This window comes from Propithecus coquereli, unplaced genomic scaffold, assembly GCF_000956105.1.
Source record: "Propithecus coquereli isolate 6110/MARCELLA unplaced genomic scaffold, Pcoq_1.0 Scaffold644, whole genome shotgun sequence".
Classification (NCBI taxonomy): Eukaryota; Metazoa; Chordata; class Mammalia; order Primates; family Indriidae; genus Propithecus; species Propithecus coquereli.
Genome location: NW_012152441.1, coordinates 117,169 through 225,057, shown reverse-complemented (window position 1 = coordinate 225,057; position 107,889 = coordinate 117,169). Strand labels below are relative to the sequence as shown.

General features: G+C 54.1%; 1 protein-coding gene across 1 annotated transcript; it reads right to left on the bottom strand.

Annotated features, from left to right (window-relative positions):
- Positions 1-44,124: 44,124 nt before the first annotated feature.
- Positions 44,125-103,967, bottom strand: UMODL1 (uromodulin-like 1). The gene is made up of 22 exons (XM_012659979.1): positions 103,892-103,967; positions 99,846-100,088; positions 94,678-94,839; positions 93,621-93,742; positions 90,893-91,079; positions 89,091-89,231; positions 78,193-78,447; positions 77,255-77,367; positions 75,472-75,691; positions 70,464-70,601; positions 69,288-69,529; positions 68,945-69,143; positions 67,507-67,764; positions 65,523-65,635; positions 62,185-62,398; positions 60,334-60,471; positions 58,252-58,571; positions 55,746-55,891; positions 55,018-55,254; positions 54,608-54,767; positions 52,792-52,876; positions 44,125-44,331 (listed from the first exon to the last, which is right to left on the bottom strand). The coding sequence occupies exons 1-22, from the start codon at positions 103,965-103,967 to the stop codon at positions 44,150-44,152; spliced, it is 3,951 nt and encodes a 1,316-aa protein (XP_012515433.1). The 3' UTR covers positions 44,125-44,149.
- Between the last annotated feature and the right edge of the window lie 3,922 nt (positions 103,968-107,889).

The window sequence follows — 107,889 nt, the reverse complement described above, 5'->3', positions numbered from 1 at the left end:
ATGTCCCCAGGTTGCCCCTGGTTTCCCCCGGCCGCAGCTACGCAGCCAGCGCTCCCCTAGCCTGAGCCAAGAACACTCTCCAGCAGTCAGGCTCAGGCAACAAGTTAAAAATGCCGGGTCGAGATAAGAGCTTTAGATTTCAAATCCTCCCCAGCACGGCGTGGCCACACCTGAGGGCAGGGCTTTCCTTGTTCTGTCCACCCGGCGTCCCCAGCCCTGAGAATAGCTCCTGGCACCGACGGGCCATCTGAGTGTCTGCTGAGCGCCAGGCTGACGCTCAGGTCTCAGGACACGCAGTGGGGGTTGGCGGAGCTGCGGCCAGGTGGGAGACAGGTGGCCGAGCGGAGCCCGCTCGGATGGACTCAGACAGGTCATCCGATACCGATACCGTAAGGAGACTCCAGGCAAACGGCTGGAGGTGAGACCACCACGCTGGAGGACGACTGTGTCCGCGAGGAACACGCTAACAGAATTCCTCTCACCTGGCTGGGAGGGAGGCTGGGAAGCCATGGGGGTCCCCAGAGGTTTCTCTGGAGGGATCAGAGACCTGCTGCTGGGGCCTCCAGGCCTGGAGCAGTCCAGGACCCCAGGCCGGCCTCCCGTGTCGGGCCCGGCTCACTGCAGCCACCAGGGCAGGTGGGCAGCCCCGCTGAGGGCCCACCAGGACGTCCGGCTTACCTGTGCCCACCCTCAGCAAGCACTAAGTGGAGGACCCTCAACAGCAAAGACCAAGTCCTCAGGGGGCCCCCTTGTCCCCCTCATTTTCTGGGCTCTGACTGGTTCTCACCGGATCCCCAGAATCCAACAGCTGCCTTCTCCTAGGCAGGTCACCAGTGTTTGTCGACTGACTAAGTGACAGACACCTGACATCACAGGTTGGGTCACAAACGATTGCTTGCTGCCTCAGCTAGGAGACATGACTTAACTTTTCTCCATCTGCATCGTGTTAGTTCCACTTACTCCCTACTTTTATATTTAAGTATTAAATACTTTTATATTTAAAAATGTTTCCTTCATTTTGTTGATGACTCACCCACAAACTTAGGTGCAAACACTTTCTAAGGAGCCCTTCTGCTGCCCGGTGCAGTGAAGCATATTTATTTTGCAATTAATAAAGGGAAGAAGCCCCTGCCTTAGATGGGACAGAATTTCAGTTTTTACCACTGAAGGCATGTAAAAAACCCCAAACCACAGATGATGATTTGGTGTCTGTGTTATGCTACAAGGAGAATTGTTTTAGAATAAGCATGATGCAATGCTATGTGCAATAATGTTGCCTAATGTAATTGTCACTGCAGAAAACAGGAAGTCAGTGAGGTTACTAAAGGGCAGTTCTGTTCCCTCTCAGGTCACTGGGCAGAACAGCACCACTACCTATCTGTGCGAAGAGAGACCCGAGTTTGAAAATCCACCTCTTTCCCACTTCTGGTCAGATTATGAGTTTTGCAATTGTGAACCAGACAGAATTTATTTTCTATGACACACATTGAAAACAATTACAGCAAAAACAAATTCATCGGGGTCTATAGAGGAATAGTTAAGGGTAAGTCAAATGTTGCCTAGCGGAAGGTCTAGTAACCCAAATGACATCATAGCATGAGAGCGCTAGCCAGTGATCAACTGCCACGAAGTGGGGAAAAGTGAGCTGGCTAAGCTTCTGCGACCTCAGCCCTGGAAGGGCGCTTAGCAAACACCCGCCAACAGGGACGAATGGCATGGAGCCGTATCAGGTGCCTGGCTCTGTGCGGAGAACTTTATACCCTTTAACCCACTTAATCCTCATCACAGCTCCAAGAGCCAGATACTGTTATTATCCACAATGGGGACATAAGGCACAGAGAGGTTATTTAACTTGCCCAAGATCACACAGGAAGAAAGTACCCAATCTCAGAGTAGAAACAGGTCTGGCTCCAGAAACTGTCAATTTTTTTTTCTTCTTATGAAAAAGGATTTTTTTCCCTTTCTTTTTTAAAGTAAAGTGCACAAATCTTAGTGTAAAGCTTGATGAATGTTACGTATTTATACACCCTGATCCTGACACACAACGCCTGCAGCGTGTGAAAACATTCCTTACTCCCTTTCCTAGTGAATTTCTGTCTCCAGAGTGAACACTGTGGCTTCCGTCACCACAGATATGTTCTGTTCATTCTTAGTCTTGACGTAATCGGAATACAGTGTTACTACCTTGCGTGTGGCTTCTTGCACACGTATGTCTTTGTGAGTCACCCATGCCCTTGCGTGTATCCGCAGTTCACTCCATTACGCCGCGGATTACTCTCTCGTTCTCCTGCTGAGGGACATTTGAGTCGTTTTCCGTTCTGGGCTATTACGAGTAAAGTTACTCTCGGCATTCTTGTACGTGTCTCTTGGTGGACATAAACATTCATCCCCCTGTGTCTATATCTAGCAGTGAAATTTCCAGCTTATGGGGCAAGAATATGTCTGGCTTTAGTAGATACCACCAACCAGTTTCTCTAATTTACACCAATTTATACTCCGCCAGCCGGGGAGGGGTTCCAGCTGCTCTACACGCTTCCCATCACTTTGCACTGTCAGAGTCCCGTAGAAATGCAGCCATTCCGACGGGGGCGTTGTGACTGTGTCGTCCTCAAGGTTGTAATTTGCCTTTCTGTACTGACCAGCGATGTGCCTCTTCAGTTTTTTCCCCGTGTTTGAACTGGATTGTTTTTGGTATTGATTTGTAGGATTGCTCCATATATTCTGGATATGTGGCCTCTGTCGTATGTATGTATGTGCTGCAAATATGTTTTTCCAGTCTGTAGCTTGCCATGTAGTTTCTTAATGGTGTGGTTTGAGATTTGGGGTATTTTGTTTTTTGCTATTGTTTCTGAGGACAGAAGTTTTAATGAAATTCAATTAATCAATATTTTATTTTATAGTTAGTGAGGTTTTGGCGTATATATCTTCTTTAAGAAATCCATACCTACCACAGAATATGAAAATATTTTCACGTTTTCTTCTAGAAACGCCATGGTATTCATTTTCACATTTAAGTTTATTTCCATCTTGGTTACTTTTTGTGCATGCTGAAAGGTGCGTTTTTCCATCTGCTTATTCTGTTGCTCCAGCACAACTGATTGAAAACGTATCTTCATGGAGTTGCGTTGGCTCTGATGCAGCCACGTGGCCATGGCAGGAAGGTCTATGTCTGAACTGTGTCCTCAGGCCAACTTCACACCATCGTAATGACAGTGGTTTTTAAGTAAGTCTAGGCATATGATAGTGTAAATTCTCCAATTTTGTTTTTCTTCAAGGTTGTATTGGCTGTTCTGGATTTTGCATTTCTATATACATTTTAGAATCGCCTTGTCAATTGTCATCAAAAAAAGAGAAAGGGAGAGAAAAAAGAAAACAAACCTATCGGGGTTTTGACTGGGATTGCACTGAATCTATAGATTAATTTGAGGAGAATTGATATCTTAACAGCATTAAATATCCTAATCCATAAATATAGAATAGCTCTCCATTTATTTGTCTTTTAAAATTTCTCTCCACAGTTTCATGAAGTTTTCAGGGTAGATTTATTGTCCATCTGTAGTTGTATTTCTTAAATACTTCATATTATTATTCTATTGTAGACGATATATTTTTGTCTCACTGTCCAATTGTTCATTGCTATTATATAGAAATATTGATGTTTGCATATTGACTTTACAGCCTGCAGCCTTGCTAAAGGCACTTATTTCTGTTCTAATCCTTATCGTTTCCTGCTTTCTGCTAGCTTTGGCTTTAGCTTGCACAAATTTCTCTGGGTTCTGAAGGTGAAAGTTTAGGTAATTGATTTGAGATTTTTTTCATATAGGTGTTTACAGCTATAAATTTTCCTCTAAGCCCTGCTTTCCCTGCATCCAGTAAGTTTTGGTATGTCATGTTTCTGTTTTCATTCATGGTAAAGTATTTTATAATTTCCCTGTGATTTCTTATTTGAACTATTGGTTAAGAGAATGTTGTTTAATTTCCACATATTCGTGAATTTTCTAAAATCACATATTAATAATAATCATTAGTTTATAGATTTGTTTACAGATAGTTTGACTGTGTTGTGCCTAAGTATGATCTTTTGAAAAATTACTCACCCTGCTTGGATCTGGTCTATTGGATCTGTGGGTGGCTGTTTGGTAAGATTTAGAAGATATCTCCCCGCCTCTCCCTGCCTCGTCCAGGCCTCCAGTCACGCCTGTGCTGGTGATGATCTACGTCTATACCTCTTACACTTTATTGTGTCTTTACCACTTTTTTCTATGATTCTCTTTGGACATTTCCCATTGATCGATCGTGCAGTTTACTAATCTCGTGTTCTGCTACGTGCGTCCTGCCGTAAAGCCGTCTGAAACACCTCGTGTCAAATATTATTTGCACTTCTAGGATGCCCATTGGATGATTTCTGCAGTTTCCAACTCTCCGTTGAAATGCTCTCTCTTTGTACCCATGTTGTCAATCTTTTACTCTATTTTTAACATATTTGTCATCGTTGTTTTTAAGTCTTTTGCTGCTAACTCCATTCTCTAGACCGTTCTCTGAAGTTTGGCCTCTACACACACAGCCGTTTCCACAGAGATGGACCCGTCCCCCGCCTTCGCGCTACCTCTCGCCTACAACTCACGGCTGTCTGGCTGGCTTTGTCATCCACCATCCACGTGAGCACCATGTCTTAGAGCTCTGTTACTGCATTTCCAGGAACCAGGTCAGGGATGAATGTTGCAACCCATCTTTAATAACAATGCCAGTGCAATAACCTACGCTGTGGCGGGTCACGGGCCTGTGACAGAAGTCAGGGGGTGCCTTTCCTTCCCACAGACAATTTGGGACCCGGTCTTGGGCAACACCAGGTCTACACATTAAAAACGTTTTCACCATTTTCCTGAATTGGGGCATCCAGCAGAACGTGCTGTCTGTACACCTTGCTGCGATGCACTTTGGGTTCCTCGCCCCCCACCTTAAGAAGCTGTGCCGGCGGCTCCCCTGAGGGGCTGAGCCACCCAGATGCGGTTTCCCTAGCCTGGGGTCAGCGCGCTCCCCTAACAGCTCACTTTGCCTCACCAGCCGCCCCTCAGCCCCCTTCCTGGGCTGCGACCTCGGCCAGCTCCCGGCTTCTCTCCTGGAGTGGGGCTGAGCCTGGAACAGGAGAGCCCTGAGAGTGGAACTGTCGGGGTGACGGTGCCCTCCAGCCGCATTCACTCGCTTTGGGTACTGCCGATTGGCTGCTAAGACGGGCAAGGCCAGGAAACAGAGGGCCGCTCACCTCTCAGCTGCTGTCCACTCCAATGTGGCAGCTGAGCATGGGGACCGGGGTGTCGTGGGCACTTGTGAGCCCAGTCCAGGGACACAGGAACATGGGGCAGAGGGATTCCCCTTCCTCCCCCTTTGCTTCGCTGTCTCAGGAATGCAGGTGAGGGCCTTTCCAGCCCCAGGCGTGCCACACACACCAAAGTGACCCTACCCAGGTGGTCTCCAGCTCTTGGGTCCCTCCTAGTCCTTTCCTGGTGGCCTAAGTCCATGCTCGTCCTACCCCACAGCAAGAGCTGCAGCCGGGGTCCTCCAGGGATTCTGGCGGGGTGAGGGCTGGCACTCTCCAGGTGATTCAAATACACACCCCAGGTGGAGAAGGACTGTCCACCTGAGCGCCAACGTGCACAGGAATCACCTGGGAGCTTGCCAGATGCTCTGCCCCCCATTCGGACTCGGTGGGTCTAGGACCTGCATTTTTCACCAGCTTCTCAGGGCTAAGTGTCCACAGCAGATCCATGTTCCTTTCTGGAAATGGTGTCATAAAGCCTTCCCCGGCGGTGAGTTCGCCGACTCCTTCCCTGTCTGACCCTGACACCTAACCCTCCAGCATTGCCCAGCATGGCCGGGCCTCCTGGCCCTGGCGCTGGGGACCAAGCACAATGCCTTCAGGAGTTCGAAAGCCAGTGATTCTCCCCTGCAGAATCAGTTGGGGAGAGGCTGGTCAATGGTGATGCCACATGTCACCCCAGGTCCGTAAATCAGGAAGTCTGGGCGTGGGACCCAGGAGCAGGGAACTGGTGGGGCTGAGGGCCACGCCTTGGAGCTGGTCCTGACGGGGACCCCCACCCTGTCTCTCTCACGGCCCTTCGCCTGTCTCCCCAACGCACACACACACCCCCCAGTAACTTGGCAGCCCCGGAAGTGCTGTCCTTCTCCCCTAGCTTGGTCTGTTGGTCACGTCTGTCAGGCTGCCCTTGGTGCCTGCGCGGTGTGGTGGTGCGGTCTGCGGTCACCATGAGGCCGGGTTTGGCGTGTGTGATCAGGCCCGTGAGGACATGGTTTTGCTTTGTTTTCTCCTGATGAACCACAGGGTAAGAAATGAAAGTAAAGCAGGAACCCACGTCAAATGCCTTTTCACTCTTCCAGAAATATGTCTCAGAATATCTCCTTGCTTTGCCAAAGGCCCGACAGGCGTGAGAAGAGCCACAGGCACCACGGTAGCGTGCCGAGTCTCCGGTGAGGACAGGGGACCCAGGGGATGGAAAGTGGAGCCAAGTGGGGCCAGCTGTACAAGGTGGCGTGGAGCGAGGAACAGCTGGTGGACGGGGCGGCAGAAAGCTCTGCTGACCCCGGGGCAGCTTGGGGCGGAGGCTGAGGAGCTGACAGTGCCCATCCCGCCTCCCGGGCTCCCGGCTGCTCTTTCATAGTCAGACCGGGGACCCTGTGTGAAAACGTGCCCTGTTATTAAGACTTCAATTCCCAAAGGTTTTGTCGTCTGGAATCATAGAAACCACAACTTGCAAACGTTCACCAGGACCCTGACCAAGTCCTGGTGCCACGCTGGAGAAAGAGCCCTCAGAGTCCTCCGGACGACAGCTCAGCCCGCACCAGCCCCGGCTCCGGAGTGGAGAGCTCAAGGGCTCGTGGCCCTCGGGCAACACACCCCTGGCATTCTGAGGGTTGGCAGTCCTCGCGCTGGGGGAGCCAGGGATTTCGCAGGCCTATTGTTTAGAATCTAGAATGCATTTTCCCACAACGTAGGGGTTAGGTTCCCAGGCCAGTCTGTAAAAGCCCGTTTTTGTTTCATTTGTGGATGGGTCGCCTAACTGTAATTCTTCACGGGCCCAAACTGTGGAACTCAGTATCAGGAGCTCACAACGCTGCGGTTGTCGGAAAATATCCCCAAGTCAGCCTGCAGCCCCCAGGAGGCGGGGTTTGCTTGGTCTTCTCCCTCGCACAAGACCCCTGGCAGCCCAAGCACAGTCTTCCAAGATGCAGGCCCCGACGAGTCCTCCTGGGGCCAGGTGGGGTTAGCGCAGGGGCCAGTGTGGGCCAGCCGCACCTAGAGGGTGGTCTACAGCTATGGTGGTAATCCCAGGGGCCAAGGAGGTGATGCTGGTGTGAACTAAAATAAATCTTAATCCCTCCCCCAGCCGACTGAAGGAACCCCCTATTGGACAAGGGGACCCCAGAAATCCCCTAAAGCTGAGCTGCTGGCCAAGAGAAGGGAGGTCAGACATGCCTCCTCATGCCCCCTCCTTTCTTGGAGATGTCCTTTGTAACTTATTAACAGGCCTAAGGCCACGTAAGGAAAGCTCAAACCATACCTGCAAGTCATCAGTTTACTTAACAGATCACTTGAGTTCAGTATATGTCCAGTATGTGTCCAGTGTCCTGTCTCTGATACTTCCTTATCTTAACTTAAAACATTCCAAGCCTTTAGACAAAGCTTCATTTTTTTAACCAATTACAAACCAAAGAATCTTTAAACCCACCTATATCCTGTAATGCACTGCTTTGAAAGGTCCTGCCTTTTTCGGGCAAACCAATGTACATCTTCCATGTATTGATTTATGACTTTGCCTGTAACCCCTGTCTCCCCGAAATGTATAAAACCAAACCATAACCCAACCACCCTGAGACCGCTCGCTCGAGGTTTCTTTGGTGTGGCTCTCCAGACCATGGTCACACATATTCAGCTCGGAATAAACCTCTTTAAATTACTTTACCGAGTTTGAGTTCTTTTCCAGTGACACTGGCAAAGAAAGACGGGGAGAGCCGAGTCCCAGGCCAGGCAGGCCTTCGTAGGCAAAGGACGTTGGTCAGTATGGTCATTTCTGAAGGTGGAGACCTCAGAGCTCTGCGGTTTCCAAACTCCACCTCGCACGGGCTGATGAAGGAGACGCCAGCAGAGCTTCCCGTCAGCATGGAAGATCCAGCCTGGAGCAGGAGGCCGCCAGGGTTCATCTCACACGCCCAGTCCCTTCAATCCGTAGGGCTGTCATTGCCCCGGTTCCCGTGGCGCCCAGTCCAGACTCGGCAGGACCTGATGCCCTGATTGATTAGTGATGTCTGCCATGGGGAGGGGCAGGGACAGTGTGCTGGGGGTCTTCAACCCCAACCTCATCTTCACCGGGAAAACAGCCCTAGTTTTAGAATTCCCCACAGAAAGATGTGCTCTTAAATGCAAGCGGACACCGGAGTCATTTTCAGAATTCCATAATGGAAGCATTACTTGTCAAGGATTCTACAATTGGGCACATAAATCTAAAAACGTTCTATACCAAATGATGTCTATACAGTGTCAGGCAGAAAAATAGGTGGTCACGTTCTGGGAGAAAGGTTTTGCTTTTCCGTGCATAACATTAAGTGTAGCCATAACTGAAATCACTACTTCTGAAAAGTTGTATGTTTCTTACTTCAGTATCCAGAAAAACTTAACTACATGGCACATTTGCAGCCACTGTGTGTTGCACTAGAATTTTTACTGTAATTTTATCTTGCCATACTTTATGTCCTTTTGAAATTGTATAATATATTTTGGGAAGTTAAATAATATTTCATTGATTGATTTACAACATAATTTAAAAGATGCATTATCTCTAAAATGTTCTAGTTCTGTTATTGTCATTTTAAAGTGTTTTTTTAATCTATAACTGCCCCTTAATACTGTAGGTGTCTCTGTGTCTGTGGCCTTTTCCATACCTAGTTATTGAAGCGCAAACAGATGATGAGAGTGATTGACTCACAGGAATCTTACTGGGAGTCCCGGGACAGTGAAGGTCCCTGGGTGATTTCAATATTCATGACACCCCCTTGCAGGAGTTTGCTCGGCACTGAGCTGGGACAGGGGCTGTTGACCTAGAAGCATTCATGGGGACTGGGACCCGCTCTCCAGCAGAGCTGCAGTGCTGGGCCTGGGGCTCAGGGGGGAAGGACTGGCTCCCGACCTGGAAACATCAGCTTTCCAGTGAAATCCACCACAAATTTTTCATGCTTTTTAAATAAAAAGGTATCTTTTTAGTAGCATAAGTGAGATCAACCCACATTAAGCAGCCACATTCAAGACATCTTTTTGAATGAATGAATGATGGATGGATGGATAGATAGATGAATGATGGATGGATGGATAGATAGATGAATGGTGGATAGATGGATGGATGGATAGATAGATGCATGAATGATATACGTATGGATGGATAGATGAAAGGTGGATGGATGGATAAATACATGAATGATGTATGTATGTATAGATAGATAGATGAATGGTGGATGGCTGGATAGATGGTGGATGGATAGATGATGAATAGTGGATGGATAGATAGATACATGAATGATGGATCGATGGATGGATGGATAGATGAATGATGGATGGATAGATAGATGGTGGATGGATGGGTAGATACATGAACGATGTATGTATTATGTATGTATAGATAGATTAATGGTGGATGGATGGATAGATATATACACGAATGATGGATGGGTGGATGGATAGATGGTGAATGGTGGATGGGTAGATAGATGATGGATGGATGGGTAGACAGAGGATACATAGATTCTTAAATAAGTAAATGCGTAGCCTGGGGTCCTTCTTGCCGGGCTTTATCTGACCTCCCCGTCTTGGTCCAGTTTCAGCCAGCAGCCAAAACTCTTCCTGGCCCTGGCCGCAAGTTTGCTTAGCACTTGAGAGCCACCTCCTCAAGGACTGGCTGCCTGGTTGCCGTGGCCTAGGCTATGTGATTTGATCACAGAAAATACCCTGGTTTCTTTGTGGCCTTGTGTCACTAACGCTCCCTGCGGCTCTTCTCTACCTGTAGAGGAGCGAGCTCTTTGGAGAGGCCCCTGCAATCTCCAGGAGCCGGTGGTGTCGGCCTCCAGGCAGCATGTGGGGCAGTCTGTCTGCCTGGAGTGCTGTCATGGCTGCATTTGGCCTCGTTCCTTCCTGGACGAGTGGCTGCCGAGAGTGAATCAAAGTTAGAGGGTGCTTGGCTGGGGGCAGGAGGGTGCCTCCTGGCCGTCACCGTCCTTACAGAGTTAAGTGATATATCAGTATGGATTCTGATCAGACACTGAGACTGGCTTGTTGATAATCACCGATCTGTTGTGTAAACTGGATTTTAATGTTTCACACTTCCTCCCCAGCAGATGTCTGCAAACTGCTTCCATTACTAGGAAAACGCGTGAACACAACAACCACCTTTTGTCAAGCGCCTCCCCCATGTTGGGCACTTTGCCCCTCAGGACCACCTAAGGCTGTGGGCATCATTTAGGGTGACTGGCTGTCCTGGCTTTGCCAGGACTGGGGCGGGGCGGAGGAGCTCCTGGCACGTGGGACTTTCAGTGCTAAAACTGGGACAAGTTGGTGACCCCAGCATCTCCCCCACTTTATAGCCAAGGTGAGTGAGGCACAGAGGGGTTGCAGCTTGTGCAGGGCGCACAGCGGTGGGGTGCCCGGGGCCTGACCCTGTCCACTCCAAGTCTGGGGCTGTGACCTGGCCACTCCGCCTCAGGCTTCCTCCTGCACGTTCTCATGTACGTGGATGGTCAGACACCTTTCGGACTGGTCGAGCACGGGAGGATGGAGCCAGAAGTCGGCATTGGCACTCTAGGAGGGGGCTGTCACCGGAGCCCACCCACCTTGGCGCCCTGACCTCAGCCTTGCCAGGCTCCAGAACTGTGAGAAATAAATGTCTGTGGCTTACAAACCACCCAGTCCATGGTGCCTTGCTGTAGTGCATGAGCTGACGGAGGCAGAAAGCAGCACTGAGAAGTGTGGGCACTGCTACAGCAAATTCTTAAAAATACGGAAGCGGCTTCGGACCTGGGATGGATGAGAACAGCCTTGGGTTATGAGGAGTTTTGAGGTTCATGCTGGGAAAAGCTGGGATGGCCACGAAGGGACAGCTGAAGGCAGCTCTGGCTAGGGCTCGGACAGGGAAGAGGAGACCTCGAGAGGAAGCCCCTGCGTCTTCAGAGAACACGAGTGGCCACGAGCAGATTGCTGGTGGGAACACGGATGGCAAAGGCCATTTTGGTGAAGTCTGGAGAAAATGAGAAATGTGTTAATGGACGGTGGAGAACAGGTGCTTTTGTTACAAAGTAGCAAAACCTGGCCGTGTTTGTGTTGCAGTTGTAGCTTTGTGGAAGGTGGAACTTGTGAGCGAGGAAATTGGATGTCTAGCTCAGAGATTTCTGAGCCGAGTGGTGAAGGAGCGGCCGGGCTCCTCCTGAGGCTGGAAACGAAATAAGAGGAGAGTAACAAACTGAAGAAGCAATTGTTAAGCAAAAAGACACCAGAGCTTAAAGATCTGGAAAATTCTCAGCCTATTCATATGCAAAAAATGAGAAAGCGTGTTCGGAAAAGCCCACTGTGTGGTACGGGGAAGGGAGTAGGTGTTCAGGAATTAACACACACGCTCTACGTAACTCACACGTCAAAAAAGAAACTACATGGAAATTAGAAAACATGTTAATATCTTAGCCATATTAAAACTACCTTAAATCTGAAAGGATGTAGATAAAATGTTTCTTAAAGAGATATTTAAACCCCAAAAAACTTACATTAGAAAAGAGGGGAGGCTAAAAAAAATAATGAATTAAGCTTCCAGTGTAAAGAGTTAGAAAAAGAACAAGCAAATAAGCACAAAGAAAACAGAAGGAAGAAAATATTAATAATAAACACAGAACAGGCACGGATACATTAGAAAGCAAACTACCCCAGATGCCGTGTGGGCAGCCCAGATCCACTCGGCTCTGTCTCATTTAAGCTCAGCCAACAGTCGTGGGGTGGGGGTCCCTTCCCTTCCGGCTAATGGCCTCCCCTTCCTTGCTCGGGCCGACAAGTCAGAAAGAATCCTGTGCCTTCCTCAACAGTCTCTCGGGATCGAGCACCGATTGCCCAGAACAGCGGCCAACATCTTAGCATCCAAGACATAGAAAATGTTCATTCTTTCACGTGCCCATAGAACCACTTTAAATAACTGTAAATGAAGTTAAAAGTTTCAGCAAATTTTTAAATTGCCACCATCCAGAGCATTGCCTCCGACCTCAATGCAATTAAGTTAGAAATCAACAGTACAACACTTCCAAAGTATGTATAGAAAACTCAAATTCTCTTCTAGACGACTCGGGTTAGGAGATGCCACTGGAAGGATGAGCGATGCCACCACCAACCGCGTGGATGGCAAGAACATGTCATTTTGTCACAGTTGAACGCCATCCCTAGAAGCAATAGGAAAAAAAAAGATCAACAAACTCCAATGTGGGTTCTCTGTAAAAGCTGATTAAACAGACAGTCCTCTGGCCCGATGGCACAGAGGGGAGGAGGGGAGAGAGCGGGTGATAGGACCAAGGGCAGAGAAAACAAATTATGACTAATAAGAGTGAAAAGGGGACTTAAGTGCAGTGAAAATTAAAGCACATCTAAGAGATACTGTGAATGACTTTGTCCAATGAATCTGAAAACCACAATGGAATGGGTCATCTTTAGAAAAGTAAAAATCACCAAAATTGAATCAAGAAGAAATCAAAAGCCTGAAAATAACCCATAACCATTACATAAATTGAACTGGTGATCAAATTCCTCCCATCTCCCTAGAGATCCCAGATTTTCAGATGAATTTTGTAAGTTCTTTAAGAAATAGATAATCTTCAACATATATAAATTGTTTTATAGAATAGCAACGTTTTTAAGACGCTAGTGTAAGTTTAACTAGGGGAATATATATGTAGAACTCAACCTAAATGGTTTAATAACTAGCTTGACTATGTAAAGAAATCTGAGAAATCAATAATAAAAAGCAATCTGGTATTTTAAATGTGCAAAGGGTATGAATAGCAAATTCACAGAAGAAACTCAAACATCCAATAAACACGGGAAAAGCTGTTCGAATTGGTCAGTAAACGTGGAGCTAGAACTTACATGATAGACCACCTCCCACTCACTCACGCTCAGGGTCTGTGAGTCCATCATAACAAGTATGTCCACGCGGCAGAGAAACAGGACTTCCGGCACACTCCGGTGGGCAGTGGCGCAACCGCTTTGGAGAGCACTTTGGCAGCATTTGGTGAATTTGGAGATGCGAATCCTCTGTGACCTGGACTTTTGAAATGTAAAGGAAAGGAGGCAGGTGGTGGCAGCTACAAGGTCATCCCTGGCCATGCCCAGCTCACTCCATCCAGGGCTCTGCTCTGACCACTGGGTAACCCTGCCTCCCAACTAAGAGGATTCATCATGTGAGCTGATCAATCCCTAATGGCACGTGGACATTGTAACAAGTCCAGATTTTTTTTTTTACTCTAATGATTTGCTCATAACTCAAAAAAAAAAAAGCAATTTCCAAAGTCTTTAATCCAAGTAGAAAATCTAACTGTCAAATGTGAGCTCCTTGAATGTGTCAATATAAAGGATGTCAGAATTGCAAGCAGAGAAAAAAACAATGGGTGTATTTTTAGCTTTAATGTTAACACGAAGTATTCAGTGCAATCATGTGAGAATGCTTCCATAAACGTTTAACCACTTAAAAATGGCCTGCTTTCCAAAAAGAAACCCAGTGTATTTTGCCGGAGGAAATCCATGTTTCCAAGAAGTCAAATTGGATTTTTCCATTATATAAGGACCTAATCACATAAGGAACTGCTTTTAGAATTGCTCCTCACCAACCCTGCCCACGTGCACTGTGCCCTTACAGGTTGGGATTTTCGGCTGAAAGGAACACAGGACTTATCATGCCCAACCTCTTTATTTCCCGGATGAAGGAAATCACCTGGCATGTCTCCTATTTCATGGTGAGTTCCTAGTTAGATTTTGATGATAGAGTTTCCTCAGCTACCTTGAGATCCTTCTCGACTTTGGGGCAGCATACCGCCGTCCCCGGGAGGGGACACTCTGGTAAGTCCAAGCTCCTCCAGGAGATGCACTGATACCTCAGTGCTGGGCTCGTATGTTCAGACCTTGAATCTTAAAGCACGCACCATGTTGAAGTTCTAGACAGTAACATGCAAGCAGCTCCAATGTCTCCCGCTGGGACCGCGTGGCAGTGGGCAAATCCCCACAGGGCTCTGGGTGTGGAGGCGACATAGCAGGCTGATACTGGGGGGACTACGAGATTAGGACTTGTGAGGGCAATGTGCAGAGCTTGGAGTGAAAACGGAAGGAAAACACGTTTGTAAATGTTGAAATAGTTCTTGAGCGCATTTGAAAGTGTTCTACTCAGTGCCTGCTATGAAGTAAGTCCCCACTCAAAGTAGGCACTGTATGGAGTCCAAAGTGATGGAGAACTTGGTCCCGGTCTCAAGTCTTACAGATCAGTTAACAGAGCTAAGTTCTGCACGCGCGTGCGCGCACACACGCACACACCTGCTTGTGCATCCAAAACATTACAAACATTTAAGCAGCATTTGATCAAGCGTTGATATTTTGAACTGCTACAAGATGGAGCGGCAGGATGCCTTCTGGAAGGAAGAGGGAAGCGTGTCAGGTCTGTGTTGGAGTTAAATGCACAAGCATCACACACCACCCCATGCAGGGAAGAAGCCACTGGGTGGTAAGGCCAAATGACCAAGGATAGGGTCCCTAACTTTAAAAATCTAGAGCAGTTTGTCACTGCTTCATAAAGTCAACTTCGAAACAGTGGTTTGAGGTCATTCCTTATAAAAATCGTCAGATTAACACGCCCCCATGGCAGCCGAGAGAAGGCAGGAGGGCCCAAGAAGCTGGGAATCTGTGAGGGGGACACCGGAGCGATCAGGTTTCCGCAGCAAACAGGTGGCTTGGCTGAACGTGTGCAAACAAGTGCCTGAGGGCTGCTGGGAAAACAGAGAGACATTTCTAAGATCATTGCCAGGAAGAGCAGGAACATCCACAGAGTTTCGCCTGCAGGAGGCATTTCTGGCAGGTTGAAGGCCAGTCTGTTAAGGAATTCAAATAGCCAGGGACAGTAGGTAGAAAAGCAGAAACTGCCAAGACGCTCCAGTGTTAAAGACTCCTACTTAGCGGCGTGGGGGGATGACTTTGCTAAATCTCTCAGAATTCTCGAAGTTTGAAGTGTATTGCTAGAACAAATGGACTATATATGAGGAAATGAAGCCAGACTGGATCTTAAATACGATTAAAGCACCAGCAACAGAGACAGCAGGCAACCAGGTTTTAAAATAAAACACAACACACAGTGGTACATTTATGTACGGAGGCCCAGCCTTGCTCCAGAAAGGACTGGGGTGGTATCATATGTGCTGTTCATGGGCCCGTCAACACTAAAGTGATTTAAGACATGAAGCAAGGGTCAGAAAAACAGGATCTGGTGGGTTTTGTGTGTCCAGCACCATTTTCTGCCTTTCTGAAGTTTAACCAGCCCCTTTTCCTGGGAGGAATCCTGTCCACTTGGTGCAGCTGGGGCTCACCTCTTGCCAACCATGTGTTCCAGCCCTGACCAATCAGAGGACCCCACCTCCTGGCCATGGTATTGGCTTAGGCTGCTCATATGACTTGGAATGGGCCAATCAGAGTCTCTCCTGGGCATCAGGTACTGGAGCCTGTAGGGAAAGCTCTCTCCCTCCATGGACCCGGTGAACCGAGCAGGGCGGGAGCCTGGATCTGCCAGCCTCGTCTCCAGCTTGGTCTTGGCAGCACCTTTGACAGGATGACAGGATGCGGGGGGGGGGAGAAGACTAATGGCATCCCCAGAGCCCTGCCAGGGTCCGCCTGTGTGCACCCTGGGCTTTCCACGTATGTGAGCCCAGGAACCTTCTGTGTTGCGTACGCTCTTTGGAGGAGGTCGCAGCTCAGAGTCCTGACTGATAGAGCCTTTTATTATAATGGGGTGTTAAATGGTATTTTAGAGAAATTGCAGCTAATAATTCCCCAGAATAGAAATAGAAATAGCTGTTAATTCAGGCCACTGAGAAGAATGAGCTACATTGCAGAGGCACAGAGAAAGCTTTGCATTTATACGTTATCTTTGCTTCCCCAATCTCCCCCCATGCACACGCCCTCACACACACACACACACACACACACACACACACACACACACATACCACACTTTAGAGAGTGTTATGAGATGAAATCAATTTTCCCAGGTGCTAGGATATCATTAAATACTCCAGAGTAGTAATTTACTAAATGGTACCTGATCATTTTAGAAGAGTTAATGGAACTTCTAAAACAATATCTGACTCACTTTCCTGGAGTAGTTTATGAATTGATTGAATCAGGCTGAATATTTCCAGAAAACTCTAAGCTCTAGGGGTGACAGCCTTTTTAAATGCAAAGATGATATTGACACTATCTTCTGTGGCAGAGTTGTTGGGGGTCTTAGATGGTGATCTGGAGTGTTCTTCTGGAACAGATGTGCAGCTTCTCCCTGATGAGCCATGTGAGTGTTTCCCGAGGAAAAAGTCCTGCCCACGTCCCCCGCAGAGGATCTCCTAGACTCGCTGCCGTCCCTGTGCAGCCTCTAAACCAGAGGTCCCCTCGCCTCTGTTGCCACACCGGGCAGCTTTGCACACTGGCCGGGGCCCAAAAGGACCCAGAACAGGCTTTCTCATGGGATCTAGACCTTAGCCTGCAGGCTCAGAGAGGTTCTCTGATCTAGGGCCCCCTGGACACTGGGAGTCCCAGCCACCCTGCCACCCAGAAAGGCTGGCAGTGCCAGGCAGTCCCTCTCCTTCCACCCATACCACTCACTGCCACAGTTCTGTGGAATCGAGGCCCAGTGAGTCACGGAGCAACGACACTCTGAGAATTCGAGTGTGATGGAGACAATATAGGCCCAGGAGTCAGAAGACTCCCTTATCAGGGCCAGATCTGCCTCAGGGGGCCGTGGGACCTCGGCAAGTCACCAAACCTCTCTGGTCCACACTTTCTCCACGTGTAAATGAAGGCGGGTGGTTTTCCACTGCCCAAGGCTCAGAAGGCCACCCGCACGGTGGTGAGAGGCAGAGCTGCAAGCCCCTCCCCCCTTCAGCCAGTGGTTACTCTCCCGCTTCAATCGCTGCACAGTGGGTCCCCAGGCTGCAAAAGAGTGCTGAACACGGCAGTGCGTACCCTCCAGGGCCTCTCCAGCTCTGTGCCCCCGCAGAAGGGGAACACCCATACAGGGCTAATCCATTCGTGCACGGGAAAGACAAAAGGAAACCTAGAGCAGCTGGTGATCACTTGGTGGGAACTGTCCCACCTTTCTTTGGGCATGTCACTCCATCAGGCTTCTACCACAGTAATGAATGACGACATCCACCTCACCCCACCATAAGTGCTTAATAAATATGTATTAAATAAATGAAATACAAAACAGGAAGATGGTTGAACTTAATTATAATTTTACATTTGGAAGACAATTCTTTAGCTCTTTAAACAATTTTCTGTATGCCTTAAAGATCCCTCTTCCAAATAAGTTCTGTTCTGTAATAGAAGGTTAACACTAGCTGGAAAGGGGGGTAATATTATTTTTGGTTTTTTACTTATTTATGTTGAAACTTTTATTAAAGCACGTTGTGAACATTTTTCCAATCATCCCAACATCTCAAGGATTAGTAAATGAAAGAAAGGTCAGCAAGCAGAATGAGCGCCATAATGCCGTAATTGTTCGGAATTCAAAATGCTGGAAGAGGAATATTTCCACATCCTCATCTTTAGAAGAACTGAGAACACTGTTGCACATTGTGAGCCAGCTTTAACTATCGGGTTGCCACACAACCAATTTAGAAAGCATTCAGCGTATAACTTTAGGCACGAGATTTCCACATCCCAAATAATTGATACCACCCACATGATTAAGCATTCGATGCTTTAGGTCAGTTGCAGAGAAATCTTTGCATTTCCTGAAGCTGCTCAGCGGCCTCTGTTTCCCCAGTGAGTTCAGGAACAAGCGTGGGGCTCTGGGCCACTTCCCAGGCCAGCCAGCACACAGACAGAGTGACCTATTCTCCGTTTCCAGACCCCACATACAGTCGCATTTGTTCACAACACAAGCACACCCAAGGTCCAGATGCAGCAATGCACAGAATGGGGCCACGCCCGGCAGTTCCTGGAAGGCAGCCAAAGTCAGGGTTCACCCCATCGTGATTTGCCAGGTCTCTTTAAAGCACACTCTGATAGTACATGGTTTTCTCTCCCCTCTTGCCAAATTGTGAGTGGGAGGCTGAGGGCAAGAGGCGAGCACCAAGGGGAGAAGGTGTACACAAAAGTCAAGCGGTGGGGTGCTCCTCTGCCCTGTCTGCCACAGCGAGTCCCAGTCTGCATTTAGAGTTTGTGTCCTGTGGTCTGTCGCTCCTTCATTCAGTATGCCAGCCAGTTGGGCAGTCAGGAAGTCAGCGATGGTACATTTGCTGAACTCCTGGCGAGGGCCAAGCATTGTGCCAAGGTTGCGAAATGAATAGATATTGTTTCTGCCTCAAGGACCTTATTGTCTAACGCAAGAGAAAGACAAATAAATAACAACAATGTAAAAAAATGCTGCTGCCCAAGTACAAACAGTGCGCTCTGGAAGCAAGAGGAAGATGCAACACATTTGCTATTCGTTTTGGCATTTTATGTTAATAATGTTTGTATTTAAAAATTATTTTTCCATTAAATTGTGATTTTAAAAGAACTATTTTAAAAAATGATGACCATGTATTGTGGGATTCTAACATGTGTAAAGTTGAAATGTATGAAGACAAGAGTAAAAAAGAAGGGGTGGAGAAAATGAAAGTACACAGTTATAGTTGTAAGGTTCTTACACTACCTGGGTGAAGAGATGTCCTGTTGTTTGAAGGTGGACTGTGACGAGTTCAAAATGTCCTAGAGCATGATTGTAAGAAACAACAGAGCAACCACTAAATAATAAAACAAAGAAGTCCAACCAATAAGCCAATTGTGGAGCTAAAATGGAACAATAACAACTACTCAATTTAAATTTTATGTTATGTATATTTTACCATAATAAAAAAATACTCCACACTCAATTGCTCAAAATAAGGGAGGAAAAAAGGAAAAAGGAACAAACAAATGATCAGACAAATGAAACAAATTGCCATATGCTAGATCTAAATCCAGTCATACCCCAAATTATCCCAAATATAAATGGGCTAAGCACTCTGATTAAAAGGCAACTACTGTCAGACTGGACAAGAAAGCAAGACCCAAAGTTATGCTGCCTACAAGAAATCTTAAATACATATAATGACACAACTAGATATAGTGACACAACTAGATATAATGACACAACTAGATGAAAGGTAAAAGAATGGGAAAAGATATACCGTGCATATAGTAGGCATGAAATCAGCTAGAGTAGCTACAGCAACATCAGGCAAAGTAGACTTCAGAACAAGGAATATTACCAGGGATGGAGAGGAACATTTCGGAATGATAAAGGAAGAAATTTATCAAGAGGACATAATAATCCCAAATGTGTATGTGCCTAATTATAGATCTGCAAAATACATAAAGGAAAAGCTGACAGATCTAAAAAGAGAAATGGACCGATTAACAATTAGAGATGGCAATTGAAATTTTCCTTTCTCAGTAATGGATAGAACAAGTAGACAGAAAATTAGTAAGAATATATCCCTTACTCAGGAACAAAGTATCAACCACTATCAACTAACTTGCCTAGTTTACATCGTAGACACCCCACCCAACTACTGCCAAATACACATTCTTTTCAAGTATACGTGGAATGTTCACCAAGATAGACCATATCCTGGGCCAAAAAACAAATCATCATCAATGTAAAGTAGTTTAAGTTATTTAATGTGTATTTTTTGACCGTAATATAATTAAACTAGGTATCAATAGCAGAAAGATATATGAAAAATCTTCTAAATATTTGGAAATTAAATAACGCACTTTGAAATAACCTATAGGCCAAAGAATAAACTACAAAGGACATTAGAAAATACTTTAAATCGAATGAAAATGAAATCACAGCATATCAAAATTTATGGGATGCAGCTAAATTCACTCTTAAAGGGAAATTTATGGCTATAAATGCTTATATAAGAAAAGAATAACAGCTTCAAATCAGTGATCTAAGTTTGCAACTGAAAATACTAGAAAGAGAAAAGCAAATTAAACCCAAATTAAGAGGCAAGAAAGGGCCTGGACTTGGTGATTTACATCTGTAATTCTAGCATTTTCAGAGGCAGAGGCAGGAAGATCGCTTGAGGTCAGAAGTTCAAGACCAGCATGAGCAACAGCAAGACCCTACCAAAAAAAAATAGAAAAATTAGCTGGGCATGGTGGCATGTGCCTATAGTCCCAGCTACTTGGGAGGCTGAGACAGGAGAATCCCTTGAGCCCAGGAGTTGGAGGTTGCTGTGAGCTATGATGACGCCACTGCACTCTACCCAGGGTGAGAGAGTAAGACTCTGTCTCAAAAAATAAATAAATAAAATAAGGAAGAAAATAATAAAAATAAAGGTAGAAACCAATGAAAGACAAGACAGAAAAAGAATAGAAAAATCAATGAAAACAAAACCAAGTTCTCTAATGAGATAAATAATATAATGAATAAATCTCTAACCAGAAAAATCAGAAACTTTTTAAGAGGGGAAAAGACATAAATCACCAATATCAAGAATTATAAAGAAGATGTCACTATAGATACTATAAACTTTAAAAGAATAATACAAAAATTATGAACTTTACGCCAATAAATTTGACAAGTTATTTGAAAAAAATTCTTGAAAAACACAAATTATCATAGCTCACTCAAGAAAAAAACCCTGAATATTCCTATATCTATTTTAAAAATTGAATTTGTGGTTAAAAACTTTCCTCAAAAAAACTCAAGTCCCAGATGGCTTCATTGGTGAATTCTGCTAAACATTTTAGGAAGAAATAATAGCAATTCTGTAAAACTATTCCAAAAAATTCGAGCATTCTTTTTTTATAGAAATCGATAAGCTGATTCTAAAATTTAGTATGGAAATGTAAAGGACCCAGAATAGCCAAAAAATATTTTTGAAAATGAAAAAAATTAGAGGACTTATACTACTTAACTTTAAGACTTATTACAAGGCTACAGAAATCAAGACATTGTATTAAAGTATGGATGTAAATACAGATATAAAGATTCATGGGACAGAATGGAGAATCCAGAAATGCACCTTCTTATATCCGGTCAATTAATTTTTGACAAAAGTGCCAAGATAATTCAATGGGGAAGGGATAGTCTTTTCACCAAATGGTACTAGAACACCAGGGGTTCCGTGTGGGGAAAAGGAAATGCATAGTCAACTTTAGCTCACATCATATTCATTGCATTGCACTCTTACAATGGGCGTATTGTTGGCTATGTAATTATACCTTAATAAAGTTTAATTTTTTTAAAGAGCTATTTATTTTTAACAACTTAAACCAATTATCCACTGTGCTAAATTTTTAGTCTTATAGTATTCACCTGTGGGCAAACACACACAAGTGGATACACAAACGTACACCTGGCAGAAATCCAGCCACCTTTTCACTTCACAAAGGAAGATACAGGATGTCCAAAAAGCATGGGAAAAAGTCCCCGACGTAGGAGAGCACAAACGCGTGGTTTCGAGAAACCAGCCACAGTCAGTCAACACGTAAACGATGATGTCCCAGTACGGCTTTGCTTATGGGTGTTGGAATCTGAATTTCATATCATTTTCACATGTCACAAAATATTTTTCTTTTGATTGTTTTCAACCATTTAAAAACACAGAGCCCATTCTTAGCTTGCAGGCCATACAAAAGCAGGCAGGGGGTGAGATTCAGCCCACAGACCATAGTTTGCCAACCCTTGATGTGGGGCTTGGGTATGTGGGTGTTCATCGTACAGTTCGTTCAACTTTTCTGGCTATTTAAAATGTTTTCATAGTAAAATACTGGGGAAAATGCAAAGAGAAAACAACATACACCACAATAGTTATTCTCTTAAAAGTCTCCTATCGGTGCTGTGATCCTGTGTATATCTCATGTCTCCTATAATTTTTACCCTGTACATGTTGAAACACTTATTTGGAACATAAACATTCACGGCTGGGGCGTATTTTTTGTGGACCACGTTCTTTATTATTCTAAAGAATTGTTCTCGGTCTTGCTAAGTGCTTTTCTATCCGAACTCAGCCTCGCCTGACGCGGACAGAGGAAGCCAGTCTTCTTTCTGCCTGAGACTACTCGTACTTTTGCCCACCCTGTATTGATATTTCTCCAGCTGTCTCAGGCACAGAGACAGGAGTATCTCCTGGACAGGCACGGGACTGAGGTTTAGTCGTTCGGGCCATCTGACTTGCATTAAATGGCCTGACCTGTGTTTGATCTTGGCGCTCACGCTTGCATAGGATATGGTTTCTCTTTTTATAATAAAAAGATAAACATCATCCCGAAGCCTCCTAGTAGTATGTTTGCTGGGTGATTCCTCATTCAGCCCCATGTCCTCCACGTCTCAGAACCAAAACAGGCTTGGGGACACGCCCTCTGCCTGCACGTGGACCTCATGTCCCCTGGTACACACAAGAGCTCTCCCTTAGCGACACGATCCTTCGTGGCCTTTTCTGAAACCTACAGCTGCGGGACCCTTTCCCATCTCTCCCTACACCCTTGCTCAGTAGGCTCTGCTCTGATATCTCTCCCGCCTCGCTCACGCCTTGAGGTCGCAGGTGTAGCCTGATTTGAGAAGAGATAGAGTTTATATTTCTGTTCTTTTCCCTCTGTTGCTTGTGGGTCTTTCTAGGCAAGGCTGACTTTAGACCACCATTTCTAAACCAGAGGTCTTGCAGCCCATGTTAAATCAGCTCTAATCATCATTTATATTTTTCCTGCACTTTTTCCCACTTAAGAAGAAAAACAGATGTTTTCCTCATTCAAAGACGGTCCAAAACCATTCTTTGATATTGCTGCTAGAGTTACTAAAACAAGATAGTCCAGAGGTTAAATATAATAAGGTTGCTAATCCAATATTCTATAATGAACACAACACGAGTAAACGTAATTTCTCAGCACAAATAAGTAAAATAGACATCACAGTCTCCAGGTTAAGAGTTATGTAAAATAAACCATCTTAGCTTAAGTAGATTCTCGCGGGGAAATTTCTGTCTAATAAGTGAGTTGGTTTTGTGATAGCAAGATGCAAATCTAAAGTTAAATCTACTTTCAAAACTAAAAGTAGGTTTCACTTTAAGTATGATTGCCCAGGTAGCCAAAGTTCTTTGTTCTCTGCAATGATCTGCACGTGTTTTCAGCTCTCTGCTTCGCTGTATACCAGCTACGCCCACCCCAGGACTGGCATTCTCAGAGGGGCTTGTCTGCCCCTCTGCACCTCACCTTCTCATCTGACTGTTGCTGCAACCTCTGGGCTCTGGTTCCAGCTACAGTTTTACCCAACACTGACCGAGGTCTGGGGGCAAATTGGTCTGTTTCCTTCCTCTTCCTCTGGTCACGCTGCCTGACTTGGGAGGCCTGCCCTTGAACCTGTGCCAGCCTAGGGGCTGTCAATCAAGGAGTCTGACCCCTGGCCAGGGGCAGAGCCTGGACACAGCCCAGCCAATGGGACTCTCTGGTCTAGACCCCCCCTACCAGGGTGACGTCAGGATGGGGGTGCCGCTGTCAAACCAACTCCTCCAGGGGCAGCGACCTGCAGAGACCCACCCTCTGGGTCCCCGGGGCCTCCTGGAACTGCCCTGTCCAGACTTGGATTTTCAGCCAAGGCCTGAGTTCCCTCATGTCCTGTGCCCCTGGGTCACAGTCTGACCCATATGCTGTTGCTTGAGACCCACGACCCCTGACTGGCTCAGCTGGTCACTCTCCTACTCGCTCTTGAACCCAGAGGCCCCCACCGGGGCTGGGTCGGGATTAAGGATTCTCCAGGTGGTCTGCGGGTTTTCCCATTAGGTCAAAGATGGTTTAGAAGTCAAGGACAGGGGGTGGGAGGCTTGGCCACCGAGAGGGGAGGCCGGGCAGGAGAGAGGCTGGGAGGGCCCCGGTGCCAGCAACACCAAGCGCAGAGGACAGGGGCCCTGCAAGGTGCCCCCGCTGGGGAAACCGGCGGAGGAAATACAGGACTCTGTGTCATTTCTTATAACTACGAGTAAACCTACAATTGTCTCAAAATAAAAGTTGTTCACGGCAGAAGTCAGCGGGCTCCCAGTCCTTCACGCACACACCGCCAGGCCCCTCCCCGCACCGCGGACTGAGCCACCCGGCGCACGTCTGCACCGGCTTCCACGCGCCTCCCGTCGCCAGTGTGTGCCCTCCCTCAGCGCTGCCTCTCCCTCCGAGGTGGCAGTGCGCTCTGCTGACTGCCACTCCGTTCCCCTCGCAATCCAGCATCGCTCCCAGGCCCGCGCTCCTCCTCCTGCCCCAGGCAGCCCGCACCTCCCCTCCCGCCCGGCCTGTACAGAGCTCACCTGCTAACACAAACCTTCCGGAGTCCGGGAGCATTCTCGGGGGTCCCTCCTCTCACTGCCCAGTTCCCTGAGGAGCGGTGGCTCTGAGCCTCACCCCCACCTGCCCCTGCCCTGCCCAGGCTGCCCTCACCCCGCACTGTCCTGACAGCTCCAGCGCAGTCTGTGGCTGCCTGTCCCCCGCTGGCTGACAGCTGGCCGCCTTCCACCCAATTCGAATTCTGCAGCCTCTGGAGAGCAGCGTGCTGGGGCTGGGCCAGCTGTCCCAGGCCTCCCAAGGACAGGCCTGTCCTTCTCCACCTCTCCCCTGTCTGCACTCAGGCCAGCGAGGCTTCCTGGAGAACATCCAGTGGCTAGAACTAACCAAAGCCCCAGCTCTGAGAGTCATTTAACAGGCAGGGACAGGAGGCGCCCTCCCCCCACAGCCACCAGGGCTCCAGGGGAGGGAGCGGGGAGACAGAGGGTGTCACAGGCGCAGGGCAGGGGAGGAACTTGCAGGCGGCACCATTAAGATCATGGTGTGAAGTATTTTGTGGTGGTTTCAGGGCCTGGATCCAAGGGCTGTCCTAGTGCTGACAGAGACAGGTGTGCAGACCTCAGTCTCCCATCTGTAAAATGGGCGTAGTCCTGAGCGTGCTCACACAGGCTGGTGCATAAGGAAAGGAAGGGAAGGGCTGACCCAGAGCCTGGCTTTGGAAGTTGCCAGCCAGTGCTGCCATCATCACAATGACCTGACTTGGCGTCTACGGGACCCCGTCTGGTCTCTCATCCACCCCCCACCCCCACCCACCCGACGGGGAGCTGCACCAACAGCACGGAGTGAGGCAGGCCTGCGTTGCCTCCTGCCAGTGCCGCAGAGCCCTGGCTGGGGTGGAAAAGGGCAGCCCACAGGCTTCCACACCCAGCCCGACTGCCCAGGTCTCCCCAGGGGGCTGTTTTCCAATTAACTGCCTCACCTGTTCGTCCTCTGAGCACACCCGGCAGCAGGATCTCAGCTCTCAGCTCCCAGGACCGCCTTGGGGAGAACAGGGAGAATGCCAATCTGCCCTCTTTAACCCTGGGCCCGGGGGCCCCGTGGATCCACAGAAAGAAACTCCTTTGTTAGGGTGTCAGGTGACACAGGGGCTGAGCCGGGGTGTTCCAATGCCCCCCACCCACACACCCAGAAGTCCTCTGTGCCAGGACTGCTCTCCTCAGAACCCTGTGCCCGTCTCTTCCCTCCTCTGTTCCCTCTGTGTCCTGGGAGATACCCGAAGGCTTTACCCAGGCAAGAACAATTCCAGCTCCTCACATGAATGTTTATTAAGCACCTACTATGTAGGGGCTGTGCTGGATTCTGGGCACAAAACGAGAGATGTACAGTCCTGCCAACAAGGCAGCCCAGCCCAGCGGTAAAGACAGAGAAGTCAGGATGGGTCCCGTGGGGTGCGATGGGGAAATGCCTGGGGCCACGAGAACACAGAAGGTCACTGCCCCAACCCGGAGTCGAGGACAGCCTCGTGGGGAGGACGGCTCCCGGGCCATGCGTGAGCAACAAGTAGGATCAGCCAGGTAACACGTCGGGGAGGATGGGATGGGCTCGTTCCCTGCCAGGTGTGCTCAGAGGACAAACAGGTGAAGCAGGTAATTGGGAGACAGCCCCCTGGGGGTCCCAGGGCAGTCAGGCCAGGCATGGAAGCCTTTTCCTGCCTCAAAAGAGCATGAGTATAAGCAAGGAGGATTCTGGAAAACACAGTATGTGCCAGTAAATGTTTAACAACCAGCTCTCTGCAAAAAGGTGTGTGTAAACATATGTACCTCAGTGTACTCTAAATTTATTCTAAATTTTATTGATATAAAGGAAGCATGCAATTTACAAATAATAATAAAATTACAGTACTTTCTATTGTAAATTCCATATAGCTGATTGAGTCACACAGAATGCTTTTGTTGATTTTTGCCAAACTCTTGTATTTGTAGCCAACCTAAAGTTGCAATTCCACCGGGATCTGACAACTTTTCGTACTATTGACAATGTAACAGTTACAAACACAGCACACTTTTAGGTTAATCTGCACTAACCTAATATTTTTGCCAGCATTTTCTTAAGTCTAGACAATCAGTGAAACAGTAAGTTAAGCCCTGCTCTGAAGCATGTGCGGACTTCCACGGCGTAGCTGATCGTACAGTGGCCGATTGCAAGCTATCGACAGGACGTGGCTGCACACAGAGCCGAGAAGAGATGCACGGTGGAGACTGTCAGGTGGGATTTCTGGGATACGGACCTGACAGAGGTGAGTAACCACAAGAGCATAGATCATAGTAAAGTAATTAGAAAATGAGTTTTGAGCATTTGTTACCTTGGCCTTAATATATTTACTAATTGCACATTCCCGTGGTTTTTAATAACAGCTGTTTAACACGGCTCTTCCCAGGCACTGCAAGCTGACAACAGCACACCCGGCCGGCAGGGACTGGACCTGGGGAGGCCGCCCGTCCAAGGCAGCGAGCGAAAGGCGCGGAGAGCACAGATCTGAACGCGCCACCCCCAGCGGAAACCCCTTCCACGTCCTGACCCTGCAGACGGTGCATATGTTATCTCGCGTGGCAAAGCGAATAAGGCAGAAGGTGGAATAAAAATTGCTAAATCGCTGACCTTAAAATAGGAGATGATTCTAGATTCTCCCGGTGGGCCCACGGTAATCACCGGCCCTTAAACGTGGAAGAGGGAGGCAGGAGAGAAGCTCACAGACATGAGATGTGAGGAGGACTCACCTGTCCCTGCTGCCTCTGGAGAGGGCGCAGGGCCGGAGCCCAGGAGTGCGGCTCTAGATCGTCCCGAGCCCGGGGGAGCCAGCCCTGCCAGCGCTGAGATTTTAGCCCAGGGAGACCCTTGTTGGACTTCAGTCTCCGGAAGTTGACAGAATAAATTTGTGTTGTCTTAAACCACCACATTTGTGGTCATCAGTGACAGCAGGAAACTAGGATAGGGCCCTCCGTATTTCCATGTCCTGTTCTGTCACCACTGACCGGGGTTACACTGGCTGACCCTGACACACGGTGACCTACCCCGGGCCCTGGGCAGGCCTTAGTGTCACTGAAGGGGGATAATGACGACAGTCTTGGCCTCGTCAGATTGCGACAGTTAAATAAGATTATTCACTAGCAGAGATCAGCACGGGATGGGGGTCCTGTCACCGCCACAGACGGGATGACGAGACAGAGGTTGAGTCCTGAGTCTGTATTAAGCCAGCTTCTCTTGGAAGATGAGGTTCCCTTTTTCCAGAAACAGCAGTGATGAAAACCGGCCTGCACCCTTGGGACAAGGACTACTGTGCATTGTTTCCCAACAGATGCCGCTGCATAATCTGCTTAATCCCCTGGGCGCGTGGCCCGGGGCCAGCGAGGCTGAGGGTGCTTTTGTGTTTGCCTTTGTCCTTCAGTGATTTGGGAGAAAGCCATCTCTGGGCGTTTTCCCTTCAACTAGAGCAACAAAGCAGCAAATGCCCCTTTTCTCGGCCACAGCTAGAACTTGGGTGTCAGGAGAGCCACGTCTGGAGTTTCCAGTGGCTCCAAGAGGAGCTTCCAGGTGTCTGCCTCCAGGAGTGTGACCTGTGTTCTCACCTGGGGAGGATGAGGGAGGCCGGGCAGGTAGAGCTGCTGTCAGGGCCGGACGCAGAGTTGGGGACATGGATGAGCAGATCTCATCTTTGCAAAAGCAACTGCTGAGAGAATGATGGAGAAAGACTAGAAACCAAGACCTCCGTTTGGGGCACCCCATTCTCTACCTTCTAGTCCTTGCTTAGTCGGTGACCCTTGGTCAAAGGGACGGGGCTCGGAGCCTGAAAAACCCAGACTGGACTTGCCGCCAGGGGCCAGGTTGAGGGTTACGTCATGGAGTCCTGGCCCTCCTCCCCGACCTGGTCGGGCCTCTCCTCTCACCCCCTGCCACCATCCCCTTGTGTAATCAGTAAGTATCAAAGCAGACCTGGTGTGGCAGCGTCTTTGAGGGAGGACAAGCACCGGGACCCTGAGTGTAAGAATCCGGGGGCTGCCTCCCTGAGCCAGCAGGTCAGGGAATGGCCCTCTTCCCCAGGGCAGGTCTGGGCCTTGGGGAGAAGAGGAAAGCTTTATTCGGGGCGACGCTCTGGATAGCTCCTAAGCAGAAGTCACACACGGTGACCCACAGGCCTGGCGGCGAATGCCTGTGTTGCTGGATCATCTGAGGTTGTAGGGCAGGGTTCCAGTGTGTCTGCGGATCCCATGAACGGTGTCTGGGCACCCGGAACTGCAGCGGGGCCTGCAGCCTTGCTGAGCACCCAGAAGCTCTCTCTCTGCAGGTGGGAGGAGACGGACCTCCTCGTTCTGCTGCCCACGGAGAAGGTGGTCACAGCATGTCGTGAAAGTCTAATGACAGGGCAGCCAGGGAGAGAAGCCTGACGTTGCCTCAACATGCTCCAGATGCCTGTGGGGCGTCTCCAGAGAGCAAGTTCGGGGACTGGAAGGCTCTCGGGTCAGAATTCAACAGCGAAGTTCTGGCCGAGAGCGGGCCCGTTAGCAGGGCTGGGCCCGGTGCCCAGGACACACCTGCCCCTGCCCGCTGACACTGGATGGGCTGCCCTGCAGGAGTGCCTGACCCCCGGGCCTCGCTCCACCTGCGGCCCTGCCGCTCCTTGACAGTGATCTAGTCCCGCCTGAGTTCCGGCCTCACGCCTCTGTCCTTCCCACTCTGCAAGTTCTTGGGGGACGGGGTTGCTTTTCCGGGACGTTTTTTTTTTTTTTTGGTTTTGTTGGTTGTTGGTTAATTTTTCTTTCCCCCGGGGGCCTTGGGTTTCGCCCGGCACCCCCTTCCGGGGGCGGTTCTGGGGGACCGGGCGGTTGCCCTTGCCCCTTCTGTTTCTTGCTTCTGCAGCTCCCACCCCCTACACCCACCTCAGTCGCCCGCAGTAATGAGGATCCCTCTCAGATGTTGAAATCTGCAGAGAAGACCCCAGTCTTGCTTGGGGAACCGCGGGGGGAGCCGCCTGCCTTATAACTCCCCCCAGACACTTGTAGGAAACTTGGATAAACCAACAACAGATGAATGGACAGAGAAAATGCAGTGTACATGCACCGTGGAATCTGTTCCTAAAAAAGAATGAAATCCGGTCATTTGTAGCAACACAGACAGAAGTAGAGGACTTTACATTCAGTGAAATAAACCCGGAAAAGAAAGTTAAACACCGCATGTTCTCACTCACATGTGGAAGCTAAAAAATGCTGATCTCACAGAAGTAAAAAGTAGAGCAGAGAACGCTAGAGGCGGGGAAGGGTGGGGGAAGGGAGGGGCTGGGAGAGATTTGCTAAAGGATCCGAATTACAGCCAGGCTGCAGGAGTAAGTCCTGGTGTTGGTACCTCTGCGGGATGACTGCAGCCAACAACAGTGTATCACAGAGTTTCAAATAGCAGGAAGGAGGGTAGTGAGCGTTCCCAACATAAGAAATGGTAAATGTTTGAGATGGTGGGTTATGCTGATCTGATGCATTATACATATGGTAACCTCAGTATGTACCTCATAAATGTGTATAATAATAAAATATTATAATTATTATTGTACACAATAATGTAATATAAATATAATAATTATATTATGATAATTATGTAATTATTATTAATATGTGGCAATTAAAAGATCAAATTAAAAAGCAAGGGCTCCCTCCAGTTTACTGAATCGGAAACACTGCGCCTGGGGCCCGGAATCTGCGTGACAAACACCCGGTGGTTCTAGTTCTCGTGAAAGCTCGGAAAGACCCTTCTCGTTCAAGTGTGGGACGTGGCCCGGAGTCCCGCTAAGGATATCCCTGTGTCGTCCCGTATGTTAATCATCCTTACTCTGCAGGCGGGAGGGCCTGGGCCAGCCCCTGGCCCGAGGAGGAGGGGCCCAAGCCCAGCTTCCTGCACTGTCCCACCCCCTGCAAAGCCAGGACAGGCTCCTCCCGCTGCCACCAGCCTCGGGTGAGCCTGAGCTCCCTGCGCTGCTGCTGCGCTGAAGCTAAGCTCGTGGTCTCCGTGGTGACCGTGCGCCTGCCGTGCGGAGGCAGGAGGGGGTACGGGTCCCCTGCTCCTTCTCCCAGGTTGCTTCCCCCGGGCCTCCCTCAGGCTCGTCCACGACCCCAGCCCTGATGACCACCGAGGGTCTCCAATAGCGACGCCGGGGCAGCCTCCTGGCCCCCAGCCTCTTGCCTCTTCCTCCATCTGGTCACTGGGCCTTGAACTTTCTGGACTGCGTTTGATGAGGATCGCAAATGGCGGGAGGGGAGCCGTGCGAGCTTGCTGCTTGGCTTTTCTGAGAATTCTGAAACAATTTCCACAAAGCGTTTCTTCAAATGCTACAGCCACCCCTCCAGCTAAGACCCGAGACTGTGTGGCCACGCAGATCCTGCCCGAGCCCTTGGGCCAGCTGCTGGCCATGCCCCCGCTGGGAGGCTGGGGCTGGCCGGTCACCTGCCTGGCAGGAAGCCCCCTTCCCCGTCTGCTCTGTGGAGTGACCCTCCCCTGTTCCCAGTCCCAGCTGCTTGATGCGCTGCCCCAGCCAGCTCCTGTGACAGGTGTCGGCCTTGAACAGTGAGGGTTGGAAAGTACGACCAAGTACAGAGTGTGTGCAGGGCAGAGTGTGGGGACAGCACCGACTCCACACGAAGGAGCTCAGCGTCCCAAGTGGAGAAGTGAAGCTGCACTTGCTGAGGCCGAGACGGAGAACTGCAGCGGGGTTACGGATTTCCCACAGGACCAGTGCATGCCTCACAGGGTGTGATGGGTTGCAGATCGCTGCGTCCCAGGAAGATCACTCTGCAGCTCAGCGAGGAGGGGCGGGGATCGGAGGCTCTTACCTCCGTTGGCATTTGGCCTTAGTTATTCACAGGGAAAAGACAGGCAGAGTCGCAGTGTGTGCCAGGGACTCAGGCGCGCAGCCGCCTTCTTCTCGATGCTCAGAATAACGTGAATTTCCAACAGCTGTAAGTTGGGATTCTTGCAAGTTCCAATTATTTAACTTCACGCAGAGTTGAGAAGGTTCGAAACTCAACATCTGCGTCTTCAGGGAGGCAGGGTGCTCAAACCCGGTCACTCCCGGGCTATTCCCTCTCGCCTGCCCTTGCTCGCACTCGCGCAGCTGGGACACGGGCAGCGTCCGTCAGCTTTTCCTGGCGGCTGTGCACGCAGCTCCCAAACTCACGGATGCACGGCAGCTGCGATCCGGGGTGATTTTTCACTGAAAGTGCTGTGTGTTGATCATGTTTTCTGTCACCTGTAGTTCCTTAGGTCTTATTGCCATTGTTTCTCTCTCTCTCTCTCATTGCAAAATCCACAGAGCAAAGACTGAAGTTAGCTAGAGAATTTTGCAATATTTGGGCTTTTCAGCACCAACTGTATGAAACAGAAACCCAGATAGATCATTGGTCCAGGCCTGGAGGAAGGACGCCCCAGCTGTGTCATACCCAGGACTTCTGCCCTGGGTCCCCGTTAGTTACAGCCCCCGCGCAGGGCTTAGGACACAGTCTAGGGAGACCAGCTGGGCGCCATGGTCATTGTTGGAGCTTCAAGGTTATGAAACGAAGGCAGACACCCTGGAGGAGGCCAGGGACTCTGGCTGCCAGAGGCTGTGAAGGTTTTCGAACTGGTCTATTCCGCCTTTATCAAACCCCTGCATCTACCTGAGGTCATTTCTGCCCTCCGCTGGAGGGCTAAAGTTGCCATGGTTACCAACACGTTTATTTTCGCTGGGCTCATGCTGATTTCTGCCACAGAATATTTATAAACACCTTCAGAGACGTGTAAAATCTATGGAGATCTTTGGCACAGCCTGAAATAACAAGGGATGTCTTCCCCGGTGGCACAATCCCGCCATTGCCGCCGGCACAGCAGCCCGGCTCTCGTCGCAGGGGCCAGCCCCCAGAGAAGGGGGCATTGGCCCTCGTGTTCTGGGGCTCAGTCCTGAACAGCCGGTGCCCGGTGCTGGTCACAGGCTGCTTGTACTCCCCAGCTGGCTTCTGCATTGAAGCTCCCACGGCCACCTGCACCAAAGGGTGGCAGGCGGGTCAGAGCCCGCCCAGCACCACTAGCCGGTGACCTCAGACAGGTGCCTCTTCTCTGTGCTCAGTCCCTCTGGCTGCAGGACGATGAGGATAAACGTTCTGCCTCGAAGGGCAGATTGGGGGGCAGCCTCCACGGGAAGCCTGTGGTTCACTGCCCGGCACATAATAAAACTCGATAAATGTCAGCATTAGAAATCTTGCCTCCGCCTGTGTCAGGCACTAAAGTCTGACTGTTGTGTCCCAACCAGCCAGCTTGGCACCTGGCAAGTGCTGCCCTGGACAGGTGTCCCTGGCTGCCCGCTTGCCCAGTGAGCTCTGCTGCCAGCTCCCCACCAGCTGGGGTGGCCTGGGTGCTGCGTGTGGGACACCCCCTCTCTGTTGCAGGGCCACTCTATGTCCTCTGATTAGGGTGGCCTTCTGTGCAGTGGCCACTCCTGTTGTGGACTTGTCCTGCCCGCAACTGGGACCAGCCCCAGGGTCTGTCGTGATACGGGCTGGTCTGTTCTGCCACCTCCAGATACAGGTAAGCAGAGCACTCTGTATGACTGTGTCTGAAGCCACCGCAGGCAGTGCTGCCCGGGCTGATGTCAGGGGAGGGGGCGTGGCCTGGAGTCATGACCTCGCTAAGTTGTCCAACCTCCGAGGGCTTCCGAGTGCCCATCTGTGGGATGGGGACAGTAGCAGTTGCCAAACCACACTGCGGTTGGGGCATAACTGAAGTGTAAACTCCTTAGCACAGAGTCTGGCACTAAGAGTGTAACCGACAAACATTAGCCCCTCCTACCCAGGTTCTACGGGCACTAGTTACGCAGCCTGGATCAGGCCCCTTGACATAAACTGGCACCAGTTTCCTCCCCATGAGACTGCGAGAACGCCACTAGCTGCACGGTCTCCCTGGGGACCAGCGAAAGCATGTGTGTGTGAAGGTCTCAAAAGCCCACAGTCCCGTACAGCCAAATCACTGTGCTGTGATTTATAAACTCACATGGACTGCCCAGGAGGCCAAGTTTTAGTTTACAATGGGCCACGTGCTCTCTCCGGAAACACAGGTAGGCCCAGATGGGGGAGCTGGAGACAGGTGCTAAGTCAGGAGCAGCTCCGCGGGCCCACCAAAGGGACAGGAGGTGTCATAACCTGATGTCCACGCGGGAGCCACAGAGCTGGGCAGAGCACAAAGCACACAAAGGCTCCACCTGTAAGAGTCATGCCCCTCCCAATGGGAAGAGCTTGAAAACAAACAAGCACAGGATCAGAAAAGAAGTTGAGAGTTTGAATCTAACCAGCGGTGAAGCTGCCGGGCGATGGTCTAAGCCGACGGAAGGATCGGGGAACGACCTACGCAAACCAGGCGCACGGCTGGAGACCAGCCCCTCCGGAGGAGGCAGAGTTCTGTGTCAGGGTGAATTACAAAGTCCCACCGGTGACATAATAGAATCATCTGGAAGGTCTGCCATCCCAGCTCTCAAATCCAGACTAAAACCTTTCATACTTCGAGAGAGTAACCCTGTTTGTGTGTCTGTAGTGGAGAAGGTTCTTAGCCGCAGGAAGGTTTACCATCATCCGCAGAGGATAAAGTAAATCGAGCCCACCGTATGAATACTTTCCTGCCAGGTTCGGGAACGGTCTGTGCGTGCGTTTGCAGCGTTTGCAATGCTGAAGGAAATGAGGCATCGCGGAGGCTCCCACAGCACAGATATTTCTAGTTTACTCCCACAGAATAGCCGATTCTAGTTTAAAATGCGCCATTCTTTACCGGCTAGTGACTCTAAGTTGAAAGGTGAGAAAGAAACAAACTAGACACGTAAACGAAGTTGGAGTGTCCCCTGGACTTGGGCAGCCGCGCCGCGCCGCGCACAAAGGTGACCTTGGCTTTCTTAGAGTCCTTAACGCATTGAACACTTGGGTCAGGCAGCTGAGGTGTCTTAAAAAGAACATCAAATAAATTAAATTTGTAAATTCGGTTTGAAATGTCTGAGGGAATTTAACAGGATTAATTGTTTACTAAGAGGGTTTTTAATCACTCGAGTTGGTCAAGCATTAATCACAGTTTCCTTTGAAGGCGATTGCCAAAGTTCCCAGATGAATATAAAACAAATACACAGGACTCATGAATCGAATTTACCTAAGGAAAACTAGCTTGTTTAATTAGCCTCAATGAATTGTGTATTTTGTTTTCCAGCCACCATGAAAGTGTTTGCCATGTACAGTGGTCTCCTGAGACAGCAAAGCCCTGGCCAGGGCACCGCTCAGCGCCAGGCAGGTGCCAGGGCCGAGAGGTCACCGAACCAAAGGCTGAGGAGAGAGAAGCCCAGGAGTCCGCGGACGGCGGCGGCCTGGGTGGTGACCATGACCCTGAGGCTCCTTTGCACCCAGTGTCCGTCTCCTGCCCGGCTGCAGGGGAGGCACTTGGTGGAGAGGATGCAGCAGGCTCGGAGGGTGGCGTTCTCAATCCCAGGCCCTGTCGACTGCCCAGCACCTGACGACAGTTGGGGGATGTCACCGAGAGCTCCGTGGCCTGCAAAGCCAGCCATCAGGCTCTTGGGGCTGCCCAGAGAAGGAACCAGAAGAATCGTCTCAGCGGCCAGCAGCTCCTGCAGGGGACAAGGGCTCTCGAGGGCACTGGAGGTCCCCTCTGCTTGCACGGAGCACGTGGCCAGGCTGGCCGCCGTGAAACCAGGGAGGCAGATGTGCCTTCCAGGGAGGCACAGAGGCTGCGGTGGGGAAACGCTGTGCCTCGGCGTGGGGGTGGTGAGGATGGTGGCAGAAAGTCAGACCACAGTGACCCCAACAAAGCGAACGGGGAGAAGCAGCAGGAGAGAGGCCTGCCGTGAGGACAGCTGGCCACGACCACAGAGCACGCATGGGCCAGGGGAGCCGCGGGGGCCGATGCCTCCCAAGGCAGCTCCAGGGCACAGCGTGGGGACATTGGGAGCCAGAGCCCGCGGCAGCCACTGCAGTGACGCTGGCTTCCAGGAGGGCGTGAGCAGAGACTGTCACCTCCGTCTTCTTCCTGGGCTCCAGCCTCTGCCCCGGGCTGCCCACCTCCCTGACTGGGGCTCCCGCTGTGGCCAGACGACCCGAGGTCCTGGGGAGGCAAAGTTCCAGCAGGGTTGGGTGCTGGTGGCCACTCAACAGAGGCCCCGGGACTGTTCCCGGGTGGCTCCATCCCTCTGCCCAGCCTCTGGGGAGTCACGCTGGGTGGTGGCCTCCCACCCCACACTGGCTCCGCCCTGGGGAGGAGGGTCCCACACCAAGGGACAGCACGGAGCCGACTTCGCCAAGCCCCCGGGGGAGGGTGGGGACATCGTGTGCTCCATGTTATGTCACTGACATGCAGACCCTGCCCTGAGCACTGGAAGCTTCTCCCTGAGGGGACGGAGAGTGAGGTCAAGTGTAGTGAGGCCAGGCCTGGGACGGGCCATCTATCACGGAGCACAAGGGCTAGAAATCCCGCCATCAAAGCAGTGTGGCCCGTGGCCCCCGTGGCCACGGCGCCGCCGCTTCCGCGACTGCTTCTGCAGCATTTGCGTCTCATCACCTGGGAAGCTCGCGTGCTGGGCCAGCACCGTCCTGGGTCCTCACAGGCGCCTGCGACTCAGCCCTGCCCCACGGCAGGCAGAGCCGGGGCCAGGCAGGAGCACCGCGGGCAGGAGCTGCCCATTCCCTCAAGGGACAGGGACGTGGTGTGGGAAGGGCCCGGGAGTCAACAGCAGAAGTTTAATGTTCCCTCTCAGGGCCAACACAGGGGCTCGGATGACAGAGGGATCGTAACCACCTGCTCACGGCTGGAGACAAGATTAGGGAGCTCCATCCTGGCCCTCCTGTGCGACGCCTCACAGCGCGCGGTACCTTCCCGGATACTCACTGCTGGCTTTGTTGCTTATTTGATTATCTTGGAGGACTCTGTCACCCTCCAAAACAGACAGAGGTGCCCCGGGCATTGGGGCGTCCCTCCCACACGCGCAGGCCGTCTCCTGAGCTGCGAGCATCTCACCTGGGCGCCGCCAGGTCCCCGCCGCCTTTCTGAGTCACCTTCTCTGTCTGCCCGTGTTCTCCCACAAATGGGAAGGTGGGGGAAAGAAGGTGTCTCCCTCTCTGGGGAAATCCACGTGGGAGGGCAGACGTCCACACTGCGCGGCCCACGCAGACGCCTTCGTCCCACGCTGCTAAACAACTCGGCGTGTCCCACCCTGGAAGAGCAGCGTCACTCTGTGGGCTCTTTACAGGGCCTCACGGGCACCACTGGGCATGTACGTGCCTCGGACCCTGCAGGCCTGCGGAACGATTTCAGACACGTATTTACATGCAGTCAAGAGGCTCAAACCCAGTGGAAGAGCAAACAGAAGCCAGGGCTGCTGTTGCAGCAGAAACGAAAGGGACCTCGCGGCTCCCAGCACGGACTCTGGCTTATGCCGCCATCCAGTGGCCAGTGTGGAGAGCTGCAACCTGGGCCACAGGCCCTGGGAAAGCCCTGGTGATTCTCCCCCTGGAGCAGACTCACCTCTGTCAGACCCTCCTCCATCAGACCCTCCACCTCCATCAGATCCTCCGCCATCAGACTCTACTCCATGAGATCCTCCCCCACCAGACCCCCTCCATCAGGCCCTCCACCTCATCAGACCTTTCCCCATCAGACCCTCCTCCATCCGACCCTCCACCTCCATCAGACCCTCCTCCATGAGACTCTGTGCTACAGAGCAAGTCACAGAGATCCTGGGCCAGGAAGATCGGGGTCCCAAGTGGTGTCTGAATGTGAGAGCCCCAGGGACAGAGGACCCCAGCAGCCTGAGGCCCAGCAGCCTTTGGGAGCCCCTGAGCCATCTCTCCACACCGAGAGATACTCTGAGTTCCCAGGTCTGCACGGCCTCCTTCCCATTCCCCACAGCAAGCAGAGGGTGGCACGGACTTTACAGCCAGATGGGCTGGGTTTAACTTCCAGCTCCTCCGCTGACCAGCCGTTTGACTTTAGAAAAGCTGCACACTGTCCCCACTTCCTGGACTGTGAAGTGAGGACCACCATGTGTGAAAGGCTTATAATTAGAATTGTATAGGAAATGTCTGCAAAGTACACGCACAGCTCTCACACAATCTGCCCCCCTTCACAGCCAGGACCCACGTCACCCACTTAGTCTGTGAGGGGATCTTCTGGGGAGTCACCAAAGCCCTGTAGTCTGGCCTCACAGGTTGTGCACTACATAACCCGGGGCTGATATCTGCATTGGAGAGGAATTACAGATGTTCAAGGGCCACCCTGGGTCCCTCCCTTCTTCCTTCTGTTTCAATATACTTGATTTCATGCCTTAAGCCATGCCAGCAGAAAGAGTCTAGGATGGGAGGATTTAAACTCCAAGCAATATGCAGACTGAGAACATTCCTACACAGCAGCTGTGACACCGTGGCATCCCAAAGCCCTCCCATTGAAGTTATGTGAACACACGCGCACACCCACATGCACACATGTGCGTTTTTCTGTTTCTTTCTCTCCCTCCCTCCTGAGACTTTCCTGGCTTTATTGATCCAAGAGGCTTTTCTTCAGATAGATTGTGAATACTTGAGGGCAAGGACTCTACCTCATTCTTCTTGTCTTCCTAATGTCAGCATACGAACTGGGACTCAATAAACATTCCTTGGTTGGAGGATGGATGGATGGATGGTTGAGTGGATGGGTGAATGGGTGGTTGGAGGGAGGGATGGATGGAAGGATGGATGGATGGATAGTTGGGTTGGTGGGTGAATGGATGGATGAGTGGGTGTGTGGCTGAATGTATGTATGGATGGATGGATGGATGGCTAAGTGGAGGGTTGAGTAGATGGATGGATGGACGAATGGATGGATAGTTGGGTTGGTGGGTGAATGGATGGATGAGTGGGTGTGTGGGTGAAGGGATGGATGGATGGATGTTTGAGTAAAGGGTTGAGTAGATGGTTGAGTAGATGGTTGGATGGATGGATGGATGGTTAGGTGGGTAGATGGAGGGACCAGGTCAGGGGCACCTCACAGCACACAAGCACTCACTGCTCTCAGCACTTACTGTGGTTCCATTGTCTATCAATCTGGGTATCCCCTTCTCCCACCAGACCGCGTGCTCTGTGAGGGCAAGCCTTGGTCCCCCTCTCTCACCACTTGGTCCATGGTACGGAGCTCTGGGCCTGGTGCACTGTGAGTGCTCAGTGAAGTATTTGTGGAAGAAGAGACTGGGGTGGGAGAGGTCAGAAGAGGGGAGACCACCTTTCTTTATTACAGAAAACACAAGTGAATGGACATGGCATGTTTATTAAGATTATGTGATAACTGTATATGAAGTCTGAAAGATGGAGCTTTAAAATATACATCGACTACTTTATCTGAAACCCAAGAAGCCACACACTCATGGGGTGGAAGACCTGGGTTGATTGAATATTTCACTCTCTTTTTCAAGAAAGGCAAGGGTAAGGTCCTCAGCTGATGTCAGAGCAGCTGATGTGACTCAGGAAGAACCAGAGACACACTCCCGGTCTTCCCAGAATGCCCAGCACGGCACCAGCTCTTGGCGGGTGCTCAGCGAGCAGGTGATGGGAACCAAGGCAAATGGAGCATCCAACACAGCTGACCACATTTCAGATCATGTGCAATTTATTCTACCTGATTAGAATTTGTTATCCCCCACATACCACACATTGCGATTCTTTACCGACTCTGAGAATATCCAGTAAATCAAAACACTCCTTCCCCCAAATGTTCTGTGTCGATGACAGTTAATTACAGTCAATGAAATTAATCCTGAATTACAAGCCGAGACCACGTTATAATTCTAAGCTCATTGAGGAAAAACACTATACTTTCAGGTGTGAGTTATCTAATATAATTCTAATCTATTTCAAATAAAGCAAAAAGCATTACCTCTTAGCTTAGTATAATGAAGAAAACTCTAGACTAAAATACTTAGATTTAGACCCATTTTCCCATTAATTCATTTTGTGACCTTAAGTAAGCACGTAACTCTCCCACTCCTCTGGTTTCATTGTGTAATGGGAGAATGTACCTCCCCCGTGCTTGAACAAATGCGTGAAAACGCTTGGAAAAATGTAAAAGAGTGCTATCTATGTGCATATATTATTTTATTTCTACTGATTTAAAAGATTTCCATATTAATAGAGTGACTTTTCAGTCACTGTTGTGTAAATAGAAACAGTGTCTCGGGATGCAGGAGAAAAGTTAAGGCGCACATACGTATCTACTAAAGACACCATCAGCAATGCATTTATAAGGCTGACCTATTGTTATAAGAGCTTCAAGAGCACTGTCCCGTGTCTCTGAGAATGTGAAGCGTGATGTGTGTGCCAGTGGGATGCCGGTGGATCCCTTACAGCAGCGAGTGCGCTGGGCGATGGAAGCCAATGGCACATAAGCCTGGGCTGCGGGGGGCGGGGGTCACATGACCAGTTTGGGAGGTCTGGGTGGGGGTGGCTGGGGTGGCGGCAGAATGACACGTGTGCCAGGTCTGAGGATCCGTGTCTGGAGCCCAGGCACCCCACACCTCCAACGGCCCCCTCCTCCACCTGGCTGGACCTCCAGGATGGTGGGCCTTCCGGGGAGGGTGAGGCTGTCCTCGCCCTCCCCAGGGTTCACCCAAGCGTGGGTGCGGCGTGCAGCTGGAGCAGACTCCTGTCACCGTTTGATGGATTAAGAACCGAGCTTGACTCACGGCGACCTGCATGGGGAAGGAGGTCACTGGGTCAGCCCGCAGGAAAGGCGAAGTTCACAGAGGAGCCCCAGGAGCACGGCTGGGGGAGGGAACCACCAACCAAAGCACTGACATCTGCCCTGACTGGACAGGGACAGATCACACCCAAAACAGAAGGGCAGCGACTCCCGGAAGGCGCAGAGGAAGGGGCCAGGAGGCTGTGCCTGGTCTCGGCGAGCGCGACAGCCGTGGGTGCTGTAGACACGTGAGCCCACGAGCACACCTGGGCCCCTGCACCTGTCGGTAGAGAGCCCACGTGGGGCTGCTCAGGTGCTGACCTGTCATGGCGGGGGCGGGGTACGGGCAGGCGCTGGCAGCTGATCTTCCTCAAAAAGCAGATTTTTGCAGGAACTTCAGAACCAGTTATAGACAGTTTTCACTTTGGGAGACAGAAGCCCAGGAGAACGAGAAAAGAAAAGGCCAGTGTTCCCTCGGATGTTTTAATTTCCAGGAGAGGGGCCGTCCAGCCTGACCTGACCCCGACCCACCCGATTTCCTTAGAAATTTAGCAGGACAAGTGTTGGCCTTGTTCTTGGGGTTCGCATTTTAAATACTAAGTAAAAGTCACTGACATTCCCTTTACCTCTACCCCGGGAGATGGCTGGCGCCAGCCCTGGCCCTGTGTTTGCTGTGGGGGTTCCGGGGCCCGGAATGATGTGCACATTGGCTAACAGGGGTCCCGGAGGAGCCGGGGCTGAGATGAAGCTGACACAGGCGTCCCTCTCACTTCCGCAGAATCAGGTCCTCGGCGGGTGGCACTTGCTCTGCTGAAGTCGCCCAGCATGGGCAGCGTGGCAGGCGCCTTTTGGAGAAGGGTGCTGCAGCCGGGGCATTTTAGGGATGGCGCCAGTGTCTACCACACTTGGCTGAGGTTCAAACATCTGCTGTCTCAAGAGCTCACAGAGCTGAGCACAGGGAACGTGGCCTTGGCCGGGGCAGCCTCTTGCCCCCTTTGCCTGATGAGGAGGAAGGGCGCTTCGCAGGCCGCTGCAGGGGCAGGCTGGTACTGACAGTGTCTCCTGACGGGGCTGGTGAGGGGATTGGTCTTCACGACCCAAACCCACTGGCCCCAGCCCAGAGGCTGAATGGTACCAAGGTGAGGAGGCTTATTTATTTTTCATTATCAGAGTGTACGGATGAACTGAACTCTCCTGCTGCCCCTCACTGCATGTGGGGCCCTCAGAGGTGGCCGAGGACCCAGAGCAGGGTGGAGCAGCGGCTGCCTCCCCGGGACACTTCAGGTGTCCTGCAAAGGCTCCCTCCTGACCACAGCAGCCGCGCCCTGCCACGGATGCCTGGCGCCCCACTGGGAGAATTGTGGATCCCTTACAGCAGTGGCCCCCAACCTTTTTGGCACCAGGGACCCGTTTCATAGAAGGCAATTTTTCCACGGATGGGCGGTGGGGGAGGGGTGGGATGATTCAAGCCCATCACATTGATTATGCAGCCGAATCTCTCTGCTAATGATAATCTGTATTTGCGGCCGCTCCCCAGCGCTAGCATCACCGCCTCAGCCCCACCTCAGACCATCAGGCATTAGATAGCGCCCCTACGAGAATCTAATGTCGCCGCTGATCTGACAGGAGGCAGCGCTTACGCGGTGATTCGAGTGGCTGTAAATACAGATGAAGCTTCACCCACTTGCCATCGCTCACCTCTTGCTGTGTGGCCCGGTTCCTAACAGGCCACGGACTGGTACCCACCCTCGGCCCGGGCGTTGGGGAATGGAGCCTTACTGAACTGTTAGAATACAAACTCCCCAGGTTTCTGACAAGCAGGAAAGCCAAGGGGTGGTGTTCTAAACACCTATCAGTCATGTGCGCACTAGTATAAAAAGGCACTGAGCGTAGCAGCTAAGAGAGCTGACCCCAGAGTCATATTCTTTGGATCCAATCCCACCTCTGCCACTTCCAGGTTACATGTCCCAGGACACCCACCCCTCTGATCCCATCTGTCACATTGGGATGATAACAACAAGGCAACCTCACGGGATCGCTGGGCAAGTTAAATGCACTGATATACATATGGTGCTAAGAGCAGTGCCCAACGTGCACCCCTTAGTCAGCACTCTTGGGGCATTTGCTATTATCAGTAGAAACATGGTTTCTCTCCTGAGAGCCTGTTCTGAGGGGACAGAGAGAGAACTCAATGCAGCAACAGGGGCAGGCGCTGGGCAGGAAGCGGCTCGGGTGTGGGAGGTGCAGGGAGGAAGCCCAGCAGGAGCACGCACGGCCTCCCCACGGCTTGGTGGTGCTGCTTGGATGCACCAACCCTTCCCCGACCCACCCTCCCACCATTAGAAGGCATCTAGAACATTGCTCTTTTGAGATCTTGGCATGGAGGGTGCTTCCTGGGGTGGGGTAAAGAGAGGCCGGGAGAGACCCTCACACAGTGAGGTTTAATTTGGCGGGAGAGCCGTCTGTTTCTACAGGGAACAGGGTGCCGAGCGAGCGCTAAGGGAAAAATCTCTCCCACAGTCTGCAAGCGCCGCAGCTAGCAGGGGTGTGAAGAGACTGGCATTGTCACGCCGACGCTGGGGAGGGGCCGGGAAGTTGCTCCGTGGCCTTGGCAGAGGCAGGCGAGCGAGGCGACCCGGTAACGGGGACGTGCCCGGCGCTGCCTCCGCCGTGTGGCCGGGGAAGCGAGGCCTGGGGAGGAGCGGGCTGTTTCCCCACGTGAAGTTCCTGTGAAGCAGTCTCCTCACACAGAGCGGCTTTTGCGAGAGAAGTGGGGAGCGAGCACAAGAAAAACGAACCTGTGTCATCTGCGAGGAAACACCGCCCGAGGACGCTGACAGCACTGTTCCCTGCTGCCTCCCGAGTCGCTGCTCCTGCCAGGTCAGGGGGTGGACCTGACATCTGGGCCAGCCCCAGCGCCGAGTCCACCCCAGGCACTGTCACCTCCCCAGCCACCTGCACCTCCGAGAGCGCCTGGAGGAGCCACACAGCACTGCTGCACGTGGCTCCCGGTCTTCCCTCTCCTTGTCTCTAAACCTCAAAATCTTCACCCAAATAACAGTCTCGGCGTTTCCCACCGAAGGTCCACGCTAACAATGCTGCACTCCAAACTGCATGTCGCTCATTCCCGGTGAGCTGTACGCAGGTCCAGAAATTGAACAGTCTACGGGGCACCTGGAAAAGCATCTTCATCCTCAGAGTTCTGAAAACTTGGCTTGTGGCTGCTGGCCAGGGCAGCGTGCGGTGTGGGGCACCCCCTGTGGCATCCACAGCAGGAATGATGCTCCCCCGTGAGTGCTAGCTTTCGGGGACACAGGACCGAGGACAACCGCAGGACGGGTCAGCATTCGTGGAATGGCCTTTTGCGCATCTCCTCGTTCGGTTCTCACACTGCTCTGTGTGGTGAGGACCGCCATCACACGCTTTCTTTTACGAGTGAGGAGACCGAGGCAGCGAGAGGCCTAGCACTTTGCCCAGGCTGCCCAGCAAGTGGGTGTCAGAGTTGGGATGTGAGGCAGAGGCCACAGTCCTGCTCTCAGCCCCGTGGCGCCGCCCCTGGCTCCGTGGGGCCAGCGGCTGTGTAAGCCATAGAACCTATCGCGACCGCCCACCTGTCCTTCTCCCTCCTTCACTGCTCCTGCCGCTTTCTCGGGAGGGAGGACACACCTCCAGCAAGGGCCACACGGCATGCGTGCACACACACAAATCCACCCTTTGCCAAAACCCGCTCTGCCGTCACCAGGGTGGCCGAGGCGGGGCTTGTACCAGACACTCTCCCCCGAACCCACCTCTGAGTCGGCGGGACTCTCATTCGGAGAACACGCGGTAGCTGAAGTTGTCGAACCGGACCTTGAAGTTGTATTTTCCATTCATTCTCCGGTAGCGCATGATCAGAAGGGCGGCTGCCCCTGCCACCAGGACGAGGACGGCCACCGCAATGAGGACGACGTAGCCGGCGCCCAGGCCTGGCTCTGCACCTGGAGACTCACCTGGAGGGTGGGACAGGCACAAGGTGGGAGTCTGGCCAGACCAGGAGGAACCGGAACAGAGCAAGCTCTCCACATGCTATCTGGATTTGACTGCCCCCAAGTACCGGGAAGTGAGGCCCATGTGTGCGCCCGTGTACCTGTGGGTTACCAGAGACGACGAGGTGGGTGTGTGCCCATGTACCTGAGGGTTACCAGAGATGACGAGGCGGGTGTGCGCCCGTGTACCTGAGGGTTACCAGAGATGACGAGGCGGGTGTGCGCCCGTGTACCTGAGGGTTACCAGAGATGACGAGGCGGGTGTCCAAAGCCCAGGAGAGCACAGCAGTGAAGACAGCTCAGCCTGCCCAGCATCCTGGGACAAGCCTTGGCAAGAGGGTGGGGCCATGTGGGAGCAACAGGTTCTCCTGGGAGGAGGGGGAGAGACCGGCCAGATCCCACATTGGGGCACACAGGCTGCGCCTACACATGGTCCCCAAACTCAGGAGAGCAACACAAACACAGGAGAGGGTGGACCCAAAAGAGTTGAGAACAGATACTCAAACAGCTCCCTGTAGCCCCATGTTCATGGTAATCACCCACTTAGCGAAAAGGTGCAAACAGCCCAGATGCCCGTCAACAGATGAACGAACAAAACCAAGCAGGGTGGAAGCACTAATGCTTCAGGAACAGAAAAGGTCAAAATATTGAACGTGGAGAAAAAATGAACTGGCTCTTGGGTACAAAAATAATTAGGCTTCAGTATAGATTTCCAGCTGCTCCTGAGTCTCCTGGGAAGAGGGCTTTTTAGCTGATTTTGGCTGTAGATGGTGAGATCAGAGCAGCCCCTCCTGCTGTTGGAACTGGACAAGCCCGTCCTGCAGAGAGAGGGACACAGTGGGGCAGGGAACCTCGCCCCCAGCTGGGGGAGGCCAGAGCCTCCCAAGGAACCCAAGGCCCCCAGGCCCTGGCCGGCTTCCCCAGACACCTCCTGCATGGCCGGCCCCTAAATCCGGCCTCCAGGAGCACGACGGTGGCCCTCTCCTCGTGCTTCCAGGGAGGGGCCATCCTGCCAGCACAGGGGGCTGTCCACACTGCGCATGCGGAAGCAGAAAGGCAGAAGGAGACAGGCCCCTGCTGACCCCGAGCCAGCCCCAGACTGTGGCCTGGGAAGGACAGAGCCCTGTTTGGTGGCTGTCTCCCCAGATGGGTTTCTATTACGTGCAGCTCCTAAATGACTCACGACTCAGGGCTGCTCGCAGTGGGTCCACGGGCCAGTGCTGCCCGCTGACTGGTCACCACGGTCCAGGAAAGGTTGACACCAATGGTGAGATTAGTCAGAGACAGCACGCACCAAGAATGGTTTATTTCAATGCCACACCGCCATAGCAGCGCGGCCCATCGAGCAGTGTGTCTGCTGTTGGAGGGGGCTCCACTCCTGCGGCGCAAACCGCGTGAACCGCGTGTGGGGGTGTACAGCGGGACCACGTTGTTGCTGAGCCCACGAAGGGGTCCAGCCTAGGTCCGGTTGCTCGCTGCACGAAGAGCCAGTTACTGGGACAAGGAGGACTGCCGTGGAGGGAAGGGAACTTAGTGTGAGAGTCGTCCACCAGGGGAAACAGTCTCCAGTCCCTGTCACCGACAGCCTAAGCGCAGGGGCCTTATAGCGGGCTGCGGAACGCAGGTCAGACTGCACGGGGTTTGGAGGCGGAGGGCCTGCAGGTGGTCTGATTTCAGAACCAGCCGTTAGTGCCGGGTGGTGAGTCCAGAGGGGAGGCTAGTTAAGTCCGGTTGTTGGACTCGATGGGTAAAGTTCAGGGAACAAAAATTAATTTGGGAGGGGTTCATTTTGCAAGGCCGATTACAATCTCCCCTTCTATTTGTTCATTCTGCGATGGGCGGAATCGTCGTCGTTCCACCTGGCTGCGTCCTGCCGACGTGGGACACGGCTGGGGGATGAGTAAGAGCGAAAGTGTCGGGCCTGTGACCTGAAGGACTCACGGCCCCACACACCTTATTCCCTTGCTAGGAGGCCTGGTTCGAAGAAACTGAAGATGGCTTACGGCTCACAGGACAGGGCCGGCGTGGTTCTCTGTTCGGGTCAGAGGGGCAAATCTCACCCACTTGCTTGACTGATGAGTGGGTGGTCAGGAGCACCCCAAAGGGGCCAGCCCACGTGGCTTCAGCTGACCTTCAGGTGTTGGTTCCTCCACGTTTTAAGCAGTGCTCAGTCTCCCGGCTCGGAGCCACTAGTTAGCATGTCACCCAGCCGTGTTACGTATGAATGAGCTGCCCTTGCCAGGGGCAGGCAATTCTCAGACTGCACCTGATGAGCGGCCCCCAGGGGTGGTTTCCCACCAAAATCTCAGAGGGGCTAAGAGCTGCCTTGCTCCTGGGGCCCATGTGAATTCTCAGCAGGGCAGGGGACAGTGCTTTGTCCCAGGTTACGCTGGTTTCTTGGTTCACACTCATGACATGAATCAAAAATCTAGCCACATTTTATGAAAATCTGGGGCACTGAGCCTGCACCCCAGGAGCTGACAGGGGCCGACAGCAGGAGGGGCTGCTCTGATCTGCACCATCTGCAGCCAAAATCAGCCGAAAATCACCATCCCAGCAGGCTCAGGAGCAGCTAGAAATCTACACTGCAATCTAATTATTTTTGTACCCAAGAGCCAGTTCACTGTTTCTCCATGTTCGGCATTTGGCCTTTTCCGTTCCCGACGCATTAGTGTTTCCACCCTGCCTGGTGTGGTCGCTCTTTAGTTTTCCTTCCCGTGGTATGTCTTGTAGGACTCGCTTTTTCTCAGCTTCACTGCTCACAGCCCACGACATCATCTTCCCACCGTCCCCTCCAGTAAGCAGCAGGTGGGATTCTGGCAGAGAGCAGACCTGGGACACCCCTAAAGGGTGGCCTTAGATCCTGAACAAACCAGTTTTCCTGGGTTCCACATTTTTGAACCAGCAGAACGGGGGTGTTGTAAGGAGACAACAAGTCAGAAGCAGCCATATTCCAAAAAGGCTGAAAGTAGGGTTGAAGACCCTCCTTAGCTTGAAGCTCTAACGGGCACTGTCTGAGTGGGGAGGGAGAAATTCCTGGTTTTAACAGGACCCGGCAGTGGGAGAGCGCACTCCGGAAAGAATTTCTCATCCCTAATATCAAAAAATCCCAGTCTGTCTCCCACCTTAATTGTTACCCTGGGCTCCGGGTGGGAGATGTTGATTACTGGTTGTAATTCTGGGAGGTCTGGGGGAGCCCTGGGGTCCTGTCAGTCTCTGTCTTCCCCATGCAGCCGGGCCAGTTGCAGGGCAGCCTCCCCCACCCCCCAGCTTGGGCCCTTCCTCCGGTGACCTTCCTCTTCCAGGGCTGCTGCCCCAAACTTAGCCTGCTATTTCATTCCGTGCATTTTTTCCTTTTGTTCTTTAGTCTGAAAAACCCCATAGGCTACTTCAGCCAGGTGAGATATTGGCAAGGTTGAGCCACTTTCCAATTTTTGTAACTTTTGCTGGGTACCAAGTGCTTTGACCAATAAAGGTTCTGTTAATCAGTCTTGAGTTTGCAGGGTTCTTTGGGTCTACATCTGTGTGCTTCTAAAATTCTTTCTAAAAAGGCTAATGGATTCTCATCTGCCTCTTGTCTTATTTCTATAAATCCACGTTAGTCCAGAAGGTTGTCTGTTTTCATTTGATGCCCCTGTGGGGACCTGCCATAAAGGAAATTGCCCTGCTAGGAACAGAGGAGGACCCCAGCCAAACTGTGCACCCTGGCAGGTACCGGAGGGAGAGGCCATGTCCCCAGATTTTTCAGGACTGCTCTCAGAGAAGGAGGAGAGTAAGTCAGAGACTTAATTTAGGCAAAGATGTTAGGAAGACTTGCTATTCTCAATAACGTAACATCTTTTCTAAGTTCTGTAACTACAATAGAAGTTTTAGAACACATCTGCTTAAAGATGTAAATTAATTAGGTCTTTCTAAAATACCAACATCCCAAAATAAAATTTGTTGACATGACATCACCTATCATTAGAGAGTATTGAATAAACCTTCAACATCAATCCTTAGACCTTCAAATAATGATCGAGATCAGGCTATTTTTAAAACCATCTAAATTATCTCAAAACATTTTATCAAAACAGAATCACAGGTCATTGTAAAATAATAGCAATTCATTTAAAGAGGAGTGATGATCAAAAGACTTTAAAGGCAACACAGAAAGATAGATAGATGCAGGTAAAAACCTTGACTTTTTAAAGCTCAGTTTTCCCAAGTAATCAAAAACCGAATAAGAACATAGGAATTATCTTGATAAAACATAAAATCTTTGTTTCTTGGCCAGTTACCGAAAGGTAAAGAAAAACATTCTTTGCTCGAATTAATCAGACGTAAGAACAGTGTGTCTGGGATCGAGAGTGGACGTTATGAAAGAACTAGAAACTAGAAGACCAGTACCTTGAACAGGGGAACACGTGACTCTATGCCATCTTATAATTTTTAGGAAAATTTTACTCATAATCATTTATCTCATTTGCATTTTTCTCATTTAACAGTTTAGATTACTTATGAAAACTCAAATGTTAGACGAATCAAGTTATTTTCCTGTTAACCACTTTTATAGCTTTGATACAATGAATGTGATTAATTGTACCTTTAACAAAAATCATTCAATGCCTAAACAAATTCAATATCTAAATACCTTCACAAAAAAAATTGGGGAAAAGGATTTTAAAACACAGACCAAGAAACAATCACAAAATACAAGTTTAATTACTACTTTTAAACTTAAAACCTACCAAGAAAAAAAATACAAGTATTCAAGTAAGCTCAAAACATGTTCCAACTCATGTGTAGCAAGACCAAAGGGAAAGCTGAAGCCTCCAATTTGATTTAAGCTCTTGTGACTACGGCTCCTCTGGCAGCTTTAAATCCCTAACAGTGCTGTTAATATCAGATGGTAGGAAGCTTATCTACCAAAGATTACTAAATTCATGTGAACCGAAAAAGCATATGGGCTTATCTACTTAATTTATGAGCGCTCCTTCATAAGCCAGGGTGGTACCATGTAGACATAACATAACAATACACACACATACACATGCACACAATGTTTCAATAGCTTCTGTGTCGTGAGACCCTCTGCAGTTCCACATAAGTCCATAGACATTATGTTCCCATCCCTCTCTTTCCCTTTCCAACCATGGGCATCTCTGCCTCTCAACCAGGTGCCTCCATGGATGAGACGTCTTTCAATCTCTTAGATCTTAGGACAGAGATGTCTTCATATCCTCCAGACCTCAGGACAGAGGGGTCATTTAACCTCTCAGACCTTAGAACCTGCCACAAGAGAAACTACCATTGAAGGTGTCTTTCAACCTCCTAGACCTTGGGCTGTGAACTTAGCAACAGCAAATTCAAAGTAAGCAGGAAAGAAAATAGAGACAGAGAACTTAACAGACTCTACAATGACATATCACACACCACTGCAGATAAACACTCAATGTAAACAGAGGCTTCAGACAAACCGCATTCCCGCCTAGCCAGTCCTGGGAGTGCCAAATCAAGACACTTACGTCAGTTTCCAGTCTCACAAACAGGAGTGCCCCTCGGAATTCCCCGATCTCAGAGGGGCATCTCTGCCTGTGTGGCACCTTCAAATAGCTCTCACCCACCCAGACACAAAGCCGAAATTCAGAGATCCATTCTTCCGAGGCAAGCGGGGATGCGTTGAAGGTGGTGACACCAAGCTGGTGGGAGAAACCAAGACCGACCTCCAGCAAAAACACAGCGGGCAGTGCTGGGAGGCTTTAGGAATTCTCCCCACTGCGCTGTCACCAAGCCACAAGCAACACAATCCCAGATGAGCCCACCAAATTGTTACCAAACCCCCAAAAGGGTCCAGCCTAGGTCCCTTCACTCTCCGCACGAAGAGCCAATTATTGAGACAACGAGGATTGCCAAGGAAGAAAGGAAATTTAATACAAAAGACGTCTGTCGGGAGAAGTGGAGAAACAGTCTCGAATTGTCTCACTGAGTGGGTGAGGGCAAGGGCTTCCATAGCGGGTTGTGGAATGAAGGGGGTTTCTGATAACTTCGCTGGGACTGCAGAGTCGCTTGGCTAGTGTCTGAGATAAAAGGTGTCTTATTTATTGAGATAAAAACAGGGGTCTCTGGGGTTTGGGGTCACAGGGTCTGCAGGTGGCCTGATTCAACACTCAGCTGTTGCTGAGGATGGTGAGTCCCGTGGTGCGGCTAGTTAAGTCTGCTCATTAGGCTTGACTGGCGAAGTCTGAGGGAACAAAAACTGACCTCCGTCATTGTTCTAGACCCTTCCTGCGGGGGCGTTTGAGCACTCCATGGACTGAGCCTCAGACCCTCTACCCTCTAATGAGTGTGACCTCGGGGCGTCCAGTGAAGCAGCCGCCGTGGAGATTTCCAGAAGCTCAGTGCGAGACTGCTGATGCTGACGTGTTACGTGTCGGCCGCGCACGCTCAGGGAGGGCGCCCAGAGGGAGTCTTCCCAAACCGCAGTGCACGCTACCATGCGTTGAATTGCGTTCCCCCAGAAAAGATGCGCTGACATTCTAGCCCCCGGTACTGCGGCGTGTGGCCTTATTCGGAAACAGAACGGTGTGGATGCGATTCCTGTAGCTGGGGTCAGACTGCAGCAGCCGGCCCCAGCGCAGTATGACCGGCGTCCTGCGGAGAGACGGCTGTGTGACCTCAGACACGCAGGGAGAGGCCGCGTGAAGACGGAGACAGAGACAGGGGTGATGTGGCCGCAGCCTCCGTGCACCAAAGATCAGCTGCAACCCACAGAGCCTGGGAGGAGGCGGGGGACGATCCTCCCTGCAGCTTTCAGGGGGCCAGGGTGCCGCCGATACCTTGATTTGGGACCTCTGGCCTCCAGCACGGCGAGAGAATGAATCTCTTGTTTTAGGCCAGCCAGGTTGTGGTCCCTTGTTACGGTAACCCAGGACACCGCACATCTGGTGCGAGGGCTCAAAGCAAAGCCAGCCCGGCCCCTTGGGGACAGAGGGGAGGATGGTCACAAGCAGGTGGCATCTGCACTCTGAAGCCCCCGGTCCAGGTGCCAGCTGTGTGAGCGTACAGACACCCCCCAGACCTCCGAGTTGTCCTCATCTCCTCCCTAAAGTGGAAGTGACAGTGATGGCGGGGACCGAGTGTGGGTGCGCGGGGGCGGGGCAGAGGCGAGGTCCTGAGGGAGCCCGTCTGCCAGGCTCTTTCCGCCCCTGCGGTCCCCAACAGTGTTTCTGTTAATATACTACAAAATGCAGTGAAGCCCCCCAGCTGGGAGATTCCGTGTGTACATGATCTTTCTGTGTGTTCGCATGACGGTCACGGATCAAGCGAAAGCTAACGGCACAGTGAGGAAGGATGACGAACAAGTGAATGATCATAGTCTTGTTCCCGAGCCTGCCCAGTTACACCTTAGCACACCGGCGTCCCCCGCACTGGTCATGCAGTGTAGCGCTTGCTGGCTACAAATGACAACTGACACACACCCGGTGACGTCCACGGGCCAGGCCTGAGTAAAGTAGGAATTGCCACTGTCCCCATTTCACATACGAGACAAACAGGGCACCATTCACACATACGTGCCAAAGTCACACAATTATCGTGAAGTGTCAGAGCCAGGTTTGGAATCCACGGAGCCCAGGTTCAGCCCCACACAGCGTAGCCCCACAGGGTTCTGCTTTGCTGTGGCCGCGTTGGATGCTCACAACGGCATCATGGGGTAGGCAGGGCACATGGCAAAGAGAACGGGGACCTCCTGACATGCAGTAGCTGGAGGATTGTGGCCGTGTCCGTCTGAATACCCCACGCACACAATTTCCCTCAAACCGGTATTTTTTCCCAAACAATTGGATGGATCATATAGAAAAGGAAATGTTTTCCTGGAAAATCGATTCTGAGTTTTGGAAACACATGCGATGTAATTGGCGGATGGAAGTTTTATACTGAGGTGGAACAGAAATGCCATTTCTTGGCATCTTCTGAATAAAACAGCTCTTCCATGCACTTGTACTCTGAGGCATACCCAGAACTTGATCCTGCCTGGTTAGAGCTGCAGGTCCTTCCTCTCAGCAACCCACTCCATGTGTGTATGCAGTGTCAGAAAATCTCCCTGGCTTCATGTTATGCTGCTCAAAACATTGCATTAGTTAAACTTGTGCTTGAGCTGTCAAAGCCTCAGTCTGCTCATCTGCGACATGGGATAATAATGGGCCTGACTCCATAGTGCTAATGGGAGGGGCACATCACATCCCGCACGTAAAGAACTCAGCGCACACTGGCGCGTGGGCTCTCGACGAGTATTAGCTACTGTCATTTCCACCACTACAAGTCATTCAGGAAAATCTCGTATTTCACATTTCAAAGTACGTAGTTGCTTTTTGGTTCACGTGCTGGTGAAATGGAATTGGTTGCATCGTTTTTCTAGTTGTCTAGACCAAGTCATCAACTCACCTTCAGACCGAAGGAGGGGTCCCCAGGATGTCTGGTGTGTAGCAGAGCTGTCACTACTTTTCAGGAGCCGAAAATCGTTGCAATCCTGTTTTTTTAAAGGAGAGAAACTTCCAATTAGTCGAACAATGTTCGTGGAAGTGTAAGTCACCATGGGGACAAATAGCTGAGTCATAACCGTGCATCCCGCTGCAGTATCGAGTTACTGGGCGGATGTGGTTAGACAGGGGAGTGCAGACCTGGCGGGGCCGGGCAGCGGGGGGCTGGAGGAAGGGGGTACCCGAGAGCAGCAAGCTGGAGAAAGGCCCTTATATCCTCAGGGCCCGTGTCTTGGTCACAGCTCTGAGTCCCTCTGCATTGTCCAGAGGCTACTACAGCCTCATGCTCCTCCTGATGCCTTTGCCCTACAGAAGAGGCCTCCTGGCTCAGTGACACTGTGGAATCTGCTACTATATACCTGTGATGGGCGCAACCTGTCCTCCAAAACGATATTGAAGTCCTAACCCCCAGTACCTGTGAATGTGACCTTATTTAAAAACTGGGTCTTTACAGATGTCCAGTTAAGATGAGGTCATTAGGGTGGATTCTAATCCAATATGGCCCATGTCTTCACTTGGACACAGTGCAGACATGCACTGAGAGAAGACAATGCAAAAAGACGGGGAAAATGCCACCTCTGCTTGCGGCCACCAGAAGCTGAAAGAGAAGCCTGGGACAGATCCTTCCCGCACACCCACCGACACCTTGATCTTGGACTTCTGTCCTCCAGAACTGTGAGACAACGAGTGACGGCTGTTTGGGCCACTTGGTTTGTGGCACCTTGTTTCAGCAGCCCTAGAAAACTCGTCGTCTCCAGCCTACAGGAACGCGGAGACAGACACTGCACGCCGAGACCCCGAGGCCAACAATGGAGAACGAGCCCCTCCTGCAGAGGCAAAGTGTCGCTGCGGCCGCCGAGTGTCTTAGGGTTTCTGAAGATCTGAGGGAACCAGGCAGACTCCAGTGCACCCCTCAGCCTGCTGGCACTGGGACCCTCTGCTCCTTTCCTCCATTGCTCAGGAAGATCTACGGTTTGAGCAAAAGGGACATCAACAGAACTGGCTGTCATTGTGTTTCTTCTGTCCTCCACGGCCTGCCCATGCTCCAAGGCGGGTCACCTAGGAAAACTGCGGAGATCAGTGTCACCCTCTCAGACGGGCTCAGGAACGAGCACGTCCTCCAAAGAGGAGAGAAACCTCCAGTCACTGAACAAAAGGCCGGGAGAGGACGCCGACCTCTGCCTCAGACAACATATGACAGCGTGTGTGGTCACTTCACATAGGTGTCTGCGGCATAAGGAACAGCTCTCCAACCTCAGGGTCACAGAGCGGATCTCGACTCAAAGCTCTAAGGAAACGAGGATGTAAAGTTATTCCAATCCCTGCAGGAATGTTGAACTTAGGGAAAGAGAAAACCTTGTTAAATATCACAGCAGCTGATATTTGGTGTGTTCCATCACGTTGCTAAAAGTCACATTAAATTAAAATAACATTTTTATGCCTAAACATTTGCTAAACCACCTTGAGGAAAGGCACCATGATAGGCAGTGCTGACTCAACAGTCAGTGAATGTCACGGCCTCAGGAATGACTTCGTTCAGCCATCACTAAATCCGAAATGCCATGAAATGTCTCAGATGACAAGTCCGCAGGGCACAGAGACTCCTCCCAGAAGCCACCCCCAGAGCCACGCGAGCCCTGGGCTTTCATTGTCAGCGTGACCTTCCTCGTGTCAATAAGGAACGCGGATCCGGTGGGAGGTTTGGAAAGCGAAGCACTTACTATTTTGCAGGTGGTCCCGGGGGACTCCATGCAGACGCGCAGTTTGCAGTGCAGGTAGACGATGGAGTTGTTGATAAAGGAAAAGATTTTCAGCTTAAACTGGGCCTTGTTGGAGTTGCCGTTCTCGATGACGCTGGTGTACGTGTTGGGAACAGGGCAGCTGAGGAGGGGGATGGGGCTCCTTAGCTGTATATAAGTGGCCCTGCTGTCCTCGTTCTCCGACGAGTTTACTCGCAACTGCGTCTGAGGACGCTCGAGCATCCCACCGGCTCCGTGGGCGTCAGAGGACCAGCCACCTCACCAATCCCCAAAACCCAGGTCCCTACAGTGCTGGCCCGGAAATCCCACGGCGCCCAGAGCAGGCACCACGGCCAGGTGAGGGGCGCCGCCCAGCGCCGCCTGAGCCCCACCTGTTGTTGATGAATCCGAAGGTGACCGGGTCTCTGGCGTTGCTCGAGGGGGTGGCCCAGCACTCCGTCAGGACCACCTTGAGGCCGCTTTTCTGTCTGTAGAGCCCCACTTCGATCTTGACGTCATCGCTGGCAGACACGCTGTAATTTTGAGGTATGGGAGAATCTCCAATAAACAACTGCATTTCGGTGACAAAACTTCCGGCGCCGTGGAGGTCCTCGATGATGGTGTAGACCCTGCAAGAGGAGCGGCTTTCAGGAGGCTTCTCCGAGCCCTCTCGTTCCTGTTGCCCCCCAAAAAGCACCTCCAAAGGAGCATGGATGTACACGAAGACCACTAAGTGGGAGCGCACGGAAGGTACTGATTCCTGGCTTGCAGCATAGGGCAGGGTGGCTTCCCCGACTCGTGCGGGTGCTGGGGGCTAGGGGGACCTGCGGGGCAGAAAGGGGGCTCGGTTCTGCCCTGAAGGAGGTGTGGCCCGGGGGCTGGGGACATCCTATGAGATTAGTGAGAGGAATATATTTGGCTTTCTCTGGTGGTCCTGAGTTGGAAGAGGGAACAAAAGTTAGGGAGTGGCAGTTATTAACCAAGTGCCGGTCACTGCCCATCTGTGTGTTCAGCCTCAAAGAAGGGCTCACAAGTGGTTGAAACCCTAAAGAACCCCCAAAACAGAAGCGCCCGAGAGGACCCTGGCTGTGCAGAGGGGCTACCTTTCCTGTCCACCTACCCCCACTGCGGGGTGTAGCCCGAGGATGCCAGCAGGTCGTTCTGGAAGGCACAGCGGATGGGGCTGAGGATCTTCAGCGAGTGCATGACCACCTCCGGGGACTGGTCGTTCCGCAGTGTGGTCCTCACCACCGTGCTCGTCATGTTCTGAGCACAGACGGGGCCTGAGTGGGCTCCCGGCCCCAGCAGGCCCCGCGCCCAGCGTGGACCCCCAGCTCTAGGTGCAGGGAAGACTCTTTGATAAACCTCTTCCCTAAAGTGCCCAAACCCTGGCGATTTTTCCCTAACGTAAACTGCCAAGGAGGGCGTGAGGTCTGGCTTCTGCTCCCAGCCCATCTCCTGTTCAGGGAGAGGAGGTAGCACCTGTAGGTGCGTATTCCATGGTTTCTGCACAGACATGTCTCTGGGGGAAGCTTACTTTCTGACAAGCATCCAAAGCCATCAGGAGCGCCTCTGGGTTCCAGGGCTTGGACGGCTCAAAAGAGACAAATTTCCCTTTTCTGTCTCCGTGCCCCAGACCCCGTGGGTCTCATTGACCAGCCAGGTGTCTGTCCTGCTCAGATAAATAAGGGGGGGAGTGAGGGCTGCAGGCTCCGTCTGGGGCCCCGCCCCGCGGGAGGGGCTGACTCCCCGCCGGGAAGGCGCTCTGAGGACACTGGACAGATGCTGTCCTGTTCTGAGCCTCTTGGCGCAGCCCACAGGCCGCAGGGGGACAGAGGGGACCCCGCCCATGCACAGCTCTTGCCCACACAGACCCCTGTGTAGGAGCTGCGCCGCCCACTGACGGCTTCCCGCACCCCTCTGGGAACAGCCCTCGGCTAACCCTGTCTCTCCCCGAAGAGCATCTTGAGAATCTTCAGGGAACCGAAGCAAAACCCGGATGGTTCTTCCTGAGTTGTGTGAGTTTAAGGGGTGGCGTGGGGGTGACTTGGGGGTTGCTCCTTCAACCCAGGGACCCGTCCGAAGGTCTGAGAGCTCGCAAGGAAAGTGGAATCTGCTCTGCTGTGCGCGCACCTGCTCTGCCACGGCCTCCGGGGCTTCCATGCTGATCCGCCACTTCCTGGCCCACCCGCAGAGCTGCCTTCTGCACCCCGCCTCCCGCCTTCGCCCCTCCCCAGCCTCGGCTCCCTGGGCTGGGCTTCTTTCCTCAGCCCGGGCTCCAGGACTGCTCCTGTGCTCAGGACGCGCCCCATTGCCACCTGTCAGCCCCCAGGCGCCGCCTCCCTGTGCTGTGGCTCTAGGTTTCGTCTGCACGCTTTGCGCCAACCCAGCGGAGGCCCAAGTGTCCCACCTGTGCCACCTGTCCCACCTGTCCCTCCAGGTGAGTGTGTCCAGAGCTCTGCCCAGCAGAGGCAGAGCCACAGGGCACAGGGCCATCTCTCACGGGCGGGGCCAACCTTGAACCCGACCCCCATAGACCTTGCTGAGCTGTTAAGGGACTAAGTGTCATCGTGCACAGAACACCCGGCCCCAGCAGGTCCGCGGCGCTCTTCCCCACCCCTCTCTCGAGCATACAGGGCCTTGCCTGCTCGCGGGCCCTCAGGGATGCAGGCGCAGCCCCGAGTCCCTGCCAGCCGCCAGGGGCGGCATCTCTGTCTGGCGTCCCGAGTGAGGACAGCCTTCCTGCCCAGCTCCCCCGCCAGGCACTGCCCGCTGCCGAGCCGTCCCCACAGTCCCACTTTTATCACAGACCCCACCCTCCACCCCCTTCCAGTCGCCCGCCCGGCCTGAGCCTCTCTGGCAGACCCCACCGGCTCCTCCACCGGCTCCCTGGCCTCCCCAGGCCGGCCACTGCCAGCATGTTAACCTAGGGCACGCTCGAGGTTCTCTCCACTCGCCCCACGGGACTATTTTGGCCCCCTTTCTAGGACAGGCCTCTCCCCAGCCCCCATCCAGAGCCGACACAGCAGCTTCCCCCAGGCTGGGTGGTCCAGGCTGCAGAGCTCAGCACAGAACGGACCCCTGGGCACTGCCAGGTCAGCATTGCGTCTCCAGGTCCTACCCCAGGGTGGCACATTTCTCCAGGGGACAGCCACGCCAAGGGCTGCTTCTGTCCCCCATGGCCCGGCCCTGGGCTGGACTAGTGGAAGGTGCTGCTTTTCTCCTCCTCCTGCTGCCAGCCCAGCAGGGCCCTGGAAGCAGCCTTTGTGCTCGGAGTGGCTGAGCTGGGGGGATATTGAGGGTGCACGCAGGAGCTTTCATTGTGACCCACGCCTCTCTACCTGTCTGTGCAGGGGGGATATTTTAAACCTGACTCTGAGGGCTGCCCCAGGCCCTCGCACCAGATTCCTGCAGGGCGGGGCTCACAGCCCCGTCCAGATGTCAGGGTGCAGCCGGTCCCTGGCTGAGGACGAAGCCTATTCTGCCCCCTGTGCTGGGTCTCCTGCTTAGCAACTGAGACCTCGGGTGCAAGGTCCTGCCTGGTCCCCAGCCAGATGCGGACCCTCCCCATATGGAGGTCCCTGCGCCCCAGGGCACGTCCCAAGCCTCGCTGGCCCAGGCCTTACGCTTTGCACGATGGTGCCGCACTCGCTCCAGCCGGCCACCAGGAGCACGTGGGTGCTGTTGCTGTCGCTGACGTTGCAGGAGGGGTGTCCCAGGTACAGGGAGGACTCGGGGATGGATTCCTGCTGCAGGAAGCGCTTCTGGATGGCGATGGCCACCTTCTCGATCTCGCAGAGCACCCTGACCGCCCCGGTCAGGTTCAGCCGCTGGGGCAGGTCCCGGGGGCTGGGACTGGCACCTGGCACGAGGGCAGCCCCGGTCCCTGCAGGGGTTGGGGTCTGCTCTGGGCTGGGGGCCCAGGTTGCACTTCCAGGAGAGACACCTGCGAGGCACGAGGATACAAAGGCAGAGGGTGCGTCTGCGTCTGGGGCTGGCGCGGAGGGGCAGGGGCAATAGCGGGTGGGAGCTGCTCTGCACCCTGCAGCAGCCACGCGTGTTTGAGACACAACCGCACACGTGCACACGTTACACGTTTCCACCAGCCCAGGCAGCCGGGCTCGCCGTGGGCTCTGAGCGGCCGATGCTGGGCATGTGCCAAGCCTGTGGGCACGGGCAGGTCGTCTGCCCTCAGAGGCCCTGAGTCTACCCCTAAGACAGGTAACAACGTCTCTCAGGATCCTGCACCCGGCTGCCTGCTCCGGCTCCTGCTTGCCCCAGTGCACACTCATGTCCAATGTCTAGGACCGTGGTCCCCAACCCTGGGCTGCGGACTGGTACCGGTCCATGGCCTGTGAGGGACCAGACCATAGAGCTCCACCCCTCCCCCCGTCCTGTGGAAAAATTGTGTCCTATGAAACTTGGAACGGAATGGGGGGCGGGGTGTTGGGGGAGCCACACAGCAGCAGCAGGAGGTGAGCGGCAGGTGAGCGAGCGAAGCTTCCTCTGTATTTACAGCCACTCCCTCTCGCTCACATTATGCCTGAAACCCTTCCTCCCACCCTCCACTCCCCCCATGAAATTGGTCCCTGGTGCCAAAAAGGTTGGGGACCACTGGGAAGAACAAGGAGGCTTGGTAAAGACTTCCAGTGTGTCCACTGGTTCTCCAAGGGCCCCTTCCTGGGTCTACACCGAAGCAGACCCCAGGCACCGCTCGGCAGGTATCCCGCCCTCTCCTGGGGCAGCAGCTCTCCCCAAGCAGGCCTGGTCTGTGCCTTCTTTCATTTCCGGGCAGGGCCTGTCCTGCCCTCTGCAGCCCCACGCAGCGCAGCTGTCACTGAGACATGGCCCAAACCACAGCCTTCGCCACTGGCCATACCTGCCTCCCCGCTGCCCGCTTCCCACTCTGCACCCGCCTCCTGCAGGCTCCCGCCCTAGAGACCGTGCCCTTCACCAGCCCTGTCCTCACCAGGCACATACCCTGCCGCTGCCGCCTTAGCCATCCCGTATGGCCAGCTCCGACACACCACTTCCAGGAAGCCCTCCCCGACCACTCGGGACTGAGACAACTTAGCCTCCTCTGCATGTCCTGTGCCTTCCTCAAGCAGAGCATGTTCTACACTCCCCATGACGCCAGGCTCACTGGTATAAATGTCTGTCTCCCCGCACCTGACTGCAGATCCCTGATGGCAGGGGTCATCTTGGGGTCAATGCCAAATCCACTAAGGCCCTCTTTAATGGGAAGCGTGCTGAGTGGAGACAGTGGCCAAGTGGAAACACTTCCCGCATGTTGCTGTCACGTGCGCCGTTTTGCACCGTAGTCCTTTAGCGTCTGCTGGTTCATACCTAGCGTGTGCGCGTTTCCTCATCACAGACCAGGGCCGGTCCCTGGAGACATAACGCAGCACCCAGAAGCCTGCACGAGTGTGAAAGCATGGGGAGGGACATGCACACACACATGCACACACATGCACACATGTACACTGACACAGCACACACATACACAATACACCACATATACATGCATCGCACACATGTACACATGCATGTGCACACACATACACTGCACACATGCATATGTACACACACACAGAGGAAACATAAAAATATGCTGCCCTCATTCGGACAAGAGGCCCTTTGCGAATGAATGCCCTTAAAAGGACAGATCATGGGACGGTATTCCAGAAAAAGGACTGTGAGAATATTACCTTCACAGGGTCTTCCAGAATATTCCACATGGAAATCAGGGGCTCTGCCCTCACAGCGGCAAGTGAAAGACCCCAGGGTGTTCTGGCAGGACGTCCCCGGCACGCAGTCATCCTCCTCCCTCTCACACTCATCGTAATCTGCGCGGCATTTAGGAAACAGAATGGAAAGGCATCCCTGGGGGCTTGCGGGTTGCTGGTGGGGAGACGCAGTCGCGCGACTGCTCACGGGCTCGGGGAGGCGCATCTCAGGAAGCAAAACTGGAAACTCTCTGACGAGCTCAGATTGCACGAAGGTCACCAGTTCTGGGGAGTTCAGGAGACTTTCTGCTGTTGGGGCCAGGAGCCTACTGGGAACGTCCATGGGGGCTGTTCTGGAAGAAGGAGTCTGGCCCTGGGGCTGGGTGGGGGGACTGGGCGGAGCAGGGTCACCCGTTCAGTCCCTGGAGTGACCAGGAGATGAGCAGCCCCACCCCCCAATCCAGGCCTCGGGACCCAGACTAAGGGACAGACCCGGGCAGAAGGCCCTCAGGCCACGTGCCTTTCACCTTTGGCTTCTGGACAGGTATGCCGGTGTCTTGCAGGAAGGGCTGGCAACCAGAAAGCACCGCAAAGAACACAAATCCCCGCCTGGGCATTGATGTACTACCTTCTAGTCTTTTAACACACAGGCACCCTCTAACCAGGAGCGTGTCCTGCCGCAGCCGCCGGCACCCTCCACCTGGGCAGACCACGGTCTCACCCCTGCACAGCAGCCCACGGCAGGGACAGGCCATAACTTAGCACCTCTCTTGTCCTGGGACTATGGGTCATTTCCAATTCTTTTGCTTTTAAAGTAACACTGAAGATGAACATCTCTGTATGTAAACCATGGTCCAAACTGAGATCTGTTTCCTCAGGATTAAGGGCTAGAAGAGATATTCCAGACTCCAGATGAATGACCAGTTTTCAAGCTCTTGGCAAATATTGCCAAAACTGGTTTCCAGGCAGTGCGAGCAAATTCTCTTTCTACCAGCAATCTACGCAAGCACCTGCCTCACCACACTTTTGTTGGTATTAGTAATAGCAGTAAAACAGATTTTCTTTTTTCTGCAATTTGATGGGCAAAAAAACAAACTCACTTTAACGGGAATGTCTTTGATTATCACACCTTAGTCGCTGTGTCTTCTTTTATGTACTGTCCACTCTGGTCTTTTGTGCATTTATCTACCAGGCTCTAGGTATTTACCATCTATTCGTAGGATCTCTCTGTATATTTAGGATAGGAATTCGTTATCAAAATTTTGAAAGATTTTTTGGTTTGTTGCTTGCTTTATAAGTGGTACCTTTACTTTGATTGACATAAGAGATTTATATTTTTATGCCGTCAATATTTCATCCTGTTACTCTGAAAATCTGGTTTTCCTTGCGAAATCCTTCTCATTTCAAAAATCGGAAAATATTAATCTTCAATTTTAAAAAAGTCTTCAATTTCTTATACATGTGACTATAAGCCGTTGATCATTTATGCTCCAGTACGATATGAGAAAAGAATCCAAATTGCCTTTTTCTCCCTGCTTTCCTCTTTAATTATTTTTTGCTAGGATCTCCTTGGAAACTGTGCTTGGGAGAAAGTCTGGCTGCAGAGACCTGGAGACGTTTTCAACCCTTATACCTTAAAAAAATCATAGTCGCAATGAGAGAGACGAGGAGGGTCCTATCTATTAATATTTCATGTTTTCATCTAATTCCAGGAAAAGCCCACGGGAGGGCCACATGGACACATCTTTCAAAGACGCAGAGCAGTGGCTGGGCTCCAGCTGCCTCTGGTTCCGGAGCACCGGTGAGTTTCCGCCAGGCCCAGCCCCCACCTACCCCATATGAAGGTGTCGCCTCTGACCACCTCCAGCAGAGACGCGTTCCACAAGGCGGCAAGGAACGTGGCGGACACCTCCCGGACATCCACGTCGGCGATAAGCAGCAAGTGAAACTCCACCACGACGCTGCCGTTGGCGATGCCGGTGACCTCCACCCTGATCCCGCCGGCGTCCACGTGCTGGAGCAGGGTGTCTGGCAAGGAGTTCCGCACCTGCAGAGAGACAGACCATTAAGAGGAGCTTTGCACTGAGAGGAAACGGGGTGTCTGTCCTAAGGTGGCCCCTCCTGGGATCCTGCCCAGCAGCAGGGCTGGGCCTTGGCAAAAAGGTAAAAGCCACAGTTCGGTTCTGGGCCCCTTTCCCATCTGCCACGTCTGCTGGCCCGGCACAAACACCCGGGAGTGTCTGTGGTGCTGAGAAGGGTCCTTGTCCCCCATAACCAGGAAACAGTCACAGAAAGATGTCTGTGAGCCGAGTGTGGGGCTGGCGAGGTTGCAACCTGCCCGGGCTCACAAGGACGTTCAGAACCTGCCACTCTTAGCTCAGAGCGGTGGAGGGCAGGGCACTGAGAGAGTGGCTATGGGGAGGGAGACCACCTCTTCCCCTTTATTTCTTCTAGAACAATCCTTTTGCTCCTGAACATTTTCCCTGCCATTCTCTCTCCCCACCTAACCCCAAACTGCTTCCCTGTGAGCGTTTCCAACATCCCTAGTAGGACCGGCCGTGTCTGCCTCTAAAAGGCTGCGTCACTTTGGACAGAACCACAGCGCGCACCCCGTGTTAGTCCACTCCTGCCCATCAGGGTCGAAATGCCCAGAAAGACCCACAATCTCACAGCGAGCTTTGATAGCCCACGTAACGCGAATCTCCTATGGCAAAGTGCTCCTCCGGGGTTTGTCCTCACAGAGAAAAACCGTGAGGTGCGATGGCTCAAGGCACCGGCTTGTGGATTCACTGCCCAGCCTCTGGGACACCCGAGGTGAACAAATTTAGTGTCACCTGTCAGAGGCTGTGGACCCCAGAGAGACATCCAGCTGCCTTTGGTTGATCAGTCAGATGGCTACTGTCATTACCCTCAACAGCAGCTCGTGTCTGTGTCCGTGTGTGTGTGTGTGTGTGTATCTGTCTGTCTGTCTCTCTCAGAGGGATCTGTCACAGTCTTAGATTAATGTCACCTTTAGCTGCATTTCAAGCCAGTCTCAAAGCAAATGTCCAGGCCCCTTGCTAGGAAGTGACAAAGAACAAGTGCCACGTTAACCCACCACCCCCCAAATGCGTCTTAACATCCTACTCGTGTAAGTAAGTAGCATGATATTTCCTGTCCTGAAATTCTAAACAAATTTTAATAAACCAACTATCCTGAAAAATGGGCGAAGAAGGAACTTCTTCAAAGAGGAAAGATTTATTAAGAAACTTGGGTTAGAAATGGAGCTGCCTCATTTGACCACTAGAGCTAGGTGGAATGATTTCAGTGTTTGTTGCTTAATATTATGTGGAACTATTATTTAACCTAAAGAAGATAGTAACGCACATTATCAATCAAATCATCAATGACTCTTGCGTCCACACTAGGCTAGGAGCTGAGAATCCCAGGATAAATAAGATCAGATCCCAGATCCCAAGGGGCCCCTTTGGGGCAATTCCTGGAGGCAGGCAGCATCATCCACTTTAGCAGTGAGAAAAGCTGGCAGGGTTTGCGCCCGCCATCGTGTTATCACAGCTGGCCACTAGGTGGCGATGTTAACACCTCATTCTTCACCTTACAAACTACCACTCTAAGGAAAAGCTAAAACGTGACATTTCCACTATGCAAACAAGATCACTAGATTATGATGAATGCATTCTCTATACTTGTGGTTCCTAACCCCCAGGCGGTGGGCCGGTACCAGTCGTGGCTCGTTAGGTACCAGGGGCACAGCAGGAGGTGAGCTTTCCGCCAGCAAGCAAAGCTTCATCTATATTTACAGCTGCTCCCCATCACTGGCGTCACCACCTGAGCTCCGCCTCCTGTCAGATCAGCGGGGGCATTAGATTCTCAAAGGAGTGCGAAGCCTACTGTAAATTGCGCATGCAATGATCTGAGGTGGAGCTGAGGCGGTGATGCTAGCTCTGGGGAGCGGCTGCAAATACAGATTATCATTAGCAGAGAGGTTTGACTGCACAGAGACCATAATAAGTCACTGTGTCCCATAACCCCCAGATGGGACCGTCTAGTTGCAGGAAAACAAGCTCAGGGCTTCTGCTGATTCCGCATTATGGTGAGTTGTATAATTATTTCACCATATTTTACAATGTAATAATAATAGAAATAAAGTGCACAATAAATGTGATGTGCTTGAATCATCCCAAAACCATCCCCCCACCCCCTAGCCCCCATCCATGGAAAAATTGTCTTCCATGAAATCAGTCCCTGGGGCCAAAAAGGTTGGGGACCGCTGCTCTATACCTCAAAAGGTAATCTAACCTCTATCAAAAAGAACACTTGTTACTAATTGTAACAATATAGCATCCCAAAGAATGTTGAGGGGATAGATGGGAGAAGCCCGAGACAGAGGAGGAAGAATATTTTTTAAGGCAGGGACCATAGCAGTGTTATTCATAACAGACAAAAGAGGAAGCAACCAAATGTCCGTCAGTGAATGAACGGATGAATACAAATTGGTATGCTCACGCAACGACATAGTGTCCCGCCATAAAAAAGAACGAAGCACGGACGCATGCTACATGGGAAAACTCGAAAGCATTATTTTAAGTGAAAGAAGCCAGACACAAAAGGTCACATATTGTATCATTCTATTTCATGAAATATCCAGAATCGGCAGATCCACAGAGACAGGAAGCATACTAATGGCTGCCAGGGGCTGGGGAGGGGGTGACTTCCAGTGGGTACAAGGTTTCTTTTTGGGGTGATCAAAATGTTCTGGATTCAGATAGTGGTAACAGTTGCACCGTTTTCCAAAATAGTCTAAACCACTAAATTTTACAGTTTACAGATGTGGATTTTATAGGGTGTGGAATAGATCTCAATTTTTTTAAGTTTTTTTTTAAACAGGGAAGGGGCTTTCTGCTCCACAGGGTCCTACAATCGATAAAGAGGTTTCACTGGACACAGAACAGCGTGAAGCAAGAATGCACGAGAGGAAACGTTGTCTCCTGTCTGCTGACCTGCCTTCGCGGTGGCAGAGCCAGGCCAGAGCTTAACGTCCCAGCTTCCTGCAGAAATGAGGAGTTCCTGGGACCTACAAACCGAATTCCTGGTTGGATGAGACCAGAATTCTATCCGCCCTCCACCCTTCGCCTCCCAAAAGGAAACAAGCTCTGATGTCACCAGCTTACCACCCTGAAGAACAGTTCTAGGAAGTCTCGATACTCCTGGCTGCTCGTGTTGCGGAAGGAGTCCAGGTACCGCACGTTTGCTATTCTGACCCGTCCACTGAGTTTCTGGGCCGCTGCGGGGTGGAGAATAAGCATGTTTGGAACAACACGTGTTAGTGACAGATTATCATTTCAATCTTCATAGTCACATTTCCACGTTGGCCAGGAAGAGCATCACACAAGGCTGACCTGCGCTCCGGGAAGGAGGCACGCTGCCCCCAGACTGCAGAGGACACAGGACAGAGCCTGAGCTCAGAGCGAGAACCCTCTAGAACCAGCTCAGCCTCTGCCCCTCTCCCCACACCCCGCGCAGCCTCCCTCCCTCGCTGCCGTCACTCGTGCTTGGGTGTTCAGACAATGGCCAAGTGAGCCAGGATGACTTTGAGCGTGAGGGCAGGCAAAATTAAATAATCTTGCCAGGGTCACAGGTGCCAGCTGGCTGTCCCCGGTAAACCGGGACACAGGGCGCCTGACCCCACATCAGAACAGGGTTCCCGGGGTCCCCTTCAGAGCCAGGCCTGCTTCCTCCCCTGTCCCCTGGCCTCTTGCAGTCTAAGGGCAGTGCCTCCTTTGGCACCGTCCGTTCCATCTGAATCTTTCCCCCCGCAGACGGCTTGTGGGAGTACATGGTACATGAACATGGTGCAGGAATGTTGTCATTGCATCCTGGCCCCGGCAAGGCAGCCGCCTCAGTTCTCAGTTCCTCACCAGACATCCGTGCAACACCTGCCACGTGCCCTGGGCGTCCTGGGCAGGGCAGGAGAATGGCGAGGCTCTCCTCTCAGGGAACCTAGAGTCTGTCTCCCCAGAGCTTCTTGCTCAGGCTTAAGACGAGCCACAAGCCGTCCCTCTAAGCTGTCCCACTACGCATTCCTGGATGAACCCCAAACCCCAGGTCCTTGGGGTCGTTGCTGTCGCTGCACCTGAGACCATCGGTCCAGAATTACAGCAGCTGCTGCAGGCAGCCCAGTCCGACAGCCGGCAGAACCAGGGTGGGTGCACGGCAGGAGCATTCTCAGGGTCACACAGGCAGCTCGTCCCTTCCAGGGTGGGTGGGATCTTCAGGGCCCAGCACCAGCTCTCAGACCCCGGGGCTGCCCTGCCTGAGCGCCCGGCCAACGCCAGCCTCGCCCGTCTCCAGCTGGCCATGAACTTGCACGATTAGCGCCGTCCGCCTCCATCTTGCTCTTGAATTCCCCAGCCCATGGCTGATCAGTACTTTAAAGTACGTAAGTAAAAGTTCTAAACTGTGCTTTCTGCACCCCAATAGGTCATCTTTGGCATCGCCCCAGGAGCGTGCTCCCCAACGAGGCGACCACAGCTATCAACGCTTGGGAAGGTGCGCAAGCCATGAAGACGGACCCGGAACATCAGACAAGCCCTCGGCTACACGGGTAAGGCATACATCTGAAATGACACCCAGTGACATCCTAATGAGGAGAAACGAGGGATTTTAGCTAAGTGTGTGTGACCATCATCAGCCATCAGCTCCAGCTTATTGGAGTCTGGGTTTGAGTCGCTGTCTCCCGAGTCTGTCACCACCCCTTTACTTGGTGCCGCGGGCTCTGGTGGGGTGCTCGCACGGCGTCTGTCTGGCTGTCCGATTTCTCCTGCCCTCCCCGAAAGCCAGGCCCTCGGGGTGAAGAGATCAGAGGGAGTGGATTCACTCAATAGACCGGCACCACGTGCATTTGCCGTGTCACGCACCCTGAGGACGGGGACGAGCCAGCATCTGCAGCCTGTGCGGGCGGAGTCTGGGACACGCCGCGGTGCCACCTCTGTGCCGTGGCTGCCTCCCGAGTGGGAGGCGAGCCAGACGTTCCTACGCTCGGAAGAAAACGGAAGCCCAGCAGCCCACAGATAAACCCGGCTCTTTAAACCGTAACCCACTGAAAATCCCTTCATACTTTTTATCCCACCCTTTAAAGCAAACTGAACCCCTTACCTGTCCGCACTCTCAGGTGTGCTCTGGCACCTTCCTCCCCGCACGCCGCGGCCACTATCTCCACCAGGTGCAAGACGCCGGGCTCCAGCCCCGACAGCGTCACGCTCGTGTCCCGGGTCTCCAGGCGCACCGAGGGGCCCCGCGTGGAAGTCAGGGTGATCTGGAAAGTGGGGCGCGGGGTGAGACCTCCTGCCCACGCCAGGTGGAAGCCCGCGCTGGTCACGTTGGAGACCGTTATCCTCCCGATGGAGACGGGACCTGGGGGGTGGAATGGAAATGCCAAAGTTAAACCCAAGCTGTTCTGAGGAGGGAGGAAAGAGACTCCTCGCCAAGGCCGAAAATCAAACTGGTCTCCATGGGGCCATGGTGACGTCAGCCAAGGCGCGTCCTGTGATGACCCCTCCCGGGCGAACCTCCCAAGCTGGGGCTTCCTATGGCTGCGGCCCTGTTCAGGACAGCAGGAAGTGTCGTCTGCTTTGGTTTTGTTTCGGAGGATGGTTCGAACACACCCCTGAGGTCACTGCACTTCCAGGACCCTCGAGCAGGTTCTGGGGGTCTTCAGAGGGTTGCCCACCCATGCCTGGTGGGCTTACCCAGGGGCCAATGTGGGGGGCACTGCTGGCTGCAGAGCTGCCTGACAGGGAGACCTGGTCCCTGCCCGGTACTGGCCACAGGGCGTGAGAGTTTAGCTGCAGGCCTGTGCTGTTTAGCAGGGAAACGCTTTGATGGGGCTCACATTTCACAGTCCGGTTCGGGGACAGCCAGGATGGGGCTAGTGCTGTGAGCTCCCGGCAGAGGTGGCCCAGGCCCGTCCCTGCACAGAGCTGCCCTGAATCTCCTGGGTGATGGCTAAACCCTCTCTGTGCAGCAGGTACACCTGGGGGGTTATGGCATGGCTGGGGGTACAGGATATCTGTGGGGGGTGCAGAACAGCTATTGGGTGCAGCACAGCTGGGGATGCAGTTTTGTGGGGTGGCACAGCCCGCTGGGGGCTGTGGCAGGCGGGGGCACAGAGCTGCTGGGTGCAGGACTGCAGGGGTGGCCGGCACCTTGGGGATTGCTCCAGCACCTGCCTCTACACATGCGCCCAAAGCCCAAAGGCTGCTCCCGAAGCCTGAAGCCTGACCTCTGCCCCGGCTGCCGCGGGCACGGAGCCTGTGAGGCGGGAGGAGAGGGCTGGGACAGGCTCGCCTCCTACCTGGACCAGAAACCAGCTGCTGAGGGACAGCTGCTCTGCACCTGGTTTCCCGTGTGCGGGACAGGGCAGACCCCCTGAGCAAGGGAACTGACAGACGGCCGGGGTGAGGGACAGGACAGACCCCCTGAGTGCAGGATGGGGCAGACCACCCGAGCGTTGCTAACAGGCTCTGACCCGCCTGCACGGGCTGTACTTCCCACCAGGTCCCCGCCCCCGGGAGGCACCGCTCCAAGCACTCACCGCAGGCGGGGGCCTTCAGAGGCGTGGGGGCTGACGGCAGGTCTAGGGGGCGAGAGTGTCCAGGATCCTCATTCCTCAGCCACGTGGAGTTCAGCAGTGTCTCCCGCGTGGGGAGGCTGGCGTGCCACATGACGTGGCTGGTGGGGCCCTCGGCAGGGATGGGCCAGGAGGGGGGCTCCATGCTGGAGTTCCCCAGTAACTGTCCAGGGGGGTCCAGCGGGCCCTCTGTGACCCCCTGAGGGGAGCGGCGGGTTGGCCCAGGAGCCCTGGGGGAGGAGGTGGCGCTAGTCACCCCACCGGTGCTTCTCTGGCCTGTCCCCAGGCCTGGGGCCACGCTGGCTGCCTCCTCCTCCATTTGTTGCCCTGTGCTGTTCCTGTAGTGCCCAACGGTGCCACTGCCCTCTCTCCTGGGTGGGGGTGCTGGGGTCTGGGCCTGGCCTGCCGCCGAGGTGCCCTGCAGGAGCGTGGGGCTGGGTGACAAGGTGGAGGTCTCTGGGCCGAGGGCTGTTGCTCCTGTGCTGGGAGCTGGAACTGTTAGCCCTGTTGCCAAAGTCAGCACACTGTCCGTGGGGCTCACCACGTCACCTGCCAAAACAGCCACTGTCAGGTAGGGCGCCTGAGCAAGAGCCCTCCCAAAGGGGACACAGCCGTCTGGCCCTGTGGCTCCAGAGCCGAGACTCGAATGCAAGGCTCAGTTCTCGCAGCCTGAGATTAATCCATCAGGGGTTTGGGAAAATGGGATGGTTTCCCCAAGTGTGTGCTCAGCGTGGGACTTGGTGCTGGATGTTCCGATCGGCTTGCTGGACATCAGGTGAAGACAGGCTGGGGACACCAGGAAGCAGGATGATGCACGCAATGTTTAAGGAATATTCCCCCCAGGGAATAATTCTCAACTGCTCCTTCCAGCCAGAAAGGCCTTAGCTGGGGATGGCAAGTGAGGACCGGGCGCCTCTGCCACGCCGGTGTCCAGGCTGACACTGTGTCAGTCATGGCATGTCAGGTCTGCCTGTGGCCTCCTGTCACTCAGCCTGGCACCCCGGGTAGCTCTGACCCAGCGATCAGAACTAGCCCCTAAGAAAGACTTGGAGCTGAGACGTGGCAGGCGTGGGGCCCAGGAGACCCCCCTTGGGCCCTCTCCAGCACACCTGGGCTTCCACACCCTCTCGGGCATGAGGCCACCTGGGGAGAGAGGGACCCACCCCCGGGGCGCACCTGGACTTTTGTGGGCCCGCGGAACTCGGCCTTCAGGGCCCCAGCATCTCTCCGTAAGAGTCTAATAAAAATCATATCAGCAGCACGAGGATGAAGATGGATAGAATCCAAGCCGGATCCTCGTGTATCGATGTGTTTACTCTCATTATATTAATTTCTTTCTCCTGATTTTAAAAGCAAAGGAAAACATTTCCATGGCCCTAACCATGTTAGGTCCTCAGCACTGTGCCCGATGGAGAGGTCGGCCCTGCCCCATCCCCACGTCCCCAGGGCGAGGGCCCGTCCCAGAGCCGGGGGGGACACGCACCCTCACAGGCCCGGCCGGCCCGGGAGGGGTTGGCGTCCCTGGCCGTGCGGCACTGGCAGCTGTAGGAGCCCTCGAGGTTGACGCAGCGGGCGGCGGGCGAGCAGTCGTGCTCCGAGCTGTCCGCACACTCGTCCCAGTCTGCGGGAGACAAGACAGGGCCGGTGAGCAGGAGGCCAGAGACTGGCCAGGAAACAGGTGGCCCCAGAACAGAGCTCTTCTGACCGTCGCTGCAGTGGCCGGCCGGGAACAGAGGGCCCCGGGGCTGGGGGCCTGCGCCAGCCTTCACTGTCGGTTGGCTTATGTGGGGACAAAGCTTAGGAGACGCCGGTTCCTGGGGTGGTGTGAGCACCCGCGGGTGTGACTGTGCTCCTCCTTGTTCATTCTTTGTTCCCACGCCAGAAAGTTGAGCTGCTTCTGCTTTTTGACGTGCCAACATGCCCCAATATTTAGTGTTTCGACCAAGAAATAGAAAAATAACTGAGCCCGGAGGGGCCGGCTAAGTATACCACGCACTTGCCGTGCCATTCAGAGCATCCGGGTGTCCCAGCAGGTATAGGAATGGCCTCGACACCTCCTCCTGTGCCCCAAAGCCCCCCGTGATGTCATAGCCCTGGCAGGCCCTGGCCCCTCAGACTTGGTGGGGAGGAGTGTTGGGTCAGCCCGTCCCTGCGGCCCCACGCCCCAGTCCTCGCTAAACCTGCCCCAGCCCCACCGTGCACGCGCACGCGCCACATTTCCCGTCAGCGTTCAGCCGGGGCCACCGCACAGAAACTCACCCGGGATGCCATTCCCTTCCCCTCCCCCTCCTCTTGTCCCCTCTGGTCTCCCTGGTGACCGCCACGCGTCCCCGTACCTGCTTCCAGAAAGAATGCGACGCCCGTGTATTTGGACACATGACTGAGACTTAAGGCACAAACATCGCAAGCTGCATGTGAGGCCAGGGGAGCCAGGGTGAGGGCAGCTGTCCGACAGCCCTGCGAGTCCCCCTGCCCCGCCCCGCAGGGGGGCCGCCAGGCACAGGGCTGAGATGTGGCCCAGGGAGGAGCTCGCTGGCTGGGGAGGGCTCTGGGGAGCTGCCCCTGCTGGAGGGGCCAGCTGGGGGGGAGGGGTCCCCACAGGGGGGCGGGGGGGCTGAGCCAGGCCAGGGAGGGTCAGGCTGTCCCGGGCCCTACTGCGCGTGCTTCTAGCGCTGCAGGTGGAGGTGCCGGGAACACCCCCGCCCACGCCCAGTGTGCCGGAGCAGCTCCTACCAGTTGGGATTTAAGCCCAGATAAGCGACTAGCTCGGTTTTGTGCTGAGAAAGCCCTGCAGGCCAGTGCTGAGAGGCTCGTTTTGTGGTTTTTCCAGCTTTGCCTCATGAGGTCTCTCCAGAAGCAGCTTCCCCGGAGACTAGCAAGCTGTCAGCTGCCGCAACCGTCAAGCCGCCACCCGCGCGTGGCCCGGGGCTGCTGTGCCATCAGGGCACCGTCCACACGTCCTTCCCGGTGCTGCCCGACCTCCAGCTGCAGGGGCTGTCCTGGGGTGCCCCAGGCAGGGGTCGGAGCCCAGGCTGTGGGCAGCAGAGGCTCCCGCCAGACGTTGACTCAAACCACGGAGCACCTGGCATCTATTTTCAGCGCGCGGTGATTCACCTAGCCTCCGCCCCACGGCAGACAGCCCAGGGTTTTATTTAGCCTTGCGTTAGGCCCCAGGGCAGCTGGTTCTCCAGTTAGGAGGAATAGGCAGGTGTGGGAGCGGGAAGAGCGGCCAGCGGCCTCAGCAGCCTCCCAGGCCGCCAAACAAGGACGGAGATGAGCAGGAGCCCGATGCAGGGGCCGAACTCTGCTCCCGCTGGGACAAGGGCACGAGCCGTCCCCAGAGGAGGGGGGACAGCTGCCGCAGAGCTGTGATTGTCGGACACAGGTGCCCCCCCTGAGCTGGCCCCACTGGAAACAAGCTGCAGGTGCCCAGAGCAGGTGCAGACCCCAGACCTCCTGGGCCCCCCGTTGCAGCAAGATGTAGGCTCCTTGGCGGCCACCGGCTGCCTGGTCCAGAGCCCTCGACTCTCCTGGGGACTGTGTCAGATGCGCACTCTGGAGAAAGGCAGGCACCAAGCACCTGGCTCTAATGCCACCAGCACAGATGCCAAGCACAGAACACCTGGCTCTGATGCCACCAGCATGGACGCCAGGCAAAGGCAGTGGCCCTTGAGTTTAAGGAAAGAAAGCGCTAGCCTGACCAGCAGGCGAGGGGGTTGCGGTAGTCCCAGGCTGGGCACCCTTGCTCGGGTTCCTTCTCCCACGGCTGTGAGGGGATGGACAGGCCTGTGTGGCAGTGACGCCGGCGGGAGCAGGCAGCTGCACGGAAGCTTCTGGCAGCTCAACTTGACCTGCTCTGACCCCTCCCCCAGCCAGGAGGAGGTGGCTGCCCACAAGGTCCCACAGGCCCCCTCACGCAGAACGACGCTGTTGGTAGGGTGTCGTTCCTTTGGCTGACGTCGGTGCAGAACCGTAAATGCGAAGGTCTGCAGTGACGCCAGCTGGAAGCCCAGGGGCCCATCCTCGCCTAGAAGGAATGAGAATTGTGTGGAGCCTCTCCAGAGAGCCGGGTGTATGAGAGGGGAGGGCGGGGGCCGCGCCGTTGTCGGGGGAGATTGAAGGGGAGCGATGGGAGGGCTGGGAGAGGGGCCGCAGGAGGAGGCAGGGCCAGTGAGGACCCGGGGTGCTGGGGGGCCTTCCTGGACAGGCACTGCTCCTAGACATGAGAGCTGGCCCAGAAGAGGTGACCCTGCGAGCTGGAGGTGACAGCAGATGCGGCCCGCTGTGTGCCAGGGGTTGTGCTGACCCCATGCCGGCACTGTCCTTGAGTTGACTCAACTGACCTCAGAGCGGGGATGCTGCCCTCGTCTTCCCATTTCACAGATGGGCAAACTGAGGTCCAGGGAGGTGAAGTCACTTGTGCCAGGCACATCCCACAGAGATCAAGTTGGGTCAGAGCTGGGATTCCAGCCTGCTCCGCCTCACTCTAACCGCCACACGCTGCCTCCTCCCATGGGGCGGAGATGCGGTCATGACCATCTGACCCCCGCGTGGGCTGCCATTGGCCTCCTCTGTCAGGGCTGGGACACGTCAGCCTGCAGGCAGTGAGTGCTCCAGAACAATCCAAGAATGCTCCCGCCATGCCAACACCATCAGTTGTGTGAGCCGCAGAGCAGAGAACTTTTCATCTTCCGGGGAGCTTTTCGTGCTGCGGTTGGTTGTTTTTCTGCAGAACAGCTTTGTTTGTGCTCCTCCGGCAGGTCCTCGCCCTGGAGGTGGGGCTCTCAGGGAGGGGGACGCCCCCATAGCTGAGGTCGGCCTCATGTGCCCCCAGGCAGGAGCAGGGCCCTGTGGCTGCTCCGCTGGCTCTGGTGCCAGAAGACTGCAGAGGCAGGGCCACCCCCTGCCAGCCACACAGCCAGGCCGCACAGGGGACCCGCCGCAGCAGCACCCCAGCTCCGAAAGGTGCAGGAACTCGGCCGGGCAAGAGCCAGCTCGCGGCGCTTGACGGCCTACGAGGGGCGTCCACGACTTTGTGGGGAACGGGGAGGCGGGAGCACTTGAGGCTGATTCATGGACTATCAGACACGCGAGGCACATCTCCTTCTGCTGCGGCTGCCGGAACAGATTCCACACACTGGGGGCCGGAGCAATGCAAATTTATCCCCACGGTTCTGGCGGGAAGTCCCAAACCAAGGCACCAGCAGGGCCGCGCTCCCAGGCCCCGGGCTAGTCCCCCCTGGGCTCTTCCAGCGCCACGTGGCTCCAGCGTTCCTTGGCTTGTGGCCTCATCGCTGCACCCTCGCCTCCGTGGACACGTGGCGTCTCCCCCGTGTGTCTGTGTCTCCTTCTCGGTCTCTTATAAGGACACTTGTCATTGGATTTAGGGCCCACCCTAAATCCAGCTGCAGGATGATCTCATCTGAGATCCTTACCTAAATTATTTCTGCAAAGAACGTTATTCTAAATAAGGTCACATTCTGAAGTTCCAGGTGGCCATGTCTTTTTTGGGGAGGCCGCCACTCAACCTATACCGCCCTCCTGCCCGAGGCCCGCGTGTGAGAAAGATCTGGAGTAGCACATGCCGTGCTCTGCAGAGGACGGGCGGGGGGAGCCGGGAAGTGTGGAGGAAGGGCAGGGCTCAGGGGTGCCGGGGGCAGTGCCAGGGAACTCCCCCCGCAGGGCCCCGGCCCCTGCCCGGCCCCCACGCTGGCAGCCCAGCCAGGCGGGTCCTGCCGGGTACAGGGGCCACTGCAGCATCTCCATCCTTAGGGGGCCTCCGTGGACAGGGCCACCCCAGGCTGAGCACACAGCGGGCACACGTGCAGGCACCTCTGGCCTTCCCTGCACTCCCGGGTGGGGGAAGGTTGGAACCATGAGCCAGAGACAGTGACGGAGCTCACTTTCAGACCTGGCACTGCTGGGGGCCAGAGGGGAGACCCTTCCACAGATGAGCCCAAAACGGAGGCCTGTTGACTTAGAGACTGTGTGTGCCCCACCTCTAGGAGAGCACGGCACGCCTGCATTGGAACCGCAAAACCATCTCGCTGTCTCTGTCTTCTGTGTCTCTGTCTTTGTCTCTATCTCTCTCTGTGTCTCTCTGTCTCTGCTGCGTCTATGACCTCCTGCTTCAAGGCAGAACCACGTGAAATGCAATAACACGGCTAATGAAATAGACCCGCAAGTGGGCGGTGGTGCAGCCCCGCGGCGGTGCCAGAGCCCTGACCACAGATCCCGTGAGCTCCCGTCCCCTCACCCACGTGGACCCTCCAGCCCTGCCCCACTTGGTGTTCAGGGCCTGAGGGGACCAGCAGGTGGGCTTGGTGTTCCTGGGCCACTGCCCTGGGGCCCGGTTCCGAGGGAGGAACACAGAGTAAGGGGCTGGATCTCCTTCACTTCACCTCTGGAATCAGGGAGAAGCTGACTCAAAACCAAGCCACCTAGACTACTCGGGACCGGAGGGCAGCGCCGTCGGGTGGGGAGGAGCGTACCTTGCACATGTGTCCCCCGTGGGTCAATCTGGAACACTGTGCTCGCCAACAGGGGCCGGAGCATGGGGGACAGTGTGGAGACGCCCACTGGAAACTCGGGGTCCCGCACCGTGAGTCTGAGCCGCGCGACCACGCTCCCCGCCCGGAGAGACACGATCTGCATCCGCAGCTTCCCACGTCCGTGCAAGTCGGCAACCGCCGGCGGGAAGGAGTTCTCGACCTGGCGGGGAAGAGGCCACAGCCACTCAGACAGAGCAGATACCCATCTGCATGGTCAAACCCTTGAGCAGGGCCCGGCGTGACCTACAGATGCTGCACAGAGCCACTTTTCCCCTCCTCCCCTCTGCCTGCAGCCGACCTCTCAGGGGAGGCAGAGACGCCCTCCCGGCTCCCGGAGCCCTGTCCAGCTTTCGCTGGGACAGCTGGGCCCGGCCTGGTCTGGGATGAAGAACTCTCGGTGACCACCACGGTCAAGCTCCCAGTGTGGGAGCATCATAGGAACAATCCACCCTGGGTGTCCTGACAGCTGGTGCCAAGGCCATTCGTGTGGGTACGTGGGAGGGACCGTTGGGTTGGTTGATGGATGGATTGAATGACGGAGAAGGACCACCAAGGAACAATCCCGGTGGCTATTTGGAGCTGTCCCCCTCTTTACTGGGCTGTATCCCTCAGAAAACACACAGAGCCAGGTGCTCAGGTCACCTATGCCCAGGTAAGGGAGACACCAGCCTGGCCCCTGCCTTCCTGCCAGTCTGTTCCCGCACAGGAGTGTGTGAACATTGGAAAAGAAAGGGAATTCTCTAAACGCGTGCAAAGCTGACTGCCCTGCAGACGAATGTTGGGAAGGAACCCTTGGGGGCCCTGCATTTCTACCATCCTGCGAGCAGCAGCACTAACTGTCCTTCTGTTCCAGAATATGTTTCCAAGGATGCTTGTTTAGTGAACAGCCTTGGGAGATAGGGACAGTGGCTCCCTCCAGAGCAAAGGGCTGGTTTGTTTATTGCCCAATATGAGAAGATAACGTCTCCTGCAGCAGGATTTAGGCAGATTTGTTTGCAGCCCGTTATAAAATATTTGGGTTCCCTAAATTCGGGGTTCCCCCGCTGTGACGCAGACCCGCTTTGTGTGTGCATCACTGTGGGCCCCTCCACATGTCCTCTGTGGGCCTTGGGGGCAGGAAGGGGAGCTGCACCGACATGATGCTCAGGTCGCCTGCTGTGCAGGGAATCAGTAAGTCCTGCATCCCCCTCCCAGCAATCTCCTGTCTTCTGCCGGCATCCGAGAAACCGTGGCAGACTAACTTGTTAGTTTGCGGGGAGGGTCAAATCTCAGACCTCTTATAATTCTCGACAGTTTAGGAAGTCCCTTTTTTCTCCGACTCACTATCCGTGGCTAGATGGTATTTCACGCTGGCTTGGTCTCCCTTTGCCGCAAGGAAAGAGTGGATGTCCTGATTCTTGGCAAATGCTAATAAAGCTACACCAGCACGGGAAGATAGAAAGTTCAACAGAAAACCAGCTGCATGGACCATCCGAATAAAGATGCATATTCTAAAGCTGGATCCACCCAGTATCTAGGTTAAGTGCCCCGTAAAAGGAGGGGAAGCTTCTGAGCAATTACGGCAGGATGAGAGTTGGCCCCCAGCCCCCGCGCCGGGGGTTGCAGCAGTACGCCATCTCGCCACGCACACGGAGGAGGAGCCGGGCTGGATCTGCCGGCCGGTGTTTGGCGCCCTCGCTCACAACACGCGAGGAGGGGTGGCCGCGTCGCGTTTGGGCTTTACCTCGTGCAGCAGCTGTCTAGCAAATTCCCGGTGCTCCACGCTGCTGCGGTTGAGTAACTGCTCCGTCAAGTTGCGGTTTAGGATCCTAATTGTGACTTCAAACACTCGGGCATCTGAGACAGACAGTAATGCGAATTAGCCGAATTCCTGTGGTCAGAAGTCACACGCTTTTCTGTGAATGTTTTCCATGATGCCTATTCTTTGGCAGGCAAGTTATTTTCAAAAATAGATTGAGACATGAATCTAGATTGCGGCAGCCAAATTGGGGGAAGTCGACGTACGGAACATCTACCTCTCTGCTGGAGGGATGGAACTCGTGACATAAATGCACGCTTCTGTGTCCAGGGCAGGGACGTCCAAGGGGGAAGGTACAAACGTCACACGCAGCCCACACCAGCAGGAACTTGGATTCAACCAGCGCGTGTAGGGGACAAAGGCCCCTCTGACAGTGCTTTCCTGCGGGGCGGCTGCTCTTTCCCTGGTCACAACCCTGGTTCTACCAGGTCCCCACACTGCGCCCTCGCCCAGGCCCCCAACATCAGAGTGACCCGTCTGCCCAGGACGTCCCGGGTTTTACACTGAAAGTCCTGCCTCTCAAGAATGTGCCCTGCGCCAGGCAGACTGGCCTGCCCACCTGCGAGGGAGGCTGCCTCGCCCTCGGACATAAGCAAAGTCGGAAAAAGACGAGCAAAGGCCTTCACATGCATGCCAGTGGCTGCCACCTGCCGCGTCACTCTATGTCATCCCTCAGACACGAGAGTGAGCCCCAGACAGGAAGAGGAGCCCGTGCAGGCACCCACAAGCCAACACGACACCCTGCCAAGCCATGGGATCAATGACTTCCTGCCCGGCTTGTAGGAAGAACGGCGTGCAGGGCTGGGGCCAAGAGACTGGGACGGAAAGACACGGTCAGCTGCGTGACTGACTGGCGGCCTCACCGGTTTTGACGGTCAGTGCGGCGGAGATGTTGGTCCCGCAGCCCTGGTAGCTGGTCTTGACCACGTACAGCGCTCCAGCCTCCAGCCCGGCCACTGCCAGGGCCAGGCCCTCGGTCCCCGCACTCCTGAGCAGCTCCTCGCCCCTGAACACCTGGACGTGGAAAGCGCGGCTCCGGCTGGAATTGATGCTCCAGGACACGCGGAAACTGCTGCTGGTGACGTTGAGGACCACGTAGTCACGGATCGGAGGACAATCTATGGAAGAGTGAGGAGGACGCCAAGGTGTCGGAGGGTTTTACCCTGCAAAGTAGGTAGCACGGCCTCACCTGTTTACCCACCAAGCCACCCACACGGGCAGCACTTGCCTCTTTAGCGATTATGAATCACCCCAGTCGTTCAAAAAACAGGTACCAGCCTTCCCTTTCTCGGAACTTCTGAGTAATGTCGGCAGGTAGTTTAGGGTTGCAGTGAGGCGATGGGGGTGTTGAGATTTAACGGGGACGGTAAAGATGTCTGAGGTTGAAATCTCAGCCCCCCATCACGGAGTCGATGAGGGGCGGCTAACCCAAGTGTGCCTCCGTCTACACAGTGAATAACACCGCCTTGTGTGGCTTTTTGTGTGAGCTAGAATCAGTGGTTACCAGAAAGTCAAATATTCATTCTCTCTGGGGACTGAGTCACCGTGGGGAAAGCGCGCATAGCGATGGCCGCTACAGTGCAACGTGTCTGCGCGGCGTCTACGAACACCGCCTGGTCACACACTCGCGGAGCCCTGGGCAGCCCCGACGCGTGACAAGCGCTGGAGCGTTTGCACAGGGGCTGCTGCGCTGGCCGATGCATCCGCACACACGCTCCCCACCAGGAAGCAGGCTTGACTTGGGGTTCGGGCTGAGCTTCCTTCACAGCCCTTTACTCTTTCCTGTTCAATCCACGCTGCAGAGAGCAAAGCTCAAACGTACCAACCCATATATATCTCGTACTTAAATAGAATTAAAGTGCTTTTTTGGGTGGAAGAAGTCTGGCTCCACAGCACGTATCTGGGTAGTATGAATTATGTAAAAAGGAGGTGGCCCTCAGTCTAGGCACCAAAATTTTTACATCAGAATTTCAGTTCTATAAAAAACAAGCAACAAGGAACTTTTAAAAAAAAATCTTTTGCAAAACCATAGTAAAGAAAAAATAATTTCAAAGTGTTTTCCCAAAGCCCTTTATGTAAGGATTCATGGGACATACGCTGTCTAGTATCAGGAAAAAATTCTGTGTTTCCAAACACATGTGTATGTACCCTCTCAATAACAAATTAAAAAAACAAAACAAAACAATATAACCCAACTCATTTCCCTTTTTGCTTTGGCTGCCAAGAAGCTCAGAATCAAATTTAGTACCCGATCATAGTCATGCGACACAGCCCTGCCGCCTCTCCTTCCAAGCCAAGTGCTGAGTTGCCTTGTGTAAATCCTGGCTCTGCGTGCATGCGTGCGTCCTCTCTGCACGCCCTGCTGGAGCCACTCAAAGTAGATATAAATCATTGGAATCTCAGCCCTCCCTCCCTGCCTTACTTGGACAGGATCAGTAACATCTATCCAAATTCTGGCTGTGTCCTAATAACGCTTCCAGGACACAGAGGTAGGGTGTATTTTTGAAAAGACACATCTATACTTTTTACTGAGTTGTCCAGTATTTTTCTGCATATTGGTCGTGGAAGTAGACGTGGACACAGTTGTTCATTCTTTACGGTGTTTTCCTCTGTGGCCAGAAAAGCAGAAACATTTCCACAGGGGGTGGCCGCAAGCTTGGGGCCTGAGACTACGGGTCACACCTCCCTCTCCAGGGTCGCTAAATCAAAAAGCCCCCCTCTTCTTGGCCTAACGACCACACGGCTTTTCAGTCTGTTTCTTGGGAACGTATGTCTCGTTGGAAAAGGAAGGAAGGGCCACAGTGTCTTTTCTAAAAATCCGCAAAAAGCACTGACTGTTCTATTTTTGTGCAGTCAAGACACAGCACCGAGCATCTTATCCACGTCGGTGGAGGACAGTGTGACGGAACAACCACCTGCAAACAGGAAAGCTCCATGACCCCGTCTCCCTGTTGCCATTCAGAAACCAAGCGGCGTGGAGAGAGCACATCGGTGGGGCGCAGACGGCCCCCCGATATTGTGGGCCATTTAAAGGCACGTTCCGTAAAGGGTGCTTCCGAGCTGAGTGGAATGAAAACTGAAAGGGCACCCCGAGTGTTGGAAAAGAATGCAGAGGGCTGGTGTTGAGGGGGAGGCGTAAGAAGGCGTCGGGGCTGGCAGTGCATGCGTTACCTCGTTTAATAACATATATTCACTCTTTAAATTAAGATGCCAGTGGGTCCTTAGATCACTGGGTTGAGGAACGGCAAACCTGGTGTTTCAAAGGCTACGAAACCCTCCGAGACATCCGCAGAAGCTGCCGACAGCGGTTTCCGCAACTAAGAGAGATGGCGAAAATTTGGAGAAAGAGAATCCCTTCTGATCCAAAGAAATAAATTCCCCGAGAGGATAACGCTACCGCTGAATGTTCCTGTGGCTCTTTCTCCAACTTATTGCCTTGAGACATTTGAAATCGCCCATATTTGACTATTTTTGACCAGCTGCAGCAGCAATTTCATACGGCTCGACGTTTGCGGATCATCTATTAATAGTGCGCACCTGGCTTTGCCACAGACACTGGGGAAACAAAAGCGAGTCCATGCCCACAGCGCCCAAGCCAGCGGGCCTGCGTAGGAGCAGCAGCGTGACGAATGCACTCCCCGCCTTGCGCCCCACGAAGTACCCCCGCAACATCCATGGCACGCGCCACCCAAGCTGTCAGCGACCCGGTTATGGCCGATCTTTTCTGAGTGCCGTGTGCACCAGGCACGTGACCCTATTTAGCCCTCACAGCGATCCCAGGTAATAGATTCTTCTATTAATAACATCCCCATTTTACAGAGGATGCAATGGAGACCCAGGAAGTTCAGGTGGGCAGTCAATGGCAAAGCTGAACGACAGCACATGAGCAAGGTCACTTGTTGTATTTTTAGGTCGTCCTGCCATGGGCAGAAGGCGGAATAATGACCTCCAAAGATATTAGGTCCTAGTTCCTGGCACCTGTGACCGTGACCGTCTTTGGAAAAGGGCTCTTTGCAGATGTGATTAAGAGAAGTCCCTTGAGACGGAAAGATTGGCCTGGATTGACCAGGTTGGCCCTAAAGGCATCACAAGTGTCCTTATAAGACAGAGTCGGTGTCAGGACAGTGTTTGCTTTAAAAGAAAAAAGAGAGAATCAGGGGGAGAGTGTCACACTCACACAAGGAGCAGGCCACATGGACAGGGACAGACAGAGCGTCGAGGATGTTGGCCGGGGAGGTTGGAGCGATGGGGCCACGCCCCACGGGCTGCCACAGCAGGCGGGGCAGGCGAGGCAGGGTCCTCCCGGAACCTGCAGAGCGAGCGTGGTCTTGCCCACACCTTGGTTCGGGCCCCGTGGTACCTATTCTGGACTTCTGCTCCTCAGGACCGTGAGAAACTACATTTCCGTTGTTTTGAGCCCCCCAGTTTGTGGCAATTTGTTAGGAAGCCCCAGGAAACTCACACATCTGCCAACCCGCCTTTAACCAGCTTTCGAGGCCGCCATCCCCATGGCCGACGGACAGCACGGCCTGCCGGAGAGTTTTCCTTTGTGCTGTAGAATCGACCGACTGCCGGCTCACTAAGGCTGACCCCTCTTCCCTCGGACAGACCTTGAGGTATTGGAAAACCGGAAGGACCCCTTCTACCCCGGCCCTTCTCCCTTCCAGGGTGAGCTCCGTGACTGGGTTTTTGGTCCTTCATCAGCCGGGACACCCTTCGACTTCTCAGTGTCGCCCTCAAGCTGTGACCCTAGAAAATGACACAGGCATCTTGACTGTGTGTGACCTGAGGGCAGCGGCAGCACGGATAATCTGAAACTCAGGCCCTGGAGCCTCGTCAAGCCCCACCATCCACGGCTGGGAACCTAAATCCAGGACTTCACATGCGTGTGGGTGAAGCAGACTCTCTCGTCTATGAGGCCAGGCCCGAGTGTCTCCCGGGCAGCCCTGACCCCTCTGCCCAGCAGGAAAGTTGTTGGGGACGCCACCTTTCCCACAATCTCCTTGTGCCAGGCTGGAGTCCCCTCTTCCTTCCGGCCTGCCAGCTTGACACCGGAGCTTTAGCAACATAGAGATGCTGAGGACTTGAGCCAGGATGCTGAGTATTGAGTTGTGAAAAGTCCTGTCGGAGCGAGAATACTGGCCCTGGTGAACTCTGGCTGCTGCTTTTTGCTGGTCCGGCTGCCTCCGCAGCTGGCACCTCCCCCAAGCTGGCACCTCCCCCCCAAGCCACAGGTTCAGGAGACGTTTCCATGGAGCCCAGCCGCTGCGAGGTTCCAGCGGAGAAGGGAGATCACATCGGAGGTCCTTAGGATGACCTTGAAGACAGTTTCAGTCCCTCCTAAAAGCAGAACACGCTCCCGGAGCACAAAGCGCAGGCGGCGCAGTATTTCTTACGGTTTCTGGCTTGTGCAAGAACCCAGCTGCCCGTGTGTCATTAATCGGGTGACTAATTTCACAAGAAAAGTATCTGAAATTTGCGCTGTATTTTCCAAGGACTTGTGCCTCAGCCACTCCAGCAGATTGCTCATTTATATTAGCTTCTGAATTTAAAACACATGCTGTTCCCCGTAGCAATAGGCAATTGGAATTCACTCTGAATTTCTGATCTGGGGACACTGGACTCGTCCGTCCTGCTCTACAGAGGGGAAGCCAGGCTGTGCAGCTTTTCTTACGTGTGATTAGCGGTCGCTCGGGTGGCCTTTTATCCTGACGCAATCCTGGAACGCGTCGTGCTGGGAACAAGCCTGACTGTAAAGAGAGTCTGATATCTTTTCAGATGCCTGACCAGAGTGAAAACAGCTGTATTCTAACCTTCTGTTCTTACTGTCAGGACAAGAGTCTCACCCTGGAGGCCACAGACCAGGAAATCCACAGACAACTCTAAGCAAAGCTTCGTGGGCATCTGTGAGGAGTGAGGTGCACAGTTCTGACCAGGCCCTAAGGCCACGAGCTGCCAGGGTGGGGGGTGCGGGCTGCCAGAGCCGGGCTGGGAGTTGCCTGGAGACCCGAGGAATGGCCTCCTCTCAAACTTCTCTTCCCACGCGTCGATCCGACAGATGCCTGTTCAGCGTCTCCTGTTTGCCAAGTCTGGGGCTTGTCTGCCAGTGAGCAGAAGGCAAGGCCCCTTTCCCCATGAAGCTTCATTCTGATGGGAGGTAGAACATTCTGGTGAGAGTGATTGGGCCCCGGACCCCCTCCCCATCCACTAACGACTCTGGGAACCCACCCACTCCCTCCACCCCTCGCCTGCAGGATGGCGAGAAGAATCTGCAAATAGGGACTTTATGCTCATCTCCAGGTCGGGTTCTGGAACACCAAAGAAAATCATTCCACTCCTCTCAATCTCTGCTGACTCCTGATCCTGGGCGCTGGGGGAGGGAGGACAGGTGTGGCCCGGGTGGCACAGGTCCAGCAGTTCCCTGGGAGCACCGTGACAGACGGCAGCCCCTGGGGAACTGGAACCCGGAGCCTCCAGCATGGGGATAGACCACCTGCAGTCTCAGGAATGGCCCCGCCAGAGTGCGCCTGGGGACCGCGGCCACAGGATGGGGGTGCACAGCGAGTAATTAACAGCCTGGCTCGTGTAGGTCTGCACAGAACCAGCTTTGGGACCTTGTGCAAGAAAGTTCCCTTGGCCTCAGTTGCCTCTTCTGAAAAATGAGATCGATGAGCAGTTGCCAGGTGGAGTTGTTCTGAGAATTAAATGAGGTAATACCCACAAAGTGTGCAGAACAGAGCTCGGTGCTGTAAAGCGCCGAGCAACTGGGACATTACGAGCAAAGGGGGGGCCTCACTGTTGGGTCCCTTCAAAGTGAAAAGAACATGCAAATTAGATTATTAATTAATTCAAACTGGATCTAATGATGCTCGATAACCATGTCACAATGTTCAAGTTCTAGACTGCTGAAGTCCAGCCTAAATGGCCCCTCGAGGGGAACAGCTCAGAGCCTTGTATCATTGCGTAGAATATCATTGTTACTCAACCACCTAACATGATGCTGATGAGGGCAGGTCGCTTCTTGGATACGTCGTATCACAGAATGGGAAGCGAAGAAAGGGGGACACAGAACTCCACACAAAGCAGGGTTTAAACGAGGTAAAATCCTGGAACAGAAGAAGGGACAACTGAAACTGCTGGACTCTGGGACTGGAGGCGACTTATCCTTCCATTATTGCTGGAATGTCGCTAAAGTAACACAGCAGATTCCAGAATGACAAACGAGAGGCTCAGCGGCCAAATATAAGACGCCGTGTCTGCCGTCCAGAAGTATTTGAGAGGAGGCTGCCCATCAGTCAGAGTCCTGTCCCCATGCAACACAGCAACCGTGAACTTGGAAGAACAGCTGTCCTATTTCCTGCCGGTCGACAGGGACACCGTCAGCTCCCTGAGTCAGGTGTGGACCCTGCTGCCACTGCTCTGCTGCGGTTCGCACCCAATACCCACGCCCCGGGGCTGCCTGCGCCCTGCTGCTTGGTCAGGCCCCCGTCTGCCCCCAGGCCCACTGTGCCACCTGCTCCCGGGGACCACTGCCCCACGTCAGTCAGAATCAGAATACACGACCCCAAAAAACAGGTGCCGAAGCCCCCAGGTGCCTGCCTCATGCAGAGAATGTCTGTGATTCTCAGCCCGGGCTCCTGCACGCCTCTGTCCCTCTGTGCCACAGTCTGGGCTCACTCATCCTCAGGGGCGCCACCTGGTCCAGATGGCTCCCGGGGCCTCGGCCGTCATATTCCTGCCCCTGGCACATTCTCAGCAGGGCCTGGAGTCCCTGAACAGTCTTCCTCAACCCACAGAACGCTCCACCGTGTCTCCTGGCTACAGCTGAGGCGGCGGCCACCCTATGTGTGAGGGCGGGAGGGAAACACAGCCTTTGCACTGGGCACATTTCCACCCGATACTCAGAGGACGCCTGTCACCAAGGAAGGAGCTGGTGGATTTAGTGTCTCTGCCACGGCCCCTCTGGCCCATTCTCCACCCAGCCGCCAGAGCGCACCTAGACAAGGATCTGCTGCAGGTAGTTTATTTGGGAAACCTGGGAAGTGAGGAGGCGACACGGGGCAGGGGTGAGGGAGGATTCGGCCAATGAGGGTGTGCTCTTGAGGCAGTGGCCACAGCTGGCCACAGCTGGCCACTGGAGTGAGATCCCTCGGGGAAACTGGGAAGGATACCACAGGCATCCCCCCTCTAAATGGTGACAGAGCCAGGGCTGTTCAGAAACCAATTCCAGGCGTCCTTGGAGAGGCTTCCCCGGGCACAGAGCTGCCCTGGGGGCAGCAGGGGCGGGCGAAGATGCGGCTGGACAGGGTGGGGGTGCTGCAGGGCTGCCTGTTGCTGTGTCACCACCTGGGGTGGCGAGTTTTGATGACTGTGTCTTGGGGAAGCGGTGTGCTCTGTCCTGTACACTGCATGCATTTGGACACGTCCCGTGAAGGGGGTCCAGGCACCGTGAGGGGAAGGGCCCACTCTGGAGCCAACCGCTGGTCACAGGAACTCCAAAGGCAGCCATGGTACAGGACGCCACAGGGCGCCGTCGCCAATCTCAGCCCCAGGAGCTCGGCTGGACCGTGGGGGCCAGGTTCCCCAACGATTCCAAGAGACAAAACGAGAGATAGAGGAGAAACCTCCGATTAAAAAGTAAAATAGCTGCAAAGATGGTGTGACTAGTTTGTGGACCCGGTTTACATTCCAACTCTAACAAACTGTTGGAAAAAATGGCTGTGGAGAGTTAATTAGGCATGACAACAGACTGGATATTCGATGGTATTATGGAATGATTGGGTTTTGTAAGGAGTGATGATGGTGCTATGGTTTTGGTTTTTATTATCTCGTACAGAAACGCTCTGAACCTCCGTAGTGATAGTGAAGGCTGTGATCAGGCGGTTTCAAAATCATGGTGGGCAGAGACGGCCCCGGAGGGGAAATCGCTACAGTCTGTTATACTCTCCTGTCTGTTTACACGTGTCTACAGTGCTCTGCAGTGGAAGCTGCTCGCCCCGTGGCCCTCCCGTGGCCGCACGCTGTGGCCCAGCCCAGCCCTGCCTGTCTCCACTCCTCCTCCAGCCCCACCTCTGACGCCCTGAACTGAATCTGTGGCCGCTGCGACAAAGGGCCACAAACTCCTGTGGCTCTAAACAACACAGATCTACTCTCGCAGTGCTCTGCAGTCAAGGTGTGGCCGGGGCTGTGTCTCCCAGGAGGCTGTGTGGGCGCGTCCCTGTCCCACCTCCTCCTGCTTCCAGCACCCGCCTGCAGCCCTGGGCGGGCGGCCCCTCTTCCACCTTCAAAGCCGCAGCGCCACGCCTCTCCCCTCAGACCTCCACGTCCATCCTCCTTCTGCTCCTCGGCCTCTGACCCTCTTGCCTCCTCTTACAAGGACCTCTGTGGTCATTACATGGGGCCACCCTGATATCCGGGACAATCTCCCCACCTCGAGACCCTCAGCTCAGTCCCATCTACAAAGTCCGTTTTGCCAGGTCAGGGAACACATTCGCGGGTCCTGAATCAGGACACAGATGTCTCTGGGGCCATTATTCAGCCCAGCACGCTGAGGCTTCCCCGGGGAGTTCTGGTGCCACAGTCCCCGGCCCACTCGCTCCCTCCACAAGGGTCTCTGCCCCGCTTGCCCTGACCGCGGGGCCTGCCCTGGCCGAGATACCTGGCAGCACTCCAGCCATCCTCCGCCTGCCCTGCACTTCCCTGTGACATTTTCCTTCATGTCCTGATCACCCTCTCCAGATTTCCAATTGTCCCTGTCTTTGTCATCTGTCCTCACCGAAATGTGAGTTCCCGGGAGCAGGGGCTCTTGGACACTGACGAATCCCAGCTAGGACAGTACGTGGCCCATCGCAGGCACTCACCGAGGAGTGTTGCATAAGGAGGGGATGAATGAACGCTGGCGTGGCCCTCGCCCCACCCACAAGTCAGCCTCCCACCCTCAAGTGGAAAATTCCACCTGCCCGTCTCCTGTGCAAAGCCCAGCAGCCAGGCCGTGCGCGGCTCCCTGCCACCCCACAGCCTGCCCCTGCGGCCTTGCCACCTGCACACGGCCCTGCAGGCTGGGGCACCTGCCGCACACCAGGCGGGGCTCCAGGAGCCAAGAGTCAGCGGGATCTCTTCGTCAGTGTCAGCTCACAAATACGCTTTAGGGCCACATGTCTTTAGAGGGGAGTCCATGCCCCTCTCTGGGTCAGGCTCTGTTCTCTGAGCTTCTTCATAGTAAAACCTCCGTAAGGTTACCTATTGCTGCCCCTTCTTTCTCTCCTCCAACTGTCCCTTAAGCCAAGCCCACGGTTCCCTCCCCATCTCTCTTCCAAAGAGTCACTTCCGTGCACCCTGTTACCTGTGCACGACCCTCCCCAGCTAGCCGTGCAGCTCACGCTCTGGACCTACTGAGCCCGCCTCTCCTGCCCTTGCTGCTGTGTTCCCGCCTCCTTGCTGACCGCTGACTACCGGGGTCCCTGACGCAGGCCCAAGGCCCTCTTCCCTGCTCTCAACCACGCCCCTAGTTTCAGTGGCCCCCTGCCACCCCCCGTGTGAATGACCCTGATGCACACGTATAGCCGGCCCAGCCCTGCCCCCCAGCTCCGGCATCAGCGTCCACCCCGTCCAACTCCGTCTTGGCTCCTGCTGCTGCTCAACAACATGATAACAGCCCCGTCTTCCCCCCTGCAGGGAAACACCATCTATTCACTGCTCAGCCAAGACTGCATTCTTGAGCATTGACAATGAAATGTTAAAAAAAAAAAAAAGACATCTGAATTCTTCCTGATTTTCCTTTCCTCTTCCTCACTGAATTAATCAGTAGATCCCAAAGGTTCCGTCTCTAAGATGTTGCCTGAGCCCACCTCTCTCCGTCGCCGCCTGCACCCCAGACCCCTGCACTCTGTTTACCGTCTTCACAGCACTTTCCTGTGAGGCAAATTATGCAGTTTTTTCTTACTCGAAGCCCCTTGGTGGCAGAAGCCCATCCCAGGTGTCAGCACAGGGTGCATGCCTGGTGTCCTCCGCCGACTTGGCCAGAGCTGGGTTCTCCCTTCTCGGGGTCCCCCCAACACCCAGCATGCTCTGATGCCAGCCAGGTTGACAACATGAGGCCAGGGACTGTCCCGGCTTGTCCCTGTGGTCCCAGTGCAAGCGTTAATCACGCCCCCTGCACTTGCCAGAATGTCTCCATTTAAACGATCAATCACACAGGCGGTGGCTGGGCGCGGTGGCTCATGCCTGTAATCCTAGCACTCTGGGAGGCCGAAGCGGGCGGATCGTTTGAGCTCAGGAGTTCAAGAACAGCCTGAGCAAGAGCAAGACCCCGTCTCTACTAAAAATAGAAAGAAATTAGCTGGACGAGTAAAAAAAAGTATATATATATATATATATATGTGCATATATATATACACATATATATATATATAAATTAGCCAGGCATTGTGGCGCATGCCTATAGTCCCAGCTACTCGGGAGGCTGAGGCAGAAGGATTGCTTAAGCCCAGGAGTTTGAGGTTGCTGTGAGCTAGGCTGATGCCACAGCACTCACTCTAGCTCGGGCAACAAAGCGAGACTCTGTCTCAAAAAAAAAAAAAAAAAATCACACAGGCGGAGACTATACTCGCGCGTGGTGCTGTTACCAGCGTCTGGCGCTGTGAATGGCACATAAACACGTTGGCCAGATCAAAGGATGAATGTAAGAGTGGCCCACACACCATCTCGCCTTGCAAAGATTCCTTAGGCCGTCCCCATGCTGTCCGGAGCGCCCAGTCATTACCGTCACTCGTGTGGTCCAGCTCCTGGGATGCCGAGGCCGGAGACTCCTGGGCGCGGACGCACTGGTACGAGCCCTCCAGGTTTGCACACAGTTCCCCTGCAGAGCAGGCGTTGAGCGCATCGTAGAAGCATTCATTTACGTCTGTCGAAAGGAGACCAGGCAGGAGCACTTAGTAGAGTGGCCGCCAGTGAGCCGAGGGAGTGCGGTGGGCGGTGCTCGGGGAGGGACCCACTGAAGCCCTGTCTCCTAGAGCCCAGACTCGGTCCCAGCAGCAGCCCATGCCAGGTTGTGAAACGAAGGGGCCCAAACATCCTACCTGAAGGGTCAATCAAGTGCACAGGCACGTGTCCGTGCTGAGAAAGAAATCAGACCCCCCAATCCTGCCCCCCAACCCCCGTGTCCCATCGCTGGCCTGGGACTCCCAGCCAGAGACATGCTTCACACGAGGCCACATCGTGATTTCACCTAAGACAGGAATGAGCTCATGTGTCACCCACAAAACACCAGCCCTCTCCTCTTGGCCAAAGTGAGTGATTATTAACTCTTAACGGCTTATAGCTTATCTTCATGCCATTCCCCGCCCCCCCCCGCCCCATAGCTAAGGTTTACTGAGATGCGCAATCATAGAATCACCCCACCTTCCGACAGCATCCAATCTAACAGAATCCCACTTCCTTAGCCCCCCAAACCACTCAATCAAAACCCACGTCCTATAATCGGTTCTTTCTAGCAGCCTCTTACTGAGACACCCCACGGTTCCCCGTGGCGAGCGTTCTCCCCTGGCTGCCAGTGACCCACCTTGCTCACCTACAGATGCGCTCCTGCCACCTCTGGCATGGGGGCATTGACAGAACAGATGACAAGGTGAGCACTTTGCTTATCGGCACTAGAGCGACACTGCCGGGTTTTCAGAGCATTTGTGGATCTGAGGGAGGACACGTGCGACCACAAGAGCTTTCACGGGCTCCAACCCCTGGCATTGCCGTGCGCCACCTTCCGAGTCGGGTAAGAAGCTTCACCCAGAGCACCCCCCCCACACACACACATGCACACGCACACACACACACGCACACACACACACACACATGCACGCACACACACACACGCACGCACACACGCACACACACGCACGCACACACGCACACGCACACGCACACGCACACACACGCACACGCATGTAGCCCTGGGAGCAGCAGACCGCAGCCCGCCTGCCTCCTGTCTGGGAAAGGGAGTTCGGCTGGAACCCAGCCGTCCGCTTGCGCACTGCCTGTGGCTGCCGTCCTGGTACCATGGCACAACCAAGTGGCTGAGACAGAGACCACGTGGCCCACAAAGCAAAAATATTTACTATCGGGCCCTTCTCAGAAAACGTTTGCCAACCCCTGACATAGGCTGGAAAAAAGAACAACAACAAAACAGGTAACGTCTTCCAGAAGCAAGGCCGCATCCACGCAGTATACCAAGCGCAAGTTCAACTCTGAACAAAGCTGCTGAAAGGGCCTCCCAGGCACAGGGCGTCCTGGCAAGGCGGGAAGGAGGTGGGAGGGAGTGAGGAGAGGGAACGTGGGCAAAGAAAGTTCTGGAATCCGAGCCTGAGGACTCGAAGTTTACAGGACGAAGTTGACATGGGTAAAACCACCCACGCCTGTGGGGTTAACACATGAAACCCGTCATTCCTCCATCCCGACTGAAACCTCCCTCAGGGCGTGAAGGACTGGTCTGCTGAGGAGGCCACCTCGCGTTTGGGCTGTCGGGCCCCGCCCTGCAGCCGCCCCCAGAGGGAGGATGGAGGGGAGCACAACCTTGCACCTGGACGTGGATCACTTCATAGACCCGCCTCACGATGTCGTCCAGCATGGCAGAGACGTTGGCCACGGGCAATGGCCGCGGCAGGCCCAGCAGTAGCCGCGACACCGTGGTGGAGGTGTCCCCGCCGGCCGAGTGCAGGTGGTGGACTGTGGATTCCAGTGGCTGCAACGCACTGGTGACCTGTGAAACCAGAATCAGAGGGTCACTTGGTGGAAGCCCCCTCCCCCGTCGGGCAGACAGGAGACTGAGGTCTGGAGAAGCCGAAATGAACTGCGCACGCACCGTTTGGCTCCGTAGAACGGAACCTCTACACTATTTGTGCATCTGTCATTGTCCCAATAAAAGTCCTGCAAACCAAAATTATAAATACCTTTGCAACAGCAGTAGTCATGGGCTGAACTGTGCCCACCACACAGGCGAACACACACACACACACACACACACACAACGCGTGTGTTGACGTCCTGACCTCGGGTATCTCAGAATGTGACCTTATTTGGAAATGGGGTTGCTGCAAGTGTAGGTGTGATCAGTTAAGGTGGGCTCTAGGGCCACTGGGGGCCCTAACCCAATATGGCTGATGTCCTTGTAAAAAGGGGGCGTTGGGACCCAGAGACAGACTTGCACGGAGGAAGACGACAAGTCGACACGGGAAGATGCCGTGTGCAGCCAAGGGCGGGAGCCCGGACCTCGCAGCGCTCGGGAGGAGCCGCCCTGCCAACAGCTCCGCTTTGGACTTCCCAGCCCCCAGCACCGTGAGAGAGTAAATGTCTGTTGTTTTAGGACCCCCAGTCAGTGGTCCTTTGTCACGCTGGGCCCAGGACACACACAGCAGTCATCCCCGAGACCCCGTCTCCCTCCCTTACTGAGACCACAGGGCTCTTGCAGCTAACGGCACAGAGAATTAGAACTAGAATTAAAGAACTAGAGACCAAAATCCATGGGCTAAAAAAATCTGTTTTCTCATTTCATATAAATTCTTTTATTTCAGCCTAATGTCTTGAAAGCTCAAACATTGGGAAGCCAGGCAAATTGGTGACGGCACAGCCAGACCAGTGTCACTAAAACAGACTTTGCCAGCAACCCCACGTCCCCACTGGGAGCTCCAAAGGAGGTGTGGGGAGGGCTGGAGTCCCTCTCCCGGGGGGACCAGCTGAGGAGCAGCCAGCCCCGTCACAGCCCCTCGTTCCGCAGCAGGAACAAGCCGGGAGCCCGGCACCTGCCAGTCAGACTCGGGCCGGGCAGGCGCTCCGGCGGGCGGTGACGGTCTGGCTGGAGAAATGAAGCCCGCACGCGAGGAGACAGTGGCGGCACACAGCAACGACTAACGTACCAACAAGCACAGCATCTCACACCCCTCACACAGCGGGAAACTTTGTAAGCTCTTTACATGTATTTAAACTCACAGCCCCTGTCTCAGGGAGGATTATGATTATTTCTGTCTAATGGAGGAGGTATCCAAGGCACAGAGAGGTTAAGTAACTTGCCCAAGGTGACACAGATGATGATTGAGTACACCAGGGCCAGGCACTGTGGCTCCACAGCCGAGTTCTTACTGGCCACCTGGGCAGCCCCTCCGCAAGCTAAGAGGAAACAGAGGTACCCCCAGCTGGGTAGTTAAGGAGGCTTCTGGGCAAATATGAGGCTGGAGAATCCCTCCCAAGCAGTCTGTCGTGTGCACCGTCTGTGCTGGGCCTGCCAGGCAGGCTTAATTTAACGACTAAGGAGAGACCCAACTCTGGGTCTGACACCGTGACACCTGGGCACTCGCAGGCCACACCCACAAGACCTGAAGAGCAGGCAGGACCAGCTACACAAGGCGCAGAAGGAAAACGTGGGCCCCCGTTCAAATAGTGTTAAACGTTTCCAGACACAACAGAGCAGTAAACCAAGCTCAGGGCCCTTCTGAGCACAGGTCACCATCGAGCCAGCCCTGAGGTCACACACCACCCAGGGAAGGCCACCTAAGGGGGTGCACTGCCCTGTCCATGCTGGGATTACCAAGGCTGGTGGTGAGCCCAGCGTGGGACAATGTCCTCGGTGGAAGTCACCGAGGGGTCAGAAAGAGTGAGGCGTGTCATCAGCAGTTCTCAGCCGTGGTGACTTCATCCCCAGGGGGCAGTAGGCCACGTCTGGAGACCTTTCTGGTTGTCACAACCTGGAGGATGTTCCTGACTCCTCGTGTCTAGAGCTGGGGAAGCTGCTGACCATCCTCCAGGGCGTAGGAACCCCGCACAGAGAGCCTCCCGCTCATGTGGGGCCGCCGCAGAGAGCCCTGGTCCACGGGTTCCCGTCCCAGCACTTTGCAGGACGGTGTGGAATTCCGTAAAGCAGGAGCTAAACTCCAGGCTTTGGGAGCGACGTTAGCGAGGGCAGAGCTGGGGCTCAGGCTGTCTTACTGGGACACCCTTCGGTCTAAGCAAAGACCGTGGCAAGGTTAGGGACTGTGTTCCGTACCGTGGAGGGCTGGGTAGTCCTCACGGGAGTGTGCACCAAAGCTCACCTCACTACACCCTTCAGTCGTGTGCAGTGTATGCATGTAAATTGCACCTCTTTGAGGCTGAATTTTTTAAGAACTCGAATTTGGTTCATAGTCAGTCGTTCTGAGGCCCCTTGTGGAACAGCCCCGTCCCCGAGCCCAAGATCCCTTCCTCCTCCCACACTGGGTCCACCTGCCCTGGAGAGGAGCATGGGAGAAGCTCCCCCGTCCCTCTCACCTACCAGGGAGCACAGGAGGCGCACGTGGCTCAGGAGCCCGGGGTCCACTTGCTCCAGGTCCTTGAAGTCCATTTTCACCAGCACGGTGACATTGTACCAGGAGCTCCCCGAGTTCCTCTCCTGAGCTGCACCAGGGCAAAGGCCGATGAGTTAGGGCTGGGACAGGGCAGGGCCACCGGAGGCCGCTGGGGTGGGAGCAGGGGATGGGGGCCTGGAAGGCAGGAGGCCCCACTCTGCACTCACCTCCCTGGACAGAGATACCTACAGCAGTGACAGGGGGGACGTCCCCACTTCTAGCCCAGAGGCGGCTGGGTAGGGTCAAAAGGCCTGGGGCCCAGAGTGGTGGGCCTTCCCTTGAAGAGGGACACTCAGGATGTAGATATGTCCTATAATGCTCATTGTAGTGTAATGGTATATTGATATATAAAATTATTTTATGCTGTACCATTACTTTATTTATACTATAAATGTCAAAGAGTATAATAATACATTATATATATATATAATACTACATGCTATATTATTGTGTATAATATATACTATAATCTATAGTCTAATAGTATAGTTAACGTATTATAATAATACTTGATATTATTACTTTACTGCTATATGGCATACTAAAGCTATGATAATATTATATATGATACATATATATACACACATGTATATAGGCCAGCTGGGTGCAGCCCCCGGCCCAGATAGAACTTTCCAGACCAGCAGGCACGCAGGCTGGGGCCACGCCTGCTGTGGGGCTGGTCAGTCCCCCGTGGAGCGCCAGCCTCGCCCTCCCACTGCCAGATGTGCCAGCTCCGACCACCCCGCGGCGAGCTCCTGGGGCTTTCCCCGGCAAACGGGATCAGGGCTCTGCTCTACTGGGAATGTCACCTGTCAGCTCTTCCCCCCCAAGACGTCAGTGGCCAGATTTTGACAACGAAATTGCCAAGAGCAGACCGTTCCATGCATCCAGTGGGGGCCCCGGTGAAACCGGGCCCTAGAAACCCTCCTCCCCACCTCCCCCAGACCAAGGCTAACTGGGGACCCTTCTGTGCTGCAGCCCTACCTGGGGGCGTGGGGACCAGGCAGCGGGGCCCCCCTGGCCAGGGGCAGCATTTCTGAAGTCCGGGGCAGTCGGCGTCCACGCTGCATGTGGAGTTGGACGGCGCAGGCCTGGCTGTCGGGCAGGCCCCGGGTCTCGAGGCAAACTCCCCAGACTGATTCAGGGCTGAGGAGGAAATGATATAATTAATGATGCTGGCAACTAAAAAACAAAGTAAAACAAAACTAACGAGCTGTGCAGGCACCGCATCCTGGAGCTTCCTGGCATTGGATTCAGCCTGCGGTTCCTGAAGATGCCAACACAGCCCCTAGCGGCCATCTCTAGGCCTGGGCAGCCGCCCATCCCCCTGCAAGGCCGTTGGCCTCGGCTTCAATCTCATCCGACCATCTTTCCCGCAGGGCAGTTTCAGCTGAGGTCCTGGGTGTCTCCTTTCCCTCTGGGCCTCGGATCCCAGGCGCAGTGCTCCACCTGGCCCGTAGAGGTGCTGTGCTGCTTCGGGTTCTGACGGCTCACTCACTCGGTAGTCATTGGACCCAGCAATGAGCCAAAGACAAAGTCCCTGATGGCAGGAAGCTCACATTGCAGCGGGGGACAGGCGTGCAGGTGGACCTGCAGCAGGACAGACAGTGAGAGCCTTGTGGGGGCTCGCAGGGGTGGGGCGGGTAGTGGGTGAGGGAAGGCCCCCCCAGAGAGGTGCCCCTGCCAAGGTGGAGGGAAGCCCTGCAGACATGTGCCCTGACACCTGAGAGGCCAGAGTACGGGGCCCTGAAAAGGAGAAAGAGGCGCCTGCGGGCCTGGCATGCACGGGGTACAGCGGGGGCAGGTGGGTCTGGGCCACAGAGAGCCCCTTCCTGTGTGTGAGGTGGGCCCCGGAGGTGTGGAGCCAGCCAGCGGTGACAGGGACACTGTGGTGCACCCAAGACCCTCTGATCGCTCTGACCAGCTCTGTGTCCTGTCTCCCAGGCCCTTCAGGTTGCCGCTGGAGCTGGAGCTGCCCGGCCCCGTGTGCAGAGCTGAGGGACCCACAGCCCACGCTGAGGAGCGCCCCCTGGTCACACTCTGCCGTCTGCCTTCCCCTCTGCCATCTGGACCCAGAGCACAGGGTGAGTGCCAGTCTGACTTGCACGTCCACGGCCCACTCCGAAGGCTGGGAACAGCCCGTGGGGAGCCCTGCTGGGGACCTCTGGTGTCGATCCAGGCGAGAGGTGGTGAGGCTGGACAGGGTGGCGGTGTAGGCAGCGAGATGCGCCAGACGCTGGGGGGTGGGTGGGGGCGCCTGCAGGATGTGCTGACGGATGTGAGGGGGGCAGAGGAGAAAGAGAAGCTTCCAAAGGCCTCCAGGCTCCAGGCCAGGCACCTGCTGGGCTCCATCCCAAATGGGGAAGCGGCAGGAAGAACTGCCTTGGCGGACCCAGGCTCGTGGCCAAGCAGATGTGAAGTTTGACGCGTCTGCCAGACTCCCCCATGGAGGTGCACAGCAGCCTGGCCCTGGGGGCAGGTGAGGTCAGCCCACCGCTACTGGACACGACGCCAGGGCCCGCACAGCATGTTCTGCGTGAACGCAGAGAGCCCCTGTGGGAGGAGAGGACAGGAGGGGCAGGCGGCTCGGACGGCCGAGTCACCGTGGAGACGCCAGGGCCGCTGGGGAGGCCGTGGTGGGCTCTTGAGGAAGAAGATGTTTAGAGCTGTTGGAAAGGGCCAGAAGTGTGTGAGGATGCAGGCTGCCGCCGTCAGGACACAGAGAGAAGAGACCAGACCCCAGCGGACTGGAGACACCCAGGAGTGTGCCCAATGCTGGTCGGCGTGGGCAGATCCCAGGGGAGCCCGCCCTGCGCCCACGGCAAGATGGCGGAGGTGGACTCCAGGTAGGAAATGTCCATGTCCAGGACAGACAGAAGCTGAGAAGACACGAGCTCCAAGAGGCTGAAGGCAGCAGAGAGGGGACGCAAGGGGAGGCGGGACCCCGACATCAGCATCCAGGGGAGGCTCACCCAGCACTGCAGCCCTGACACCCGGCCACCTGATGGGCACACGCCACCCTGGGGTGTGACTCAAACCTGGCCATGCCCTCACGCACCTCAGCTTTCCGTATCTATGAACACCCACAGGATGCTTAGAGCGCAGCCGCAGGCCCCCCAGGGCCCAAGAAACTGGCCAAGTCGGGTGGTCAAGCTGGCTCCGAACCCATCCCCACAAAGGCAGGGAGACTTCAGAGCCCTTTGGGAAGACGCGTGGCTCAGCCACGTGGAACAGAAGCCACAAGGAGCTGCAGGCCCAGAGATGACCATCCTCTTGGGTCCCCTGGGTCTCCACAGAACGCTCCGCCACCAAGAAAGAAGGTGGTGGCCCCTGCTTCTGTTGGGAACATGTCATCAAGAGCAGCTGCATCAGCCAAGGCAGAGCAGGGGCCAGACCACTGAACTCACGGAGAGCCCGCCTCAGCGCTCTTCCACCGAGAACCGGCCTGCTCTGTCGTGCTGTCGAAGTTCCCTCTCAAGAACATTCTCTCTTCCATATTGTCCTTGTCTTCATGTTCTCGTCACACAGGTGGCTATACCAATGTCTCCGGGCCCCGGAGGAATGTCCATGCAGGGAGTGAGTGGCTCTAGGGGCCTGAAAAGTGGACATCTGGCGCAGCTGGAGGAGGGACGCGCCAGGTCCCGTGGGGCCTTGCCAAGAGTCTGCAGGTCTCTGCTGCATCTCCCGGGCAGCAAGCGCAGCGGGAGGCTAAGCAGGCTGCCCTACACGTAGGGCGGCTCCCGGGCCAGAAAGACGTTAGGGGGAGGAGCAGTGACATTCCAACCAAGTGCGGCATTTAATTAATGGTAATGCCCAGTGTTGTCTCCGTAGCTGGGACAAACGCGCCCTCGACATGTGAGATGCCAACCTCGGGGAAGACTGCGGGGAGGGGGACGGGCACCATCTGCACTGTCTTTGCAACTTTCTGTAAATCCAAAACTATTCTAAACTAAACGATTTATTTAAATAAGAAGAAAACACAGGCTACATCCCCCCTCCAAAAAAAAATATTGGCTTCCAAAAATGGTTGCCTAATCACAAGAGACATGTTTTCAAGTTAAAATTCTTCATCTCAATGTGGAGGCAGCTGGGAACCCCCTCGTGCCGCGGAGCTGGCAGCCCACTGACGCCCTAAGCGGGCTGTCAACAGTTTGAACTTGGTAGAAAGTCACAAGCCTCCTCCTCCTTCCCCAGCTCCATCGAACAGTGAAACAGCTGCCCAGTGCTTGGCAACCCGGTTGGTCCAGGTTCAGTGAGACGGCAGTGGAGATTTCTGTTGGCTGAGGCATCCCAGGCTGCGAGTTGTCCTTTCTGCCTCCTCCTCTGCCCTGTGCCCCTCAGCATGGTCGGGACAGGAAGTTGACACCGAGGGCCTCTGGTCGTCAGCCTGGGGGGACGGCAAGTCCGGGGGAGTCTCCTGGCCCAGCGGGGTCCTGGGCTTGCCCATCGATGCAGAGCTGCCAAGGTGTCGGCGCCATGGGGAAGGCCGTGCAGAACCAGGACTGTCGCTGGAGTCAGGGGCATCGGCTCAGAGTCTCTGTCCCAGTTCTCAGAACTTATCCCGAGTCCGTAGTCCAACTGTGCTTAGCAGTGTTTGTCCCGTGGCTGTTCATCACGGCATTATTTACGATAATGAAAAATTAGAAACAGCTACACGTTAAGTGGTGAGAGGTTGCTTAATGAAAGCTGACACATCCATGTGAGGTAATGCCACGTGGCCACTAAGGCATGCAGTGGGGTGATATTTACTGACATGAGAGAGGTTCTGGATAAATCGCTAAGTGGAAATATCATGTGACAGGAAGTCCTGAACAGGGCGACCATCCTCCAGAAATGCCTGCCCTAGATAAAGACAGTGGTTTTCCGTGGGTGCCAGGCTTTGAGCCAATTTCCCTGTGTTCTTTCCTGTGTCTCCAAATTTTCTGTAGGGCTTATATATTCATTTTGGTATTAATATCTGCTCTACCTGGAACCGTCAGGCGCTCTGTGCCTAGCCCTCTGAACCGGACGTCGGCCGTCCCCGTCCTCTGTGAGGTCACACTGGGGGATGGGGGAGGGCACACTCGGGACGGCCAGGGCACCCAGCCAATGCAGCCTCTGCAGGTCTGCGTTGACCCAAGACGCCACAGCCTGTGGCCCTGCTCTGGGGGGATCTGTGCCCCAGCATGCTGGTGTCCTGGCTCAGGACTGCCTCGGCGCACCTGGGAGCTGGTGCTTTCTGCACTCCGGAGGCTGCGGCCCTGCATCTAGCAGCGACCCCGGCATACACATAGCTGGAACCACACCGTCCCACTGCCCCTGTACAGCAGGGTGGGCGGCAGACCTCCTGCCTGTGCAGAAACTCACCTTAGACCTGGTGTTGACTCAACGTTAGCACTCGCCACCCCACGCACACATGCCGGAAGAGGCCGTCTGCGAAGTCTCCTGCACGTCCGGAGACTGAGCCCTGAGCCCCACCCGGCCCTGCCTGGTGTAACCACGCCGGTCACCCTGGGAACCGGCCCAGCGTCCCACACCATAGCAGCTGCCAAACTGCACCCAGGAAGCGAGAGGACATGGGGGTGCTCGGCAGGCATGTGGGAGGCCCGGGGCCCCACCAGCTCTTTCACATATGGGGTTCAGATTAGGATTTGGGTTGAAAAAGAGTTTTGTTGCAGTTTTTGAAAAAAAAGGTTGACCGCTGCTGCAGAAGAGATGGCAACGCTGGTTCTCAAACTCGGCTGCGTGTCAGAATAGCTCAGGGGCCGTAAAAAAGTCCCGATGTCCAAGCGGGGCCCCAGACCAACTCTGCCCCAACCTCTGAGGGTGGCGCCCAGGCATCTGCATTTTTAAAGCTGCCCAGGAACCTTCCATGTAGCATCAAGTCTGAGAACCACAGAGGTTCTCAGAGCGGGGCGCCCAGGCCAGCAGCACCAGTGTCACCGGGAGCTTGTTAGAAACCTAATTCCTGGACTTCACCCTGACCCACTGAGTCAGGAATCTGGGGGTGGGACCAGGGACGAGCCTTCCAGACAATCCCATGCAGGCTCAGCGCTGGGAACCAGAGTTCTCACAGACCCAGCAAGCTCAGGGCCAAGGGGCGTGCACGGTGACCACCTATCAGGAGTCCCGGGGGGCTGCCCAGCCCACCCCAGCCAAGCGCCCGGACTCACGCAGGACACAGTAGAGGCCGAGCTGCTCGTAGCCCGCACAGCAGTCGGTCACGTTCCTGGGCTCGGGGACTTCCACCACCACGTACTGGGTCCTGTAAACGGTCTTGGGGCACCGCCTCCACGGGATCCAGCCACCGCAGGCAACGTAGGTCACGCGGGACGTCTGCACGGCCTCCACTCTCTGCACACTGCGGGTCACGCGGTGGCTGCACAGCTGGTAGCCCAACAAAGAGAGGCCTTTTTCTAAGAGGGAGGCAAGAAACGAGGGGAACTGAGGACCCGGAGAGAGAAGAACACCAGGGTCAAATCAATATGACCTGAAAGGCGTCTGTCTGCAAGAGCAAGGGAAGTGGAATGTCTCGCTTAGGCCTCTCGGAACCCGCCCCAGCCCTGCCCACGGCCTCGGCCTCCCCGGGCGCCGGCAAAGTGTGACCCGCAGGAATAGAGCATAATGTAGCCCCGAGTGCTAAGGAATCCTCTTTCACAGAGCAAGGAGATGCCTCCCTGGGCCGGCACATCCCTCCTGAAGCCGGGAGTCTCGCAGTGCACCAAAGAGGGAACGCGGAGTGGAAACCAGGAGTCGGGGCTGTGCCCCTCTCTCCTGCTCCGCGTTTTCCGATTCCGCAGGCTGTGGAGTCTCAAGCACGTCGGTCAGTGTCCATGAGCCTCAGGTCCCCACGTGGGGAATGAACACGCAGCGGTTCCCTCCACAGACACGTGCTGAAGGCCCATGTGGTCCAGGCAGGTGACAATGGCAGCGTTTGTTTCAACGAGGTGGGAGATGAATAGCAGGTATTTAAAGCACATGTGAGAGGTTTATAGATGGCAGAGGTCAGCTCGACTGTCACCGCTGTTGTCGGGAGGAGGAGGGCACTGTCACGCCCACCATGGGACAAGTGTCGGGTTCTCCTTCTCCGTCCCCGCACAGCTCCTGCCCGGAGCCTGACTCCTGTCCACAGACGTTAGCCCTTGGTTCTTGAGACCCCGGCGCCGCGGCATTTGCCAGCCCTGGGCCCCTGCAGAGGACTGCACCCAAGTGGTGCCTGGACTCCCACCTCCCCCGGGAGCCTCTGTCGCCTTATTTAAATTGAATCACATTCCCCACCAGAAACTCGGAATGCGACCTTATTTGGAGACAAGGTCGTACAGAGATATCGAGTTAAAGTGAGGTCGTTAGGGTGGGCCCTCATGCAATGTGCCTGGTGTCGTCATAAGGAAGGGAATTATGGAGACAGACGTGCGCTCGGGAGAAGAGGGCAGAGGCTGGGGTGATGCGTCTATAAGCCAAGGAATGTCAGAGCTCGCCAATAACTTCCAGAAGCCACGGTTCCAGAACAGATTCTCCCTTACAGCCCAGCGACGCCCGGATCTCAGCCTCCAGAGCTGCGAGACTTTCTGCTGTGTAAGCCGCCTGGCCTGTGCGTCCCTGTTCCGGCAGCCCCAGCAAAGTAACGCAGGGACCGTGAAGCATCCCTCCCGCTTCCCCAGCATGTGGCACGGCGCTCCCTGCACACTGGGCTCTCAGTGTAGGGTGAATGAGTGGCTCCAACATGCAGTATTTGCATTTTCAGATACGCAGCCTCTGCTCTCTGGGCATTACTGGACTGCACAGCCAGTGGGTAGGGCTCGGCGTTATGGTTTATCGCCGAGTTTATCGCCGAGATAAACCGTTATGGTTTATCGTGAGTAGCCGGATTGACTCTGGAGGGGACCACAGAGATGGAGCGGAGGTAAGGACAAACACAGCAGCTGCCTTCATTCCCCGCACTGGGCAGCACCTCTGAAGCCTCCCTCCCTGGGCCTCGCAGCAGCCCATGCTGTGCAGAAAGCGAGACTCGGGGACTTGTCCCTCTGACTGGGAAGAAACCGGCAGAACCAACCCTCAGGGTCAGGCAGAGGGAAGAGGCTGCAGAAACAGTCTGGACCTGTCGCTTGCCCCAGAGCGAGCCCACTCCACCAGCAACGGCGGCCTGAGCAGCAACCCCCCACCCGGGGCTGGCTGTGTCCCAGTCACCCCTGGGCTCAGTGGGGCCCCTGGGGAGGGGGACAAACTGCTGCCCAACTTCACCGCAAGGGCGAGTATGGTAAGCTCTGGAAAGGAGCGGGAGGCCCTGGTCATACGGGGTGGGGCGGGGAAATCAGCCGCTGGCGTCAGGGAGGCTTGGCCATGAGCTTAGACGTGACTTGGATGAGGGACAACGGAAAATGGCCAGATGGACCCAACCACCCATTTAGTGAACGAAGACGCCCTGAGTGAATTTCGCGAGGTAGATCTAGAAGTTCTTTTTCACCTTAACCTGAGAAGAGACATCAGCCACATGAACAAAGGTTACAGCTCTTGGCCTCTAGAGAGCCACCGTGCCCAGCTGATCATTGCACAGCGCCAGCTGATCCACAGCAGAGCCCTCCACACGCGTGCGCACACACACACACACACACACACACACCTGCACACACACACACACGTGCGCGCCTGCACACGCACGCGCGCACACACATACGCACACACACGCATGCACCTGCACACACACATGCACGTACACATGCACACGCACACGCAGGCACACACGCATGCACACGCACACACAGGCACACACACGCACACACGGGCACACACACGCATGCACACGCATACACAGGCACACACGCACACACGGGCACACACACAGGCACACACACAGGCACACACATGCACACACGGGCACACACAGACACACACGCACACGCACCTGCACACACACACACGCACCTGCACACACACGGGCACACCCCCTCATCTCCTGTGGAACTCGGGAGAGGTCTGCCTTGTTTTGTTTTTTCCACTCTATGAGGCCACACATCATCCCAAGCCTGGCTTCTTGGCAGAGCCCAGAGAAGAAACCTTCAGCAGATCCAGCCATTCGGCGAATCTCTGCAAGCGCCACCAGCGCGGTGCCGGGGCCTGGAGCCCACGCCCCGGGGTGGGAAAACGCTGCACTCGGGAACTAGCAAGGTCCTGGGGTGCACCAGCCCGTGGCACGCTAGCCTCACGGACGCCACTGCGTGGTTCTGTGCATCTGCCGTGCCCTCCCGGTGTCCTGGCCTTGTCATCTGTAAAATGACGGCTACACCCGGCACGCCACAAGGCAGTGCCTGGCACGTACGTAGTGAGAACTCGGCACAGACGTCGCAGCTCCGTGGCCAGGAGCGGGCAAGTGTGGGATCACTGAGGGTCTGTCCTGGCTCCTCACGGGCACAATGAGGGGGTCACAGGTACCCCTAAGAGCCCCTCCGGCTTCCCAATATTCCGCTGGTTCTGAGGCTGAGCTGTGTGGTTTACACATTACCCATTCCGATGAAAAATCAAGTTCAAAAATCACAATTAAAGCAAAATCCTGCTTCTGGGTGAAAAAAAATTTTAAAGTAATACAAAGATGGAGTTGATTTTAGAGAGAGAATGGATCTCTTTAAATTCCAACTGAATAAGTCAGATTTTCAAAGGAAAACGATTAGAAAGTTTGCAATTCCCTGGATGCTGGGACTCCAGGAATCCACGAGCTTTAACAGCTCCCCAGGGACTTCTGCCCTCCGCGAGCTATGGCCCGGGGTGAGTCCCTAACCACGCTGGCCTCCCTTTCCTCATCTGTAAGGGACGACTTTGATATACCAACGTCCAGGAGACCTTTATTCTGAGTCCGTAGGAGCTCGCTGTTCTCAGCAGGGTCCAAGGACCGGCAGGGTCTGCATCACCCACAGAAATGCAGAGTTCCAGGTCTGTCCAGGCCTGCTGACCAGGAATCTGCATTTCCCCCAAGGACCCCCGGGTGATTCACATTGGGGAGTCAGGAGCCTTCTTTCTAGAAGCTTGCACAGTGCTCCCACCCTGCCGCCACAGGCTGCTCCCGCGTGAGCTCACAAGAAAGCTAGGACAGCAAGGAGCAGATGCCACCTCTCAAAGCAGATGTGTCCCTGCCTGCACAGGTCTCAGCAGGGCACTGTCCTCATAAGACCTGCTACCAGGGAGCCCCCTCCTCAAGAACAGCCCATGCCAAGCCCAGGCCCCTCACCTGTGAAGCCACTGGCCCAGCTCGGTCCCACGGTGCCGACCAGAGCCAGCAGGGCCAGCCCCAAGATCCTGCCCATCGTGGGCGCCGGTGGCACGGGACTCTGGGCCTCCACTGCTGTGGTCTGTGTCTCTCCTAAGCAGGAGCACAAAGGGGTCTGAGCTGCCTGGGCCCAGAGAAAGGGCCCTTCTGTCCCCTGTGCCTCTGGCGGTGGCAATGGCTTCAGAGGGAGCGCCTGGGAGCAGTCCCTTATGCCTGCTTCCTTAACGCCCTCCGCCGCCACGGCCGTTTCCCTGGGGGCACCTGTGTGGCACAGCCTATTCTTGTTCCGAGCAGATGGCATCTTTTAGGAAAGGTGAGTACCCAGCAGCACGGGCCGCATCGCTGGGTCCCATCTCATGGTTACGCAGAAAGCACATTTCAGACCCAAATCTGACTGCCTCTATCAAGCACAAAGTATTCTCTTACCCTCTCGTTCTGAACTGGCAGGAGAAGACAGCATCCAATCAAAGTGGTCCATCAGATTCAGAAAAGCATCCTTCACACAGTGCAACAATGCAGTTCAAAAGCCGTGACAACGTTCGTGCCCCGTGGCCCAGCACGTCCTCCTGGGGGTCGGTCTGAGGGCGCGAAGCTGCGTTCACAGAGACGTGCATTGCTTATCCTAGTCTAAAATGCAAAATGATGCAATCGAACCACCAAGGAGAATGGGAACGTAAATCACTGCAGAGCCCCTGGATGTAACATCACACAGACGCTGAAATGCTCACCAGGAAGATGTTTCGTCGGCATTAAAAAAATACATAACAGTGTGAAGTCAGAGCAGCAACTCGTACAATTCCATCTCCATAAAGATGACAACCCCATGAGGTCATATAAAAGTGGACAAAATCCAGAAAGGGCCAAGGGAAGAAAAGGAAACGTCTTGAGGAGTGATAGGATTACAGGTGGTTTACTTTGTATTCCAGTAGCCACCATGGTAGATGTGAAATGAGTTTTTTAAATTCCATTTTAAATACTTTCTAGGTCAGGATGCCTTTGATTGCCTTTCATTGCTTGGTGTTGAAAGCTGAAGCCTAATTTTTAACATTAGATGAAGAAGATCTTGTTAGTTTTACTGAGAAAACTTTCAGGTAGGTTTGCAAAGTTCCATCTTGGCTGCAAAGTTCAGCAGTCTAACCCCCTTGTGTTCTGAATACAAAACAGTTCTTCCAGAAGGGACCTCTAGCCTAACGCCCACATCCGCGTTGCTACATCTTTGATTCTCTTATTCTCCGTAGGTTAATCTCCGGGATGATCAACTGCTGCATTTGCACAGCTGACGACTAAACGTGAGATGCCAGGACAAGGACACAGAAGAGGAGCTGGAAATAACCACCCAGTTGAGGGGACGGCACGACGCGTCTCCGCGGGAGACGACACTCTATAGACAATCAAAGCTTCGTGTAGGACCGACTCATTTAAAAAAAAAAAAATTTAAATAGGAAAAGAATAAATTTTGAAGCTAGAATATAACATTTAAGAAAATAAAATTTGACTAGCACCAAAAGAATAAATGGAAAGTGTTATAGTTTAAGTAAATCTAGACATTTAAAAATGCAAGATTTTGTACTGCATTATATTATGACCTGTATTATAATGTTTTATATATTACCTCTCAGAACTCTTGCTACTATAATGTATGAACGTTTCTATAAACTATGAAGGTGAAATCAGGGAGACTATTACAGTTTAAAACTCAGAATTGGTCCCTGCATCCTTTTCTGTCATCTTCACCACCCCCCTATGCAGTAGGCCCTTTATTCCCATTATATGGATAAGGAAACTGAGGCTCAGGAGGCCACACAACCACACGTGGAAGGTTAAACCCAGCTTGTCCAAGCCCGAGGCCCCAGCTCTTCACAGGCCGCCCACCCCTGCCTGGTCATGATTCCACTGGGAACATCCAGCCACAGACCCCCAGACGGAGAGCAAAGTTGAGACACTTTACCAGCTGAGGACACCGGGGTAATTTGGAATTGCCCATAAATTGTCATTCCAACATGACTTCTCTTTATATCATATTCAATGATGAAAGAAAAACCTCAAAATTCACAGTCTCCTTCCAGCTCCCTTTCACACAGGCACAAGACACGCGTGTGTCTCATGCACAGGAAGGCGTTTCCTCCAGTTATCACTCATGCATATTTCTCTGCATGACGGCCAGAGGGACTTTCCACGTTTGCACTTTCCATGTAAACACTCTGGGGAGAAAATAACCCCACACCGTAGGCACCAGGGAGAGAAGGCTCTGGCACTTTGTGTCCAACACTGCCAGCACGGGGCCAGCGACAGGGCCAGCCATCATGGAGCTGAACTCACTGTCCCGGCAGGGCCTCCACGCAAAAGCCCAGCACATGTCAGACGCAGCGTCCAAGGACTGGAGAACCAGAAGCCACTGGCATGCAAGGCCAGATTTAAGGACATGCTTACACACACATTGCCCACATACATGTACTCATATGCACTCGCAATTGTGTATGCACACATATGCTTACACACACACACACATACAGACATACAAGTCCACACATAAACTGGCACATGCTCACACATACACTCTCACACATGCACATCACTCACTCATATGCACACTCACACATGCTAGTAGGTACATATTCATACAATCACATGTACATATGTGCATGCACACACATACAAATGGACACACACATGCACATTGTCACATTCATGTGCACCCTCAGTCTCATCTGCACACTCACACGTGCTCACACTCAATCACACACACTCACACGTACCTGCACACTCACATCAGCGCACCCACACACATGCACAGACACTCGAGTTGAGGAAGTGCAGCCTCTCCCTAGACGTGAACTGCGCATCCTGTCTTCAGCGATGCTGCCCGAGCTCGTGGCTGCTGCGTTTTTTCCACTTGCAGAGGGAGGGGTTTGAACCTGGTGACCTATACTGGGCCCTTCCCGTCTCAGGCCAGACTTCTGGGATCCTCCGTGCGTAAGCACATGGAGGTAACTGTATCTGTTGTTACACCCTATGGGCCAAAATGCATCCACCTGAGCTCTGTCCTGGGATGTGGCAATTGTGTCCAAAGGGCGGATGAGCCCAGCCACAGAGGGGGTCAAAACCCAGGCTAGAAAGCTGGGTGTTGCCATGTGCTCACGGCCTCCTCCGGAATCCTCTCCACGTATGGCCACCACAGCAAGAACAGCAAGGCGGCTGCAGCGGGCAGCGAGGGGCAGGGTGGCAGAAGCCCTCCTCTCTGAGGGGCCAGCGGGGGGTTTATCAGGGAAAGCCTGCTGTGTCAGGTGGCGGTGAAGAAGAGCTAGAGAGGAGAGTCAGACAGCTGCAAACATCTGGATGTGGAAGAGCCCCTAGGTGATCTGGTGCAGCTCCCAACAGTGGCAGCAGCTTAACACAGCATTTCCCAGGGTGGGGGGAGACCGCCCGCGCGGGGAGGGCGGATCGAAAGCACAGACCCCCAGCCCCGCCCACACTCACTCAGGGCGTTAGGTGACTCAGGTGCACACAAAAGCGTGAGGACTGTGACATCCTTCCGAACGCCAGAGGACACGGTCCTGGGCGAGCAGCCTGGTGCTGGCAGATGGTTGTGCTGGGAGGTTGCTCCCGGTGTGGGGTCGAAGTCGGCCTCCCTGCTGGAACTACCACAGCCGAGGGCATGGCCCCCTCGGCTAGGTGACTGAACAGCACTCTCCTTGTGACGGGCTGCATCTTCCCTCCCTCCCTCCCTCTCACACACACTTTATACCCTGGTCTTTTTTTACTTTTGTATTTACCTTTGCCGATGCTATTTTGTTTGTTTAGACAGAGTCTTACTCTGTCATCCAGGCTAGAGTGCCATGGTGTCACCCTAGCTCACAGCAACCTCAAACTCCTAGGCTCAAGCAATCCTCCTGCCTCAGCCTCCCGAGTAGCTGGGACTACAGGCGTGCACCACCATGCCTGGCTAATTTTTTTTTCTG

Coding starts and splice junctions, on each gene's coding strand:
- UMODL1 (XM_012659979.1), bottom strand. CDS start 103,967: ATGGGCAGGATCTTGGGGCTGGCCCTGCTGGCTCTGGTCGGCACCGTG. Junction 93,743..94,677: donor CCTGGTCCCCACGCCCCCAG/GTAGGGCTGCAG, acceptor GCCCTGGTGCAG/CTCAGGAGAGGAACTCGGGG. Junction 55,255..55,745: donor GGCTACACCCCGCAGTGGGG/GTAGGTGGACAG, acceptor CTCCTCTTGCAG/GGTCTACACCATCATCGAGG.